At 49.8% G+C, this 143031-nt stretch overlaps 3 protein-coding genes and 1 long non-coding RNA gene across 6 annotated transcripts; 3 read left to right on the forward strand and 1 right to left on the reverse strand.

The window, feature by feature from the left end:
• Nucleotides 1-22774: 22774 nt before the first annotated feature.
• On the reverse strand, nucleotides 22775-81674 carry LOC138990447 (uncharacterized). 3 transcript variants are annotated; one of them, XR_011466575.1, is made up of 4 exons: nucleotides 81427-81480; nucleotides 47527-47606; nucleotides 46010-46196; nucleotides 22775-25653 (listed from the first exon to the last, which is right to left on the reverse strand). It is a non-coding gene; the product is annotated as an uncharacterized lncRNA (long non-coding RNA). The 3 variants fall into 3 exon arrangements; XR_011466574.1 differs by lacking the exons at nucleotides 47527-47606; nucleotides 81427-81480 and adding an exon at nucleotides 81537-81674; XR_011466573.1 differs by lacking the exon at nucleotides 47527-47606 and having other exon boundaries at nucleotides 46010-46199; nucleotides 81427-81478.
• SCRT2 (scratch family transcriptional repressor 2) lies at nucleotides 57022-68866 on the forward strand. The gene is made up of 2 exons (XM_070382106.1): nucleotides 57022-57154; nucleotides 68079-68866. The coding sequence occupies exons 1-2, from the start codon at nucleotides 57022-57024 to the stop codon at nucleotides 68864-68866; spliced, it is 921 nt and encodes a 306-aa protein (XP_070238207.1).
• Nucleotides 81675-81693: 19 nt separating the features above from the next.
• SRXN1 (sulfiredoxin 1) lies at nucleotides 81694-88706 on the forward strand. Its single transcript, XM_005887953.2, is given in 3 exon segments — nucleotides 81694-82057; nucleotides 86386-86461; nucleotides 86464-88706. Coding segments are annotated over 3 exon segments (414 nt in total). The 5' UTR covers nucleotides 81694-81844; the 3' UTR covers nucleotides 86589-88706.
• A 40902-nt stretch (nucleotides 88707-129608) lies between these two features.
• On the forward strand, nucleotides 129609-142013 carry TCF15 (transcription factor 15). The gene is made up of 2 exons (XM_005887952.2): nucleotides 129609-130199; nucleotides 135129-142013. Exons 1-2 carry the CDS (start codon nucleotides 129681-129683, stop codon nucleotides 135201-135203), a joined length of 594 nt encoding a protein of 197 aa, XP_005888014.2. The 5' UTR covers nucleotides 129609-129680; the 3' UTR covers nucleotides 135204-142013.
• The last annotated feature ends 1018 nt before the right edge of the window (nucleotides 142014-143031 follow it).

Genomic DNA, 143031 nt, shown 5'->3' on the forward strand with positions numbered 1-143031 from the left:
ATTTAAGATCACACAATGCCAAGAAATGTGTCTTCTCTACATGTCCTAAGAGAGCAGGGCTGTGTTGGCCTTGTCATGGGATGGATCCTCTATGCAGCCTTGGTTTCAAAACATCACGTTTATCAAGGCCTCTGCCCCAGGCCAGCAGCTCTAATGCAGTCTTTGGCAGGAGAAGCCTGCCGTCTAGAGGGGAACAGACATGGAAGCAGGTTCCTATCCATCTCCGGGAACCCTGTGGTCCAGCTTGCAGTAAGCACCAGTACACATGGCAGTCTGGACAGATGAGGAAGAAGGGAGGACCATGGAGGCCAGAGCAACCCACTCAGCCTGGGGGCTGGTGAGAACTTCGCCAAGCAGCCAACCCTTGCAGGAAAGTGTGGCTGAGGTAAGAGCACAGGCACGCAGGACTGAGAGAGCACTGGCGTTGAGCCATCGGCAGGCAGGTGACAAGTACCTGGAGGGATGCTGCCTGGATGAGGCCGGAGAAGGCAGAAGCAGCTCAGAGTCTGAACTTTGCCCTAATGGTGCTGGGGAACCACTAAAGGATTTAAAGCAGGGGCGTGTTCATGTCAGGGCTTCCCCGGTAGCTCAGCGGTAAAGAATCCGCCTGCAGTGCAGGAGCCACAGGAGACATGGGTTCGATCCCTGGGTTGGGAAGATCCTCTGAAGAAGGGAATGGCAACCCACCCCAGTATTCTTGCCTGGAGAATCCCATGGACAGAGGAGCCTGGCAGGCTACAGTCAATGGGGTCACAAAGAGTCAGATATGACTGAGCACTGAGCACATGTTGATGTCAAATTTGCATGTAACTGATCTCTTCATTTTTAAATTTTTATTTAGGTAATATATTCAGCTATGTAAGAGCTGAATTAAGAGTCAACAGGTGTAATGGGATATGGCAAAGATATTAAGAGTCAACAGATGTACCAGGACATGGCAAAGAAGTCTCCTTCGCCACCCGGTTCCCAACCTGCAGCCAGCCACTGTTACCAGCCTCTCCCAGAGACAGTCTATGCAGATACAGGCAAATTTCTTTCCTTTTTAAACATAAAGGACACATAATTTACATACTGTTCTGCACCGTGCCTTTTAAAGGTGAAAAGGAATCATTTAATACAGTGAAATGTATCTGTGTAAACAATACGCAACCATGAAACAGAACATTTCCAGCACCCCAAGAAGTTCTTTCATATCCCTTCCCAGTCATTCCCTCCCCATGGCCTGGAGGAAGTCACTGATCTAATTTCTATCACCATCAATTGATTTATTTCAATTGTTCTAGAATTTCATATCAATAACATCACTGCGGCAAGTAATTTTCTCGTGTCCAGCTTGATTTTGCTCAGCTGTGTTCTGAGATTCTTCCAGGTGGTTGCATGGATCACTAGCTGACTCACTGGTGCCACCGTGTAGCATCCCACAATGTGGAGTAGCCAGTTTGCTTATCCATCCCCTGGTTGACGGACACCAAACTGGCTCCACTTATTGTCTATTACAAATGAAACCGTTATGGATGTTTGTGGACCAGTCCTTGTGGGAACATATATTTCTTTGAGGCAAAAACCTATGGGCGAAGTTGCTGGGTCATAGGATAGGTGTATGTTTAACTTTATAAGAAACTGCCAAACTGTTTTCCGAGGTGGGATATCGGATAGCTGTTTCATGTCAGTGCGCCGTGAATGTCCTCGTTTGTGTTTATGGCTGCATAGTGCTCCAGTGCCTGCATGTCACCAAATGTGTTTAACCAGTCCCCTAGTAAGGTTTCCAGTCCTTTGCTGTTACAGACAATGCTGCTGTGAATAACCTTTGTAGATATGTCACGTGTCACATGGGTGAGTGCACCTGCAGGACACACTCCTAGAAGTGACAAGACTAATGGTTCTAATAAGACTAATAAGCCTCTAGTGTCCAGGCTTCACTTCTTCCTTTGAGACAGAACCCACTGTTTTCATCTGGACACAGGATGCCCGGAACACACACTGTTTCTTAGCGTGTCTTGTAGCTTGCTGTGGCCATGCAATCAAGTTTTGGCCTATGAAATATAAGCAGAAAGATCGCATGTGACTTCCAGAAAGGGTCTTTAAAGGGACTTGACCTCTTTCTAATGACGGGAAGCCTCTCCCTCTAGGATGCAAATGTGATGGCTTGTGTGTGAGCAACCATTCTGGGCCATGAAGTAGAAGCCATATAAAGCCAATATATGAAAAAGATAGAAGGAGTCTAGTTCTCCAAACTACGGAGTACCATGCCAGGCCGAGACTGCTAGCCACCAGACTTTATTTACATGAGAGAGAAATGCCTCTACTTTGTTTGAACCACTATCAGTATGGGGTTTCTGCCACATGCAGCCACTGAGATCCTGTGCGTTTGTAAGTTTAAAAAGTAGTGCCGCATAGCTTTGCTTTTAGAAAGGTCATTTTGGGAAATGGAGTACAGGTAGACTGAAGGGCTGAGGAAAACAAAGAGACATCAGGACAGTGGTAAAGGGGAAGAATGATAAGGCCTGAGCCCACGTGGGAGCAAGCAGATGGTGGGGGATGGAGAGAACAGCCAAATTCTCTCCAAATCTAAAGGAAAGAAGAATAAACTAGAAACGACAGGACAGGTGCTCCCATCCCACTCCACCCACAGCCTATGCTTTCATCTGACCCTCGCCGGCTTGGCCACCACCCTGCAGAGTAAGTTCCAGGCCTCTCCCCAGTGAGCCAGTGTTCCTGGGTACACCCTACTTGCTGTTGCTGCAACCCTGTGTACCTGCCGACCCTTCTACCGGCAAAGCCCTCCTCGGCCAGGCCCTCCACCCCCTCAGCTGGCTAATAACCTCTTGTCTCTCCGGCCTTATCTCAGACTAGGCCTCCTCCAGCCAGCCCTCTCAGGCTCCCTCCTCTGCAGAAGGTCTTGCTCTGAGCCCACGCCCCGTTGCCGCCCTTCGACTAGCGTTTGCCAGGCTGCAAGTTATGATTGTACAGAAGTCTGCCTGTAGCACTAGAGAGCCTTTGGCTGGTGAGAGAGGAACCAAGAGGGGCCCAGCCCAGGACGCGGCATTTTTAAAATGTGACCCACTTGTCTGGCCCTAATCTGAGCACTTAACACTTGACTAACTCAAGCAATGCTTCGCAAAGAACAACGCTGAGGCTGGGCAAGTGAGTGAACGAATGAATGAGTGGACGAATGAATGAATGAAGCAACACTGACTGGGCGAGGGACTGAGCGAATGAATGAGTGAACGAATGAATGAAGTACCCACCAGGGGGCGGTGGCGCTTTGCCTCTTCAGACTGGGAAGAGCCGCTTTCCCACTGCCCCTCCTCTTCGGGTCTCGCCACACACACACACACACACACACACACACACAGCCCCACGAGGGAATGGCCTAGCCCCGCCCGCCCCCTCCCCGCCTCAGATAATTAACTCGAACCAATAAAACGCTGATTGCGGCGCCTTTGTACGCGCCGCCTCGGCATTGTCATGGAAAACGGGGGTCCGCTCCCCATCCCGGTTGCCCGCCCCTCCCCAGCACCCGCAGCTGGCCCAGAGTCGGCCCGAGCCACCTGGACGGGACCGGGGGACCCCGAGCCGTCCGGCGCCCGGTCCATCTGCTCCTGCTCCCCAGCCCCGCCCGCGCCGTCAGCTGCGGACCCGACCCAGCCCCAAGCCGGCGAGGGCTGCCTATGAAGCCCGCACCTCTCTCCTCCGCCGCACCCCGCGGGACCTGGGAGCAGGCGCCCCTGATCCTTGCCTGCAAGCCTAGGTTCCGTCCTCAGACACTGCTCGGGTGGAGGTGCGTTCATGGTCAGAAATATTACCAGTGATGAGAAGCCCAAGAGTACAGAAGGGAACCAGTGGGAAAGCCCACCCGCCCTCCATCCTTAGCTCCCCAACCAAACCTTCCAGAAACCTTCCAATATATGTAAGTACATATAGGAATATATTTTAATGAGGACACAAGTAACAAGGAAAAGAAACTGGAGGTAAGCAATTTAGAAACTGCCCTAGGTTTCACAAGACTGTTCCCCCTTCGTCCTCACCTCCCCCACGACTGTCAGTTTGGGGATATTTCTCCAGAGAGCCTTCTCTGCGTGCACATTCATAAATGCATCTGCATATACACACACATGTACCACCCTAAATGGAATCATGCTCTACCTATTATCTACGGGTCGCTTTATTTTACTTGACAAGGAATGTAGTGAGATCCCTTCGTAGATGTGTCGTCTACAGAACAACACTGCCCCAGGCCCCTCTGATGGTTCCCAGCCCCCTTCAGCCTGGGTGTGATCTGCTGCCTGACCTGTGTGCCCTTCCCAACGCACTCACCCTTAGGGGAAGGTTCTGTCCCAGTGTCCCTGCATGAAAATGGGGGCAGGGTGAGGTCTGTGTGTTTCTGGGCTTCTGGGAACCTATCAGGTCTGTGAGCTGCCTTTCAGCAGAGAGAATAGGAAAAATAACAATAATAACAACAGCAGCAGCTGCTGTAATGCAAATATATCCAAAACATAAGAAACAAGACAAAAGGAAACCTGTGTGTCTTTTCAATGTCATCATAAGCACTGTCTGATCAGCCCATCAGGGCACCTGTTTCTCTAGGTGATACACCTTTGTTTGACTTTGCTGTTGATTATTGATCCATGTCCTTGCTCAGTGAAGTTACAAGTTATCTTATAAAAAGATACACAGTTGCAAATGATTTCTGTCCTATAGTAAAAATAATGGGAAAGCTTATGACTTTGTTGCCCTGTAAGATTTTCACCTCAGGACCATCTTGTCCTTTACTGAATCAGATTTACCAACCTTCTGTTTCCCCCATTACGGAGTTAAATAAACCTTTGGCGTGTACTTACTCTGTATTTGCATGAGCTTCATGTTTTCAGCTTTCTGAAAATAATACTTTGAACCAGTTAACTTTTCTTGAAGGTTCACTTTGTGCCAGGCACCTCCTCTGGGCTTCACTTGGAAGAAGGAGCTTAGAGGGCCAACTCTAGGGTGACAGATCTGGGTGTGACTTCCCCTTTGGCCACTCACCAGCTGTGATATCTCAGGCAAGACTTTATTAAGCACTATCTCTGTGCCAGGCTCACCTACATTCTTATCTTTTACTCAACTCAAATTGCATGACATCCTTGCAAGAGGAGAATGGCTTTTACATTTTCCAGTTTGTACATGTCCTGTGTACATCCCTTCCCTCAAGACTTGGGCTCATCAACTGTGAGGTGAGGTTGGTAATGGCAGCCTCCCAGAAAAGTATGAAGATATAGTGGGATAATGCTTGAAAAGACAGCTCCATCAGAAGTGCATCTTGGTACTTATAGTTCAGCAGCCAGAAGCTCAGGGAGGGAAAGTAACCTACCAACAGTCACAAGGTCCCAAAGCCTGGGCTGTCACACCTGCTGCCTCAGTCATGTAATGTCTCAGAGCCTCCATTTCCACATCTGTAAAATGGGAATAACAAAAGCTGTTGCCAAAATGACAGCAGACCCTGCCTGGCAAAGAAGTCAGCTCTCGTGGCAGCTGCAAACTTAGTTTCATTGTATGAAAGCTGCAAAGTGCTTATGTCACACCTCAGGTCACCTGTTGAGCTGCCTTTTGACTCTTGTTTTTATTTGTTTATTTTAAAAATATTTATTTACTTGGCTCTGCCAGGGCTTAGTTGTGGCATGTGGGATCTAGTTACCTGACCAGGGATTGAACTTGGGCATGCTGCATTTAGCCACTGGACCACCAGGGAAGTCTCCTGGCTCTTGTTTTAGAACTAGCTCCTAAGAGGAGGGATATTTTTCTCTCTTTCACCCCAACAAGATGATGGCTTGTGTTCTGAGTTTCAGGATCTTGTTAGGGGATCCTTGGCAGCCTCTTTGTTTTTCTAGGGTTTTCTTTCCTAAAATGGACCCATCCAGATTTGGGGTCAAAAGTAGCAGCTCCCAAGACCTCAGGGTTAGAGACTGTATTGTTTTCTGAGACTTCTGTAACAAAGCAGCAAAACAAACTGAATAGCTTAAAATAACAGAAATAATAATAGTATTGTCTGATAGTTCTAGGGGCTAGACACTTAAAATCAAGGTGTGAGCAGGGCCATCTTCCCTCTGGGGCTCTGGGGAAATATCTGCTCCAGGTCTCTCCTGATTTCTGGGCTTGTCCACAATGGGTGGCATTCCTCGGCCTGTAGAAGCATCACTCCAGTGTCTGCCTCCATTATCACATGGCCATCTCTCTATACCTGCGTCTGTGTCCAAATTTCCCTCTTCTCATCAGGACACTAGGCATTGGCTTAAGGGCTGCCCTACTCCACTATTACCACATCTTAACTTGATTACATCTGCAAGGACCCTATTTCTAAATAAAGTCACATTCTGAGGTTGTGCATGGACATGCATTTGGGAGAAGGGGATGTCATTCAACCCAGTACAGACAGCAAGTATCTCACTGGTGATCCTGAAGGGACCTGACCCTCCCTACATTTTCTGGATTGCTAAAACCCCAGGATTCCTGTGAGACCCTCCGGATGAGCAGTATCAAGTGTCTGACCATCCTATCAACGGAGAGCTAAAAGTGGCATTTCCTCTGATAAATAAAGTATGAGCATGCGGGTGAGGGCTGGACAATACCTACGGCCCATGTCTCTTCACTTTAAACTGTGCACGTAGTGCTTGGCTCTGAGTTGCCAGCAGGTATCTGGTCTGTTTTTCCTCGTCTGTCAAATAGGGCACAGTGAGAATACTTATACAAATTCTGAGAATACACAACATTCATGGTGATAAAAAATCAGAAGAGTGGCCACCTGGGGGTTGGGCAGGAGGCAGCCTGCTGGGTGGGGAAAGTGTTGTATAGATATGGATAGTAGTCACACGGGTGTATACTTACACATTTAATTGCACACTTCAGATGTGTGTGCTCTAGCTACTTTAGTGTGTATTTTTTTAAAGGTTATTTATTCATGGCTGTACTAGGTCTCTGCTGCTGCTCACGGACTTTCTCTAGTTGCATCGAGCAGGAGCTGCTCTCTCGTTGTGGTGCGCAGGCTTCTCATTGCGATGGCTTCTCTTGTTGTGGAGCACAGGCTCTAGGCTTGCTGATTCAGTATTTGTGGTACACAGGCTTAGTTGCCCCGTGGCATGTGGGATCTTCCCGGACCAAGGATTGAACCCATGTCCCCTGTACTGGCAGGTGGATTTTTAACCACTAGACTACCAGGGAAGCCCTAGTTTGTATATTTTAAACCTTAATAAAAAAAAGCTTAGAAAAGTAAGGAAAGGGGGAAGGAGGGAAAGAAAAGGGAAGGAAGAAAGGTGAGCACAGTGACCCTTGCCAGGCCTGGCTTCCAGGACAAAGTGGAGAGGCCCACCACCAGGCCTTCTTGCAAATGGTGGGCAGAGGGGCCCTGAGTTGTAACCCTGGCAGCAGAAACTGAACAATGGGGTGGTGTTGGGCATGGCCTTCTTTCTTTGTCCTCACACCCCAGGCCTGTCTCCCAGGCCTCCCTCCTGGAAGATTGGAAGGAGGACTTGGGAGTCACATCCACTGGTTGTGTGATCTTGACACACACATCCACATGTTGCTTGCCTTCTCTGAGCCTTAGGCACCTCACCTGAAACATAAAGACAATACTCTCAGAAGTGTGGCAGGGACTGGGTCACTGGCTGGTGGTGGGCCCTGGTCAGTGGTTCACGCTGCTGCTGCTCTGCTCATAGCTGCTCCTCCTAGCCCAAGCCCAGCATGGGCAGGGACCCAGCCACACTGTTCTATCGTGATTATAGGCAGGTGAGAAGCAGTGCTGGATTCCTGGGGTCAAGTCCTGATGTCTCTCCCTCACCACCTAGGTGACTGTAGGTCAACAGCTTGTCTTGGTTTCCTCTTCAGTACAATGCCTCCCCTCCTGAAGTTATCATTTCATCTACTCATTCAACCTGGGGCAGTTTCCCACACTTTTCTGTGGCTCAGTCTGTGTGTGTGATAGTCACTCAGTTGTGTCTGACTCTTTGTGACCCCATGTGACTGCCCATGGGAAAAAAAATCTAGCAAGAATACTGGAGCAGGTTGCCATTCCCTTCTCCGGGGGCTCTTCCTGACCCAGGGATCGAACCCATGTCTTCTGCATTGCAGGCAGATTCTTTACCATCTGAGCCATAGTGGCTCAGTCTGCTCATCTCTAAAACTGGGATTTAGAGAGGCAGAGGACTGATGTGATGATGAAAGAAATCTGCACTTAGAGCAGCGTTTGGCCCAAAGCAAGGCTGATATCACCCTCTGTGCCCACCCACTGATTGAACTCCTGCTGTGTGGGGGGTACCAGGCAGGCACTGGGGGGGTCCCTGTGAGGCCAGCCATCCAGCAAGTGGAGGAGAAGGGGCTTTGGAGCACCCAGCCTTCCAAGGCTGCTGCCTCCCAGGCTGAGTGTTTGAGCTGTACCCAGGCCAGATGCACAGTTCTGCCAAGTAAGGTGCTGAGAGAGGCTGTCACCCCGCGGCACAAAGGCAGCTCTGCACGTCATGGGCGGGGCTGGGGAAGAGCTCCAACCACCTGGCCCTGCAACTGCTCCAGGGGCAGCCTGGCCCCACGACTGCGCTCCTGCTTCTCCTCTCCGGTCCAGGAAGGATGGAGCAGGGCAGGGCCTGGGCAGGAGGCAGGCCCAAGATCCAAGCAGAGAAGACGGGAGAGCTGGAGCATAGGGTCTACAGGCAGGGAGGGAGGGAGCCCACGAGCAGGAAGGAGAAAAGGAGGGGAGGGAAGAATATCAACAGAGGAGCAGACGCTCACTGAGCAGTGACTCCTCAGTTACTCCTCATAACAACCTCAGTCACTGGCCTGTTACTCCTCATAACATCCTCAAGAGACATACCTGTTGGTGAGCACTTCATTTTACAGTTCAGAAAACCAAAGCACAGAGAGATTAAGTAACTTGCCTGAGGTCACACAGCCAGTACGTGGCGGAGCTGGAATCTGAACCCAAGACAGCCAGGGTCCACGCTGTTAATCTTTATGAAGATGAAAAGGAGGGTAAAGGAGAGGGGAAGAAGAATGACTAGAAAGGCGGAGAGAAGGATAGAAGGCAGAGGGAAGGGAGGAAGGAGAAAAAGAAGAAATGAAGGAAAGAATAACAAAGATGGAAGGAGAGAGAAGGAGAAAGATGAGAGAAGTGGAAAGAGTGGAGGCGGGGGAAGCAAACATTCCATGGGTAAAGGGAGCCCCTCCTTGGGGACCTGGGAAAGGGAGGCTTCCCTCTGCCCGTGTCACCCCTCCCCCTGCTCCTGCACCCCCAAGAGCTACCCACCCCACCTCCCCACCCCTCGTCCCACTTACAGAGCTCCTTCCTGAGTCACACACCAGGCTCCTGAGAAGGTGGAGAGTTGAAGCCGGAAATGGTGGCTTCCCTGAGAGAGGTGATGAGGCCAACAGCTGCCCAGAGCCAGCAAGAGGAGGTTGAGGGCCAAAGAGCCAGAGGGTCTGCCAGGCAAGGAGTCCCCAGTGTGCCTGTCCAGAGGACTTGTTTCTACCCCATAGCCCCGCTTCAGGGGGCTTGTCCCCAGTTCAAAGTTGAAGAAGCCAAAGTCAGAAGGTGAGGTTAAATCCCCCAGGGCCCAGGACTGGTAAAGCTCCACTGCAGAGCTGGAGCCCACGGTCCACCCAGAGGCTGCTGCACCCTCAGCCTCCATGCTCCTCAGCCTCCACGCTCCCCAGCCTCCGGAGCCCACAAGGTGGAGGCTTGGGCCAAGTACCAGCTTCAGCACCAGGCAGAGCTCAGCTGGAGAAGCCGCTTGTACACAATCCATCGGGTACGCTCACCCTCTTCTCTCAAGTGACCTACTCAGCACCCCAGACCCACCAGCCTCTCTGCAGGACAGTCGGCCAAGGGCACAGAGAGGAGAGCCCAGGCCACTCCCATTCGGCCTGGACCAAGCAGAAGGCCCCCTGCCGTCAGCCCAGGCTGTGTCATTACATAAACATCAGATCAAAGCTGAGGCCCTGCTTACTCCTCACTGAGCTGATGTCCACTAGGGGCCAGATGGGGACTCCGGAGTCTGGGGGGCTCAGATTCTGTTTTGGGTGGCCTGAGATCCCTTTGAAAGTGCACCCCAATTTAATTCTGTGTATAGGTAACCTTTTCTGGCCTTTGTTTTTCATCAGACTCTCAAAAGGGGTTAAATCTCCCAAAAGGTTAGGAGTCACTAAGAGACATTCAGCTCAAACAATCGGTGACTTAATGCAGATGAATTTAGAAAATCACAGTAAAATAGGAGGCCTGAATCTTGGAATTCTGAGGATAGGGGCCTGGTCTATTGTAACCTGTGTCTCCAGTGCCTGGTTCACAGGAGGTGACCGAAAAATGTTCGTGAATGAATCAGTGAACAATTTACAGAAGGCCACCAGAGCAACAAACAGGAGGAGCCAAGAAGGGGTGGGGAAGAGCCCTCATTGTTTGATTCTGCAAAACAAATCACCCCCAAACTCAGTGACTTATAACTACAACAACCATAAGTTAATGGGTTTCAGGAATTCTCTGGGTCAGGAATTTGGGATCAGCTTGACTGGTGGTTCTGGGGCTGCACTTATCTGCAGGCTTGACTGGGGCAGGAAGATCTGCTTGCAGAGTGGTTCATTCACAGGACTGGCAAGATGGTGACAGCTGGAGGTGGGCCTTTCCACAGGCTGCTAGAGTGATTTCATATACGGCAGCTGGCCTCCCCAGGGTGACCAAATCCCAAGACCAAGGCACTACATCTCAAGACCCAGCCTTGGAAGTCACATTTCACAATTTCCAGAAAATCCAACTGGTTACACAGGTCCACATTATTAGAATTCAAAGTTTATGTGAATTTCAGGAGAAGGGGATCCTTGGGGGCCACCTTAGTGGCTGGAGGCCACAGAGGAGTCTGAGGAAAGGTGAGATGAGTCAGGAGTCAGGTGCGAGGAAAATATGGAGAACTCAGAATCCTGAAGATCAGAAGTCTCCTGCAGAGAGCAGTCCTACCTTGAACAGAGTCTGGGTCCAAAGCTTAACCACACTCCCCTGGCCAACATTCCACTCTGCCTTACTTCTGGCCATACCTTCCTCCTCCCTCCACCCACTGTCTCGGCATTCCAGACTTGCTGGGTTTTAATCAATTCCCTAAAAGCAACAGGAATTCTCCCACCTCCAAGTCTTTGTTTCTAGTCTTCGCTCTGCCTTGCATGCCCTTCTCACTTCTCCGCTCAAGCTATCTTCTCCAGGAAGCCTCCCTGAATGCAACCCTACCTGAGTCAGTCACCTTGCCCAGTCTCCAGTGCCTTCTCCATGGCTGCACAGTCACCCTTGTACCACATCTACCTCTCCCACCCCAAGTGCCCTGGGTTGGAAGGCTGACCCACAGGTGCCCAATGCTGTATGCCAAATGCATGGATGATGGTAACACCCCACACAGCAGGCACAGAGCGGAACTGAGACATGGCTGATGACCTCCCTGGGCCTCAGTGTCCCCACTGGTCAAACCCCTTCCAGCCCCAAGATTCTGCTCTTCCATCTTCCTATCAGTATCCAAGGGTAGCATTTGCAATTAGAAGAGATGGGTCAGAACAGGGCTCAAACACCAGAGCTTCCAATGACTTCATTTGCATAGTCAGGCAAGTTGTTTGACCTCTCCACACCTCAGAGTCCCCAGCTGTAAAAGGCACAGGTGTTCTTCACCTCCCAGGTGGAGAGGAATGAGTGCTATGACATGCTGCTGCTGCTAAGTCACTTCAGTCGTGTCCGACTCTGTGTGACCCCATGGACTGCAGCCTACCAGGCTCTTCTGCCATGGAATTTTCCAGGCAAGAGTACTGGAGTGGGGTGCCGTTGCCTTCTCCAGCTATGATATGAGAGGGATTCAAATTCTGGCTCCACCTCTGGGCAAATGACTTCATCCCTCAGAACCTCACTTTTCCCATCTGTTAAATAGGGACATAGCTCAGTTGGTAAAGAATCTGCCTGCAATGCAGGAGACTCCAGTTCTATTCCTGGATCGGGAAGATCTGCTGGAGAAGGGATAGGCTACCCACTCCAGTATTCTTGGGCTTCTCTTGTGGCTCAGCTGGTAAAGAATCTGCCTGCAATGCGGGAGACCTGGGTTCAAACCCTGAGTTGGGAAGATCCCCTGGATGAAGGGAAAGGCCACCCACTCCAGTATTCTGACCTGGAGAATTCCATGGATTGTATAGTCCATGGGATCACAAAGAGTCAGACACAACTGAGTGACTTTCACTTTTGCTTTCTTTCAAATAGGGACAACTAGATTTGAGTTGTCAGATTGCTCTGGTTCTGCAACTGCAGTCATCCAGGTAAATGCTCTACCCAGAGCCTGGCACATGGCAGACACCACAGCAGGCTTGGTAGGATGCTTGTTCTCCCTTCAAGGGAGAACTTGCCTTTTGGGTACCAGGAGAGCAGTGAGCCGACAGCCTCCAGCTGCAGCAACCTCAGCACCCACCTCAGCTTTTGAGCCAAGGTCATGGCCTTCCTGGGCAATCCCAGCCAATGTCCAAGCCAGCAGGAGATTTCTGCTCAGCGTGGGGCTTCCCTGATGGGCGGACTCTTCTCCAGAGCTCCCTGTTGTGTTGGTGGTGCCAGACTGCCACATGGCAGTCTCAAGTTCTCTCTGTCCATTTCTGCTCCCCACGCCCCTGGTCTTGCATAGCCATCAAGCCCCAATAAACCTCTTACTCTCCTGGCTCCATCTCAGTATCTGCACCTAAAGGACCTGAACTGACAGGCCCTCAGTGGAGCAGTGGTTCTCAACGTGTGTCACCAGAAGCAGCAGCATCACCATCACCCAGGAACTGGTAAGACACGCACATTCTCAGGCCCTACCCTAGACCTGGGGGAGAGTCCCAGCAATCTCACGCAGCCTTGAGAACTGCCGGAAGAAAGGAGAGCTATTGTTTAGACATCACTGTGGCAGTGCGGTGGGGGTTGTGGGGGGAGTCGATCTGTGGGAAGGAGGGAATGTTTTATCACAGTCTCAGCAATTGCCACCCACCAAGTCCCTCCCTCATTTATTCCCAGAATCCAGAGGGCTGAACCAACAAGCACCCCTCTTCACCCCATTTGAGGAAGGGACCAATCTAGCCTCCAGCTGGAGACATCACAGGTCCAGGGTTTGTGAGGCTGCACATAGCCCTGCCTCCTTTCCTCCTGCTCCTCGCCCCTCCTTCTTCCCTCCCTCCCCAGGGGCACCCCAGCCCCACCCGCCTGCCGCCCCTTTGTCTGCCAATCTGTCTCCATCCCAAGATGAGCCCCGGGCCTCTGCCAGCCAGTCTGTGCTCTACCTACAGGACACAGAGAGAGGCCTCTAAGCTCCCAACTGCTTCTCACTTACCCTGGGGAAAGCTCCAGGGGAATAGTTCATACTTCCCAGCCTAGGCCAACGTTCACCACCTCTTCACTGCCCCCAACCTCCCAGGTCTGGAGTGCACTCTCCTATCTAAGCACTCAAAGCGTCTCCACGTGACATGTGAGGAAATGGGACACAGAGGCACACAGGTTTGCTCAAGGTTACAGAACAAGAAACAGGAACAGCCAGAATTTGGACCTTGCTCTCTCTTCCCGTCTCAGCCTCCCACTCCCAGGCCCCAGCAGGTGGCAGATGAATTCTGAGATGGTCACACATGTAGCAAGGACATTGCTGGCCCTGGGAGATCAGAGGCCACACAAAAGCAGACACAGCCTATCCCTGTGGCATGGAGGGGCCACATTCTTCTTTCTCCAGTGGGCGTGCTGCTCGTCCTTCTTGCTCATGCCACAGCCCAGTGCATAAGACTCAGAGACAGGCAGACACTGGCCAGAGGTCACACAGCTGCTCTCATCTTTCTAAACTGGAAGTAGGGCGATACTTTATGGGTACCCAGCTCGTCTTCTGTCTGGCCCCACCTCAGAGAACCCTGGACTGTCAGAGCCAGAATAACAGTGGCAGTAAGGACAAGCACGGGCTTCTCAGGTGGCTGAGCGGTAAAGAATCCACCTGCAATGCAAGAGACTCAGGTTCGATTCCTGGGTCAGGAAGATCCCCTGGAGAAGGAAATGGCAAATTCTTGCCTGGGAAATTCCATGGACAGAGGAGCCTGGCAGGCTACATTAAGTCCATGAATTTGCAAAAGAGTTGGACACGACTTAGAGATTGAACAACAAAAGATAGGCAGACTTACAGAGCACTCACTGCATTGCCAGCATGGCGGCATGTGCTCCACAGACTCTGTCCTGCATAATCCTCCGCAGGAGCCCACGACAGGCATGCAGCTGTCAGCCCCACTCCACACATTCAGTCACGAGCCTCGGAGAGGCTAATACCGTAACTCTAACTGCCCTAGACCAATCCCTCCGTTTTATTTTATTTATTTCACTTATTTATTTATTTATTCTGGCAGCTTGTGGGATCTTAGTTCCCCAACCAGGGAATGAACCTAAGGCCTCAGCAGTGAGAGTGTGGAGTGTTAACCCCCCAGGGAATTCCCCAACCCGCCCCCCCGCCCCTCCCCCTGCCGCCACTTCATTTTATAAATGGGGAGTTTGCAGCCCAGAGAGGTGGTATGATTTTTTCAAGGACACATAACTAGTTAAGTGGCAGGACCAGCCTTTCCCAGGCAGCTTACCTAATGAGACTAACCCTAGTCCAGTCATACAGCACCTGATGGCTGCCAAGCTCTCATCCTCTCTCAGTAAGACAGGGTTTCTTTTGCTTTGCTTCAGTTCAATTCAGTTCAGTCTCTCAGTCATGTCCAACTCTGCGGCCCCGTGAACTGCAGCACACAAGGCCTCCCTGTCCATTACTAACTCCTGGAGTTTACTCAAACTCACATCCATTGAGTCAGTGCTGCCATCCAACCATCTCATCCTCTGTGGTCCCCGTCTCCTCCCGCCTTCAATCTTTCCCAGCATCAGGGTCTTTTCCAATCAGTCAGTTTGTCACATCAGGAGGCCCAAGTATTGGAGTTTCAGCTTCAGCATCAGTCCTTCCAATGAATATTCAGGACTAATTTCCTTTAGGATGGACTGGTTGGATCTTCTTGCTGTCCAAGGGACTCTTCTTTCGCTTAATGGTTATCATTTGGGGTTTTTATATGTTGTGCCAATATAATTCTGAAAACTTTATAAATATTCACTCGTTTATTGTTTACAAATACTCTATACAAGGTGGGTGCATTTATTATCCTGATTTTACAAGACAGGAAACTGAAGCCAGAGAATTTAAGTCATCTGCCCAAGGTCACACAGCCAGGATTCAAATTCAGACTGCCTGAGGTTTTAACCACCATGATGTCCCGCTTCCTTGCAAATGAAAAACCCAAGGCTCAAATGGAGGACATGACTTGCCTGAGGCCACAGAGCTGGGGCGGGGGAGGGAGATGGACAGCAGCTGGTCCTCCTGACTCCAAGCCCAGTGCTGGTTTTCCTCCCCAGCAGTGCTCTTTCTCACTCCATGTTTGTTGATTAACGTATACTGGTTGGGAAACTTCTTTGCCAGAACAGCCTGCCCCAAAGGTGAGGCAGACAGGATACAGACACTCACAATACCGAGGGATGAACAGGTTCATGGAGGTACCAAAGACAGCTGTGGGAGTACCTAGCAGGACACTGACCCACCCTGGTAATAAAAGGAGACTTCCAGAAGTCTGACCCTTGAGTGGAGTCTTCAAGTTCAAATGGGAAATTTTCCAGAAGGACAGGGAGACATAAGGCATCCCAGACTAAGGAAAACCATTGTGAAGAGTTTGGTTCAGCCCTGAGCAAGGGTGGGGGCAGAAATAACTGCACAAGGAGGATCATGAAATGCTTCTGAGAGAATCAGGATACTGAAGTCCTGACCCCCAAATCTGCCTGTATCTTAGGGTGACCTCAGTATTCCCATCCACAAAATGGGAGTGGCAGTAGAAGGTTGGCGTCTAAGGGCCCTGTCAGCTCCAACTTTCAGCTGGTGGAGTCAGGATGGATTTGAACAGGAGGAAAGTTTTTATATGAAGGCAGGAAGCAAGGGAAAGAAGGTCATTCTGGGAAGAGGGAACCATAGGAACAAAAGTCCAGAGGAAAGAAAGTGTAGGGCAGGTGTTGAAAATGATAAGGAAAGGCTATAGTTTCAATACAGTATCTCTGGGATGGTACAGACAGAGGAAAGCATATGAAAATGTTGTATCAGTCTGGATTCTTAAGTTACAACTCAAAGGAAGGAAAAGAAAGGAACCATTGATTTATGAAACTGAGAAGACCAGAGTACTGCCTTCAGGCATGGCTGGATCCAGAAGCTGATATATTATTGTATGGACCTTGTCTCTCCTGCCAACTTTGTTTGATTTCTACATCATCATCTTCACTCTCAGGGAGTTTCTAACCTCACAGAAGCAAAGGTAACCATCAGTACCTCCAGCATCCACCACACAAACTATACTCCTAATGAAAAAATAGATGCTCAAACCCACTCATGGTGTTATCCTGGGCCCTTTTCTTTCCCTCATGTCTAACATTACATCTATCCTCAAATCTGGTTGGATTTACCTATAAAAGAGATCCAGAATCTGCCCCCACATCTGTCCACCTCCACTGGTAACAGCCTTGTCCAAACCACCCTCATCTCTATTCTGCTATTTGAGATATTGCATTCATGTGGATGAGAACACAACCAGAGATGTACACCCAGTTCAATGAGTTGTCACACAGTCGACACATGATGTAGCCTCCATCAAGATGCAGAACGCTAACAGCACCCCAGGAGCCCCCCTCGAAGTCTTCCTCATTAATACCCCCCACAACAGTATATCCTTTTTTGTGTCCGAGTCACCATCCCTCTCTTCTGGTTCAGTGCACCAGTTCCTGGCTGTCTCAAGTGTTCACTCTTGCCTCTCTTGGTTAATTTGGTTAATTTAGTCAATTCAAAGATCCTATAAAGTGTACGTCAAAAGATCATCCTTTGTCTGCCCAAACCTTCCCACAGTTCCCATTTCACCTGTGGCTTTTATAGCCACAGTTTTTACCATGGCCTGCAAGGTCCTACACAAGCTGGCACCTCATCTCCTCTCCCAAGTCACCCCCCCTTCCTCAGCATCCCCTGCTCCAGGCACACTGGCTCCTTTCTGTTTCTAGAACACTCCCAGGAACACATGCACAGGACCACTGTACTTGGCTGGCCCCATTATCTGGATGGAATCATCTTCTTCCCCCCTACACCAATATCCCATGGTTAACTCTATAATCACCCCCTTCAAGTCTGTGAAGGTTCCATTCTGATGCCTGCTCCCACCCAAGATGGAGTAACAGGAACTGAATTGACTCTCCCACTTGAAAGAACAAAAACCAACCAAACAAACAAACCAAAAACCAAGACAAAAGACATGAAATGACAGTTTTCAAGGCACTGGGTATCAGGCAATGAAGAACAGTGATTCCTGAGTGAAGAGAAGCAAACAATATGAGCCCTGTGGTTACTCAGGTTTACTGCCTGGGAGGCGTTTACAGATCCTAGTACAGGAAGGAGGTGATGCCCAGCAGACGCTCTGAGTTAAGGAAATGCAGCTGAGAGTCCATGAAGACCAAGGAAAGCAGAGTTTTCCCTGGTGGCTCAAGTGGTAAAGAATCCTCCTGCAATGCGGGAGACCCAGGTCCAATCCTGGGATAGGGAAGATACCCTGGAAAAGGGAATGGCTACCCACTCCAGTATTCTTGCCTGGAGAATTCTATGGACAGGGGAGCCTGGCAGGCTGCTGCTGCTGCTGCTAAGTTGCTTCAGTCGTGTCCGACTCTGTGCGACCCCATAGACGGCAGCCCAACAGGCTCCCCCGTCCCTGGGATTCTCCAGGCAAGAACACTGGAGTGGGTTGCCATTTCCTTCTCCAATGCATGAAAGTGAAAAGTCAAAATGAAACCATTCAGTCGTGTCCGACTCTTAGCGACCCCATGGACTGCAGCCTACCAGGCTCCTCCGTCCATGGGATTTTCCAGGCAAGAGTACTGGAGTGGGGTGCCATCAACTAACACTTTCACTTTCACATCAGACAGGAGAGAGCTGCACAAAATGAGAATTCTAGAACTCTTCAGGAAGTTCCCCTACCCTAGAATATTACACGGAGTACTGGTTGGTGCTTTTGTGTAACAAAACTACTCTGAGCTGGGAAAAATATGGTTAAAGATTAGAGAGCAGTGCCTAGCAGTCACACAGGACAAAATATAGTGCCAAATAGAGAAAAATCATAATTCATGGGGTAATGGTTAGAGTAATCAGGAAGGTCGTCTCTCAGTATTGGTACAGAATTAGCCTTTAACAGAGCACTGCTCTAGACACAGTCAACAAATCATAATAGCAAGACTTGAAAGGATCAAAGTATTTCCAAGTAACCTAATTGAATCTCAGAGCAAAACTCAAGATTTATCAGTTCGGCTCAGTTGCTCAGTTGTGTCCGAATCTTTGCAACCCCATGGACTGCAGCACGCCAGGCTTCCCTGTCTATCACCAACTCCCGGAGCTTACTCAAACTCATGTCCATCAAATCGGTGATGCCATCCAACCATCTCATCCTTTGTCATCCCCTTCTCCTCTCGCCTTCAGGGTCTTTTCAAATGAGTCAGTTTTTCACATCAGGTGGCCAAAGTACTGAAGTTTCAGCTTCAGCATCAGTCCTTCCAATGAATATTCAGAACTGATTTCCTTTAGGATGGACTGGTTGGATCTACTTGCAGTCCAAGGGACTCTCAACAGTCTTCTCCAACACCACAATTCAAAAGCATCAATTCTTTGGCACTCAGCTTTCTTTATAGTCCAACTCTCACATCTATACTCAACTACTGGGAAAACCATAGCTTTGACTAGATGGACCTTTGTTGGCAAAGTAATGCCTCTGCTTTTAAATATGCTGTCTAAGTTGATCATAGCTTTTCTTCCAAGGAGGAAGCGTCTTTTACAGAAATATGAAAATCTATAGCATCCACCAAAGGTAAAATTCACAATGTCTGGCATCCAAATGAAGATTACAGGCAAGCAAAGAGGCAAGAAAACATGGCCCATAGTGAGGACAATAATGAATCAGTTGAAACTGACCCAGAACTGACACAGAAGTGGTGGATAAGAACATTAAAACAATCTAAAAAACTGTATTCTATATGTTCCCAAGTGGAAGACAAGAGACAAGTGGAAGATATAAAAAGATCCAAATCAAACTTTTAGAAATGAAAATTACAGTATCAGAAATGAAAAATGTGCTAGAATTAATGGCTGACTAAAGACGGCAGAAGAAAAAAATTAATGAATTTGCAGACACAGCAAAGAAAAATCATCCAAAATGGAACATGTAGAGGGGGAAAAAAATTCTTTAATAAAAACAAGAAAAGTTTCAAGAAATGTGGAACAACTTCAAATAGTGTAATATATGTGAAACTGAGTTCCCCAAAGGAAAGGAAAATTTGAAAAAGAATGGTTGAATATATTCCAAATCTGATGTAAACTATGAACTCACAGATGCAAGAAGTTTAACAAACCTCAAGCACAAAAAAACAGAAAATTACCTATCATGATCAAATGGCTCAAAACTGGTGACAAAGAGGAAAATATTTTTAAAACTGTCAAAACAAAAAGGTATGTTAAGTACAGAGGAACAAAGATAAGGATAATGGCAAATTTCTTATTGGACACACGGAAGGGAGAAAATAGTAGAGCCACATCTTAACTTACTGAAAGAAAAATAAACGGGTCAACATAGATTTCCGTTCCCTGTGAATATATCTTTCCAACATGAAGGTGAAATAAGATATCTTCAGACACACAAAAGCTGAAAGAATTCTTTACCAACAGATCTGCACTACAAAAATGATAAATGCACCTCTCCCCTGCACATGTCTTTTCAGGCAGAAGAGAAATAATACCAGACAGAAATATGAATCTATAGAGGAATAAAGAGCAAAGGAAAAAATGTTAACTACATGAGTAAATATATAAGATTCTATATTATCAGTTCAGTTCAGTTCAGTTCAGTCGCTCAGTCGTGTCTGACTCTTTGCGACCCCATGAATCGCAGCACGCCAGGCCTCCCTGTCCATCACCAACTCCTGGAGTTCACTCAGACTCACGTCCATCGAGTCAGTGATGCCATCCAGCCATCTCATCCTCTGTCATCCCCTTCTCCTCCTGCCCCCAATCCCTCCCAGCATCAGAGTTTTTTCCAATGAGTCAACTCTTCACATGAGGTGGCCAAAGTACTGGAGTTTCAGCTTTAGCATCATTCCTTCCAAAGAAATCCCAGGGCTGATCTCCTTCAGAATGGACTGGTTGGATCTTCTTGCAGTCCAAGGGACTCTCAAGAGTCTTCTCCAACACCACAGTTCAAAAGCATCAATTCTTCGGCACTCAGCTTTCTTCACAGTCCAACTCTCATATCCAAACATGACCACAGGAAAAACCATAGCCTTGACTAGACGGACCTTTGTTGACAAGGTACTGTCTCTGCTTTTCAATATGCTATCTAGGTTGGTCATAACTTTCCTTCCAAGGAGTAAGCGTCTTTTAATTTCATGGCTGCAGTCACCATCTGCAGTGATTTTGGAGCCCACAAAAATAAAGTCTGACACTGTTTCCACTGTTTCCCCATCTATTTGCCATGAAGTGATGGGACCAGATGCCATGATCTTCGTTTTCTGAATGTTGAGTTTTAAGCCAACTTTTTTCACTCTCCTCTTTCACCTTCATCAAGAGGTTTTTTAGTTCCTCTTCACTTTCTGCCATAAGGGTGGTGTCATCTGCATATCTGAGGTTATTGATATTTCTCCTGGCAATCTTGATTCCAGCTTGTGCTTCTTCCAGCCCAGCGTTTCTCATGAGGTACATTTAGTTGTCCTTAAAAGGTAATTTGCTGTTTAAACAAAAATAATAATATTTGGTGGAGTTTGTAACATCTACAGAAGTAAAATGCATGACAATAATAGCATTAAAGTCAGGAAGAGAGAAATGGAAGTACCCTATTATAAGGTTCTTACACTACATATGAAGTGGTACAATATCATTTGACAGTAGACTGACAAGTTAGAGACATATACCATAAATTCTAATGCAACAACTGAAATAACAGAATGAGGAATTATAGATAATAAGCCAATAAAGGAGGGAAAATGGAATAATGAAAAGCACTCAGTTAATCAGAAATGAGGCAGAAAGAGGGACTATCTTGACAGTCCATTGGTTAGGACTTCGCCTTCTAACGCAGAGGGTGTGGGTTTGATCCCTGGTCAGGGAACTAAGATCCCACATGCCTCAGGGCCAAAAAATCAAAACATAAAACAGAAGCAATGTTGTAACAAATTTAATAAAGACTTTAAAAAATGGTCCACATCAAAAAAGAAAGAAAGAAATGAGGCAGAAAAAGAAGAAAAGGAAAGAGCAAATGGGACAGAGAAAGAAAATATGAGATAATAGGCTTAAATCGAATCATATCAATAATCACATTAAATGTAAATGGTCTAAACACTCCCAATTAAAAAGCAGAGATTGTGAGATTGAATTTTTATAAAGACCCAAATACATGCCATCTACCAAAACAAAAACAAAACCACACATCCACTTCAGATATAAAGACACAAGTTAAAAGTACAAGCATGGAAAAAGATATACCACACTAACACTAATTAAAAGAGCACTAGAGTGGTTAGGTTAATATCAGAAAAAGCTCATTTCAGAGCAAAGAATCTTACTAGGGATAGATAAGGTCATTTCATAACAAGCAAGGGATTGACTAATTAAGAGCATAAAACAATTTTAAATGTTTATATTCCTAATGGCAGAGATCTAAAATATGTACAGCAAAAGCTGGTAGACCTCCAAGGAGAAACAAATCCATAGTTATACACTGAGATTTCAAATTTCAATAAATGAAAGAACAAATAGAAAATCAAATATTACCTTCCTAGTATGTCCTACCTTGACCATCAATTTGAATTGTGCTTCCTTACTCCCTAACCCTCTCTCCTGCACATGTCATCTTCTAACAAATTGTGTATCTATTTATTTATTAATATTTAAATTTATTTATTTGTATAATCCAAGAACAGTGTCTGGCACTTAAAAGATTCTTTAAATCAGATCAGATCAGATCAGATCAGTCACTCAGTCGTGTCCGACTCTTTGCGACCCCACCCCATGAATCGTAGCACACCAGGCCTCCCTGTCCATCACCAACTCCTGGAGTTCACTCAGACTCATGTCCATCGAGTCAGTGATGCCATCCAGCCATCTCATCCTCTGTCATCCCCTTCTCCTCCTGCCCCCAATCCCTCCCAGCATCAGAGTCTTTTCCAATGAGTCAACTCTTCACATGAGGTGGCCAAAGTACTGGAGTTTCAGCTTTAGCATCATTCCTTCCAAAGAAATCCCAGGGCTGATCTCCTTTAGAATGGACTGGTTGGATCTTCTTGCAGTCCAAGGGACTCTCAAGAGTCTTCTCCAACACCACAGTTTAAAAGCATCAATTCTTCGGCGTTCAGCCTTCTTCACAGTCCAACTCTCACATCCATACATGACCACAGGAAAAACCATAGCCTTGACTAGACGAACCTTTGTTGGCAAAGTAATGTCTCTGCTTTTGAATACGCTATCTAGGTTGGTCATAACTTTCCTTCCAAGGAGTAAGCGTCTTTTAATTTCATGGCTGCAGTCACCATCTGCAGTGATTTTGGAGCCCACAAAAATAAAGTCTGACACTGTTTCCACTGTTTCCCCATCTATTTCCCATGAAGTGATGGGACCGGATGCCATGATCTTCGTTTCTGAATGTTGAGCTTTAAGCCAACTTTTTCACTCTCCACTTTCACCTTCATCAAGAGGCTTTTTAGTTCCTCTTCACTTTCTGCCATAAGGGTGGTGTCATCTGCATATCTGAGGTTATTGATATTTCTCCTGGCAATCTTGATTCCAGCTTGTGTTTCTTCCAGTCCAGCGTTTCTCATGATGTACTCTGCATATAAGTTAAATAAACAGGGTGACAATATACAGCCTTGACATACTCCTTTTCCTATTTGGAACCACCACAACAAAAAGAACTGTTGAATAAAAGCATGATTGAAAGACTGTTAGTTGCTATCATTATGACAAATCATGTGACTCTGCATGGAGTCTTTCTCTTTTGTTACTTCAATGTGTAGACCCCAACAAAAATCAATATTGGGGTCCCAGAATTCTAGAACACAAGGGCAGAAATCATAGACATCCAGAATGTTCATGTAAGATGTATAGGATGTTAATATTCTAGAATGTCAGAGTCTACAACTCTGAAGTCTTAGAATGTTTAGAGCCAGAACATTAGATTCGGGGACTAGAGTTGACAAGGGATCTAAACTTAGTCTGTACTGGGGAGTGGAGGGGTGGTGCATTCAGAGTCAAATAGTATTCTCTTTATTTCACTTTCTGGTTCTGGGTGTCTCCTAACTTTATACCCATCAGTTCAGTTCAGCTGCTCAGTCGTGTCTGACTCTTTGCATAGAGAGGTATATACCCAGCTCTCTAACTCAGCTTAGCAAGGCAAATGGACTAAGAAACTATTCACCCATGGCCTCACGGGCTGTGGGAATGAGGGAAGTTGGGCCAGGGGAGGGAAAGGAGGGGAGGAAGGGGAGGCTGTATTTCTCCATTTTAATTCAGCTTTTGCTCACAGGGCCCCTTCTGGACTATAAACCCGTGAGGCCTTTCCGTCATGCAAGACTGGAGGCTGTCATTATCAGAAGGAACCACCACCACCACCTGCACAGGAATAAGGGGGAGAGCCCACAGCAGACTGAGCCAGGCCATCATCCCAGGGACCCTGCCCCTGGGATGGCCACAGAACTGGCTGGGGAGTCTAGGTCCCAGGGAGTAGAGAGATAGGTTACAGAGAGTCAGGGCAGCCTAGGTCCCTGCATTTCGGAGTGCAGACTTCACTCCCTGGGCATCGGGGCATCCTGGTGGTGGTGGGGAGGGCATGTCCAGCAAGTGGGGCCCACACACCAACTGTTGTCCTGCTTTGTTTTTATCTCCAGCTCTATCATCTCATGACTTCTGTGTTTATCTTCTTTCTCATCCATCTCTCAGACTAGATTGTGAGCCTGTGAGGACAACAAGCAGCTCTGCTTTGCTCATGCTGTCCTAGCATCTGGGGGTGCCCTTGTGAACTCTGCAAACAGTGAGTGTTAGGTCAGCATTGCTGGTGGATTACCCGAATGAAGCTGCTTTGCCAGCCCTCTCCTCGGGGATTCTGTGCACACTGGGTCACACCCTTATTATGAGCACTAGTGAAGGCTAAGAATCCTCTACTCAAACAAAACTCGAACCCTTCACAAGCTGGTGCAGACACTTCCCAGGGAACGAACACACACACACACACACACACCAGCTCTAAGCTCTGCACAGACCTCAAGCTTTGCACCCCTGGAGCAGGAGGAAACTCAAGAGCCTGTTTCCAGCATCATCTTTCACCCATCAGCTTTCAGTCCCTGTCCTGTGTCGTCCAGGGAAGGCCAGAGAAAATCCCAAGAACCAGCACATGCTGGATGCCCAGCGCTGACAGCCCGTGGCCTCCACCACCCCTGGGCACAGAGCTGTTACCTGAAACACAGCCTCCCATAGTGAGTTGGGAGCCCTTTCTGAACCACCTTGCTATTGGTCTCTACAATCGTCCTTCATTTAGCCTCCATTTAGGACCCGGGTTCTCAACACTCACTAATCACAGGCTGCCTTTTTGAGGCTGGGTCAACTGCTGGCAAAACACCAGGAAAAAATGCACAAAGAAGCATGACTTATCAGACAAATTCCCAGGGCCTCTCCTTCTCTCTTCCTACCCCAACCGCAGCCATCCGAGTCTGCAGAGCCCCAAGCGTGTAACCAGGGGTTACACACCCGAGTACAGGATGGGTGGCGGGGCCCCTTCTTTTTTTGGACACAGCTCGGAAACCCCTCCATTCCTTAGACTGCTGCTGTGCCTCGCGCCCCCCCACTTCTTAATTACTACCGCGCTGCTTAATTGGGCGCTGTGTGTGTGCGTGTGTGTGTTTCTCGGGGGCTGAGGGGCGTCTCTCCTACACATGGAGCGATCGGGTGGAGGGGGTGCTGGCTCCCGGCCCGAGAGCGAGACCCCTCCCCCGCCAGGCCGCTGGAGGATTGCGCAGCTCAAACAGATGGACCGAGCCGAGGGGGCGGGGGCGCGCTGACGGGGTGCTAGACGGCAGCGACGGCCGCGCCTCCCCGCGCGCGGACAAAGGCGGGGGCCGGGCGGCGCGCGCGCCTTATCAGCGCTAGCAGACCGGCCGTCCGGGCGGGCGCCGGCGGCCCGCGTGCAGGCGCACAAAGGCCCGGGCCGGGCGCGGGGGGCTGGGGGGACCGAGAAGATTAATTGCCCAATCAAGTTGTCGGCGCGGGGCGGGGGCGGGGCCGCGGCCCCGGGGGGACGCGGGGCGGCGCATAATGAAGTGTGCAAAAAGTTAATTTGCTCGGCGATTCGCTGCTAGCCGTAATCAAAGGCGGGCGGCGGGGAGGGCGGGAGTGGGGAGTATGCCCCTCCCGGACCCCCGACCCAGACTGCGATCCCGGGGGGCGCCGGGGGAGGGGACCCAGGACAGCCCCCCAGCGCCGGAGCAGGGGTGGGTAGAGGTCTCCAGACGCGCGTTCCACTCCTCCACTTCCTCCGGCCGAGTGTCCCAAGCGCCGCTCGCCTTTCCTGCAAACACAAAGGTTGACATTTCTGGAGCGTTCACTCCGGCCAGGCTCCGCGCCAAGCGTTTCCGGGCGTGATCTCCACTCTCAACCTGGGGAGGTAGGGCCGGTGATCATCACGTTTTGGAGCAGAGGAGCCCGGAGCCCGGAGATGCTTATAAGTGATCCAAGGTCACACGCGGGGCCCTAAAAAGGCTCGGGAGCCTTAGCTGAAAAACGGCACAGTGGAAGAGTGTCAAAGACAAAATACATTAGACAATGGGAGAGGTGATTTTGTTTTTTTTTCAAGCTCCTGCAATGGAGAAGCACCCGCGAGCCCAAGACCACGGTGTCTGGGCTGGGCCGGTTTGCCTGACTTTTATAGGGTGGAGTAGACAGGTTACAGGTGGGGGATGTTTTACAATCAGGGGAAGTCGTCTCAACCAGCTGAACAGGAAATGTTTATCTCTGTGTCTAGTTTCAGATGGCACAAACAGTTCTAACCTCAGCTAATCAACCAGGAGACAAAGAATGGGAAGGTCTTTGTTTGGCCTTAGCAGGCTCAGGCAAAAGCGAAAAGGTCACAGACAAACAAGGGGAGTCTAGTCTTAGGGGAGCCATGAGAAAGATGGATAGAGTCTTATCTAAGTATTATGGAGAAGGTGGTGGCTTGCAGTAAGCCATTTACCAGAACAAAATGGGTTGCTGCTGCTAAGTCACGTCAGTCGTGTCCCACTCTGTGCAACCCCATAGACGGCAGCCCACCAGGCTCCCGTCCCTGGGATTCTCCAGGCAAGAATCCTGGAGTGGGTTGCCATAATGGGTAGAGGGACTGCAAAAAAACAAAAGGTTGAGATTTCTTAACCATCCATATTTTCTATGGGCACAGGTAAAGTTTAACATTGTCAAAAGGTTGGCAGATGGTAAGGCAGAAGCTCTGATTTCCTGTGACAGCAGCTTTGCTGAGTGGTTTAGAACCACTGCCTTATGAGGCCCTTGTCCTCAATAAATATAAATGCCCCTTTAGTCAGCTCCCCTGGGGTTGTGACCTTGGGCAACTCATCTGACCTCTCCTCATACAATGGGAGCCATAATAAAATACCCACCCTATAAGATATGGTAAGTCCCCCACATACAAACAAGTTCCTTTCCAAGAGTCTGTTGGTAAGTCCAGTTTGTTCGTAAGTACAACAGTCACCCTAGGTACCCAACTAACACCTAGCTATATAATACTGTACTGTACTAGGTTTATAATACTTTTTTCACATAAATAATACATTAAAAAAAAACAATAAAACATTTTAAATCTTACAGTATCTTGAAAAGTACAGTGGTACAGTACAGCAACTGGCATACAGGGGCATGTTCACGTCTTTGAAAGTTCCTAACTTAAAGTTTGTATGTGGGGGACTTGCTGTATTATTATCAGTGAGAGCCTAAACAGTAAGCACCAAGCAAAGCACCTGGGTCACAGTAGGTGCATCATTCCTGTTAGTACGAGTGCTAGCATTTTCTCAGGAAGCAGAGGTGTCAGGATTTGAATTCCAGCAGCACGGTTTCAGAAACTGCGAGCTCACCCAGGTGCACAGCCAGATCTCTGTGTACGGCTTCAGTTCTCCAACACCAGATACATCCAAAACCTGTGTCCCAGGTACGGGGTGTACAAGAAAAGGAGCAGGCCCTGCCCTCCTGGAGGGGGTCATCCTGCAAGGCTGGCCAACCCCAGACAATAGTGGGAATGCCACAGTGGCCATGGGAGCTCTGCAGAGGTGCCAAACCTGGGCTTAGGGCTGGCTTTGGGAAGGCATGGTGGACATGCCCCAGATGCCCAGGACAACTGGCACAGAGGATTGGCAGCCATGACCCGAGCCCCATCAGATTTCCACCCAGACCCCCTCCTCAAGAAGCAGCTTCCACGCCCTGGAGCTGACTAGTGGCTCCTGAATCCTGGTTCTCTGATCCGTTGCCCAGGCCTGTCCCTGAGCCCAGGCAGGACCAGGAGACTGGAGAGGAAGCCCTTGAGGGTGACAAGAGCCAGGCTTGCAGGCGAGAAGGGGCGGGATTACAGCCAAGCCAAGATTTATGGGCCCGATCATAATAATGAAAGAAAGAAAGAAAAAAGGGACGCGTGTTCGGCAATGCCCAGGGACCAGGGCTGCTGCCCTATTACCAAAAATGTCGTAGCTCTCGACTCTGCAAATTAGCATAAAACATGCTGTTTTGCATCTATTTGCATGTAATTTACATGCTAATAACTTGACGCCACAATGCACCCAGTCCCCTAAGTGGCTTCTGGTCCTTGCTTTTCTCCCAGCTCCTGCCCCTTGTCTTGCTTTGAGAAAACCAGGGGATCTTGGTTCTAGGCTAGGCTGAGCCACTCAATCCCTGTGGGACCTGGACTGGTCCCTGTCCCTCTCTTGAGTCTCAGTTTCCTGACGGTGAGCTGAAGGAGACAAACTGAACAGGAGTTCTCAAATTATGCTCCAGTATCCCCCTTGAGGGCTGCAGACACAGAGACGGGGAAGCAGGTGGAGCAAGCACCCCCTCCCTCTATCCCCTTGAACAGCTGGGCTTCTGAGTAAAATTTCTCTTGAGCAATGCAGAGCCTCTTGTTAAAAACAAAGACCAAAAAGTTTGCAAACAAACAGACTCGGTTATCTTAGAGTCTTTCTAAGTCTTTCCAGTTCAATGTTCTCTAAAGATTTGAATAATAATACCAATCAGAGTTAAATATAGCACTTACCATGGGACAAGCAGTGTTCTAAGCACCAGGCACAGTCTTCCAAGCACACATAACTCAGTCTTCAGACAACCCTTGAAATAGACGCTATTATTATACTCCCATTTTATAGATGAGTAAACTGAGGCACGGAAAATAATTTACCTAGGTTCAAATAGCCACTACATGGGAAAGTGAAGATTCAGACAGTCTATCTCTAGAGTCTACATTGAATTTAGTCAAGTCAACCCTTCCATTGTACAGATGAGGATACTGAGGCCCAGAAAGGGAGATTGAAAATTTCTAAGCACCACAGCTAAACTGGCACTTGAACCTTGCTTCCTGCATGAGCCCCAGGCTCTTTGCCGTCTGGGGAAAGGTGAACAGAAAAGGGAAGTCTGGAGTTTCATAGGTGCTCAGGACTACTTCTCTCTGGGTCCAATGGGCTTGCCAGGGTGAGACATGCTTTCTACCTGGGTTACTACCAGAGCCTGCTTCCTCCTCCTCAGCCAGCCTCATCCCAGCTGGTGGACCTTGGGGAACAGGCCCTGAAACCAGCCAGGATGAGCCCCTAAATCAGGACAGACAGCAGGCTAGTGAGAGCACCAGGTGTGCCTGTCAGAGCCAGCACACAATGCCCTGGCCGGCTGTGCAGGTGGAGCAACTGCCCAGGGGGGCTCCACTGCAGGGGGCTGTGGGGCTTTATCTCTGCAGAGGCAGACAGTGCCAGGCCAGCAGGTGCTCAGCGCTCCCCCTCGGGGGTCTGGCTGGGAAACCCCCAGATGTAGGGACGACTGGCCTGCCTGAGCGGTGCCCCCTGTGGGTCTAGTCATCCCTCTCTTGATTCAGTATCCCTCAATGGCACCCTGGCCCTTCTCACGTCCCTGTCTGACCTGCCACCTCTCACCCTGCTCCAGCCACCTGGCCTTCTCTCTGCTCCTCCCCGACACCTCCAAGCTTAGTCCTACCTGGCCCCTTTGCAACTTGCTGTTTCCTCCAACTGGAACACCCTGCTTGGCTGCTTCGTGCCCTTCAGATCTCAGCTCCAGCCCTCAAACCTTCCCTGACCACACCCTCCAAAGCTCTGCCTCCCTTCCCCCTCACTCGCTAGCACTTAACCTTGATGTCTTCTCTGCCATTATTACAATCTGAATTTATCTTGTTTATTTATGTGTCTCCTCATTTAGTGCCTGTCTCCACCACTAGACCCTCACTCCAGGAGAGTCAGGACCATGTCTGTCTTATAGAAATATAGTTCTCAATAAATATTTGTTGAAAGAAAGAAATAAAGAGGGAAGACAGTAGCTGCTGAAGATTTATTTGGTTAGTTTCCACCACCTCCCCCTCCCCAACTCTGCCCTAGAATGTTAGCTCCATGGTGGGTGGGCAGGGGGGCGGGGCGGCGGGTACAGGCATTTATGCCTGTTTTTGTTATCTCTGTGATTCCCAGAGGCTAGCACTGTGCCTGGCACACAGTAGGCGTTCAATAAATATTTGTGCATGAATGAGCTGAGTGTGTAAGATCCTGCACTGGAAGCCAGGAGACCTGGCTTCCTTGCCAGTAATCCCCTTGATGGTGGGTAGGATCCTGGGCAAGTTCCTTCCTTCTGGGGACCTCCATCTCCATCTCCTCATCTGAAGCCTGGACTTTGGAATCCCTGCCACCTTCACCAGGACCACAAAAGGGAGAGTGCAGTCTGTCCTCAGTCCTCCGTGGGGAGGCAAACGGGGCAGCTGGTGGAGCTCCAGGGATTAGGGCCTGAAATCGGCCAGGATAAGCCCCAGGAGGCAAGGGGCAGAGAAACCTGGGTTTCAATCAGGACATGGCTATTACCTGGCTGCATGGCCTTGGGGGAGTCACTGTTCCTCTCTGAGCCTCCATTTCCTCATTTGCAAAAGGGACACAGTCACTGTGAGGACTGCCACAAGATGACAGAAGGGAGCATTGTGCACCATGCCCACAGTTGTCATTTCTCATCAGCAAGGCAGTGCAGCAAGGAGATCATGACACGCCTCTACCCAGCGTGTTTGTTTCTTATCTATAGAAGGAAGTCCTAAGGGTACCAACCTAACAGGTCACTGAGGTTGGATTGAGATGGGAAAATGTTATGTATGTACCTGGCACATGGTAGGGACTTTTACAACCACAGCCCTTAAAGTTTTCAACTGCCTCTGTGGCTGATTCTGATTATGGATATCCCAAATCATCAGAGCACAGAGGAGACTCGGGGTCAGAGTGGGTGTGGGTATGGTTTGAGTTCAGTGTTGGGGGTGGGCTGGAGAGGATGAGGCAGCAGAGGTATAAGGTCAGGATAAGATCAGGCGGTCCTGAGAGCTGGATAAGGAGTTAGCCTTTATAGTGGGAGCAGGGGGAGCTACAGGACGCATTAAAGCAGGGAAACAAGATGATATGAGTTTAAAAACACTCACTCTGGCTGCCAGTTTTCAGGTGTGGCTGGGATTACTGGTGGTTTCCAAGCCTACGGTCTCCCTTTCGCTTAGTATTAGGACCCTGTAGATACTGCTGAGCACATGGACACTAGAATAGAGACCACACTTCCTAGCCTCTTACAGTCAGGTATGGCCATGTGTCTCCATCCTGGCCAAGAGGGGAAAAGTAGAACACCACGTGCAATTCCTGAGAGAGGTCCTTACAGAGAGGCAGAGCCTCTTCCCCCTTCCCTCGGAATGTAAATATGATGACTGGGAATAAGCAGCTATTTTGGGCCGTGAGGTGTTGAGGAGTGTGGAACAGTAAGATAGAAGGAATCTGGGTCCCTGTGAACCAAAGAGCCATCTTGCTAGCTTAGGACTGCCGGCCTCCGGACTGTTTATGAGAAGGAGAAATCAGTGTTTGTCTCCTTTAAGGCACTCTTCTTTGGAGTTCTCTTCCACTCACAGCCAACTCCAAAACAGATGCAGTTGGCACAGGTGATCTTGGAGCACTGTGGCCCGTCTTGAGGTGCACAGGGCAGAGAACTCACCTGGGTCTCTTTTCTGCTCATATTGGCCCTGAAGCCCCCGGCCTTTGCAGCCAAGCTCTGCCTGTCCAAAGGCACAGCCCAGGTCAGCCCAACTGGTGGGTATCCCTGGCTGGGCTAAGCTCATGAGGAACTAAGATTAGGACTCCTACTGAGTCCTTCACAGAGAAGGGCTTCTCAGAGTCCTTCTCAGCGCTTCAGAGCTCTGAGAGGCAGGGCAGAGAGAAGACAGCAGACAATGGCAGGATGGCACTGTCCATCCCAGTGGCCACTTCAAGCCCCTTCTCAGCCTCTCAGCCTCTCCACATGGCACCCTTCTTAATGCCCTTCCCCAAACTCACAGATTCCACCACAGTGCCCTCCTGCGGCCCCCCAAGGCCTTCAAATTGGCATCTAATCTCCTCTCTGGCCCACCATGTCCTTGAAGATGGTGTGCAGCTTTGAATGAGACTCATGAGGACAAATCCCCTCTCTTAGGTGCTCTGTGACTTTGAGGAACTCATTGAAGCATCTTGGATTTAATTTCCTCCTCTGTGAAATGGAAATGATTATAACAACTACTTCCTGAGTCAGTGCAAGGGTTCCGATTATTGACTGTTGAGTAACAACCCACCCCAAATACAGTGTTGTTAACCAGTTTCTTAAGCTCACAGATTCGTATGGGTCAAGAATTCAGACAGAGCACATGGGAGATGGCTTCCTCCCATTCTACAGTACCTGGGGCCTCAGCTGGAAAGAACTGAAGACCAGGCACCAGAATCATCAAAAGGAGTCTGCCCTTACATGTCTGGCAGCCAAGCCTAGCTCAGCTGAGGCTATTAGCTGGAACAGCTGTATGCGGCCTCTCCTTGGGTCGTGAGCTTCCTCACAGCGTGGCAGCTGGGTTCCAAGAGCGAGTGTCCCCTGAGACCCAAGCACAGGTGATTATGGCCACATCTAACCTATCCTCAGAAGTCACACCGTGTCACTTCAGCCATATTTTATTTCTAGAAACCATCACAGGAGGGGTCATAGACTCCGCCCCTTGACAGGAAGAGAGTCAAGGAATTTGGAGTCATATTTTTTAAAATGCTTGAACAATGTGTAGCTCATCATAAGGACACATTAAATGTTAGCTGGAAGAAGTGGCAGTAGTGAAATAGTGGCAGGGTTCAATCCTGTATATACTGAAATAGCCATAAGACACTAGGCATAAAAAAGTTAATGGAGGAGGCACAGAAACAGGTCCCTGGAACCTAACATCCCCACTAGGCTGAAAGACAGAGTTTGGATAATAAGAGCTAATAGGTATTGAGTGCTTACTAGATGGCAGGCACAGAGCCAAGTACTTTCCATGCATGATCTTATATAATCCACATAGCGATCTAAGAGGCAGGTCTTAGCTTCCCACCCATTTACTGATGAATAGCCAGGGCTCAGAGAAGCGAGGGCTTCCCGGTGGTGCTAGTGGCAAAGAATGTGCCTGCCAGTGCAGAAGCATGAGAGATGAAGGTTCAATCCCTGAGTCAGGAAGATCCCCTGGAGAAGGGAATGGCAACCCTCTCCAGTATTCTTGCCTAGAGAATGTCAGGGATAGAGGAGCCTGGCAGGCTACAGTCCATGGCATCCCGAAGAGTCAGTCGGACACAACTGAGTGACTAATACCTTCATACCAGACAAGCGAAGGGTCTTGCCCGAGTCCACACAGCTAGGAAGAGGCACAGTCAGGATTTGAACCTAGGCAGCAGGTTGTCAGAGCTGGGCAGCAGGTTGTCAGAGCTGGTCCTCGTTTCCCAAGACGAAGCTGGGCACTAGCCAGCCTGCCAGGTGGAACAGGCCATCCTGACTGTTTGGTGACAGACAGGGAGGGCTCATGCTACTGGATGGAGAGCCAGGACCAGGAGGTTTGTCAGCTGCAAGCCCACAGTCACAGGCTGGGGGAAGGGGGCCAAGACCTCCGTCTGGAGGGATGGGGGAGGGGGGCAGTGAAGAGAGCCCAAAGAACAAGACAGAACCCCAGAGGCAGCAAAGCACTAAGGGATGATGATAAAGCCTGGGTCACCAGAACTGAGCCTCAAGATCACAGGGGGGCTCTGACCTCTGTTCCCTGGAGCACCCACCAGGCGGTCACTTGTCCCCTGCCTGGAGCAGGACTCAGCCTGCCACTGGAAGCCAGGAGGACTCGGTGTAGTGGGAGGAGCAGGAGGATGGGGAGGGAGCACCACTCCATACCCCAGCCAGGAGGGGACTCACCACAGTTCCAGGTGCGTAAGGGAGGCAGCACACTGTGGGGGGGTGGGTGGCTCTCTCCCACTGCCAGTGGGGTGCTGCTGGCCTTGACTCCTCTTCTCAACTGCTCTCTTTCCCTTCCTTCCTTTCTTATTTCCAGCCAGCCCTCCTTCCATGCTTCCTTCTATCCTTTCTTCCATGCCTTATTTCCATGCTCCCCTCTTTTCCTCTCTCCCTCCTTCTTGCCTTTCTGGCATTCCTTCCCCCTTATGAAATCTCACAGGGAGAAGCTACATTCCCCAAAGGCAAGGGTCAATCTGGTCCTAACCTGGTCATGACCATGGACTTCTTCATAAAATGAAGCATGTCTGCTGAGCCATCACAAAGCCAGTCCTAAGGGTGTCACGTATCTGTGATGAGCTCCTTCGACTCTCCCCAAATCAGATACTGTTGTATCTGCCAAGTCTTCTCTACCCCAGAGTCAGAGGGCATCTCCCAGAGCACATGAGTACCCTGAGTGTTACTAGAAGGCAGCTTCAGGAGCACTGGATTATAAGCTGGATCGCCTTGGCCTAATTGCTCAGTGCCGCTGAGCCCTGGTTTTCTTGGCTGAAACCACTTCACAGGTTGAGAAGAGGGTGGGACAGAACAACAGTTGTGCCCAGTCCCAGGAGGACTCTGTCTCCACCAGTCCCCTGCTGGCACAGGCCTCTGACCTTTCTCCCAGGCCCATGAGGCAGAGCCAACTCCCAGCTGACACTGGCAAGCGGCTAGGAGGGTGGACCGGCAGGCTGTCAGGGCCGGCCTTGTGCCCAGAGAACCTTCTGTGCCACTGTTCCTCGGCCAGGCAGGCCCAGCCCACCAGCCACTTCCCGTGTCCCTGGCAGGACAAGGCTGGAGGCCCCTCCTCTCTGCCTCTTGCTCAGTTGACCATGGTGGCTACCCTCCTCCCCCCAGGCCCTGGAAACAGAAGTCTCCAATATAAATGCAAATTCGCTGTGGTCCCTAGTCTCAGGCTGGCAGCTCCAGCCTGTACCACAGGCTGGGGACCTGAGCTGACACTGGCCCAGAGCAGATAAGCCCCTCTGGGCCACCCCCGCCCCAGGCCCTGCCCTCTCCTCAGCCTGTCAGCTCCACAAAAACCCCAGGGCGTCCCAGGCCTTCCCCTTCCCTGCCCCAGAACGCCTGTGATGAGCTTGCGAAGCCCCCCTCACCATAATCAAGAAGGACTGCAATCCTCAAATAGTGGTGACATTCTACTTCCTGAGCCTCCTATTCTAGCCTCCCGGGCTGGCAGGGGCAAAGCCTCAAAGCAGAGAGAAGGGCAAGCAACATGGGCCAATCTCTGCCCTCATAACCCACCAAGCTCAGGGTCACCACTAGCCCACAGCATCCCTTGGTGTGAACTAGGAACAGCCACCCCCTCTTCCTGGTGCCAGGTGGCCTCTTAGCTTACCCTCTTAGCTGGGTACCCTTGAGCCCAGCACTTGCACAACGCAAGCGTGGCCCAGCTCCTCTTTGGGACTTGGTCACCTTTCTGGCCGAGGGATCACCTGGAGAGACCTCTGGGTATTGTACAACTCCTCGAACACAGAGGCCCTACAACTGGACAGGGCAGTCCCATGGGTACGAGCTCTTCTGGTTGGGGTGTCTTATCATCCTTCCGTTCCTAGGTCCCAGACACTCCTGCCCATAAGCCACAACTCTAGGACACTTAACAAGGGAGCCAGGTGACTCTGGCAGAAGCACCTGTGAGCCACATGAGACTGAGTGGCATAGGTCTGAGGTCATGAATAGGGCTGGGTACAAATCCAGCTCATTCATGGCGCCAGCTTCAATGTCACCTCCTCAGAGAAGCCTCTCCTGATGACCTCATGTGGCACAGTCCTTTCCTTACCTCCAGAAAGCATATCTTTTTGCCCTGTTGGTTTTCTTCGTAGCAGTTACCATTATGTGAAATTACCTCATTCATGTGTCTTTCTGTGGTTGTTTTCTGCCTTACTTTTGCCTTACTGGAATTCAAGTTTCTACAAGAGCAGGCACCATGAATTGATAATTTCTCCCTCGACACTTTCTGGGAAGTGACGGATCCGACACCAGAGGGTGAGTGTAAAGTGTTCATGGAGACAGCCAAGGTTGCTTAGCAGAGAGCCAGCACACAGCAGGCACTCAATAAATGCTAATGGTTATCATTGTTACTGTTGTCATCAAAGGGTTGTGGGTGTACTGGCCCCAGAGATCCAAGTCCTGATATACTTCTTCACAAATTCCAAAGCCACCACTACAGCCAAGTTCTCCTCTCCCATGTATTCACCCCATGAGCGTGTGTGTGTGTGCGCGCGTGTGCGTGTGTGTGTGTTAGTCACTCAGTCATGTCCAACTCTTTGAGACCCCTTGGACTGTAGTCTGCCAGGCTCCTCTGTCCATGGGATTCTCCAGGCAAGAATACTGGAGTGGGTTGCCGTTCCCTTCTCCAGGGGATCTTCCCTAACTTCCCAATCCAGGGATTGAACCTGAGTCTCCCATACTGCAGACAGATTCTTACCATCTGAGCCACCAGGGAAGCCTGCTCACCCCATGAGCAGCACAAGCAAATTGCTTCTTCCCTCCAGGCCTCCATTCCTCTCTGTAAAGGAATAGGGTAACCTCCCCCATAGCCTGAAACTGCACAAATTTGCTACAAGTATTAAGTGACAATGAAGAGGGAAAGACACTTGTTAGTCCCTACATATGTTTTCAGTAACATAAAGAATGACTTGCCCCTCCTCTGAATAGGATGTCTCCATCTTCTGGAGCTGCCCAGAGTCCTCCCTAGAGTCCTGAGGTTTTGCTGTTCCCTGACCCAACCCAGCCATGTCTTAGACTTCTTCGAAGGAGGGGGTTTCCATCAAGGCAGAGTTTCTCAAAGTTTCGACACAACTATACCACTTCCCCCCACCAACTCTTACTTTCTTTCTGTTTGTATTTCATATAATTTACTCAACATTTTTCTTTAAATTGTCTCATTTAAAAAATTAATAAATAAAGCCAGTTCCCACTAGTGGAAAACTTTACACCACTGCCATAAACAAAATTTAGTATCAATTAATAATTTTAAATATATGTTGATATTTGCTAACATAAATACTTATCTATTAAAAGTTTGATACTCCTAGCAAGATGAGAGTCCTATTCTAAGGTTTTCAAGTTCTCAAGCTGAGCATTCTCTGGGGGATTTTTTTTATTTTTCGGTTCACTGGAAAAATACTTCATGAGAAAGCTTACCCAGTCGCAGTTGGAAGCAGCTGTAAGTGACACTATTCCCAGCTCAACACACAGAAAAACTAGTTGGGGCAGCCACTCACACCATTCAAAATATAATTAATTAGAGACTTCTTTGGCAGTCCACTGCAGAGCTTCCACTGCAGAGGGTACAGGTTTGATCCCTGATCAGGGAGTTAAGATCCCACAAGGCATGCAACGTGGTAAAAAAGAAAGAAAGAAATACAATTAGTTAGCAGAGAAGTAACACCCAGGCCAGTCTCAACAGGTATTTCTTGGCTCTTTCTGTTCAAAACCACCTAATAAAGGTGTCTTACCTGTGAGGGGAGTGGGAAGGAGAGGGGTAAAGTCTTCTTCCCGTAGAGGGACCATCTCCATGCCTGCAACCAAACCCACCTCCTAACTACTCCCAGCTCAAAACACAGTCTCCAGGACCCCCTACTTGGTGCCATCCATCTACTTTGCTGATTCTAGACTCTTGGGAAGGGCAATTTAATACAATGTCACGTTGTTCTGGGAAGGGAATCAAGTAAGACCTCTGGCAAATTTGGTACAATGGATCAGAAATCTTTAATTGGAGGGGTAATTTCTCTCCTAGGACTTTATCTACGAGAAATCACCATGAATGTAGACCAAATAGCTGCAGGATGTTGTTGACAAATCTGTTGATAATAATGAAAAGCTGAAAACAACATAGGCGATGACAACATGCATAGGGGATTCAGTAAATAGTATGTTTCATGCAATAAAAAACTATGCAACCATTTACCAATAATGCTGTAGAATTTTAGACATAGAAAAATGTTCATGTTATATTCTTAAGTAGAAAGTATTAATCACTCAGTCATGTTTGACTCTTTGCAACTCCATGGACCATAGCCCCCCAAGCTCCTCCATCCATGGGATTTTCCAGGCAAGAATACTGGAGTGGGTTGCCAATTCCTTCTCCATGGGATCTTCCTGGCCCAGGGATAGAACCCGTATCTCCGGCATTGCAAGAAGGAGATACTTTTTACCATCTGAGCCACCAGGGAAGGCCCCATAAATAGAAAAGTAGCTATAAAATAGGACATACAATATGTCTTATTTTTTAATATACGTACAAATGTACTGTAGAAAGATTAGGATGGATTTGTGTTGGAGAAAATTTCTCAAACAAGAAGCAGAAAGTCCAAACCATAAAAGGCAAATATTAATAAACTAATTTACATTAGAATTAAGACTGTTCAAAGTTCACCATAAAAAACTGAAAAACTAAGCCACAAACTGGAAAATGTTTGTAACAATCTGACAAAGATTAGTATTCAAAGTATATAAAGAGTTCCTACAAATCAACAAGACGAAGACAATCAAAAAGAAAAATAAGCTGAAAATTTGAACAAACACAGAAAATAGAAAACATGAACAGCCAATGAGCATATGAAAAGATGCTCAACCTCTTAGTAATTCAGGAAATCCAAATTAAAAGCTCATTTTATGTCCACTAGATCGGCAAAACCTAAAAGGCTGAACAAATCCAAATGTGATCACTTGCATGGAATAAGGAAAGCTCCTTGACACTGGTTTTAGGGGGGGTCAATCTATACAACTTTGGAGAACAACTTGTCATTATTCTGCACTTACTCTACAACCCAGCAATCCCATTCCTGGATACATTCTAGAGAAACTTACACCTGTGCACAGGAAAGGTGGGCAATGATGCTCAGGTTGGCAGGACAGAGCCCTCAGCCTCCTGCCCTTCAAAGTGAAAGTGTCAGTCACTCAGTCGTGTCCGACTCTTTGTGACCCCATGGACTATAGCCCACCAGGCTCCTCTGTCCATGGGATTCTCCAGGCAATACTACTGGAGCGGGTTGCCATTCCCTTCTCCAGGGGGTCTTCCTGACCCAGGGGTTGAACCCCTACTTCCCACATTGCAGGCAGATTGTTTACCATCTGAGCCAAAGATGCCTAAAGCACCTGATGAATTCATCTCCTTTCCACCCTGCCTTCTGGCTTTCTTTCATTTCATTTGCCCTGGGGCTGGGCCCTAACTCTTGCACAATTCTGGGTGCTGTGATTCAGCCTTCAGCCTTGTTGGGCAGCCATGGATGGGCAAGCAGATCTCAGACTCATCAACTGAGCGGAAGTAGTGAGATGAGCGGGAGCTTCAGTGACTCTCCCAGGGGCCAGGGAGAGGCCAAGAGTGTTGGGAGAAGTGGTAGGTTTGCAGGCAGAGCTGGCTCACAGACCACTCCGCTGCTGTACAAAAGACCAGGCAGCTCGATACAAAGTCATCAGAAGCATCTCTAAGATACACTGCCAAGGGGAAGAAAGCAGGCAGAGCAGCTACCCTTGTAAAGTGTGTATACGTGCATTCACTTGTGTGCAGAAAACACCTCTGAGCCCAGAAAACTGGTGTCCAGGGAGGAGGAGGAGTGGCTAGCCATCAACAGTAGGAGAGATTTCCTTTCATTCCATCCCTTTCTGTACCTTTTTATTTTGTATGCTGTATATGATCCTATGGAGAAATAAATACAATAATTAAAAAATGGAAACAAAATGCAATCATATTAAATATAACACCAATGTAACTATTAGGTGATTCCAATTTGTTGTTGATCACCATTGACATAATGCTGCTTTGTAGACACATAATTAAACTTTATTGCTTTGAATTTTAGAAAGTTTTCGTTATTTTTTATTTGGCTGTGCCGGGTCTTAATTGTGGCATGTGGTATCGCAGCTGTGGCATACAGGGTCTAGTTCCCTGACCAGGGATCAAACCCGGGCTCCTGCTTTGGAAGCTCGTAGTCTTAACTGCTGAACCAACAGGGAAGTCCCTGGGAAGTTTTGAAAATATTTTTCCAGTAAACTTTTATAGGTTTCAGGACCCTATGGCTTCTTGCATTGCCCCTCCCAGGTCAAAGGCATAGAGCAGGCCCCTGCAGCACCTATGCCCAGCTGTGCACTGATTCCCCAAGGGCTGCTTTAGGCCTGCATCCCTTTGATTTAAATCATCTTTTGGGTCGTACCTCAGGGTTGCTCTGTATCTCAAGTGGGTCCATGGGGAACTGGCATGGCCCTCCCCTTACTCAGGAGCAAAAATACCCAAGGTCACTTTCTCGACCTCAGTCTCCCAGTGGTCTCTATGGTACATGTATGTCTTCCCACCCAAGATACTCGGCTGTCTCCCACTCCTCCTCCCCTTGCTCACGCTTGTATAGCCCCACTGGTTTCCTTGTTCCTCAACTCCCACCATGGCAGGAAGCATTCTAAGATGGCACCCAAGATTTCCAACCCCGTAGGTGGGCCTGTCCAGCATAATCCCCTGGGCTGTGACTATGATGGAGTTCATTCCCATGATTAGGTTAGGTTATATGGCATAGCTGACTGTGTGATGAGATGGTTGGATGGCATCACTGACTCAATGGACATGAGTTTGAGTAAATTCCAAGAGTTGTTGATGGACAGGGAGGCCTGGCATGCTGCAGTCCATGGGGTCGCAAAGAGTCCGACGTGACTGAGCGACTGAATTGAACTGACTGTGCCAGACTTGGGACTCACAGAGGTGTGAGCTAAATGGATCTTGTTTTCAGCCACTAAATCAAGCCCTGGGTCAGGAAGATCCCCAGGAGAAGGCAATGGTAACTCACTCCAGTATTCTTGCCTGGGAAATCCCATGCACAGAGCAGCCGAGTAGGCTACAGTCCATGCGGTCGCAGAGTCGGACACGACTGAGTGACTTAGCACGCATGCCAGGTCTTCGTTGCAGCCTGTGGGATCCCCAGTTGTGGCATGCAGGATCTAGTTCCCTGGCCAAGGACTGAACCAGGGCCCCCTGCTTTAGGAGCTTGGAGTCTTAGCCACTGGACCACCAGGGAAATCTCCATAGAACCCTATTTTTATCCAGTGTGTTGTAATCATTTATTCACTGTCATCATTTTTTCTGATGCTCAAATCGTCCCAGCAGTTCCTAGGCTCTGTTGACATGTCCCCAGCATTACTTGAGCGCTTCTACTTATTTTATAGCACAAAGTAGATGTTCCAGGCTTACTGTGTACTTTCCTTGGCCCGGCTCTCAAGTCAGTCATTTCCCCAAGGATTCCTGGTTCCTTTCAGCGGACAATGCTACATTTAGCAACCAAGATTTGGTGTTATGAGTACTCATTGCTATGTGGGTATTAGTGCTCCTAGGCTCTCTTTGTGGATAGAGCTGAGAAACACATGTCTGGGGCACAGACACACACATTTACATCTACGCGTATCTGTCTACACTTATCTAATGTCATTAGTTCACACTGATTCCCCCAGCACCACGGGGTTCACACTAGCCTTTCCCATTTCCATATCTGTGATTCCCTTCTCTGACCCGTCCTCACTTAGCTGCTTTTCCATGACTGGTCCCACGTCCCGCCCACCACCTGCAACAAATATTGGAAAAGGGAAGGAGGAAAGAGGAAGCTGAAATTAAAAAAAATTTTTGAACTAGTACAAAAATTAAAACTATAGAAAAGAACATAGTGAAAAATCTCCCTCCCACCCATCTCATTCCAATCCTGGTCCTGTCCACAGCTAACAAGCATTATTATTAGTTTGTTATATGCACAAGCTGGTATTAAAATATTTTTTATTTCCCTCCTCTTTTACCCAAAGTATTCCTGACATCCCTTTTATTTGTCAATATATCTTGGAGATCTTTCTGTATCAGTACACGAAAAGTGACCTCACCCTTGTAGTTGTATAGTCTTCCTCTGGCTAGTCCATACTTCATTTAACCTCATTTAACTTTATTTAAATGATAGACATTTAGACGCATCTGAGGTGAAATAAGACTAAACTGAGCTAAACAAGACTGCAGTGAATAACCTTGAATGTATTCATTTCACATGTGTCCATACACATCCACAGAATACATTTTCAGAAGTGGGATCATTGGTGTGACCTTATATATTTATGTGTTTAATGATGAAAGGTCTCCCCTCTTAGAACGTCAGCGCCAAGAGGAAAGGGACTCTGTTCTTTTTTATCCCCCTGGCTGAGCTGGGTCTTCATTGCAGCCGCGGGCGTCCTCTAGTTGGAGCATGCAGGCTCTTCATTGTGGTGCATGGGCTTCTCAATACGGTGGCTTCTCTTGTTGCAGGCTAGAGCATGGGCTCAGTAGCTGTGGTTTGCAGGCTTAGTTGCTCCACTTAGTATGAGGCATCTTCCCAGACTAGGGATTGAACCCATGTCACCTGCATTGGCAGGTGGATTCTTAACCACTGAACCACCAAAGAAGTCCAGGGACTGTGTTCTATTCATCACTGTTTTCCCAGCATCCAGAACCATCAGACTGTCCGGCACTCAGTACATACGTATTCACTAAAAGAATGGCCAACGCCCTCTGGTTGTGGACTTGAGTCTCAAGCACCAACGGACCATTCACTGTGTGCTAAGTGCTATGCATCATCTTACTAATCCTCCAAAGCCCCTGTGGGGTAAGGACTGTTTGGACGCCCCCACTTTACAGATGAGAGCCCTGAGGCCCAGAGAGGAAACACAATAGGCTGATGTCACACAGCTAATCAATGACAAAGCCACAGTTCCCATCCAGTGAGTCAGACTCTGGAGCCACCAACAACCTCACCTACTGTTCTCAGTACACCTACTGTTCTCTCCCCGCACACAGCTCAGTCTCCCAGCCCCACGTGGCCCCTTCATCTTGACTCATCTACTTTCCTGGTCCTAGCCACTTCTTCTTAGCCTCAACCCCAGCCAAAGGCACCAGCTCTGCACCCTCAGCCAACACAGGACAGATCCAAGGAGAGGCGCTGTCATTTCCATACAGCTGTCCCCAGGAGCCAGGCCCTGCCCAAGCCCCCCCATTTCCCCTGAAAAAGCTGAATTGTCTTGGCTGTTTGGGGGGCACCTCTCGGCACAGGCCGGGCTGCCTGGGCAGGGCCTGGCTGAGCTATTATCCTACATTATCTCACTCCCCTGCTCCTGAAAAGAACCAGTGACTGCTCACCCCCCTCAGCCCTCCCCTGCCTGCTCCTGTCTTTTACACTTAATTACCTCACTCATTACCCCGCAGCCTGCAGAGGCCGGACCACAACTGGGGCGTGAGTAATCCCCACATCACACACCCAGCCAGCCGGCCAGCAAGGAGCAAATTGCTCACACAGCCCATAAATAAAGGAACAGGGCCCACTCAGGCCTTCGGAGCAGAAGGACCTTCATGGAGGCTGCAGTGTGGGGCAGGCATGGGCCCCAGCTTCCCAGTCGGCCTTTGCCAGCCCTGGTGAGATGACGGCCCCTAGTTCCCCTACCTCTGCTACCCCAGACGGTGACCTTGAACTTCCCCAGGCCACTGAAGTCACAGCTCATTGCCACTGACAGATGGGGCAGCAGGGGCCCACGCACCTTCCTTACCACAGCCAGGGAGCTGTCCACGTGGCTCCCAGGCTCCCTGCATGACCTCTCCAGCCATCTCTCACCAGCTCCAACCCCCACACAGAATGCCCCTGTGTCCTCTTTCTTCCTCAGCTCCTCTGCACATGCTGCTGCCCCTGCTTCCTGAGAACCTTTCCTGAGCGTCCACAGACCTTGTTCATGTCTACTCACTTGAGAGACCACCTCCTCCAGAGAGCCTTCCCTAATCCCTCCAGGCTGTGTGAGGGAACTTCATGGACCCATCAAAGCATCAAGCCTCTACGTTGCCACTGGCTTTGCTTGTGTCTTATGAAGGGAGGACTGAGCCACATACATGTCCCTTTGCCTAGTGCCCAGCCTAGGTCCTGGCACATTACCAGGTCACTTACATGAGTGAATGAATGAATGAATAAGTGAATGAATGAGGTTGATGACTGGTAAGCTGTCTGTGCTGCATGAAGGGATTTGAACCCCCTTTCCCCTGTGACAAGCGTCTCCCCCTCCCAGGCTGTAGGTTCCTGCACTCCAGGGCCTCTGAGCTCATAAGGGAGGATGATCTAGGACTTCTCTAAGGCTAAAACTTCCCTCCCCCTCTAGAAGGTCAGGCTCAGGCTCTTTCCCTTGCATCACCTTGGCAAACACAAGCTTCTCCCCCCGAGACAAGATAGCCCAGCCTTGGCCGGGAAGTCACCTACACAACCTCTTCTCTTTCACTTCTTACATCACCTCCCACCACTTCTGCTGGTCTATCACCTCTCACAGCACTTCAGGGCAGCTGACCCAGAGGCTGGCTGTGTGGTCAGCTTCTCCTGGCCTGAAGAACTTCATCTCACCCTCCTGCTCCCCTCATAGACTCAGGATACCGGAGGGAACTCAGAAAGGTTCCCTTGGAAAGGCAGAGAGCTCCTAAAACCCGATGGTCCAGAGTTCATGAAACCCTTTTTTATCTGATGAAGCCTATGGACCTCTCTCAGAATAATGTCTTTAAATTCATAAAATATATAGCATTACAAAGGAAACCAATTATATTTAAAGTTATCAAAATATTAAAAATAAATCTACATTACAGTAACATATATGCTTCTTGATTATGCATTATAGCACACGGATTTAGCAAAAAACTGTTGCAATTTCCAAGTCATGATGAGTGTAAATGGTATTTCAAGTTATCTGGAACATCTGTAATGTGACAAGAAAATACCTGTGATTTCTATTAGTGACAATGTTACAGGCCCTGTTAATGCCACTATGATCTGTGGCCTGCATTCATTACAGAAGAAATGATAAGTTTCAGAAAGAAGCTAGTGAAATTGAAGGTGCAATCCTTTTTCTATCTCAGTTAATGGTGGGCCTCCTGTATTATTTCTATGGACCCCAGGTTAGGAGCATCTGTGACGGGGAATGACAAGTGTATCTCAAGTAGACTAACATTTCCACTCCTGCATCTTGGCAGACATCATTAATCAATTAGAGCAGTCTCCCACACTGAGCCCAAACTAGTTCCAAAATCTATCTCAACACTATGCTTTGGGCTACAGCTACCAACCAATCCACATGGGTTCTTAAGCTGAAGTCAATTTGCCATTCCTTGGGGTGGGGAGGGGGCAATGCCATTGTCAGAATGAGATTAAGGGCAAAGAGGCGGTAAAATGAGGTTGAGCATCAGTGCAGGAGAGCACAGCAACAGTGTATTAAACAGCAATAGCGCATTAAACAGCAGAGACATTACTTTGCCAACAAAGGTCCGTCTGGTCAAAGCTATGGTTTTTCCAGCAGTCACGTATGGATGTGAGAGTTGGACCATAAAGAAGGCTGAGCACCGAACAACTGATGCTCTCACACTGTGGTGCTGGAGAAGACTCTCGAGAGTCCATTGTACAGCAAGGAGATCAAACCAGTCAATCCTAAAGGAAATCAAATATTCATTGGAAGGACTGGTGCTGAAGCTGAAGCTCCAATACTTTGGCCATCTGATGCAAAGAGCCAACTCACTGGAAAAGAACCCTGATGCTGGGAAAGACTGAGGGCAGGAGGAGAAGGGGCAACAGAGGATGAAATGGTTGGACGGCAACATCAACTCAAGGGACATGAGTTCGAGCAAACTCCAGGAGATAGTGAAGGACAGGGGAACCTGGTGTGCTGCAGTCCATGGGGTTGCAAAGAGCTGGACATGACTGAGTGACTGAACAGCAACAACAGTACAGGGAGAAAGCATAAAAGCAGAACAGCCTAATGTACGTCAGCCGGGCAAACAGTCACCAAAAAGCTTATGAAATATCTGGACAAGTCATTAGAAGTCCAATATCTAGAGTGAGGAAGGTGACAGTCGCTTTCTGCTCAGCTCTGCTTATATATTTTGGGGAGTTCTGTGTTCAGTTCTGGGCCCCACACTCTCAGAAAAACATCAAAAAACTGGAACATGGTTCAGGGAAGCAACTAGGATGGGCAGATATGTGGAAAGCATATCCTGTACCACTAATTTACTCATGTCAACAGGTTCTAAGACTCTCCTCTGAGTCACCTTGTGCTGGGAGCTGGGGACACCAATAGGAGCAGCCCCAGGCCACGGCCCTTGGAGTGAACTTGGAAAGAACTGGGTGTCTTCCTATCCCTGAGGAGCCATTCTGGACCAGAAGGATGGAACCTGTGGTATTCCACTCAATCTGGGGAAAATAATACTACTGGAGTTTCTGGCTTCCCAGGTGGCACTAGTGGTAACCCACCTGCCAACGCAGGAGACATTAGAGACTGAGGGTTAGATACCTGGGTCGGGAAGATCCCCTGGAGGAGGGCACAGCAATCCACTCCAGCATTCTTACCTGAAAATCCCATGGACAGAGGAGCCTGGCAGGCTACAGTCCACAGGGTCACAAAGAGTCAGACACAGTTGAAGCAACTCAGCATGTACCCTGGAGTTTCCAGACAATGGCTGCTGAGTCATCAAGGATCCATGGTAGCAAACACGCTTGAAGAATCTCCAAGAGGGTCAGACACCAGGATAAGAGGCTTCTTGTGTCCAAAATAAAAAAGAAGAAAAAAATAGGTCATAGGCCTGGCCTGAGGGAGATGTCCCTGCTAAATGGGCCCCAAGGCCAACGCTGGAGGCTGAGTCCCTGATCTTTGTCCCTGGTGCTTTTGGACACTCAGTGTAGAGGCTGACATACTCTAGCCAGCGTGTCATGGGCTTAGGGCTGACTATATGACTGCCCCTGGCTACAGAGGACATGGGGGAGGCCAGTACTGACCCTGCTAGTGGGAGGAGGGGACTCATCAGACCAGGTAGTTGGAAGGTTGTGGGCAATTGAAAGGAAGGTCACCTGTCCACTCCAGTCACCAAGGGTTGGGTTCCTCTGCTGTGCCTGACTCTGTGCTCAGCACTTTCCTTGGATTGTCTCTGTTAAGCATCTCCTCTCTCCCCAGGGTGTGATGTGCTTACCAATGCACATTTGACAGGTAAGAAAAGAAAGACCCAGAGAAATTAAGTCATTTGCCCTGTTCTTTTAACTCCTCCACAGAGGTGGGCCAGCTGAAGCAGAGGGAATCACTATCCACTTTGACGCCAACCCAAACAGGTGAGTTCTAGGTGCCCCCAGACCTGGGATCTCCAGGACTGCAGACTGCACCTCCACAGCCAACGCGAGTGTGGATTCCCTGTGTCCCAACCAAGCACCTGCTGCCTTCTGGACTCTATGCAAAAGTCATCTTTTCAGAGAGGTTCCTTACACACCCCATCTAAAACAGCCCCACTCTATCTCTGCCCCACATCACTTGTCTTCCTGACACTTTGTAAATAGGAAGCTGGCATATCGACCTGTTTATTATTTATTATCTGTCAGTACAGTAGGGTGGACATGAGCTGCCTGAGAGCAGGTTTTTGTTCTGTCCACGGCTGCATCCTCAGTTCTGAGCATGGTGCCTGGCACAGAGTAGATGCTCAGTAAATATCTGAAGACTTACGAGCTGTGAGCCCTTGGGCAATTTCTTAACTTGTCTGTGCCTATGTGGCCCTTTATAACCTGAGTGTCATCATACTACATCCAAAAGCGGTCATGAAAATTCCATGAGTTCATGCTGTATCACAGCCAAGGAAGAAGAGAAGTTGCTCAGTCATGTCCAACTGTTTGCGACCCCATGGACTGTAGCCCACCAGGCTTCTCTGTCTGTGGGATTGTCCAGGCAAGAATACTGGAGCAGGTTTCCATTTTCTTCTCCAGGGGATCTTGCTGACCCAGGGATTGAACCCAGGTCTCCTGCATTGCAGGCAGATTCTTTACCCTCTGAGCCGCCAGGGAAGCTCCTGTGTCACAGCCAAGAAGACCTTTTAATGAGCCCCTACCATGTGCCAGGTCAGTGGGATTTCACTGCAGGGCCTTGACCATTGGAGCCTCAGGAGTCGACAGGAGATACTTCTTGGGCCTGAAAGGTTTAAGAGGTCAACAGAGAGCGTGAACTCCACATTCAGAATGGCTGATGTTACTGAGTACCAACTGTGTGTGAACGAGCATCCTAAACATCTCACTGGATTCCCACCTGCTCTGTGAAGGAGGTACAATTAGCATCGTCTTTGACAGCTGAAGAGATGGAGGTACAAAGAGGATAGGTAAGTTGCCCAGGGTACATAACTCATCCATAAGCAGCAGAGGAGGGATCTGAACCCAGGCAATTCAGGCTTTATACCTCTCTGCTCCCCTGGCCCTCTACAGCCAGAGTGAGAGAGAGGGGAGGCTGTGAAGGGGTGCACTTGGAGCCTGTGGGTGTTCTGACTTCTTAGGAGTCTGTCCACTAGTCTGGGGTCAGGCATAGGTCAATATTGACAGCCCCCTGCCTCCATGCACCTGGCCACCGCCTGACTTTCTCCGGAAGCTGATGGGTCCCAGCTGGTATATGAGCAGAGGCAGAAGCAGGAGACAGAGCTAGAGGGTGCAGAGAAGGGTTGATTCCTCTGTGCCAGGAGCCCTGGGAGCCCGGAAATGCCAACTCTGCAGCTTCGGCAGCCGCCTTAGCATCTGCCAGGGATGGTTCTCAGCTCGGCTGGTAGGGAAGAGATGGAGGCAGGAGAGGCCACCGTGGGGTGAAGGAGCCAGCCTTGATCTGGCAGACAGAAGCCTAAAAGTCCCAAAGAAGGCACTTGCTTGTTCCATGCCTCAGTTTCCCCAACTGCCAAACAGGGATAGGCAGGGAATGATGCTGATATCCTGAAGCCTGTTCAAGTAGAGCTTCTATTTATCAAGTGCTGATTATGCTCCAGGCCTCATAGAGCCCTATTTAGCCTCAGTTTACAAAGTTGACACAGAGGCACATAGAGGCAAAGTGACTTGCCTAAAATCACACAGCCTGAAGATGCACAGCTGGGATTAACACTTGGCTCAGGGTGACTCAGGCCCAAACTCTGAGCTATCTCATTGCTTCAATGTGAGGCTCTTGTGAGACGCTGTTTAGCCTCTCCATCCCTGACACATGCTGAGGGTTTGTCCCAAGGCCCCCTGACCTGGCAGGGAGCCCAGTGATCAGATTCTTGCAACCAGTCCTTTTCAGAGGTTTCAGGGAGTTGCTTAAAGGGTGACCTTGCCATGGTTCAGGAACATCTCAAATTTGGAAGGAAAGATGCTTTAATGGGGGAAGGTCAAGGACTGTGGTAGTCAGGATAAGGACTCAATTATCCCCCAAAGGTGGAGAAGGCAATGGCACCCCACTCCAGTACTCTTGCCTGGAAAATCCCGTGGATGGAGGAGCCTGGAAGGCTGCAGTCCATGGGGTAGCTGAGGGTCGGACACGACTGAGCGACTTCACTTTCACTTTTCACTTTCATGCATTGGAGAAGGAAATGGCAACCCACTCCAGTGTTCTTGCCTGGAGAATCCCAGGGACGGGGGAGCCTGTTGGGCTGCAGTCTATGAGGTCGCACAGAGTCGGACACGACTGAAGCGACTTAGCAGCAGTAGCAGCAGCATCCCTCAAAGGAGAGGAAAACCTTGAGAGCTGATGAACTAACCCAAGCTCAGGCCAAAAAGGATCAAGGTGAGTTGGGGGAGATGCATCACAAGGAGGTTTTTCCAGTCAGTTTATTCATTCATTTAAGATACATATTTATTGAGCACTTATTATTTGCCCAGCACTATGTAGGTAATAAGAGTGTGGCAGTGAATGGAAGAGATATGGGCCCCTACCCCCATTAAGGAGCAGTCAGCCCTGGGGGGTGTGGAGGAGGGAGACTCCCTTTGGCACCTCTGGCCCTGTTAGAAAGAGGGATTGTATATTTAAGATCAGGGTTTGAATCCTGACACCTAGCTGGATCTCCGTGGGCAAGTCACTTTGCCTCTCTGAGCCTTGGTTTCTTCATCTGTAAAATGGGGATAGCTGTGGGCCCCCACTTCAAAGACTGTTGTGATGATTAAATGAGGTAATCCACAGAAAGGGTTAGATTTGGCTCCTGGCACATAAGAAGTGCTCAATAAATGTCAGCTAGCATTATTCTCATCTGTGTCTTTACAACACACTCTTTCCCACTGCATATCATCTCTGTCCTGGGCTAGATCTTGGAGTCAAGCAGGGCAGCAATGGAGGAGGGGTTAACTAGGCAAAGAGGGAGGGAAAGCATGCTCCAGGCAGCAGAAACAGTATCTGCAAAGGCCTGAGGTGGGAAGCTTTGAGGAATAGGGTAGAAGCTCCAGGAGCATGTGGGACCCTGCCACACATTCAGCTGCACTAGTCAGGCCCTTTCCTGAAGTCTGTTGAGGCTCTGAGCTCCGGAGCCCTCTACAAAATGAGAATTGAAAGGTTCCCAGGAGAGGAGGCGGCATGGCAGTGGTGAGACCACAGCCTCTGGGACAGGCTGTCTGGACTGGACCCATGGCTCACCACCTACTGGCTGTAAAGCCTTGGACAAGTTACTTAACCTCTCTGGGCTCAGTCTCCTCCCCTGAAAATGGGGCTCACGATACTGATGAGTCAAAAGGCGAGTGTGAGGATTAACTAAGGTGATATTTATAAAGTGTGTAGATGAGTACCTGGCACATAGCCCAGAGCTATGTTTATTAAATGAATCAAGAAAAACATGCAGCAGTCGAAGGGAGGTGCCCGCCACTCTGGACTGCAGTCCCTGACAGGCTCCCACTGCAGCGCCCTCTCAGTCGGCCACAGCATCTAAGCTGAGGCCACCCTCCTTCCGGGACAATCGGCTGATGACCGGGCACCGTGGGGAACCAGGGCCTGGTATTCCACCCAGCATGAGATTCCTCTGCAGGAAGTCTTGGGCCCAGAGCTCCCTGTGGCTCTGGCCAGACTTCCTTCAAGCTGCACCACTGCCTGGGGCTCCTCTTACCCAGTCTCCTTCTCTCCTTTCACAGATGTCAGACTTGTGCCCTAGTCTGAAGGCGCACCTCTTTTTCTTGCAGGTGTTATCCATGGGAAGTTGCACTTCCATCTTGGTTTTCAAATCTGCTTCCGGGGACCAAATTGACCAGAGAGAGAATATAACAGGGATCAAATTCCAGGGGCCCCACCCCCGCAAGGCCTTGGGCCACTGTCTCCGAGTCATGGTGTACAGAGCTGTGAAAAGTCAGTTTCAGGCTTCTCCTACCCTCTTTCCTTAGGCTCGGAAGAGGGAGGGCCTGGAGAAATACACTGGAGAAACAGGCAGACTAAGGAAGCTTACCAGAGAAAAAGCCCCATCAACATCAAGTGGATGCATTTAGCCACTATCCTCCTTGGAATTCATACAGAATTCCATTATTGGCACTGGATGGCAGCTCAGGGACCAACTTGTCCCATGCCCATTTGACAGGCCAGAAGGCTGGAGCCCAGAGGAGGAGCAGAGAGAGAAGAATCAGGCTCCCGACTCCCAGAGCGGTGCTCCTTTCTAATACCATGGAGTGAGGCCTGAATATAATGCCTGGTCCCCTCTTTACAGATGTCCAGAGTGAGGTTCAGGTGGCTCTGCCAGCTAGCTGGGGTTACACAGCACTGCGAGTCACACCCAGACACTAGTAGCTCCCCTCCTTCGTGATGGGCAAGACAGGGTTGAAATCTGAAGGACAGCAGAGCAGATTGGTAGGGCAGAAAGGACAGAGCCTGCAGCCTTCACCAGCTAAACCAGTTATGCCAAGCCTGGGACTCCTGGAGAGGCAGGCAGTAGAGCACAGGGATGTGAGACCCTCCCCAGCTCTTCCCCACAATAACCATATGGCCTTGGGCCAGTCATTTCACCCTCATCTGTCAACAGGTCAATAACAGAGCCTTCTCCCATGAGGACATGGTGAGGCTTAAATGAGAAATGATATGTAAACAAAAGTACAGTCAACAATTATCAAGTCAAATGACTGTGTGCCAGGCACTGCTCTAAACCCTTTACAGATAGATACATTATCATTTAATCCTCACTGCAACACTGGGGATGGGCTTCCCAGGTGGCTCAGCGGTAAAGAATCCACTTGCCAATGCAGGAGACACAGAAGATGCAGTTCAATCCCTGGGAGAAGGAAATGGCAACCCAGTCCAGTACTCTTGCCTAAGAAATCTCATGGACAGAGGAGCCTGGTGGGCTAAAGTCCATTGGATCACACAGTCGGACATGATTGAGCAACTGAGCACGCATGTACACAACACCGGGGATAATCCCTTTTAAAATCTCCATTTTACAGATGAGGAAGTGGAGGTACTGGGAAGCAAAGCTGGGAAATGACAGAGCACGGATTAGAACTGAAAACAGGCTGATTCCAAAGCCCTCTACAGAAAGCCTCTGGCAAGGCCAGTTTCTGTGAAGGGTAGATGTTTAGAACAGTGCCAGGCACGTGAAGCCACTGTTGATATGGTAATAATTATTGTTGTCATTGGAGAAATTTGCCATAGACAATGCTATCTTCTCAAAAGTCAGAAGAATGAGTTTCCTGACGTGTTTTTTGAAATGTTATCATTTCTTCTCTTCAGAAGTAAGGGAGAAGTTAGCAAGTGCTCAAGATAAATGTTTCTTGAACCGAAACATTTTATAGTCGTTTTGGAAAACACAAAAAAGAAGGTGGAGAAACACATAGTTCCGCCATCCTTCTTCACTTTTCTGTGCATATTTATCTTTATTTCGGCCCATAGTTGCAAACGTGCTGTAAGGGATTTCAAGATTTTGCATCTTTCATTGAAAGACAAGGTCTTCCTCCATATGATAATTTTTAATGGCTGCAGAATATTCCATCAAGGGAATGTTTTCCTCACAGCTCCTCCCCATTTTCTCCAACTTGAGGCTTTTATTCCAGTCTCTGATGCTGTAGCAAGCATGCCTGGGATTAAAATTCTTTCCTTATTTGATGTGACTTGGAGAAATGAATTCCTAAACATGGCTTTTCTGAAAACAGTGAGCCAGTACTGGGGGGAAATTTGGGAAACAGAAGGCCCTCCATGTTGTCCTAGAGCTGAAACCATGCCAGAGGTTGTGTATCTCATCTTGCTTAAGGACACCCGCCCACACCACCTACTAGCCAGAGGTCAGAGACTTGGGATCTGATCTTCAACCCAACAATAGTGAACTATGGACCTTGGATACATCACTCTGTGGGCCTCTCTCTGTCAGTTCAAGGGGGGATTACCTCTCCACCCTGCCCACTGAGAAGATCTGATGAGGGAGAGTCCAGTCTCGGTCCAGTTCTATGCCTAATTCACTGTTGGACCCTCACTGTGCTGGGAAGCTCTCTGGGCTCAGTTTTACCATCTCTTATGGAAAAGGTTGGAATGGTAGGATCGTCAGGCAGGTAGAAGTGAACTCAAGGGTGCCCACTTGCATTATTTACTCCTCTGTATTAAGCACCACTAAGGGACAGACATCCCAGTACAAACTCAAGAAAATATGGCTACACCACCAATAACTATTAACAACTTCTATGTGAGCAGTGAAATGTTATTCTCCAACTTTAAAGATCTACCTTTGAATAGATCCACCTTTTAAGGCTGAATCTCACCCAAGAACCAGAAATCAAATTGCCAACAATTTTTGGATCATAGAGAAAGCAAGGGAATTTTAGAAAAACATCTACTTGTGCTTCATTGACTATGCTAAAGCCTTCCACTGTGTGGATCACAATAAACTGTAGAAAATTTTTAAAGAGATGGGAATACCAGACAACCTAAGCTGCCTCCTGAGAAACCTGTATGCAGGTCAAGAAGCAACAGTTAGAATCAGACTTGGAACAATGAAAAATTGAGACAGGAGTTTCTCAAGGCTGTATATTGTCACTCTGCTTACTTAACTTATTTGCAGAGTACACCATGTGAAATGCCAGGCTGGATGAATCACAAGCTGGAATCCAGATTGCCGGGAGAAATATCAACAACCTCAGATATGCAAATGATACCACTCTAATGACAAGAGAGTGAAGAGGAACTAAAGAGCCTCTTGATGAGGGTGAAAGAGGAGAGTGAAAAAACTGACTTAAAACTCAACATTCAAAAAACTAAGATCATGGCATCTGGTCCCATCACTTCATGACAAATAGAAGGGGAAAAAGTAGAAACAGTGACTGCCTTTATTTTTTTGGGTTCCAAAATCACTGCTGATGGTGACTGCAGCCATGAAATTAAAGACACTTGCTCCTTGGAAGGGAAACTATGACAAACCTAAACAGCATATTAAAAAGCAGAGACATCACTTTGCCAACAAAGGTCCGTATAGTCAATGCTATGGTTTTTTCCAGTAGTCATGTATGGATGTGAGAGTTGGACCATAAATAAGGCTGAGTGCCAAAGAACTGCTGTTTTTGAATCGTGGTGCTGGAGAAGACTCTTGAAAGTCCCTTGGATTCCAAAGAGATCAAACCAGTCAATCTTAAAGGAAATCAACCCTGAATATTCATTGGAAGGACTGATGCTAAAGCTGAAGCTCCAATGTTTTGGCCATCTGATGCAAAGAGCAGACTCATTGGAAAAGACCCTGATGCTGGGAAAGATTGAGGGCAAAAGGATAGGAGGGCGACAGAGGATGAGATGGTTGCATAGCATCATCGACCAATGGACATGACTTTGAGCAAATTCTGGGAGATAGTGAAGGATAGGGGAGCCTAGCATGCTGCAGTCCATGGGGTCAAAAAGAGTCAGATATGACTTAGCAACTGAACAACAACTCACCCCATAGTCATTCACTCATGATTTATTGAACACCTTCTGGGTTCTGGCCCTGCCAACTTCCTGACCTCATATCCTCCCACTCCTTACTGTTCCTGAACTGGCCCAAGCTAATTTTTGCCTCAGAGTCTTTGAACTTGTGAAGCCTTTGCCCGGAGCTCTCTTTCTCTGGCTCCTTCCATGGCTGGCTCCATCTCATCACTCAAGTCTCCGCTTAGATGTCACCTTTTCCAGGAGACCCTTGCTGGCCACCCTGTCTAGGAACCAGCACCCTCCATTGCTCACCCAATTTTATGTCCCTTGAATGTCACCTCCAAGGAGACCAGGGACTGTTGAGGTTACCACCTATTATGTAAAACCCCACAAACATGTGTTAGATGAATCCTGAGTGCTCCCGGCGCAACTGTACTTACAGAACACACACAGAATGAGCACCTCCTATAGGTAAGTGCTCATCAGCAGGCTTACATACCTACTATATGCAAGCCCATTTTATAAGATGGGAAACTGAGGCACAGAGAAGTTGAATAACTTCCTTAAGATCTCATGACTAGTAAGTAGAGGAGCTGGGAGATCCTACTGCATGTTGCAAGAGTATGCTGAGCCAAACACAGGACAGAGTCACACAGCTCAGGGGCCAATGGGCAAGCTGGCCCAGTCTACCATGTAGGAAGTCAGGGACACTTCCCAGAAGAAGTGAGGCCTCAGCTATGCCAATGCAGGGTTCCTCTGAACAGAAGAACCAGAGCAGAGGCCAAGGAGAGAGTAATAAGTCTGCAAGACGAGAAGTCGGCTTGTGTGGCTAAAGCAGGGAATACTGAGCACGTCATGAGTCCAGGGGTGTGGTCACCTCAACCCTCTGTGACTGAGGTTAAAAAAAGTCCCAGAGGGCAAAATGTGGGACAATATCTCTGAGAAGATGGGCAGGACCCTCCATATTATTCAGGACCTTGGCAAGATCAAGGGTCCAAATTTTATTCTAAGATTTCTAAGCAACACCTCAGAATTTGCGTGGGGTCCCAAAGGACCACAGGAGTCTCTGGAAATTTCTGTTGACTCCCTGTGGGACCCTGGGCACCTCTGCAGCCTCTCTTAGTCTTCAAGGGTCTTAGTCTCCCAAATGGTATTAGATGACCCAGTCCCAAAAGCACAACCCCACTCCATCAGTCTAGCATACCATAAACAGAATGCTGTTAACCAATGAGATCTTGACATTCCTAGAGTCTGATTCCGGGACTCTTGTGCTCTGGACATTACATACTTGCTAAGGCCAGCCCACCACCATGGCACTTTGCCAAGCAGCCTCTCTGGGCAGGGGGTTGCATTCTCCTGCTCCTTGGTCCTACCCAGATATGGAAGCTCCCCTAGGTTTTGGCTGGATTGGAGAGGGGGTTTCTGCTGAGATCCTCCTGGAGACAAAGGAGCTGACCTGCAAAGAGTTCCAGCGGGAGCCCCGCTCCCCCTCCCTTCCCCCCCTCTCCCTTCCCAGTCCACGTGTCTCTATTGTCTGCTCCCCGCTTCAGGGAAAGACACAGCCTCGGATGTGTCAAAACCACCACCCCCCGGCAGCAGGGAAATTAATTACTGGACGATTTTCACTTCCTCTTGCAGCGCCCGCCTGAGCTAGGCACCGGAACAGGACTGGCTGAGCTAGGCTGGGCATCAGCATGGGGGACTTGCTCCCCTCATCAGTTCTGGAAGAAGAAAGTTGAACCCCAAACCCAACAGGGAGCTTCAGTGGGAGGACAAGCTGGGGAGGGGGGATGACTTCCCCTAGTTAAAGCTGAGTGTCCAAACTGACCCCTTCAGAACTAGGGGACAGGGAGGGGGCTGGAGGCAGGGGGGGTCCGCCGCTGGCGAGCTCACAGTCCTCTCTGCATTCCCTTCCTTGTGTCCCCATGTGCCTGAACCCCGCCTGCTCAGACTGGTCTACCTCCCGTCCTCTTTCCTGTCTTGCACTTCTCTTCCCCTTTCTTTGCATCCCTGGGGTGCTTTCTTTTTGTGTATCTGGAGGTCTCTTTTTCTCCCGTGGGTGTGTGTTATTACTTCTCTCCGTCTCTGCCTTTCTTTCTCTCTCTCTCTCTCTCTCTCTCTCGTGTCTTTTTGTCCTTATCTTGGTTTCTGCTCCTATTTCTATCTCTTTCACTGTGTATGTGTCTCTCTTTTTCTGTATGTCTCTGTCTTTCTCTGTGTATCTCATCTCCTCTCTCTCTTTCTCTCTCTCTCCCCCTTGTTCCACCCCCCGGCGCCCCCACCTTTCTCCGTCTCTCTATATCTCTGCTTTTCTCGCCCTCACTTTCTCCCCTCCTGCCTGCCCGCTGCTCCCTGCGCCTGGTCTGCCCCCACCGCCGCCGGTTCAGGGGAACGTGTGCGGAGCGATTGTCCTGGGGGACATTTGATGGATTAGAGCGCTGAACAGTTCCATTGCTAGGGGACCACCTGATCTCCTCCAGCCTGCGTCCCATATAAAGCCGGCAGCCGGAGTGCTGAGCACAGCTCCAGCGATCGCCTGTCTGAGAGCCGCCGCCGCCAAGCCCGAGCGGGAGCCAGAGCTACAGCCGGGGCCGCCGCCACCGGTGCCGGCTCCGCGCTGCCGCCCGCCCGCCGCCCGCTGGGAGCTGTCCAGTGCTGAAACCCCGCGCAGACAGCCAATCGCGCCCGGCTGGCCTCCTCCCCCCGACCAGGGCCCCTCTCAAGTGCCCCCGCCGAGTCCCACGCCAGTCGCACCATGCCCCGCTCCTTCCTGGTAAAGAAGATCAAAGGCGACGGCTTCCAGTGCAGCGGGGTGCCGGCCCCCACCTATCACCCCTTGGAGACCGCCTACGTGCTGCCTGGAGCCCGGGGGCCTTCCGGGGACAACGGTGAGTGGGACCCGGCGGGGGGGAAGAAGAGGGGAGGGGAGTTCGGGCCCTCCCCAACTCGGGCCACGAGGAGGGGTGCGCGCGGCAGGGAACCCCGGGAGGAGATTTCCTTGGCTGTGTGCGCCTCCCGGGCTTCCCGAGGGCCAGGCAGGCGGGGCGAGGGCCAGGTCCGTACAAAGGGAAAGTCGCAGGGTCGGCCCATCCCGCCGCCGAGCGAGCGTCAGCCTGGACTTTGAAAGTTGTGGCCCTAGATTGGAACTGGAGTGAAGGATGGTGAGAGAATGGAGAGACAGAGAGTGGTGTCCATTAAGGGTTAGTGCTGGGGGGGCTAATGCACAAGGCGTTCTAACGGTCCCCTCTTCCTGGTTGAGGGAAGGAGGCTGGTTGTCCGAGAGTGCTCCCTTGATGGTGAAGGTAAACTGGCCTGGACCACCAATCCCTGGGGAGAGAGGGTTGGCTCCCTAGGGGTAGCTGGGGGCACCCTCTTTCCCTTCAAGTCTGCTCCCCCTGGTGATGCCAGACAAGTCTTCTCAGCCCCCTCTCTCAGCAACTCTTTTGTTACCCTCAGCCACATGCCTGCCAAAGGCTGGGCCTGTCCTGGGGACTGAGAGGAAGAGGGAATTTCTAGGAGGGGTTCCCCCAAAGTGGCTCTTGGTCTCCTAGGTCGCACCCTCTTCCCCACTCCGGCTTCTCACTCCCCTCTAGAGCCAGCCCTGCTGTTTCTTGTCAGTCCCCCACCCCCAACACACTCTATTTCTTTTCAGAGCAAGTTCCTATAGTGACAAGGGTTTGGGGGACAAGAGAGGTCATTCAGGCCCAAAAAGGGGTGATCTCTGGAGGTTGTGGGGGAAAATTAGAGACTGGTTCTGTGGACCCCATCCCCCATCAAGGAGATCATAAAAGGGTTCTCCTCTGATGGTTCCCCCCAGGACAAGTGTCTGAAGAGGAGGCATCCCTTTGGCAGAAGAAATCTGACATCACATGTGGCATCACCTTTGGGGTGTGTGTGTGTGTGTGTGTGTGTGTGTGTGTGTGTGTGTGTGTGTGTAAGTGGGAAGGAAAGAGGAGAGGAGAGAAAAAGGAGAAAAGAAAGGATTGAAGATGAGGGGGTAGCTGAGATGGTAAAGGCAGGAGGGTGGGAGCTTCTGCCTCAGGGATTTCCAAGCACTTCACCCACATTCCATCACTCCGCCAAGCCAGGTAGCAAGAGGGTGCTGGGTAAAATGCTCTGTGACCTCATCAAGGTCAAAGAAATTAAGGAGCTAACAGGGATACAGCTCCAGCCCCTCACCCCCTGACCTCCCCCAGATCTCCAAGAGAACCAACTCCCTTTTCTTTGCCCCACGTGTTTCTTATTCTACTGTCCTCTTTCTTGACCCCAGGGCCTCTTGGGGTTGAGGACTGAATCCCAGGGATATGGCTGGGCTTATCTGAATGCTGGCAGGACAGAGGGTGAACCTGGGTCCATGCCAGGGCTGGGGACCTCGGTAGAAATGGAAATGCCTGCAAGCCTGAAATGTGGATCCCTCGGAGGATGGACACAAAGCCCTGGGTTCCTGCCCACTGAGGGCCCCTTGGTCCTGTCCCAGGCCAGCTGAGGAAACCCAGAGAAGCCCAGAGAATTTCTCTTGCACAGCCAAAACTGCAGACTGTTCCTCGGGAGGGAAGCAGGAATGCCTTGCCTTGAATTCAGTCCAAAAAAGCTTTGAAAGGAGCCTCTGAGCAAATAGTGGGAAGCAAGGTAAGGGCCAAGCCACCAGCAGGGATGTTCTACCAGCTTTAACCCCCTAGAACCACCCTGTCCTTGGCCCCTTCCCTAAAGGGCTCCAGACCAGCTCCTTCTGGGGAATCATGAGGCTGTCCTAACAGTTTGATATCTGGCATGGAAGATATCCTAGGCCTGGGCTCTAGGTCTCTGACTTGCTATGTGACCTTGGGCAAGTGCCTTTCCTTCTCTGATCCTCCATCTCCTCAACAGTGAAAGAATTTGGATGGCATGATCTAAGCATCCTTCCAACTTTGACAAGCTCAGTTTCTGTGAAGGTCAAGTGTGGGGTGGGAGGCATTGGAGATGACTGGATGAGGGTCTAACAGAATGCAGGGGGCCATTGTCAGGGTTTCTGTAGGGCTCCGTTCACCATTTGACATCTGGCTGAGGATGGCAGAGTTTCTGAGGCCAAGCACTTTTCTTGGCTTCAGTCTCTGCAGGCAGCCCCTGGACGAGGACAGGTACTCTGCCCTGGCTGCTTTGGCAGTGTCTGCAGTAAATGGTTAGTGCCAGAGACCAGGGGTGACCCTTCAAGCCTGAGTACGCCTGGGAAACACAGAGTCTGCCTTATTCTGTTATGGGGCGGGGTGGGGGGGGTGCTTTTCCATCCCTGGGGTGTGGCCAGACCGGGAAATGAAGGCTCCCTCATCCCACGGGTGGGTAGGGGTGCTGGGGGTCCTCGGAGAGCCTGCCGGCATCTAGTGGTCCGTTGTCTCCGCTCTGCCGGAAATAACCTTGCTGAGCATTTGAGGGAAGTGTGAAAAATTGCTGAGCCGACGTTTTTCTCTCCCAGCGTGTGTAAGTGTGCTGGGTAAACAAGGAGAAAGAGAGGAGGGGGGGAGGTGAGGAGAGTGAGGGAGAGGAGGAGGGGGGAGGAGAAAGGAGGGAGGGAAAGGGGGAGAGCCTGGGGCTGGAGATAGTTCCAGTTATTAGAAAGATCCTCTTACAAGCCATTCCTGCAGCAACAACGGCTGCAGGGTCAGGGTGAGACCAACAGGAGGGGAATCTGGGGTGGCGGTGGGGGCAGGAAGGGAGCCTGTGAATGCGGAGGTCAGGGGAACCACAGGCCCCTGACTGATGAAGATGCAAGACCCCAAATTAAAGAGTACCCCCAGCCCAGGGAGAGCTTGGGAGTGCTAGAGAATTCCTGGAGGACTCCTCCTCCTCCACACACACACACACACAACAGCAGCCTCCGTGGGCCCCGCAGAGGGTGTGGCAGGTACATCTGGGCTCCAGGCTCCCCCTGAATGCACCTAAATAGGGAAGAAGCCCCACAACAGGGCAAGTTCCAGGTTTCTCTGCAGCGCTCCCCAAAGAAGGGACAGCAGATCTAATTTCACCATCCTCTCCATCCTAATGCCTCTTTTCTCCCCCTCTTGCTTCTCCACTGCTTTCTACCTCCGTGGCGCCCTCCCTTCCCCTCCTTTCCCCTGGGTGATTCTGAGCACAGATTCAGTCCCCCAGTGAGGTGGTAATTCACATCCTCCCAACCCTCTCAGAACCTCATCCTCCAACTCCATCAAACTTCCCCCTTCCCAGGCCTGGGCCCCATCCTGGGGAATGCTAGGGACTCATTCATCTCAGAGAAGGAAGGTGCCCACCCAGCTGCACACCAGTGGTCTCCAAGGATCTGTGGACATCTTCACTGGCCCCGGAGTATCGACCTCTCCACACAACCTAACTCTGAACTCCAGCTGGATGCCAGGTCCTCCATCCTCTTAACCCCCACCACGTCCTGCCCTCATACTCCTTCAGAGTGCATCCGACCTAGGCAGATGAGGGATCAATGCCAATCCGATAACGCAGTTGTCTGCCCTCCACAGCTACATTAAGCCTCCCCAGCAGCTGAGGAAGCGCTCCTACTTCTGCCCATGGGCTTCTCTAGTTGACCACATTATACCAACACCCGCTTCCGCTCACTCCCTCTGATGGCGCCGAGGAGTCGCCCCAGGCCAGGCCTGGGAATCTGCTCAAAGTCCCCAATTGCCACATGTCTACCCTACACTTTAGAAAGCCTATTTGGGGTGCAGGGATGCAAAAGGGTAGCCCCGGTCCCTTGGCAGAGGGAGCTCAGAGAGGGCTGTAGAGGGGTCAAAGGACACAGAGCAGGCCCACCTGAGTGTCTTTAACCACCTCTGCCCCTGGCATCTTGGTCTCGGTCCAGGTCCAAGGTCGAGATTAGAGACATGGCAGAGGTTCAGGTTCAAAGTCCATGTCCAACCTTCATTCTAGGACAAGGTCTGAAGTCTAGTTCCAAGGTCAGTGTCCCAGGTTACAGGCCCACTTCAAAATCCAGAACAAATCCATGTTCAAGTTTCAATCCATGTCCAAGTCAACATTCATGCTCCAGGATCTGCATCTGGATCCAGATCCAATTTCTGGCCCAAGGTCATGTCCAGGTCCATTCTCAAAGCTGGCCAGTTCAAGACCTAGAGCCAGCTTCCTCTGAAGCTCTGAACTAATCTTCCCTTGCCCAAACCTCAGTTTCCCTCTGACAAAAATAAGCAGTCAAACTTGATCTCTTTCAGCTCTGGCCTTTCAGGGACCCAAAACTCGATTTTCTTAAAAATCTGTCAGCGGGAATGTGCAATAAAAGGGATGGGATACTGAATGTGGGATACTGAATCTAGGGTCCATGCCCCCCGTTAAGCCTGGGGTCACAAGGGGGACATGAAGGAACCAGGCTGAATGTCCACTCTTCAGACAGTCTCAGTTTTTGGTGCCTGATAGAGGTCAGGAGAGTATATCAAGTCCCTACGGCAGCATAGCAATTTATACATCCCAAACACACACACATACACACACAGAGTGGGCACAGGGCAGCAAGCTCAGATTGCAGGCGAAGGTTAGCTTCAACCTCCAGAGGCAAAGCTGAGATTGGAGAGGTGACTTGCCTGCGATGACAAGGGCGTAAGTGGTGCACTGCACCACCCCTCCCAGGTGGGTGCTTCATACACGTCCCCGGGACCCCCTCAGCCTAGAGGCGCTCTCGGGGCGGGGTGGGGGGGGCCTGTGAGATGCTGCTGGGAGAGATGAGGCCCCAGAACTCTTGGCTTCCTTCCAGCTGTGGTCTCCCCTGAGATGGAGTAGCCGCCGCCAGCCTTTGGCTAAGAAGGGAGGTTGGAATGGGCCCTCTGCCTTTTCTGGGGCACAGAGAGGGTAGGGCAGGAAACAGGGAGCCCAGAGAGACAACGTACATTATACGAGACACCAGGTCTCCAGAAGGAGGCCCAGAAAGGGCCCCAGAGGTGCCCGGGAGGGAACAGGAGGCTGGTCCACCGACCAGTGCTAAGTAACTCCAGACCCTCAGCCACCAGGCCTATTTCCACAACCCCTTGAAAAATCTTTCCTATTGATTCCTGCAGAGCTGTGGACCTCCCTGTGGGCCACAGGAATTGGGTCACAGTCAGGAGAAACCAGAATATGGGGGATTTCAGGAGGTGGGGACAGTGGGGAGAGGCTCTGGAGTGCTCTCAATATTCCCTTGGTTTGAGTCAGTGGGCACGAGCCCCACACCCTACAGTCCTGATCATGTTGGGTCAGACCCCACTCTGTCCCCCCTCATCTGGACTCAGGGGCCCCCTCCCCAGTGGGCAGGTGTACCAGCTGCCAGGCCCTTGGAGGAGGTGGGTGTCATTTCTGGTCCAGTGCCCAGGGAACTGCGAACAAAGATGCTATAATACGGGGAGGGGGAGGCACCAGCCCCTTTGCCCAGCTCTGTGAGCAGACAGGAGAAACTATTTTTATCCCGCTTTGCTGCTGACAGACCTGGCTTTCTGCTCAGCTGGCTGGAGCTGATTCTCAAGGCCCGAGGCCCTGGCACAGCAAGACGCAGCTCTAAATATATTCATGCAGCAGCCCCTCCAGCCCCCCACCTAGCAGGGCCCAGCCCTCCTCGGAAAAGTGGGCTACCTGGGAAACTGGCCCATCACTAGGCCCCTCTCTTCTACCCAACTAGAGACAGGGAAGTGGGATTTGGACTGGAGATTCCCTGGAGGAAGTCTGGGACACTGAGAACCTGAGGGAGACTGGGAAAAAGAGCACTGGCCTGGGAGGCAGAGGGCCAGCCTAGCTCTGGTGGGAACTTGCTTTGTGACCTGGTAAAGGCCCCTCTCTGGGCTTCAGCTTCCTCGGAAGTAGGGCACTGGAGCAAGTGACCACTACGTTCCCTTAGACACAAGCTAACAGACATCAAATACCGAGCAGGGGTGTACACAGTAAGTGCTCAAGCGGGGTTAGTCATTACTTTTATTAATTATTCACAAAGGTTTACAAAGGGCTGGTGCATTTTCTAGAAGAATAGCTTCTCCCCACCCCCAATACCCCATCATTACATCAGACACAGGCCAACTAGGTGGTGATATTTGAAGAAACTCATTGCCCCTGCCTCCCACCAGTTGAAAATCTTCCTTCCCTCAACAGGTCTCCATGCCTGCTCAGGGGTTTGGGGAAAAAAAAACACAGATTCTGGAGGATTTCAAGCCTTACTCCTCCTCCAGTGACCTTGAGCAAGTCCTCTGCCCTCTCCAGGCCTCTGGGCTTAGTGCAGTGCCTGGCACAGGGGGTGGGCACAATGGTAGCTGGAAGCAGCAGTGCTTCTTAGAGAATCCCCCACCCTCATCCCAGGGGGTCAGACAATTGGAAGAGACAATGTTTGTGAAATGCCCAGCACCTGATTTCTCATAAAATTCCCTTGCAAAAAAATTTTTTTAATGTATTCTGGACCTTCAGTCTAAAATATCAAAACTCTTGAGCAGGGAAAATCCAAAGTCATTCTCGGGTGATGTACATGACATCTCCACTTCTCCTAAGTGTTTCTGAGCCTTCCTTATAGCCCCATGTGACTGGAAGGGCTCTGTTCTATCCCTCAAATGGGGCACTGGAGCCCAGAGAGGCTTTGTGACTTACCCATGGTCACACAGCTGGAATATGAGTAAAAGAGTCAGTCTTTTCTCCCTGGGTCCCTGGCCCTCCCTGCCTCTATCTGTTTCCAAACGAGAGAGGCCTATCTCACCCTGTCAGCAGGGAGACAGGTAACTCATCCTTCTATAGTCACCTGTAGGACAGAGGGAGGCATCTAAAACCTGTGTGAGTTCCACGCACAGAGTCAGAAAAGCGCTGCCTATAGTGTCCTAAAGGATTCTCCAGGGTTGAGGTCCAGAGAAGTGAGGCGGTTTGCCCAAGGTAACGCAGCAGCCTGAGATGACCCACGTGTGTCCCCTTCACTCTTCAGCAGATTAGGGGGTATCACTAGAAAATGTAGGAACAATAATAATGACAATTAAATAACAGCTTGAGAGGCTACTGTGTGCCAGGCATTACTAAGCATTATACACCATTAATTCAGTCAGTCCTTTTATAAGTGCCTTTATCCAGATGCAGCACAAAAAGGTTTAATAACTTGCCCAAGGTCAGATGGGCTTCCCTGGTGGCTCAGCTGGTAAAGAATCCGCCTGCAATGCGGGAGACCTGGGTTTGATCCCTGGGTTGGGAAGATCCCCTGGAGAAGGGAACAGCTACCCACTCCAGTATTCTGGCCTGGAGAATTCCATGGACTCTATAGTCCATGGGGTCACAAAGAGTCGGACATGACTGAGCAGCTTTCACTTTCAAAGTCACATAGCTAGGGAGAGGTCTGTGAGTCTGACGAGAATGAGATGGAGCTGATAGGGATTGGGGGGTAGGGGACAAGACAATGGGCATCATTGAGGAGTCGGTTCAGCCACGATGCAACAAGGGTCTTTCTAGCATCTCAGTCAACCTTCTACAGGTAGAGACAGAGTCCAGAGAGGTCAGGCAACCTGATCACAATCACAAAGCAAGTTAGAACCACCTCCACCAAGACGACCACATAAACTCTCATACAACCCTCCACCCCCACCCCACAACTCATGCCAAACTCCGCAGCTGCTGACCACAATGTCTGGCCCCACAATTCCTGACCGGAAGGCAATTCCGCATCTGTCCCTAAGCAGAGGCTCAGCCTTTGAGGTGCCAGTATTTACATAGAGACCCCCAGCAACCGGAGTGCTGCAGTACTGCAAGTCACCACCAGAGGGCACAACAGAAAGAGAGTCCCGCTAGGGCGAGGACTACCGAGACCATTGAGGGGCTAACAATTCTCTGGATCACCAGCTTTCTCATCAGAGCGTGAGCCAGAACCTACACATCTTGGGTGAGGAAACAGTGGCCCAGGTTGGAGGTGCAAGATGTGTCTGTGCGGATGCCAAGAACACTGTGGGTTTCCAGCACAGAAACCCACCTGGGGAGATTGTTATTGTTCAGAGTAACAGCCAACATGTACCATGCCAGGCACTGGGTTGGAATTCTGGCTCTAAGTTACTAGCTGCACAACCCTGGGCATGTTGCTTAACAACTACTTTATGCCTCAGTTTCCTCATCTGTAAGATGGTACCAACCTCAGAGCCATGAGGGTGGGATGCATTCGTGTGTAAAACCTTTAAATTGTATCAGACACAAAAGTGCTCTGGCAATGTTGGTTATTATTTGTTCACTTCTCACTTATTTGCTTGTTTATTCATGGACTCTGTACTATAAACTGTGTGAGTTAGGTGCTTTTATTGTCCCCTATTTCACAGCTGGGGAAACAGAGGCATAGAGAGGTCAAACACTTTGTCTAAGATCACACAGCCAGGAATAGTAAAGCTGGAACTCAATCCTGGTAGTTTGGTATCAAAATTGTGCTCTTAACCAATATGCCATCCTTAATAATAGCACATCCAAGGTCACATGATCAGTGAGGCCCTCCAAATGGATGCTATACTATCCCCATACCCAGAGAACAGAGCAGAGATGCAGGAAGACGTACAACTTGCTCTAGGTCACCCAGCTAGAATCAGTGTCAGGAAATCAAATTGTCCCAAGATCTGGTAGACAGCATGGTCCTGGCAGACCCTGCTGCACTAGGGATTGAGGCTGGCCTAGCAAATCTTTATCACCCATTCACCACCCATTTCACAAATACTTATCAAGTGCTCACTAGCTGGGGCTCTGCCAGTAGATGAACAACCCAGCCATGCCCCTTCCTCCCAGCGTGTGAAAGAGGAGCAGTGCAGTGGGTTCCAACTCTTGTCCCACCCTTGAGCAAGTACCACCACCACTCTGCATCAGTTTCCTTATCTGTAACACAGGTTATTTTTGTGGTGATTCAGCAAGGTGATGGGAGTGAAGCACTTAGCACAGAGCTTGGTACTTAGTAAGTGCTCATTAAATATCAGCTAGTATTATCATTATCATCAATAATCACAATAGGAAGAAACACAGAAGAAAGAGGGAGTCTAGGCATACCTAACAGGTATTTGACTCAGTCTGAAACAACACTCCTTGAAAGTTTTGGGGGCTTTAGTACCAGGCCTGATTCCTGGAGTGGGAGGAAGGGGAACCTCCAGACCAAAGGCAGACAGGACGGGAGAATGGGGTGCTGAGAGGCTGCACACCGGCCCCATTATAAAAATGCCACCACTGCCCTCTCTGCATCTGACCAGTGCCCTCCCTACTGAGTCTTCCACCTCCACAACCCCCAGTCATTGTGTGTAGAGGTCCCTGTTGGGCAGCTGAAGGGACAGGGTTAAAAAAAAAAAGGTACACCTTCTGGGCCCGGGTGCCTTCTGCACAGACTTCACCCTGTGACCATCCCAAAGGCCAGATGAGAGGCAAAAGCACAAAGGCTGAGTCAGGCAGGTTGTTTCAGGGGATGAAAGCTCTGAATCCAGCTCCCTGCTTACAAAGCCCTCCTCCACCTGTTCATTTGAATCAAGGATGCTGGGGGTGATGGAGGGTCATATTTCCCGCTTTGCCACTCTGGGTAAAGAAGCCTAACCCCCATTGTTTTTTGCAATCAAAGGACACGGGAAATACTTGGTATCTCAGTGCCAGGTTGCTAAGTTTGTGTAATATCTGCCAGAAACTCTCCTGGGAGCCCAGGCCCCAGGGCCCTCAGGGAAGATGCTGGGAGCAGGCAAGGCCCAGGGAGGCAGAGTCAAATCAGGGTGGTGCCTGCCCTTGGAAAGCCCCTGTAGAATGTCCTGGGAGGGTGCCAGCCCACCCACCCAACAGTCATTAGATCCCAAAATGGACAGAAGTTCTGGTCCAAATCTAGAGAGGAAGGAGGGGCTCAGAGGGGGGATGAATCTCACAAGGGGACTCCAGAAGACCTCCAGTGGAGCAGGGAGCAAAACAGGCTTGGGAGCAAGTTACAAGGACATGCCCTTCTTACAGCATTTATTACATGCTACATACTTGACCTCTTTTAAATCCCCCAGCAACCCTGGGAGGTGGATTTAACAGGACTGTGATTCGTTCATGCAATGTCTATTCTTTGTACACCTCCTTTGAACCAGGCACGTGCTGGGCACACAGATGTCACCCTGAGACGCTCACAGTCTGGTGGGGGGGCGGGGGCAGACAATTGAATAATCTTCAGCGAAGTCGCTTTTTCAAGCAAGTAAAAAGCATAATTGTAACAGCTAACATTTATATAGCAATTGCTGTGTGCTCTTTCTTTACTTCCTTATATGTAAAATGAGAATTAAAACAGGATCTACTTCATAGGGTCAGTGATGACTAAATGAGTTAACAAGAGTAAAGCATGGAGGCGGAGCTTGGTGCACAGGAACAATTAATGCATGGCTCTTTTCATCACTTAGTCCTTCCAAAGACCCTGGGAAGGATCATAAGTTCCATTTTGCAAATGAGGAAGCTGAGACTCAGATAAGTCAAAGGACTGGAATGGCAGAATGCTGCTGGAAGAAAGAAACTCTGGGTTTTGGCATCAGGCTGCCAAGGTTTGGATCCTGGCTCCACCAAATACTTGTGGGCTTGGACTATATACCTCAGTTTCTCTCTCTGTACAGATCCTACAACAGTACCTTCCCTGCGTGGCCTTGAGCACTTAAGAAGATAGTCAACACCAGATCAGTAGAATTTGACCTCACCGTGCTCCACAAGGATGGAGTTGGGTGGTTTTTATTGCGGCCCACGTAGTTAGGATTTGAACCTGGGCATCCTGACCCCAGAAGCACAGAAGCAGGACAGGGGCTGCTGCTATACAAGCAGACTTCAGTTCCCAAAGAGAGGCCACGGGGACGCCTCCTGGGCGCCTCACCTTCCCTGCCCTTGTCTCATCCCCTCCAGGTTACGCTCCGCACTGCCTGCCCCCCAGCAGCTACGATGCGGACCAGAAGCCAGGCCTGGAGCTGGCGCCGGCCGAGCCCGCGTACCCGCCGGCGGCCCCGGAAGAGTACAGCGACCCCGAGAGCCCTCAGTCCAGCCTGTCGGCGCGCTACTTCCGCGGGGAGGCGGCCGTGACCGACAGCTATTCCATGGACGCCTTCTTCATCTCGGACGGGCGCTCGCGGAGGCGGCGCGGCGGGGACGCGGGCGGCGCGGGGGACGCCGGGAGCGGCGGGGGGCGCGCGGGGCGCGCGGGGACGCCGGCGGGCGGCGGGCACCGGCACGCGTGCGCCGAGTGCGGCAAGACGTACGCCACGTCGTCGAACCTGAGCCGCCACAAGCAGACGCACCGCAGCCTGGACAGCCAGCTGGCGCGCAAGTGCCCGACGTGCGGCAAGGCGTACGTGTCCATGCCCGCGCTGGCCATGCATGTGCTCACGCACAACCTGCGCCACAAGTGCGGCGTGTGCGGCAAGGCCTTCTCGCGGCCCTGGCTGCTGCAGGGCCACATGCGCTCACACACCGGCGAGAAGCCGTTCGGCTGTGCGCACTGCGGCAAGGCCTTCGCCGACCGCTCCAACCTGCGCGCGCACATGCAGACGCACTCGGCCTTCAAGCACTACCGCTGCCGCCAGTGCGACAAGAGCTTCGCGCTCAAGTCCTACCTCCACAAGCACTGCGAGGCCGCCTGCGTCAAGGGGGCCGAGCCACCCCCGCCGCCGCCGCCGCCCGCCGGCCCCACCAGCTGAGCCTCCCACCGCGCTCCCCGGTCCCCCAGCTGCGTCCCTCTGCCCACGGCCCTCCTGGGGACCCTGCTCCCAGACCGGAACTTTTCTCTCCGACCCCCAAACCCAGAACTCGCTTCCGCCACTGTCTTCCCCAAGTACATCCCGACCCGCCTCGTCCTTACCGGCTACCAAGATTCGGACCTTGACCCGCTGTCCGCGCCCTCAAGGTTCCCAACTCAGGCACCAGGCCCGCACGTTTGCCGGGCCCCCTAGCCGGAATTTTCTCCCATCCAGACCCTGCAGTCTCCCTAACTTGCAGACCTTTCCTCTCACTTCCCAACTGCATTTCAGGCCGGTTCTCTACTGGAGCCCCCCACTCTTAAGGCCTAAACCTCCCCTTGACTCTCACGCCTGCCATGGATTCCCCATCCACACCAGGACGCAGGCCTTAGGAATCTAATCTTCACTCTCGGAGGCCCCAACCTGTCCCAGATCCCCCTGCCCTTACCTTGGCCTTAGTCTAGCCATTCACACACCACCTTCCTCATCCTCTGGGGGACCTTCTCACTCATTCCCACCCCTACTCTCTCCATACCCCTCATCCCACTAGCAGCTCTCAACCCTCTTGAGTTCACCTGACCTGGGGCAGACATAAGGGCCAGTTCAGGGCTCGGCCACCTAATGTAGCCCCTCTCTCACTCTGGGACAGCCCCTCCTTGGGCTTCCAGCCTCTCCTGCAGATTCTCTGAGCACTTTCCCTACCCACAGGACTACAGGTACCCTCTTTATGTATTGGGGAGAGGTCTGGGGCACCTCACAAATGCCCTTCACCCCCCATCCGGCTGGGCCTCTCCAGTGTATTTATTTGTGTATTTATTTATTTATTATTCTAATTAATCTCTTGCCCTCACCCAGTAATGGTCTGGCTTCCCCAGCTGGACTGGGAGGTCAGGGAGCCAGGCAAGGAGAGGGACAGCAAAGGCCATAGAGGGCTGTCCCCCACCCCAACACACCCCATTTCGGGGAGTGGGGAGAAGCCCTACCCTCATCAGAGCCTGAACTTGCTGGGGAAGGGGGCGTGAGAATGCGAGGGATAGCCTGCTGACCCTCAACTGGGGGGGTGGGGGGACATCAGGAGGTCAGTCTTGGGGCAGGTCCCCGCCCTCCTGAGCCTTCTATTCCCACTGCAGGGAGACCCGAGAGAGGAGCCTCCCCGATACGTTTCCTATTCATTCCTCTTCTTGAGGAACCCCAAGTTCCAGGGACCGACTGAGCCCCGGACCCGTTGGGGCTTCCGGCCCGCTCCGCTCCGCTCCCGGGAGGAGCTCTGCCTCCCGCCACGTCTATGCAACTCCCCGGGCAGAGGGGCCGGGGCTCCCAGCAGCGCCCCCATTGGCCGCCACTACCTCCCCCGCCGCGCTTTTGCATGCCCGGGCGAGGACCGAAGCACACACCTCCATGCTCGCGGGCCCTGGCCCCCTCTGCTTTAAGCACACGCCTCTGCCCCATCTCTAGGCGCCCAGCTGGGGGCAGGAGTCCCAGAATCTCTGACCCTCCCCCCTCTTCCCTAAGCCGCAAATGAGGGTGGAGCCTGGAGGGGGCCCCCCACTGGGAGCAGGTGCACTTCTCTAGGGCTTCCCAGCTCCAGGCCAACCTGGGAAGGGAGGCGGCAGGGATGAGGGGAGGGAGAGGGGGTGCAGAAGCAACTACGGAGGGTGTTGATCCTGTAAATAGGAACTTCCGACAGCAATAATTTTCCATGCATGCTAAGCCTTTTGGCCATATTTTGTATGAGCGCTTGGCGCTCTCCCTCCCTTCTCCTCCCCCATCTTCCACCCCAGACTCCCATCCCTTCCTCACCTTCAGCAGTATTACTTGTAAGGCAATTCAGGGATATTAAAGGGACTTTGGCCACTCATCAGTGCCTCTAGACCTTCTGATGGGGATAGGTGGGGTGGGGGGACATCTAAGAAGCAGCCAGATTTTTGTTCCACTCAATCCCTCCCTGCCCCACCAGCCTGACCAGCCTGTAGCTGTCCCCAGCAGTCACACAGCTCAAGGATTCCCTTGACATCCACAAGGTTCCAGGCATCCTCAGTCCTAAATGGTCCTCATCTACTGGGATTGCAAACTGAAAGGGTTCAAGACCCAGATTAATAACATAAGTGAATGAGGCAGGCTGCCCTAAGACATTAGGGGATGCTGGCAACTGAAAACAGCATGTTTCACCTTAAAGCATTGCAATTCAAATTAACTGCACCTCTCAAACAAATACAACTGTGGGCCAGATTTGTCCCTTGACAGCCAGTTTACAACCCCTATATTCTTCCCCACTTTCACGCTTCTCTCTAGGGGGGAGGGGAGGAGGGGTTCTGGCCAGTCTTACTGGTCATACAAGTGGTAAATGCAGGCATGCAGAAAGGTTGACTTTGGCCCAGCAACGTTGTCCCAAAACTAGGAGCTGCCCCTAGAGCCTGTGGGCTGTCACCAAAAGTGTTCAGTAAGCCGGTGGAGCACCAGTCCATTCCACTTGCCAGCTGGCTTGGTGAGCTTTCAAAATGCAAATCTCTCCTTGCCTTATTAAACGACTTCACTGGGGACCACTAGCATCGTGCCATTTAACTCCAACCCCCAGCACAGACTCACAGGGTGCGGGTGTGCTCCGAGGACCCAATGCCAGGCTGGGGGCTTGGGAGTATAGCTGGAACTGCATCTCCCTTTGAGTCACCTTTCAGTTTTCTTCCCTTTATAGACAGGGCACTCAAATTTTATACCCTTAACCTGGTGTCTGTCCACCTTTCCTTTCATATACCTCTGGACAGGCTGACTGCATCCTGAGCTATGTGCTAGGTGTCTCCAGCAATGACAGCAGTGTGGAAATCCCCCACAAAGTTTGCAGAGGGAGTCTGACTGGCCCAGGCACCTGACGCCTTCCCTGGCCATCCACACTGCTCCTGTTTGGTTACTGCATCCGTTACATTTGTTTCAGGACCAGGGACCAGAACCCACTCTAGATATCATCTTATATTAATAAACATCTCATTTATCATCTTGTGACCTTAAAGGGAACCAGCCTTACATGAAGCCCATAGCCTGGATGGCAGAGCAGACACGGGAAAGCCCATGTCCCCATTACCTGCATCCCAGAGCACCTCAATTAGCATATGTCCAGTCTGCTTTTCACAGTCCTCTCAAAAGAAGGCCTCTGGGATGCAACTCTGGCTCTCCTCTGCCCTGTCTGGCTGCTCCACTTAGTGACTTTGCAGACTCATCTTCCTGTGCCTAAGTAAGGAACCTACTTCCTGTTCCCTCTTCTGTCCTGGTCTGTGCTCCTCAAGGTCTCTCCTAGACTCCTCTTCTCACTGTGTATTCTCATGAAGCAATCTCATCACACCCACGGCTTCAATTTTCACCCACATGAAGATGACTTGCAAATTTACATTTTCAATTCTGACCTCCTCTCTGAGCTGCAAATCCACATCTCCCTGCAAACCACCTCCACATGGATATCCCCAAAGTACCACAGACCAGCCCAAGTCTGAAGCCATGATGTGGTTCTCTCCTGCATCTGTCTCCTTTACCCTTCCATCTAATCCATCAGGTTCTGTTTATTTTTTTCTCTTTGCCTTCTCAGTCTCCACCCTAGACCATAGCTACCATCATCTCTTACCTTCTTACTGGTGACCCTGGATCCATTCTGCCTCCACCACCTCCCTTCCTCTCTCCATAGTGACCACAGGGATCTTGTTTAAAATGCACATCTGATTATGTCACTCCTGTTCCTCTTCTGTGTTTAAATGCCTCAATGATTTCTCACTGTGGGGGATGGGGAGAGGGAGCTGTTTTCAAAAACCTACCCAGTCTGACTCTTTCCATCACTCTAGCTGAATCTTCAGACATAAGCCCCTTTGCTGTTTGAGTTACAGCCACCTCTGTTTAGCAGTTTTGCTTTCCCCACTGCCACAGGGCCTTTGCATAAGCTGTTCTGACCACCAGTAACAGACTTCATTTGCAAAGCCAATAGCACCACTGTTGACTAGTTATTTCTTTTCAGTCTTCATCTCCCAGCTTGATGATCACTTCCTCAAGGACCACACGATCTTGGTTCACAGCACTTACCAATAATGTACACTTTTCCATTAATTACTGTGCTATCTGGTTATTCTCTGTCTCCCCCATTAGATTATAAGCTTTATGAGAAAGGGACTGACCGTCTTTTGCTTGTCATTAAATTTCCTGGGTCTACCACAGTACCTAGCCAAAGCAGATAACCAGTAATTTTTTTTAATAAACTACACACGTTGAAGTCATAATCAATAAATGGCACCCCACTCCAGTACTCTTGCCTGGAAAATCCCATGGACGGAGGAGCCTGGTAGGCTGCAGTCCATGGGGTCGCTAACAGTCAGACACGACTGAGTGACTTCACTTTCACTTTTCACTTTCATGCATTGAAGAAGGAAATGGCAACCCACTCCAGTGTTCTTGCCTGGAGAATCCCAGGGACGGGGGAGCCTGGTGGGCTGCTGTCTATGGGGTCACACAGAGTCGGACACGACTGAAGCGACTTGGCAGCAGCAGCAGCATGCTTTAAAAAAAAAAAAGAGTCTTGTTCCCTCATGGCCATAGATGACTGGTGCAGATTTGTGCATCTGACTAGAACTTGGAAATTTCCTCTCTCCTTCTCTCCAAATCATAAGACCTGTAACTTGAGAGCTGTGGCTCAGATTGCTAGCTACTTATCAATATCCACCCTCTCCTTCCTTAGTAAGAGAACTCCATTGTTTGCCAAGCACATTGCCATATTGCATATTGTGGAATATTACATATCCCAGCTGCCCTTGCCACCAGCGGTGGCCATGTGATCAAATTCTGGTCAATGACACACAAGGAGAGTGTTACATGGAATTCTGAGACAACACCCGAAAAAGGAGGGGGTCATATCCTTTGCCTTTCCATTTCTCCACCTTCTTCCAGGCAGGCACTTCAGCAACACCCTTGAACTAGGAGGTGACCCTACTCTAAAAGGATGGAGTTGACGATAGAAAGGGCCTGTGCCCCTAGTGACGGTGGAGCAGCCACCCCAGTCCTGGACTGCCCACTTCCAGATTCTCTTTCCTGAGAGGAAACGTGTTGGGGCATTTTAAGCCTCGCTTGTCAGGTTTCTATTACTAAAAGCCAAAGATAACCCCTGCTGATAGCCGCGTTCCTATCACACAGAGGTAATCCCTCTGCCAAGGGAGGGACAGAAAAAAGTCTCTGAACCCACTTTTCTCTAAGGCCTAGTTCCACCCTGCAGTCAAGGGAGTGGCCAAGTGTTCCATTTTCATTAAGCTGATTCACGCTGGCTTTCTACACCTGCAAACAGGAGTCTGGGCTAATACGTTGGGACTAGTCTAAAAGTGCAAACACAGAGAGACCTTTGAGATCTATTATAAATTTAAAATGTTACCAAACATATTTGATTTGATATTTGACAATATGATATCGACATATTATCATATTTATTGAGCACTTACAGTGCGTTGGGCACCGTTCTAAGAACCTTACTTACATCATCTCTTTATTCTCTCAACAACTCTACAAGTTAGGCACCATTATGAAGGCCATTTTGAAAGTTAGGAAAACAAGGCACAGACAGGTGCCTGGTCCACGGCCGTCTAACAAGACATGTATAATTTTAACACAGGCAAGGCTCAGAACTATTGAGGATGATCCATGAAACTCCCCCCTTGCCTTAGTTTTGACTTCCCAGTAGCAAAGTCTTGAGTGCAGGTAGTTTATTTGGGAGTTGATTTCAGGAAGCAGGAGTGCAGGGGCAAGAAGAATGAGACAGAGGGTGTGTTAGTGGGGTTGTGGCTGTAGCAATGGGTCTGGTACTGCTATTTTCTGAGAAGGATCCTAAAAAGGTCCAAACGGTCTGGGATGTTTCTCACAATTCTCCACCTGTGACAACGTAACACACTTTTACTCACCAGCTCTGGTTGCCACTGGTGAACACCTCAACACTTCTAGGAGGCTCCCACAGGGATGGAAAATATGGAAGACACCGGAAGCCTTGGCTGGGAAGCCAGCAGTGCTAGTGAGTCTGGGTTTGCACAGTACTTCCCACCACAATTTTAGCTGAGATCAGAAGTAGGCCAAGGGGACATCCCACTGATACCCAGGTCTTTGGTCTACCCTTTCCTTGTCGACAAAGCTCACATTTGTTCAGACATGTATTCATCACTTAACCCATCGAGGGGGCTCAAAGGGGGCTGACCCCAGGGGTGTGGCTGATTGGTCTTCTCCAACCCAATCAGAGTCATCCCAGTGGGTGACAGGTTCCAGCACCCACACGTAAGCAACTCAGCACATGGTACGTCCGGGTGGTTGTTGTTCAGTCACTCAGTCGTGTCTGACTCTTTGTGACCCCATGGACTACACACCACACCAGGCTTTCTCGTCCTTCACTATCTCCTGGAGTTTGCTCAGACTCATGCCCACCGAGTCTGCCATCCAACCATCTCATCCTCTTCTCCTTTTGCCCTCAATCTTTCCCAGCATCAGGGTGTTTTCCATTCAGTCAGCTCTTTGCATCAGATGGCCAAAGTACTGGAGCTTCGGCATCAGTTCTTCCAATGAATATTCAGGGTTGATTTCCTTTAGGATTGACTGGTTTGATCTCCTTACTGTCCAAGGGACTCTCAAAGAGTCTTCTCCCAACACCACAGTTCAAAAGCATCAATTATTGGGCACTCAGCTTTCTTTATAGTCCAACTCTCACATCGATACATGACTACTGAAAAACCATTGCTTTGACTACATGCACCTTTGTTGGTAAAGTCATGTCTCTGCTTTTTTTTTTTTTTTAATATGCTGTCTAGGTTGGCATTAGCTTTTCTTCCAAGGAGTAAGTGTCTTTTACTTTCATGGCTGCAGTCACCATCTGCAGAGATTTTGGAGGCCCCCCCAAAATAAAATCTCTCACTGTTTCCACTGTTTCCCCATCTATTTGCCATGAAGTGATGGGACTGGATGCCATAATCTTAGTTTTTTGAACGTTGAGGTATAAGCCCACTTTTTTTCACTCTCCTCTTCCACTTTCATCAAGAGGCTCTTTAGTTCCTCTTCGCTTCTTGCCATTAGGGTGGTGTCATCTGCATATCTGAGGTTATTGAGATTTCTCCCGGCAGTCTTGATACCAGCTTGTGCTTCACCCAGCCCAGCGTTTTGCATGATGTACTCTGCATATAAGTTAAATAAGCAGAGTGACAATATACAGCCTTGACGTAAGCCTTTCCTAATTTGGAACCATTCTGTTGTTCTATGTCCAGTTCTAACTGTTGCTTCCTGACTCAATGTTTATATCCCCCAAAAGTCCATATGTTGAAGCTTAATCCCTAGCGTGCTGGTAGTTGGTGGTAGGACTTTGGGGAGGTGATTAGGTCATGAGGGTGGGATGATTCTGATGCATGATGTTTCCTCACAGGGTCTCCAGCAGAAGTGACCCCAGTTAACCATCATGTTAACTGCTCATCAGTGTCCTCTATACTGGCATTTCTCCCTTCCCCAGTCCTTCCTGGGCTCACTTCCTACAGCAGATTGTCTTCCAAAGATGGTCCCAACAATATCTCGTTTGTGGGAACAAGCTCTTTTAGGACCTTGCTTCTCTTTCCATCAAGACATGGAATCTCCATACCTTCCCTTGAGCCTGGTTGGGGGCAGGGTGGTGGTGTGACAGCTCCTACAAATAGAACACCACAGAAATGATGCCATGGGACTTCCAAGACTAGCCTGGAAAAGGCCATGAAGCTTCTGCCAAGTTCTCTTGGGACACTCATTCTTGAAAGCCAGCTGCCATGCTATGAGGACGCCCAGGCCACATGGAAAGGCCCCGTGGAGGTGTTCCGGCTGACAAGCAGGATGGTCCAGTGCATGTGTAAGTGAAGACACCTCGAGATGATTCTAGCCCCAGCCATCAAGTCACCCCCAGCCATTGAATCACCTCTCAGCTGATGGCCCAGACATTGCAGAGAAGAGACAACCAGTGCCCACGGTGCCCTGCCTGAATTCTTGACCCACAGAATCTGTGAGGATAATAAAAATGGTCGTTTGTTATTGACTATGCCAAAGCCTTTGACTGTGTGGATCACAATAAACTGTGGAAAATTCTGAAAGAGATGGGAATACCAGACCACCTGACCTGACTCTTGAGAAATCTGTATGCAGGTCAGGAAGCAACAGTTAGAACAGGACATGGAACAACAGACTGGTTCCAAATAGGAAAAGGAGTACATCAAGGCTGTATATTGTCACCCTGCTTATTTAACTTATATGCAGAGTACATCATGAGAAACACTGGGCTGGGAGAAGCACAAGCTGGAATCAAGATTGCCAGGAGAAATATCAATAACCTCAGATATGCAGATGACACCACCCTTATGGCAGAAAGTGAAGAAGAACTAAAAAGCCTCTTGATGAAAGTGAAAGAGGAGAGTGAAAAAGTTGGCTTAAAGCTCAACATTCAGAAACGAAGATCATGGCATCCGGTCCCATCACTTCATGGGAAATAGATGGGGAAACAGTGGAAACAGTGTCAGACTTTATTTTGAGGGGCTCTAAAACCACTGCAGATGGTGACTGCAGCCATGAAAGTAAAAGACGCTTACTCCTTGGAAGGAAAGTTATGACCAACCTAGACAGCATATTCAAAAGCAGAGACATTACTTTGCCAACAAAGGTCCGTCTAGTCAAGGCTATGGTTTTTCCTGTGGTCATGTATGGATGTGAGAGTTGGACTGTGAAGAAGGCTGAGCACCGAAGAATTGATGCTTTTGAACTGTGGTGTTGGAGAAGACTCTTGAGAGTCCCTTGGACTGCAAGGAGATCCATCCAGTCCATTCTGAAGGAGATCAGCCCTGGGATTTCTTTGGAAGGAATGATGCTAAAGCTGAAACTCCAGTACTTTGGCCACCTCATGAGAAGAGTTAACTCATTGGAAAAGACTCTGATGCTGGGAGGGATTGGGGGCAAGAGGAGAAGGGGACGACAGAGGATGAGATGGCTGGATGGCATCACTGACTCGATGGACGTTGAGTCTGAGTGAACTCCGGGAGTTGGTGATGGACAGGGAGGCCTGGCGTGCTGCGATTCATGGGGTCACAAAGAGTCGGACATGACTGAGCGACTGAACTGAACTGTGCCACTGCATTTTTCAGTGGTTTGTGTTACAGTGATATAATAACTAGAGCAGCTCCCCAAGAAAGTGCCTGCACACAAGTCCCAGTCTCAGAGTCTACTTTTGGAAGAACCCAAACTAAAACAAAAGAATATTGTTAGATCCCAGAATTTCTCCAGCTTCCAGTTGCACGCTTACATTAGCCTCAGTGGAAGGTACCTCATCTTAATCCCAACACAAGGGTCAGGTCTTCATGTCATTAGCTTATGGGTGGTGTTGTTCAGTCACTGGGTCGTGTCTGACTCTTTGTGACCCCAAGGACTGCAGCACGCCAGGCTTCCCTGTCCCTCACCATCACCCAAAGTTTGCCCAAGTTCATGTCCATTGCATTGGTGATGCCATGGATAGTTTAGGGATAGATGGGCCAAAATAATAGAACTGCTGACTAGCCAGGTCCTCTTCCCCCATCAATCCTCTTTTCTCATGGAATCTTCCCCAAAACCACACAGGAAAACAAGGTTGAAGTACCAGGCTTTGCCAGTTCTGTTCAGGGATCAGAGGCCATGAACTTCAGGGGAGGGTAAACTTTCTTGAGCCCAGAGGTGAACACCAATTAAGCTAAACCAATCAGTGTAAAGCTTCCGAGGTGTAAAGAATCCAGGGGTAAATAATCCAATGCAGGAGACTCAGGTTCAATCCCTGGGTTGGGAAGATCCCTCCTCCTGCCATCCCCTGGAGGAGGAAATGGCAACCCACTCCAGTATTCTTGCTTGGGAAATCCCATGGACAGAGGAGCCTGGTGGGCTACAGTCCACAGGATTGCAAAGGGTTGGACACGACTGAGCAACTGAGCATGCATGCACACAATCAGGGTAGTTCCAGTCTCCTTGCCTGGGACTGGTTTAGGCATGGAAGTACGATGAGACATGAGGAAAACACTCCTGGGCAGAAGGGTGGGCAGGCAGAGGATGGTTACTAAAGGTTTCTTCAGTCTTAAAAAGAGGGGCAAAGGGATGTCAATGTCCTAACTTCCACCTTTGAAAGCCGTTGTATACGATGCTTGAAGCTACAGCAAAACATCTTGGGACTATGAGGGGCAAGCATGAGGATAAAAACAAGAACACGGAGGATGATGGCACAAAAAGCTGGAAAGAACCTGACATTGTTCAATTACCTCTTTACCAATCATGGATATACCTGCCTCCAGAAATCTTAATTATGTGGAAATACAAGTCTTCTTAAGGCTTAAAATTCAATTTTGAGTTGAACTACAGGTGTCTCAACATACAGAATTTGTTACCAGGAGTGGGGGGTTCTCACTGGGCAAACTATGATGAAAGATTCAGGACAATTCTCCATTTTTCCATCCCAGAAGCTGTTCCCTCATTTCTTCTTACTTTCTGAAAGAAGGAAGTGGTTCTAAAGGAACAACTTCCCTCTTGATAAAATTCTCTAATTACCAGTAATTTGGGGGCTGAGGGGAAGCCCAGGTGGCTCAGCAGTAAAGAATCCACTTGCCAGTGTAGGAGACACAAGAGACTTGGGTTTGATCCCTGGGTTGGGAAGACACCCTGGAGAAGGAAATGGCAACAGGCTACAGTCCATGGGGGTCCCAAAGAGTCAGACATGACTGAGTGACTGAACACACACACACGTGCCAGATTCCTTTCTAAACACTGTATGTTATTTTCATTTACTCTCCCTGGCAATTGAGAAAGGAAACCAAGACACAGAGAAGTTGGGTATCCCACCACACACACACACACACACACACACACACACACACACACATCACACTGGCTAGTCGGTGGCGGAGCCAGGACTTAAATCCATCCCATTCAAGTAACTGCAGATCCTATACCCTAAACCATCACCTGCTTCTTCCCTGTTTTCCCTCTCCAGAACCAAGCCGCTTTCCAGTGTGAATAACCCCTCCTCCAGGAAGCCTTTCCTGGTTCTCCTTCAGCACTCTGGGTGTCGTGATGAAACCTGTCACCTTCCTTGATTATCACTCTGTAAGCACTGATTTGGGCTTTCCTGGTGGCTCAGTGGTAAAGAATCCCCCTGTAATGCAGGAGATGCAGGTTCGAACCCTGGGTCAGGAAGATCCCCTGGAGGAGGGGATGGCAACCCACTCCATTATTCTTGCCTGGAGAATTCCATGGACAGAGAGCCTGGTGAGCTACAGTCCACAGGGTCGAAAAGAGTCAACCACAACTGTAGCAACTTAGCACGCACATCACCCTCTAACGCACATTATCTCCAAATGTTTTCACAGTTCCCTCACTATCATTTTACAAAAGAGAAGGCTGATGCTCTTGCATCTTCCCTGAGACCACACAGCCAGGGAGTGGCCATTTGGGATCTGAACCCAGGCCAGTCTGTGCCAAAGTCTTACTGTTGCCACAGATGCTATAAACACCAGAGATTAAAACCGGGAGCCTCTGCCTGCCTCCCTCTGGCTCCAGAGGACACTGGGTGCTGATTCTGGGATCAAGGAAATAGAGAGCTTTAAACAGAAGAGAGTGGGGATACCAGTCGGCATGTTTGGACCTAAGTCATGGGCTTCCCTGATAGCTCAGCTGGTAAAAAATCCATCTGCAATGCAGGAGACCTGGGTTCTATCCCTGGGTTGGGAAGATCCCCTGGAGAAGGGAACAGCTACCCACTCCAGTATTCTGGCCTGGAGAATCCCATGGACTCTATAGTCCATGGGGTCGCAAAGAGTCGGACGTGACTGGGCGACTTTCACTTCACTTCACATCACCACCACCCCTTGCAGCCCTGGTGTCCTCATCTGTAAGCAGGTGTTTAGTGGCCTGAGACTCTGAGCTCAGCATTTCATTTCCAGGGCCCTACCTTGGACAAGTGCTTCAACAACCATGTCAACTTCCTCAAGGCGCTGTGAGGATGAAAGCAGTTATTGTGGAGGTTCAGGGCAGTGCCCACACACTGTCAGCACCCTTCCAAAAGGCTCCCTGGGACTTCCCTGGTGATTCAGTGGCTAGGACTCCACAGGCACAATGCAAGGGGCCTGGTTGGGCCATCCCTGGTTGAGGAACTAAATTCCGCATGCTGCAACTAACACCCAAAGCAGCCAAATAAATACTTACAAAATGTTCCTTGGAACCCTGGTTCAGCCACTTACTAAGCCCATGACCTTGGGGGAAAACCACTTAAAGCTCGCTGTGCCTCAGTTTCCTCATCTGTAAAATGGAAATAATAATCATACCTAGCTGGTAGGGTTGTTTGAGGTTTAAATAGGTGATGTACATGCTAAGTGTTTAGAACAGTGCCTGACACAGCACCACATTCAGCAGATTCCTAGTATGACTGTCTTTGGTATTAATACCACCTCTGCAGCTATCACCACTAGCAATCCAAGGGCCGGGCGGCCAAGCGGCGAGTTTTGCCGACTCACCTTCGCTGGGCAGGTCCGGCCCCCTCTACCCGGTGCCCCCGCCATGGGCCTGAGTCACCCCGGAATGTGCGTCACCCGCGCCCCTCCCACTCCACGACCTGCAGACTCACCCTGAGTCAGCCTGCCCGGCCGCTTCCACTCCCGGGACGCCGCGCGGCGGAGGGCAGGCAGCGAGGCGCCCCCCAGCGGAGGGCCGAAGCCCCGCGCGCGTCGGGCAGCCGGGGGCGAGCGGAGCAGAGGTCCCGCAGGGGCGCTCGCTGGTGGGCGGGACCACTCTGGGGCCAGGGGAGAGAGACGCTCCGCGCTGCCCGGCTGCGCCCCCCTCCGCCCGCGCGGAATGGTACGGCCCGGCCGAGGTTAAAGCCCGGGGGGTGGAGGGGCCGCATCCCGCGACGGCCCAGGCGGCGGCGGCGGCGGAATGATGGGTCTCCGCGCGGGAGGAGCGCTGAGCAGAGCCGGGGCGGGCCGGGGGGCGCCCGAGGCACCGGGGCCGAGCGGCGGCGCGCAGGGCGGCAGCATCCACTCGGGCTGCATCACCGCCGTGCACAACGTGCCGCTGAGCGTGCTCATCCGTCCTCTGCCGTCTGTGCTGGACCAAGCCAAGGTGCAAAGCCTCGTGGACACGATCCGGGTGAGGCCCCGGGGAAGCCGGCTGCTGGGAAGGCTTCGGAGGAGGGAAGTCGCGCTGGACGCGAGAAGGGACTAGTTCAGTTTCAGCCGGAGTTTAGCCTTTGCTCTGTGACCTTGAGCAAGAGTTTGGGCCTCTCTGGGCCTCTGTTTCGTCATGGAGCAAGGAGACTGGAGGAGGTCATTAAAATAACTATCTCTGACTCCTATAAAGATAGCACTTGATATGGGCTTCCCTGGTGGCTCCCAGTAAGGAATCTGCCTGCAATGCAGGAGACCCGGGTTCCATCCCTGGGTCGGGAAGACCCCCTGGAGGAGGGCATGGCAACCCGTTCCAGTATTCTTGCCTGGAGAATCCCATGGACAGGGAAGCCTGGCAGGCTGCACCCCATAGGGTCACACAGAGCCCGACATGACTAAAGCGACTAAGCAGCAGCAGCTTCTTCATACCAACCCTGTAAGGTAGATACTACTATTGTTCCTCTTAAAGACAAGGAAATGAGGCCCAGGAGGATCCAAGCAGCTTGTCCAAGGTCAGGCATTTTAGAAAGTGGCACAGCCTGGCCCCAGTGCCCAGCTGCATGGCCACCACATAACCTGTGTGGTCACTTCTGGCTTTGGCAGTGGGACTGGGGGTGTCCTGTGCTGGGAAGACCTTGTTTGAACTGGAATTGGGAGAGAATGGGGTCAGCCACATCTCAGAGAGAGCTCAGGAAGGTCGGGGTGATCCTGGAGGGAGGGGACATGAGTGTCAGGTTAGGCCTGTGCAGCATCATATCCCCAGCCCCCAGACCCTCAGAAGTGGCCACAGGAGACCCCGAGGCCCCACAAAACCTCTCTACTGCTTGCCTGTTGTCTTTCAGTCCTAGAGTTTACACTGCTGCTTCCACTGTCTGGAACTGCTTCCCAGAGAGCCGCAGGGACTGGTCCCTCGCTTGGGTCAGGTGCCTGCTTCCCAGCAGCCCTGGCTTCTCTAGGTCTCCCATTAACCTGAGTAGTTCACCTTGAAAGCATAATTCAGGATAACGCCTGAGTTATGTTATCTGTGTGTTTGTGTTTTATTGTCTCCCTTCCCCCATCTCATTTGAACTCCAAGGAGCTGGGGTTTTGTCTGGTCATAGCACGAGCACGGTGCCTGGCTGTTTGTGATAGATCTGTCCAGGGATACTCTCTCCTACCCCTGGGCCTTTGCACAAGCTTCCCCCCTGCCAGAGACACTCCTTCATCTCTTCTTTACTGTTTCTAACTCCTTCTTGGTCTTCTGTCAGTGTCAGTGTCTTCCTTGACAGCCCCTGTAAGGTTAGGGGCCTCCTGATGGCCCCCAGCCACCTCCATACCTGTCAGCACACCTCTGATCCGGTACAACTGGGGTGTAATGGCCTCAGACACCTGTCTTCCACACCAGCACCATACCTTCTGGGAGGCAAAAACCAGGCCTGTCTTTGCTTATGGCATGTATTAGTTTTCTATGGCTACTGTAACAAATTCCAGAAACTTAGTGACTTAAAGCCAAGATTTTATTACTTTATAGTTCTATAGTTCAGAAGTCCAGAATGAGTCTCACTGGGCTAAAGTCAAGGTATCAGCCGGGCTGCATTCTTTTCTGGAGTCTCTGGGGGAGAATTCATTTCCTTGTTTTTCCCAGCTTCTAGAGGCCACCCACATTTTGGCTCATGACCTCTTTCCTCCACCTCAGAAGCCAGCAATATTAGATCTCCTCTTGCTCCTCTCTGTTCCACGTTTAAGGTCTCTGGTGATTACTTTTGGCCCATCTGGACAACCCAGGATAATATCCCCATCTCAAGATCTTTAACTTAATTCCATCTGGAAACTTCCTATCCCTTGGGAGTAACATATTCACAGGTTCCGGGGATTAGGATGTGGACATCTTTGGGGGCTGTTATCCTGCCCACCCATCATCACAGCCCTGACACCCAGCACAAGGCTTGCCTGGCACAACTGCCTCTCTTTGCTGCTGAACTGTCAGGCAGGCTGTGCTCCACGCCTAACTTATATCAGCTTCCCAACTTCATCAACAGCCTATAGGGTATCTATTCCCATCTTACAGATAAGGAACAATGCCCAGTGGCAAGGCCCCTTGCTTACACCTCCCTCCCTACCCAGCCACCTCCCTCCCCCCTCCTGCTGCTTTGTGGAGTAGCTGGGATTTAAATTCAGGTTTGCCTTGTGCAAGAACCCCAGCTCATAACTGCTGGGCCTTACTGCTTAATAATAACTTCTGGGATAAATGGAAAAACGAATCCATCAATGCAGCCTAAGAAGAGACCGCTTTAGGGCCAGTGTGGAAGGCCTTCTAGCAACTCACTTAATTCCATCTCCCTCTACTCCATCCCACCCTGCCCCAGACTTTCCCTATGTAGAGGTCCACCCACTCTCCATCTGGCTACTAAGGCCCTGAATAGGAAGTCAGCTTAGATTTTCTTCTTCCTCTTCTCCTCACATTCACCCCTCCCCTGGGATCTGCCCCCTGAACATGTCGCTAACCTGTCCATCTCTCCCTGTCCTCTGAACGCCCTGACCCAGGACAGCCTCCTCTGCTGAGTACCTGCTGGGGACTCGCCTCTGTCCTCCCTGCTTTTGTCTTTGTCCACCTCACCAAGGCTGCTTTCTCATCACACCTTTCTAGAATGTCCCTCATATCATGTCACCCTCTCCTGTTTAAAACACTCCAGGACCTAAGAGGTATAAACTTCCATTTATAAAATAAATGAGTCGTGTATGAAATGTGCAGTGTGGGAAAGATAGTCAAAAACTACGTAATATCTTTGTATGTTGATGGATGGTAACTAGACTCAATCATGATGATCATTTTGAAATGTATAGAAATATCCAATCACTGCGTTGTGTACCAGGAACTAACATAGTGGTGTACATCAATTATACTTCAAAAACAAACAAACTCATAGAAAAAAGGCCAGATTTGGGATTACCAGAGGTAGGGGTGGGAGGGGGAGAGTAAAGAGAAGGAAAATTGTACTCAGGCGGTCACAAGGCACTAACTTCTATTATAAGATAAGTAAGTACCAGGGATGTAAAGTACAACATGATAAATATAGTAAACACTGTTGTGCATTATGTATGAAAGTTGTTTAGAGAGTAAGTCCTAAGAGCTTTCATCACAAGGAGGCTTCCCTGGTGGCTCAGATGGTAAAGAATCTGCCTGCAATGCAGGAGGCCTGAGTTCAACTCCTTGGTTGGGAAGATCCCCTGGAGAAGGGAATGGTAACCCAGTATTCTTGCCTGGAGAATTCCATGGACAGAGGAGCCTGGCGGGCTACAGTCCATGGGGTTGCAAAGAGAGAGACTAACACAACTGAGAGACTAATGCTTTAGTCACAAGGGAAAAAAGTTTTTTATTTCTTTAGTTTTGTATGTATATGAGATGATGGATGTTCACGGAACTTATTGTAGTCATCATTTCATGATGTTTTAAGTCAAATCATTGTATTTATACCTTTAGCTTATACCGTGCTGTACATCAGTTCTATCTCAATAAAACCTTTCTGGCCTCTTCTGCTCCACAGACCCCTGAGTCTCTTCTGGCTACACTGGCCTCTTTGCCGTGCCTGCAATACAGCAAGCTTGTTCTCGCCTCAGGCATTTTGCATTTGCTATTCCCTCTGCCTGGAACGCCCTTCCCACGGGTAATACACACTGTGCCTTACTGAGCCTAGTCCATGTGCCAAGTGCTGTTTGAAGCACTGTATGTCTGTTAACTCATTAAACCCAACAGTTCTATGAGGTGGTTGTGTCATCTTCATCCCCATCTGGGGCAACTGAGGCACAAATATGAATTGTCAAAGGTCACAGAGCAATTAAGTAGCAGAGCTGAGATTTGAACTTGGCAGTCAGACTCTTTCTCTAAAGATTCTACCTCTCTGTCTTCCCCAGGGGAGTTCTCTGTGTTCAGGTCTCTGCTTCATTGTCACTCCCATCGTTGTCATGACAACCTGTGTTATTGTCTTCTTAGCATTTATCACTCTAGCATCCATGTGCCCCATGGTGGCAGGGGCTGTGTCTGTACCTTATTCCCAGAGTCTAGAACAGTGCCAGGTAATATACATGTGGTGTGATAAATGGTTAACAACCTGGGGGTGGGAAGAAGCCCTGATTTGTAGTATCTGCCAATTTCCTTGGTGTAAATACTCTTACCATGACTGATTTTCATGCTGCCAAGGTCAGCCAGCTCACAAAACTGACCATGTAACTGTTGCCTTTCACAAACCAGCGTGAGCACCTGGAGGAGTTCAGCCCAGGTTAACTGTCCAACACCATGCCACGCTCATTCACCCTGTGTCCTCTTGCCGCCAGGAGAATCCAGACAGCGTTCCCCCGATCGACGTCCTCTGGATCAAAGGGGCCCAGGGCGGTGACTACTTCTACTCCTTTGGGGCTGCCACCGGTATGCAGCCTACCAGCAGCTGCAGCGAGAGACCATCCCCGCCAAGCTTGTCCAGTCCACCCTCTCGGACCTAAGGGTGTACCTGGGCGCTTCCACACCGGACTTGCAGTAGCAGCCTCTTTGGCACTTGCCCCCACTACCAGGAAGCTGGAAGACACCTGGCCTCCAGTGGACTAGGCCGTGCAAAGGTGTAGCAGGAGTGCGTTCCATTTGTGCGTGGCAGGTGGGTCTGGCGTGAAGCACCTCTTAGCTAGCTTCAAGACCTTGGACTCATGACTGAACAGTGTGGGAGTCCCACTTCCCACCTTGGGGAAAATGGGGTCCTGTGTTTGCTCTTGAGAAATTATTGAGAGGCTGAAATGAGAAAGGAGACGGATTTGGAGAGTCATATGCCCCTGGCTCCAGATACCCAAGGACAAAGATCCTTCTGCATTTCTGTCCTGGTATCATGTGAATTCATTCATCTGCAAGTGAAGGAAAACCTAGGTTACAGTGACTTAAACAAAGAGAAGTTTGCTTTTCCACATAGCATGAATTCTGGAGACTGTTGGCTAATGGTACTGGTTAAACCACTCAGCAAAGTTAGGGCACACATCTCTGATCCTTTCAGCCTTTCCCTCATTGCTTATCACTTCACAGTCACAAGATGGCTGCTGTACCTCCAGCAATCGTGGCTATGTCCAAGGAAGAAGGGAGTCAGGGAGGAGAAAGGGCCCAGCCAGCTGGACCGATCAGCTTCTATCATAAATTCAGGACTTTTCAGAGGCCTGTTTCCTGCTTTCTTCCCCCATGTATTTCTACTTAGATCTCCTTGGCCCAAACCAGGTACAGAAGCCACCCCTAGCTGCAAAGAAAACTAAGACAGCAGGAACACAATTGTCACAGTTGAGTAGATCAATCATATCCCATCTCCTAGAACTGTCACACAGCCTCCTAAAAAATACTGGAATCCCATTGCCAAGAGAGAAATAAGAAATTGTGTATCAGTTAGCCTTTGCTGAGAAACCAACAATTCCTGAACTTGGCAGCTAAATACAAGTTGTTTATTTGTCTACAATTCTGTGGGTTAGCAATTTGGGCTGGACTTATCTGGGCAGTTCTGCTGACCTTGCCTGAGGTCACTCATGGGGTTGTATGCAAATCAATTGTCACCCAAAATGGCCTGGATGGTTTCAAATAGCCTGACTCCCTTGTCTGGGCAGTAGGTGGGCTGTTGCCTGGGTGACTTGGTTCTCCTCCAGGTGGCCACTCCACCAGTTAGTTCAGGCTTATTCACATGATGGCATCAGGGCTGAGAGAGAGGAAGAGAGAGAGAGAGAGAGAAGTGGGGCGTGCATGGGAGACAGGAAGAGAGAGAAAGATGGAGAGAGAGGAGAAGTTGCAAGGCTTTTTTGAGTTCTAGGCCAGAATTGGTGTAACGTCACTTCTGCTAAGTCCTTTTGGTCAAAGCAAATCAAAAGTTTGGCTCATATTCAAGGGCTGGGGAAACAGACTATACCTCGTGGAGAAACTACAAATGATTTGTGGCATTTTTTCTATCTATCACAAATGACTTTGGATAGCAAATAACAGTGTTTCTTTGTTTCTTTCTCTCATGCATGGGGCCTTGCTCTGTCCAGGCTGAAGTCATTAAACACTGTCCTGGCCCTGCCAAGGGGAAGAAGTGAGGGGCGGTGGATGGGGCTCTCCTAGGGCTGGGCCCACTCTGGGAGGGCCCTCAACATCTGTACTCTGGTGGGTTAGGGTGGGTGGGTAGGCCAGGTAGGACATTCCAAAGGAGCTTCTGAAATCCTGTAGTCCTGTGGGGAAGCGAAGAGGCAGAGGAAGGGTGCAGAGTGAGGTGGACCTTCCTCTTACTGCACTGCTGAGGGAACTCCACCACTTGGCATTTTCAAACTTCATTTTCTCCAGCTCAGTAATGAAGACAACCGCTTTCCCACCCATTCTCTGTCCCAGGGATTGATGACTGAGGTGACCAATGGAATTTAAAAGGACGTAGTTCTAAATGTAGTGTGATATCCTGGATTGGAACTTGAAACAACAGCAACAAAAGGACATTAATGGAAAAACTGAAAATCTGAAGAAGGTCTGGATGTTAGTTAATTTATCCAAATGTTGATATTGGGGTGGGCTGGGTACAGAGGATATGGGAACACTGTACTGTATTCACAACTTTTCTGTTAATCAAAAATCACTGCCAAATAAAAGTTTATTTAATAAAAAGAGAGGGGTAATTGAGATAAACCAATGGTTCTGGTTCACAAAATGGGTTTGCTGAATCACAGATGATCAGACTGCACCCCCAGAGTTGCTAATTCAGAAGGTCTAGGGTGGAGCCTAAGAATTTGCTTTTCCAACAAGTTCCCAGCTGATGTTGACGCTGCTGATCAGGGACCGCAAGCTGAGAACCACTGATCTAGACTGTGTTGCTTCTTTTCAAGTATGGTGACAGCCCTGCACCTCCAATGGAGAAGAAAGAGTTGGGTCCCAGGAGATCCATGTTTGGAACTAGCTTGTGCACCCACTCCATATGACATTGGACAAGCCCGTTCCTGGGGCTTCTTCCAAGTTGTCTAATGGACTGTCTACCCCTGAGGTTTGTAGAGGCGCTTGGGGGCAGGGCGGAGGGTAACTGAGGACATGCTTTATAAGCTGCTGTCATGACTTGCTGCTTCTCATGTGAGACACCTGCACCCACTGAGTAGCAGAGCGGTTACTCCTTCTTGGAACGATTTCCCTTCCTACAGATAAGGCCCAAGCAGGCAGCGCTAGGGGTACTACTGGGCACTGAGAGGAAGCTGCAGAGCAGACTTGGTGCGGGAGGGACTGGTGGTTCTTAAGAAGAGGTGCTGGGTTTTGAAGCGTCAGTGGAGACTAAGCTGCATTTCCCGCTTGGGCCAGCAGATGGCGCTGCTTTCTGGCTGCCCGAGCGGGGTTGGGCCTCCGACCTACAGAATAACTGCTGTGGGAAGAGGGAAAGATGGAGGGGTCTGACTGTGAGGGATGCCCATAGATTGCCCAGGGAAGCCAGGGCTTCAGGCAGGAGAAGGAGACCTGGCTGGGAGTTTGGAGTTTCAGGTTTACTTACCCTTGTCGGATCTTGCTTTCTGGCCCCACACACATCATGGCATCTCCAGGCCTGTCATAGGAGACTAGGGTCTCTACACGGGGTGTGCTGGGCCAATTTATCCTAAACTCACCTCCTGCAAGAAGCTTCCAGATCCTCCAGGCTGAGCTCCCTACCTCTTCTGGGCTCCCCCTGATCCAAAAATGTGTCCCCTCCCAAAACAAACCACTGCTCCAGGGAACTTGGGACCTCCTATTTCCCTTACTGCCCTGGGATAAACCCCTTTCACCATGGTAGACTTTTTAAATGTTTTATTTTCACAAGGTAAATGTGTGTATATTTACCTTTTAAACATTAAGATAGCAAAATGCTAAATAATTAATATTAACAAAGTAAAATATGAGAGACAAGCTGATATCCACCATGACTCCTAGTCCTGGTTGTCCCTTTGCCCTCTCTGTTTGTAGGGTTAAACACCTTCATGAATTTGGCATATACCCTTCCAGACCTTTTTCTAACTTAGAAGGTGTATGTGTGTGAATATACAATGTTTTTCTTTTTTACTTAATTTTGCAGGTCACATTTCTTCGCTAGTGATGTGCCTTAGTCCTCCACCCCATGAGTGCCTTTATTCTTCTCCCAGAGTCTCCCTCATTCTAGTTGCTTCTTGAAAGTGAAAAAAGCAAAGTGAAAATGTTAGTCGCTCAGTCGTGTCTGACTCTTTGCAACCTTATGGACTGTAACCCACCAGGCTTCTCTGTCCATGGAATTCTCCAGGCAAGAATACTGGAGTGGGTAGCTATTCCCTTCTAAGAGGGATCTTCCCGCTCCAGGGTTTGAACCTGGGTCTCTCATATTGAAGGCAGATTCTTCACCATCTGAGCCACCAGAGAAACCCCCTGGTTGATTCTCAGAGGGCCTTTCTTATCACCGTTTAAGGTGTCACCTCTCCCATTATTCTGTCACCGCACTCGGTTTTATTTTCTTCATGGCATTTGTCACACTTCCCGAAATTATCTTTTGCATCTGTTTATGACTGTCTCATCCACTAGAATGTAAGTTCTTGAGGCAGGACTTGATCTGTCCTTTGACTGTAAGCCCAATGCCGAGAACTGCCTGACAGGGGCTTCCCTGGTGGTCCAGTGGTTGGGAGTACAATGTGGAGGACTGAGGTTCAATTCCTGGTCATGGAACTATAATCCCTATGCCACAGGCAACTAAGCCCCCTCGCCACAACTAGAGATGCCGCAACCAAGAACTGACAGAGCCAAAAATAAATATTTTTTAAAAGCTGCCTGACACATAAATGTTCAATAAAAATGCTAAATGAGTAAAGTCCATATAGGTCTAGCTTATTCTTTTCATTGCTGCCTGGTGTTCCAGGGTCTTCATATAACCATGTATTAGTCATTCTGTTAATGACTGAGGGGTTACTGTTATTTGCTACTATAAACGCTTTCTGCCATCGCGCTCTGTGCTCAGTCAGCTTTGTACACAGGAGTGGCACAGCCTGGCCTGTGCATGGGTGTTGGCCAATTGCTCTCCAGAGTGGCTGTTCCAAGTGCCTTTCCCTGAGTTTGGAGTAGGGGTGGGGGTCAGCTTTCTGTCCCTGCACTCCAGCCAGTGTTTCTTAACCTGCTTTGGATGATGAACACAGTTGAGAATCTGAAAAACAGCCATGAGCTCCTTCTCCAGAAACACACACAAATCTGAGGATTTCTGAGGATGCCTGGATTTAAAGGTCTTATCCCCCAGGTCCTGGATCCAGTGTTTAGAATCCTAGTTGTTTCATTGCATGGCCAGGAATGAATGAGGCACACACAGGTAGGGGTGTGAACAAATGAATAAATGGGCTCTAGTTTTGTGAGGCAATGGCAACCCACTCCAGTGTTCTTGCCTGGAGAATCCCAGGGACGGGGGAGCCTGGTGGGCTGCCATCTCTGGGGTCGCACAGAGTCGGACACGACTGAAGTGACTTAGCAGCAGCAGCAGCTTTGTGAGGGTAGATAAAAGTGCTCAGACCCTGATCTGTCTCCAGTCAGAAAAAAACAGCTATGTTGGAGGCGTGGGGGCGTCCAGCCCTGCTCTATCTTGGACCCTGGGGTCCCCTGAGAACCAGATCCAAAGGCTCTCTAGAGTAGGTCTGGGTAGCTCCACTTGTCAGCCAGGGTGAGAAGTAGGCCAAGTCTGGCATCCAGGGTCAAAGCTGGGAACCAGAGAGAGGCCTTGAGTCCCTTGGGCCAGATAAGGACACCGCAAGGCGTTCCTCCCTGTCTCCCACCCAAACCATATTTGCTCCAGTGTTCGCAGGCAGCCTTTGGGGTTCGAATCCCACCTCTAGCTCTTCCACAGAGCAGGAACATAGCGGATGCTCATTACAGAAAGGCTCCACCGTCAGCACCTCCATACTTGATGCAGCCATCCCAAGAACTGGACAGAGAGGGAATGATCTTCCCTGTTGGACAGAGGGGTAAACTGAGACCCGAAGCGGGGGGAGCCGGGTTACGACCGCACACAGGGACCCCCGCCCCATCTCCGCCCGCCCATCCGCCCCGCCCTCCCCGGCGGCCCCTTCCCCGGGCCTGACCCCCGGCGCTGCCTGACAGATGACCTCAGCTGCCGCCAATCCATTGGTTCCAGCTCCCGGGGGGAGCGCAGAACAAAGCGTGCTTTGTGGTGGGGCCGTCCCCTCCCCCGGCGCGCCGCCGCCGGGACCCCCTCCGGAACTCCGCGCGACGCCCCCCGGCCGACAGCCGTGTAATGTCTTCCAGGCCCGCGCGGCTCCTCGCAGAGCCCCCGGAGCTGCTCTCGCCTCCCCCGCCCGCCTGGTGGGGCTCCCCGGGCGGCGGGATGGGCGGGGGCGCCCCCAGCGGGAGGTCGCGAGGGCCGCCCACCTGTCCCCGAGAAGGGAGCCGGAGGGCGAGGCACCAGCCCCAGTGGTCCCGGCTGTAGGCTCCAGGCAGGTGCTGCCCGCTGACAAGCTGAGTGCTGCCACACCGGGTGGAAAGTATAGGTGACTGCGTTACTATTATTGTTATTGTTGCCATTACTATTATTGTTAAGTATTTTGTGATTGTGAGGGGGAGTCGCTTTCACAGACATAGGTTTGCGTCTTGGCTTTGCCACCTGCTGGCCATGGAACCTTCGTGAGCACGGTCACCTCTCAGAACAACAGCAACAGTAGCCAGCATTTCTTGAACACCTATTTTGTGCCAGACCCTAAGTGCAAAGGCTTTGTGCTGCGCTTAGTCGCTCAGTCGTGTCTGACTCTGTGCGACCTCATGGACTGTAACCCACCGGACTCCTCTGTTCTTGGGATTCTCCAGGCAAGAATACTGGAGTGAGTTGTCATTTCCTTCTTCAGGGGATGGAACCCAGGTCTCCCACATTGCAAGTGGATTCTTCACTGTCTGAGCCAATGAACTCATTTAATCCTCACCACAAATTTAGGAGGGATGATTATCACCCCTCTTTCACAGAGAAAGGAACCCTGGCCCCAGCTTTCCTGAAGACGCATTCAACTCCTGTGCCTCAGTTTCTCTGTCTGCAAAATAGCTCCCCAAGAGCTGTTCACTCTTATTGGTCTTACCTCCTTCCAACTGAGGACGCAGGGCTGGGAATGGCTTGCTCCCTGGCTTGCTCAGGAGCACCACATGGGTCTGTCCCCAAACCCTCTGTCTTTAGAGGACTTTTCAAAGAGGGCAATGCTCTTGCTGGTTACTGCTGGGCTCGTGGGGGAGGGAGGAGTGTCTGCCTGCAGCTGGAAACCTTTCCCCTGAGAGATAAGCTTCCATATCTTGTGCTGCCCTTGAGGGCTGAGGAGGTGAGAGCAGGGAGGTGGGGATGCCATGTCCAGAGAGGGGACCAAGGAGCCAGGAGGGGGCTGGGAGTGGCTGCCCCAGCCCTCACACACTCCCTGGATGTTCCTTCTTCCGGGGACCTATGGGGCACCAGACACTGCTCCAGGTGCTGAGAATATTAGAGTACAAAACAGATGGAAACTCTCATCCTCTTGAAGTCCACTCGCAGGAGATGAGCAAGAAACACACGTGAAACATGTATGACATGTAAACTGCAGTATCTGATAGTGTTAAGTGCTGCGAGGGAAAAGCAGGGGAAGGAGAAAGAAGGAGATGGGAAACGTCAGTTTCATTAAGGCGTTAGGCTTCTCCAAGGAGGGGACATCAACCTGAACAGAGAGGAAAGAAGCCCTATGGCTGTCAGAAGGAACAGCACGTGCAAAAGCCCTGAGGCGAGAGCCCCTTGGATTGTCCAGGAAACAGCAGGGTGGCCAGTGTGGGAGGGGCAGCCTGGATGGGACAAGACTGGGCTGGGCAGCTGATGAGGTGGGAGAGGTGGGCACTGTCAGCCTGGCACTTTGACTGGGAGCCATGTGAGGCTTGGAGCAGAGGAGGGACCTGGTGTCTCTGGCTGCTGAGTCAAGCAGGGTTGGAAAGGGGGTGAAGGGGAGCCTGTTGCTGTCACCAGGGCCCCAGGTTCTGGTCAGTGGGTTGGATCAGGGTGGAGAGAAGTGACCAGAATCCGGATGTAATTTGAAGATAGAGCCCAAGAATTTTCCAATGGATGGAACTGGATCTGAGGGATGAGGGTAGGAGAGAGGACTCTAGTGACCCCCAGATTTAAGAGTCCACCAGCCCTTTTCAGAAACTTCACTGCAGGCCAGAATGTAGACAGAATCCCTGGGGTGAAACCACTCTGTCCCCAGTGCCCTGGAGGACTCAGCCAAGCATGAAACACACATTAGGGCTTCCAGTTCCTCAAGAGTGCAAAGAGGAGGTGAAGTTAGAAACATGTTTCCTAAAATCCCATCAAGAGCCTCCTCCACAATTTGGGCCACTTGGGACAGGAGGGCTCAGTATCACCTATAGGAACCACTGTTTTTGAATTGTTAAATCTATTTGCTTTTGTTTTACTTAAACAACAAAAAAATTTTTTAAGAAACTGGAGATAGTTGGACTAAATGGAAAATCAGTAGCAGGTGACATAAAACTATGTGATGATCAATGTGAACAGTGTAAACATAACACTGTTACTTTGTCCAACTTCTCTCTCCCCCTCCCCGCCTTCCTCTCCACCCTCCTTCCCCTCTTTCCTTCCCTCTCTCTCCCACCCCCACCAATTCAGGACTTTCTCCTGGACTCAAAGATACTGAAAAAAGATTAGTCATCTTGCTCTCTGTGTCCTCACCTTTTTTTGTTTTATTTAACAGACAAAAGCACTTACGTTATTTAAATACTTCCCGAGTATAAAGGCATTTAATCCTCACAACCACCACATGCAGTGGACACACTTATGATTCCCACTTTGCAGATGAGGAAGCTGAGGCTCAAAGGGATGAGGCCCCTTGCCCACAGTCACACAGCAGGGCTGAGGCAGAGCCTAGAGGCAAACCTAGTCAGGCCCATTCTGAAGGCCACTCCTTGTCACGTGAAGGCATATGATTATCACTATGAACGTGCTGAACTACTGGAACTACAAGAGTCTTCTGTTAATTTTAAGTCAGTACACATTTATTGCTGCTGCTGCTGCTGCTAAGTCACTTCAGTCGTGTCTGACTCTGTGCGACCCCATAGATGGCAGCCCACCCGGCTCCGCCGTCCCTGGGACTCTCCAGGCAAGAACACTGGAGTGGGTTGCCATTTCCTTCTCCAATGTATGAAAGTGAAAAGTGAAAGTGAAGTCACTCAGTCATGTCCGACTCTTTGCGACCCCATGGACTACAGCAGCCTACCAGGCTCCTCCGTCCATGGGATTTTCCAGGCAAGAGTACTGGAGTGGGGTGCCATTGCCTTCTCCGACATATTTATTGAGTGTCTACTAAAGTGAAAGTCATATCGTAACACCTTTGCTTAACAGTATTTGAGGATCGAATCTAGAAAACAATTCCAGGTTCCTCACCATCAATGCCATGAATGACCTGCCCTTCCTCACCTCATCCCACTCCCGCCAGGCTGGCTGCCTCACAGTTTCCAATTGCTTTCTGACCTCAGGGCCTTTGCACTTGTTCTGGACTCTGTTTGGAATGCTCTTCCTCTGGTTCTTCTGGCTCCCGCACATTCTCTAGGACTCAGTTCAAATATCAAATCCTTAGAGAGGCTTCCCTTGCTGCTTCATCTCCCCCATAGATTCCCCAATATTCTCACCATTTTTTTTCCTTCATGGCTTGTAATTGTTTTATTTACCTGTGTACTTGTTCTATATCTTGCTGCACTGCTATGATGTAAGCTCTTTAAGCTGAACCTAGTGGTTCAGCTTAGAGCAACTAAGCATCTGGGGTGAAGAGCCCAGAGAAGAGCAGACTGGGGGAGGGGCATTTGTGTTGTCCCCAGATAGGGAAGCAGATGTGTTTGTGGAGCCATAGAGGGCAAGGGGTCACCAGGAAGACCAATTTAATGTGAGGAAAAGTCTTTCACATAGTCCTAACATTTGGACATTAGAAAAGTCTATGTCATTGGGTAGTGAGCTCCCCATCACAGGGGCTATGCAAGTTGAGATAGGATAGCCTCTGGTATATTGGCGCTGTGTAGGATTACTATCAATGGGGTAGCTATTCATTTACTTGCTCATTTACCCATTCATTTATTCTTTTATCTATCCATTTATTCATTGACTCCACTCAGTTGGTAAAGGATCCACCTGCAATGCAGGAGACCCTGGTTCGATTCCTGGGTTGGGAAGATCTGCTGGAGAAGGAATAGGCCATCCACTCCAGTATTCTTGGGTTTCCCTTGTGGCTCAGCTAGTAAAGAAGCCACCTGCAATGCGGGAGACCTGGGTTGGGAAGATCCCCTGGAGAAGGTAACAGCTACCCATTTCAGTATTCTGGCCTGGAGAATTCCATGGATTGTATAGTCCATGGGGTCGCAAAGAGTCAGACACGACTGAGCGACTTTGACTTACACGTGTCTTGCTTTCCATGTTTCCCAAACTGCTGTGTGATGGACAACCTTCATGACTTGGCCACAACCACAGGGCATCTGTGTTTAATATCTTAATATATATGTTATGTACATAATGTCTTCAGTCAGCCTTGGGAGGCTGACTAAAATTTAAATATGTGTTTTAAAATCAACTTTATTGAGGTAAAATCTATACAGAATAAAATGCATCTATTTAGGTGCACAGTGCAACATATTTTAACAAATATACACACCCACGTAACCACTACCTCAGTCAAAACAGAACATTCCATTACCGTCACAAGTTCCCTTGTAACATCAGGCCCCCAGCACCAGCCTGGTCCCAGACAATCACTTTATCAGAAAATGCCAACACTTCTCCATAGCTTCTCCAGGGCCACTTTGTACTCTCACCAGTAATATCCAAACAGAAAAAAAAAAAAAAAAAAAATCAGAATCCCTTACCACAAATAAAAAGTAACTGACCAAAATGAGCAAAATGGAAACAAAACAATATTCTCAAATTCTAGCTGGATACCATTGTCTGTAGAAGTTCTGGGTCCAAGATCAGCTTTGTCCAGGTGAGAGAGAGAGCAAAAGAGACTGGGAGAGCACACACGTGATCCACGGGTGTTCAAAAGATGTTAACAGCATCGTTGGAGACTTTCTCTTTGGCCTATTGGAAAATCTGGAAGATACTGAAAAAAGAATGACTTTTTCACGGTGTATTTGTTTTTTTAATACCTTGTTATTCACCCACATCATCTTTGGTCCATTCCCACAATGACCCCGCTGATACAGATTCCATGTTCGGGAAACATGGCAGCTCCTTATCTCCCCTTTCATCCACCCACTCATTCATTTATTTACAAAACAAGTGTTAGCAGCCATACTGAGCCAGCTGCTGGGGCTAGGAGAGACACTCTCAGCCTTGAGGATAGCGTAGTGGCCAACACCTTGTGGACTGTGAGCAAATACCTGTTGCATGGATCATTGTGGGTTAAAAGACACAAACAGTCACATTCTCCTAGATTCTCTAAGCTGTTGCTCCAACAGTGTCTTCCTAGGGCAATCAAGGAAGGCTGCCCTGAGAAGGTGGCCCTTGAGCAGAAACTTGACCACCATCTTCCATTCATTTGACAGGTCAGGAAACAGGGACACAGACAGGTAACTTTCTCAAGGTCACATAGGAAGAAGAGAGGAAATGAGGGATGGGCAGAGCCTAGAACTCAGAGCCCCAGCCCACCGTTTATCCCAAGGGCTCAGCCAGGTCCCAGACTGGGAGACCAGAGAGCAGGGCTGGGGAGGGGGCCCCTAGGCCCTAAGTCTGGAATCCATTTGCTCTGGCCCAGTAGTGTTTTCCCAGGGAAGAGTAGGAGGCCCTGGCCCTACCCCTGCCCACCCCCCCACCATCTGCTCCCTGTTTATTTATTTATACTTAAGTCTCACCTCCCAACCCTGCCGGGGGCACAAAACATACTGGCATCCCTGCCGAGAGGGGAATGAGGGGGAGAGAGACGCTGTCAGCCCCATGGCCAGGGGGAGCCAAGGACTGAGCCCCACTACCCTACCCTGCAGGGACCAGCCAGATAACTGGGTTCAGATCCCAGCTGTGGGGCCTCTGGGCTGTGTGAGGGCTCAGTGCCTCTGTCTCCTCATCTGTAAAATGGGGTTACTAATAGCGACCACTGGTTTTACCAGCACTTCATGGAGTTGCTAGTGAGATTCAGGAACGTACTTCAGATAGGGTCTGGCACAGACAGGCTCCCAAGTGTTTCTGTTATACTGTGTGACCTTACACAGCACCCTACTCTCTCTGGCTCTTTCTCTTGTTTCTGCAATGGTGGCTACTTCAGGATCTAAGGGGTTCCAAGCCTAATGTCCTGAGATTTGCAAGCGCTAAAACCCTGGTCCCCTCCCCAGGACCCACACCCCTGGCCCTGGCCAAGATGGATAATTGATGCCAGCCCCCTGCCTCCAGTGGACTTTGCCCTCCAATATCCCCTAATCTGCAGGGGATGAGAGGGGGGCAAATCAACGCCTTCCCCAGCCCTGCACAAGGCAGGGGAGGCCCTTCCTGAGATCTTACCTCAGCTGCCGGAATAATCACCCCCTGGAAGGCCAGTCTGGCTGCCATCCACAGAGGTGCTGCTGCCCCGAATATCTGCAAATGCAAATCCCAGGAAACCAGGCCCAGCTGCTCATTAAAGACAATTAGCTCAGGGTCTGTCAGCTGGGAAGAAGCTTCAGTTGACTGCTCCCACGGGCTTTGTTCTGGGGCTGTGCTCCATGGACCCAGCCTCCTCCTCCCTGAGCTTCAGGGGGACGGTGGGCACCCACTCCTCCCCAGACTGATGCTCCCCTATGTCCCCTGGCCTCCTGCCTGAGTCTTCTTCGCCCTAGGCCCATTCTCCTCTCTGAGTCTACAGCACCCTCTCCTTCTGTCCCACCAGCCTCTTCTCTGTGCCCCAGGCCTCTCTCTGAGTCCCTGTCACCAAGAGCCCCTCTCACCAAGTCCCAGTGTATTTCACTGAATCCTTGTTCCTGTCTCTGCTCTCACATCTCCCTTGAAGACCCTCTTCTCTCACTAAGCCCCACTCCTCTTCCCCCATCCCTCTCTCTGAGCCCATTTCTACCCCCAGTCTGGCCTCCCGAGCCCCCCACCTCCTTGCACACTGCACACTACCAGGTACCCACTTGGGCTGCATGTGCCATCTACAGGGCTTCTGGACAGGGCAGTCACAGGTCAGCTAGACAGGCCCCTCCACTCTGGGGTCCACACTGTCATCTGGTAGCCACAGGGGGGCAGATTTCTATGAAGAAGGGAGAGCAGGCAGGGCTGAGGAGCCACCTCACCACGGAGTGAGTGCCCATCACCCGAGCCCAGAGACAGAGACCTGTTCACAGCTGTGACTGGGCTCCTCACAGTGCAAAGACACAGCGACCCCAGGGGACTTGAAGGCCAGGAGCCTTCTTGGGTCAGCAGGCCCAGCTCAGTTCTACATTCCTTCTGGGGAAGGAAGGCGAGTTGGGGAAGATGGGTGGGGGCTTCCATAACTAGAGAGGGACGAGCAGTGGGAGTTTTGAGAGGCTGATGGGAGGTCGTGGAGACAATCACCAGCCTGCTTCACTGCCTACTGGACCATGTGAAGCATGTTTGCTCCTCCTTGTCCCAAGGAAACTGAAACTCAGGAGGTGCTATTGTCTTTCATAGAGGAGCCTGAGCTGCGATTTGACCAAACCGGGCTCACTCCATATCCCACTTCACTACAGCCAAGCCTCCCAGGCCAGAAGGAGGGGAGAGGACTTGGGTGAGGCCTGTCCCTGTCCCTGCCGGATGGCCCTGCCTGGCGAGAAGAGGCTGGGGGAGCAGTAGCCCCAAGGAGGGCAGGATAATGGGGGAGGGAGAGAGGAGGCAGGTGTCTGTGGGACCTTCTCTCCTCTCCTCCCAGGCCTCTCCCCCACCCAAGTGGGCCCCTGACCCCCCCAACCCGTTCTCATCTGGCCTCCATGTGCTCGGCCTGCACCTGAACACACACTCGCCGACGATCTGTCTTGGGCTGTCAGAGGATCAGTGGGGCTCCCAAGGCCCAGCCCAGCAGGGAGCTACAGAAAAGTCCCGAACGAGAGCTCAGAAGGAGAACAGGGGCCTGAGCCTGGCCCTGGTGTCTCATCTGGGGCAGCCCCTGGAAGGCCTGGTTCCCCAGTGGGGAAACCCAGCCACTCTTTCGTGCCTGGGACCCAGGTTGCTTTCCAAGTCTCCTTCTCCTTCTAACTTTGGGGACCTGTTCCTTCCCCACTCTGGGCCTCGGTTTCCTTATTTGTGAAAGGGAAGGGATTGTATCTCAGGTGGAAATAAGGTTCTAAAATCAGCAGATCTTTATGTGCAAATATATCTCCAAAAGCGTTAAGTGAAATAAAGCAAGATGCAGAGCAATGGTGTATTCAGCTACATTCCGGGTGCATATAGCTCTGAAAGAGGGACCTGTGTGTATTAGTCTGCCTAGTGTATAACCTGCTAGAACACTTCTGGAAGGACACAAAAAGCAGCAGGAGTAGGGATGGCTCATGAAGGAGACCTGGTGGTGTCTGGAGATGGGGTGGGAGAGAGACTCATCCTTACACTCCTTTGTCCTGTTGAATTCTTGGTCCATGTTTATGTATTCTGTAGTCGAATAGGAACTACATTTAATGCAAAAGATGTATGTGGGTAGGAAGTATGAAGAGAAGCAGAATATCTTCATTGTCTTAATGTATCTCCCTATCGGGAAGATCCCCTGGAGACAGAAATGGCAACCCACTCCAATATTCTTGCCTGGAGAATCCTATGGACAGAGCGAGTCAGACACGACTGAAGCGACTTGGCACACACGCACAGATAATGACAAAGAGAAAAAGAGTAACTTTATTGTGGGCGAACTGGCAGACCCCACCTTAACCAAGTGATCAAAGAGGACATCAGTAGTAATGGGGCAAAGTGAAATTGTGTGCCCCTCCATAAGTGATGTAAAAGCATCACTTCTGTGGTCTTCTTGCCTGAAGCACCTGATCTGAATCTATTCATAAGGAAAGATCAAAAAGATTCCAAATAAAGGGACAATTAGCCTATACAGATTCAAAAATGTCAAGGTCGCAAAAGTCAAAGAAAAAGGAGCTGTTCCAGATTTTAAAAAAAGAGTAAAGAGGCACAAAAACGAAATAGAACATATATCCTGGATTGGATGTTGGGTCAGGAAAAAAAGTTTTTTGTTTGTTTGCTTTAAAGGGCAAGAGTGGAATAATTGGCAACATTTCAATAGGTCTAAATGTAGATAATAGTTACCTACAATGTTAATTTCCTAATTTTTGCATCTGTTTTTAAGAAAATGTACATAAAACCATTTAGAGATAAAAGGGTGTCCTGTCTGCAATTCATTCCCAGCAGTTTAGACAAAATATTTGCAGAGACAGAAGGATAAAGCAAGGGTAGTAAAATGTTAACACTTGAGGAATCTGAATGCAGGGCATACAGGAATTCTTTGTACTATTTTTGCAAACTTTCTGTAAATCTGAAATTGTTTCAAAATAAAAAGTCAAGTGTAGACTTGAAGAACCAACATCTCATGGGTGTCCAGAGGCTGTGCTTAGTGCTTGGCGCACACAGTCAGATTTCATCCTCATAACAACCCCATGAGAAAGATGTAACTGTTTCCTCTTTTGAGCAAATGAAGGCACCCAGGCACAGGGGGAAGCAATTTGCCCAAGTTCACCCAGTTGGAAGAAGTGATGACAAGGACTCTTCTTCAACAACATTCTAAAGATCTAGGAATGAAGGACCTAGAAATCAGGATTCTAGGCTTTGGATTGTTTTCCCAGCACTGAGATTTTGTTGCTATTGGAAAAGTAGCCTTGATATCATTACTCACGCTTTCAATCAGGCATTCATTGATTCATTTATCTGTCCAACAGCATGTATCAAGCACTTCCTCTCAACCAGCCCCTGAAGCTATAAAGGTGAAATGGGATGATCCCTGCCCTTGTGGAATGCCCACCACGTACCAGACTCCGGGTTTGGCATGAGGACTAGAAGAGATGAGCCACATCCAGCTTCTGCCCTTCAGAGGCTCACTGGCCATTGAGGGAGACTCGCAGGGAAGCCAACCAAACCAGAAAAGAGAGCTGCAAAGGGCTGTGGGAGCCCAAAGGAGTGGAAGGCAGGAAGAAATTTCACCGAGGAGAGAGGCTTTAGTGGATTTGTCTGGATGGTTGGTTGCACTGGGCGTTTGTTGCTGACTTTTTCTCTAGTTGTGGCGCGAAGGGGCTCCTGTCTAGTTGCGGCTCACAGGTTCTCATTGCAGTGGCTCCTCTTGTTGCAGAGCACAGGCTCTCGGGCACACAGCCTTCAGTAGTTGCAGCTCACAGCCTCTAAGGCTCAGGCTCAGTATTTGTGGCACACCGGCAACCTAAGCCAGGACAAGAGGGTGCCTGGCATAACTATGATTATACCTCAGGAGGCCAGCTAAAGACTTTTTCCCAGGGTGGGGGAGGGGTGGGAGCACCAATATAGGCAGGGAGGAGTGGGAGACACAGAACAATGGGTATAAGATAAACTACAAAGATGTATTGTACAACATGGGGACATAGCCAATATTTTGTAATAACTGTAAATGGAGTGTAACCCTTAAAAGTTGCATTACATTTTTTAAATTTTAATAAAATTAAAAATTTTAATTAAAAAAGGAAGAATAAAGTACTTTCCCCTTCTTCTTCCTCCTCTTTCTCCCCTGCCACTACCTCTCCCTCTTATTTCTCTTCCCAAAAGTTGCTACCGTCTTCTCTTCTTAATTTTTCTCCTGACTTACTTATTTTTCCTATTTTCTGTTGCAAAGAGAGAGCACATTCCATAGGGGTCAGAATATTTGTCAGTTTTGCTCACTTATGGCTGTTTCCCCAGTGCTTGGCACACAGTAGGTCCTTGGTAAAGATTTGTTGAATGAATAAAAGGAAGGGTCGATGCCTGGAACCACATACAGTTTGAAAATAAATTGAAGAAGGGAGAAAGAGATGGAAGACAGCTAGGCTGACAAGCTCAGAAGTCCTGCAAAAGAACACCAGAATCCTAAGTTGCCAGGGACCCTTCAGGACTCACATTCAGGCGCCTCCGTCCTAGTCCCTGGGGATGCTGGCTGCCAGGGAGCAGGTACCATCCAGATCCAGGGCCCGCCCCCCCGCCCTGCAGCCAATTCTGGACCAGAATCCCTTGAGACTGAGACAGCTATGAGCTGCCTCACCCCAACTCCACAACTCACCCTGGAGCCCAGGTGTCCAGAGAGACAGAAAGAAAGAAAATGAAGTTGCTCAGTTGTGTCTGACTCTTTGCAACCCTATGGACTGTAGTCTACCACGCTCCTCTGTCCATGGCATTTTCCAGTCAAGACTACTGGAGTGGGTTGCCATTTCCTTCTCCAGAGAATCTTCCCGACCCAGGGATCGAACCTGAGTCTCCCGTATTGTAGGCAGATGCTTTACTGTCTGAGCTATCAGGGAAGTCAGATGCCCTTTTAATTTCACCATACTTCCCTCCTCTGACATTCCTGGGAAAGTACAAGATACTGACTCATTAGAAAAGACCCTGATGCTGGGGAAGTTTGAGGGCAGGAGGAGAAAGGGACGACAAAGGATGAGATGGTTGGATGGCATCATGGACTCAATGGACATGAATTTGAGCAAGCTCTGGGAAATGGTGAAGGACAAGGAAGCCTGGCATGTTGCAGTCCATGGGGTCGCAGAGTTGGAAACGACTGACCAATTGAATAGGAACTGATTTGGAAAGACCCCCCTGTACTATTGCTGGAGCTGGGCTGTGACTCCAGACCCCAACTTCTGGGGTTTAGTGTCCAGACACCTGGAAGGAGATGCGGGGGAAGAGCTATGAGCTGCTGAAGCACAGCAGGACCCTGCTGAGGCTTGGATCTGGGCCAGGGAGCCAAATGGGGGGAGGCAGGATGTTTTAAAGCCATCAGGGCTGAGAGACAGGGGGCTGGGGAAATGACTGGGGACACCAGGATGCTCTCGGTGGCGGAGGCTTCAAAAGGGTGACTGTCAGCCTTGTGTTTACCTTCCTCTCTGCCCTGCCCTTCTCCTTCTTCCTCCTCTGCCCCTACCCTTCTCTAAAGCTGGCAAGGTGGGTTAGTGGTTAGACAATCGGCTCTGGAGCTAGTCTCTTCTGGCCCAAATCTCAATCCCTCATTTGCTAATCCCATGACAAGTTAGTTAGCCTCTCTTTGCCTCAGTTTTCCTCTGTAGCAAGGGGAGAGTAATAGTGTTTACTTCCAAGCGCTAATGAGTAGCTGAAATGAGAAAAATCCTGTGCCGGCTTAGAACATGCCTGTCACGGATAAATAGCAGGGGCCCAGTAAATGGTAGCTATTCCCTTGCAAACCAAATCTCCCGTGGAGACCAAGCTAGGACATGAGGAAAGAATGGGGGCTCTGCGAAAGCTGAAGCTCTCTCCTCTCTACCTTGCGGTGGCCACAGAGGCCCCTCTCAAAAGCTGAATGAAAGTCACCCCAAAATTGATCTAACGTTTTTACCATGCAGATGAAGAAATTGAGGCCCGAAGTGAGGAAGCTATTCTCAGCTGTTTCTAATATAGCACATTTTTGTTGATGATCTACTGTGCTTCAGGCCCTATGCTGGGTGTGTGGTGGGGGTGGGCAGAAAGAGGGGAAACTGGGAGGAAAGCCCTCCTCATGGAGCTACTATCCAGTTCAGGGAAAGGACCAAAGGCCTGACAGCTGACCAAGCACACTAGATACTGGAAGGAAAAGTCAAGGGAGCACCAATAGAGACCAGCTTTGGGGAGCCCTAAAGAACCCAACAGCTAGGAGGGGTGATCAGCAAGGTGACATCACAGCTGAGATTTCAAACAAGAAGTTCCCACATGAAGAAGAGTAGAGGGTAACTAGATGTTACCGAGACTGTTGTTTGTAATAGCAAAACCCAGAAATGATCTGAATGTCCACCAACAAGGAGTTCTGGATAATACACTGTGGTTTATTAATATACTGGGACGCTGTACAGCAGCCACAAGGACCTGCAGCTGCCTGCCTCAACACAGATGTATCCCAAAAGCGTGCCTGGGGTGCTTAGTCACGTCTGACTCTTTTCAACCCCATGGACTCCACCTGCCAGGCTCCTCTGTCCATGGGAAAAATCTAGCAAGAATACTGGCATGAGTTGCCATTTCCTACTCCAGGAGATCTTCCTGACCCATGGATCAAACTTGCGTCTTCTGTGTCTCCTGCATTGGCAGGCAGATTCTTTACCACTGCACCTCCTGGGAAGCCCCAAAACATGCCATGGAAGAGAAGAAGGCAAGTGAGACAGGATACATATCATAAATACAAATGTATGTTTTACATCATGGGCACATCTATACACTTTTGAGAATGAAATACAGTCCTATACATTGTATAATGATTTATATCGACACAGTAAAAGTTAAAACATTCCTGAGAATAATAAATACCAACAGAGGAGTTTCTTTTGGTTGGAGAGGGAGACTGTTGTTGGGAAAGGATATCAGGGGCCTTCTGTACTAGCAATCTATTCTGCGTAACAAATAACCCACAACATGATGTTTTAAAGCTACAATAGTCATTTATTATTTCATTTATCATTATTTCTCACAGCTTTTGCAGGTCAGGGGTGGTTTAGCTGGTGGTTTTGGTCCTCAAGAGTTGGCATTCGGGTGTCAAGCGGAGCCGCAGTCATCTGAAGACCTGACTGGGGCTGGAGAAGCTGCTGACAAAGTGGCTCGTGCACATGGCTGGCAGGTTGGTGCTGCTTGTTTGCTGGGCATGCAGGGGAGGGAGAGCAGAGGGACTCAGTTCCTCTCCATGTGACCTGAACCCCATCACAGCATGGGGACTGGACTCCAAAAGTGAGCACTGACAGACATCTGGGCTGAAGCCATATCCTTTTTAGGACCTAGCCTTAAATATTACTTCCACCCCATTCTCTTCATCAGAAGGGAGTCACTAAGCCCCACCCAATACTCAAAGGTAAGGGAAACTAGGGCCCCCCTTTGAAGGAAGCTATTTCAAAGGATTTGTGGATGTATTTTAAAACCACTACACTCTCTTAGGGCTTCCTTTGGTGGTTCAGTGGTTAAGACGCAACGCTTTCACTGCTGGGGGCATGGGTTTGAACCCTGCTCAGGGAATTATAGGTTCTACACACCACGTGCAAAAAACCCAAAAAACAAAAAACCAAAAACCACTATACTCTTCAATTATGTTGGATATTTTCTTCCTTCAACTGGGTGATAAGAACGTGGAGCTTTGTTATATCAGCCTTTGTATTTATTTAAGTGTTTAAAAACACAGCAGGAGATGGGGAGTAGAGAAGGGGAGCTGTGATGGGTGAGTGGTAAGGAAGGCAAGGCCGGCAACCGGTGAGCAGTGCCCCCAACCATGCAGAGTCTTGTTGGCCAAGGTCCTGTCATGGATGCGGCAGAGTCAGAACCCTGAGCAGGTCAGGATGGGGTCTGCTTTCCCCTGAGCCCCTGCACCAGGCAAGCCTGCCTGGAGAAGATGACTCCAGTGCAGGCGATGATTCTTTCTCTGAACACACCTCCTGGGTACCAGCTCTTCTGAAGTCTCCCATTCACTTCTGTCCCCTGACACCTGGCTCTTTTCCCAGAAGCATCCACTAGTATTAGTTTTTGTGACATTCTTACACAGAGATCCCATTTGTTTGTAAACATAAACACAAATACATACATTTTTATTCCTCCCCCCTGCCCCTGCCCCCGCCAACGGAGGTGTATTATACACACCTTTCTACATCACTTTTTCCCCTTGCCAGGGTACGTTGGCGATTCTTACAAATTTAACTAATACATAGCAAGCTTCTCCATTCTTTTTCATGATTTTGTTGTCATGTGAAGGTGCTGAATTTATTCAACCAACTCCTATTTATAGACATTTAGTTTGTTTATCTTTATTACTACATTTTAAGCTTCAAATGTAGAGACCTAAGTTAAACAAACAACAAAGAAAAACACTCCTCAGTTCATGGCTGATGGTCAATGTTGAGCCCTGCATGCCCCTCTTGTGTTTTATTTCTCTCCCTCTATTCCTTTTTATCCTACCTCCCCTTCCCACTTTTGGGACCTCCACAGGCCCTTTCTGTTGGGTTCCATGTGTGTTCTTTGGGGTGTAAGTCTCCTTGTAGAACATAATGAACACAGTGTGCTTGTATGTGTGATGTTGCTTTCTGTGTTACTGTGTTTTCTGCATTGTTAATTTATTTGTGCTCCAGTACTGATTCCCTGTTTAATACTGATATAGTTTGTGACTTGACCTGTGACTTCTAATTGCTGACCAAGACTCCTTGGTTTGCATCCACCACACTCATTCTTCTCTCTTACTTTTCCAGTGAGGAGCACTGGGTAGTCTCTAAGTCTACCACCATAACAGCACTGCTATGTCCTTGGATGGGCTGGCACGAGAATTTTGTTTGGACAAATAGGTGTATAATTACTGGTTCATTGGTTATATGTATTCTGGTTATCTTTTGTATGACAAAAATTTGCCCTCAACTGAGAGGCGTAAAACAACACTGTTTTGTCTTGATTTTGCAGGTCAAGAATTCACAAAGGGCTTGGCTAGGGAGCTCAGCTCTGAACCATGTAGTGTCAGCTGAGACAGCTGGGGCTGAAGGTTCCCTTCCAAGATGGCATCTTCACTCGTGTCTGCAGCCTTGATGTGCCTAGCTGTGCTCTCTCTCTCTTTCTTTTTCTCTGCTTCCCCACCCTTGGCATCTCACCCTAAAGGACACTTCTCCATAGCTACCTGAACTTCCTTGCAGCATGGCAGTCTCACAGTGGTTGGATTTCTTTCTTGGCAGCTGATTTCTCCCCAAGCAATCATTCCAAGAATGATTGGAAGCTGCTAGTCTTTTAAGATCTGGGCCTAGAAACTGATACAGCATCCCTTCTGCCATAGTTGTTGGTCGAGACAGCCGTGCGCCAGCCCAGATTCAGAGAGCAGGTGCATAGACCTCACCTCTCTATGGGAACAGTGTCAGAGAAGTGGTGGCCATCTTTTACACATTCTGATATATATATTTAACACAACAGATTGTTCTCCAGATGGCAGTTCCAGCCCCCACTTCCCCAGCACTATCTCCACATCCCCACCCACACTTGGCTGAATCCAGCCTGTTCAGTTCTTCCTTTACATGCAGCTAACATTCTTGCATATGGGTCATTTCCCCATAAGCAAGTGTGAATCTAGGAAAAAGTCCCAGAGGCAGACGTGCTAGTCAAAGGATATGTGCATTTGCAATTTTGACAGATATTGCCAATCCTTCAATCAACTCTGAGCTCCATTTCTTCATAACAAATCTGCCCTCACCACCCGGGTACCAGTCACCCTCCTGGTGACCCTGGGCTCCACCTTCCATTCCAGCCCCCACAGTGCATTCTCCACAGGCAGCCAGACGCATTCCCTTAAAACCTGAGTCAGATCCTGCCCCTCCTCTGCTCAGAAGCCTCTGCTGATCTAGCATATTACTCAGAGTAATACATTCTCTCGATGACTCTGACACGCTTTGTGTCCGCCCCAGTGATCTCTCTCACCTGGTGCCTTCCACGTTCTCCTTCTCTGCCCCACCGGGTTTTTAACCCACCTGGCATGTTCGCACCCCTGGCTCCTGGCAGGAGTTTGAACTTCCCAGGCATGCTCCCATCCTAGGGCCTTTGCAGTCAATGTTCCCTCTACCCAAAATGCTCTCTCCCTGCAGGTCTCCATGGCTCCTCCCTACTCAATCTGTTCCTCGAACACCACCCCTCCCAGTTAAGCTCTTCTCTTTATCCTGTGTTGGTTTCTTCATAGCAGTTCTTCCTCCAACATGTAGTATGGGGAGTTGTATGTTCCTTTATTGTCTGTCTCCTCTCCAGATCACAAGCACGGGGCAGTGGCAGATCATCAGCTCTGCTCAGTACCTGGCATTGAGGAAGAGCTCTACAAACATATCTGGGATATTTGTGGAGTTCAACCATCCTCCACAGAGATTTGTGCCAATTCACTCACCACCAGCAATGTACAGACCTCAGGAACTGGAATCAACCCAAATGTATTCCCAGATACACATTGTTGGTGTTTAGTCGCTAAGTCATGTCTGAATCTTTTGTAACCCTATGGACTGTAGCCCACCACTTTCCTCTGTCCATGAGATCTCCCAGGCAAGAGTACTGGAGTGGGTTGCTATTTCATTCTCCAGGGGATATTCCCAACCCAGGGATGGAACCTGTGTTTCCTGCATTGGCAGGAGGATTATTTACCACTGAGTCACCTGGAAAGCCCCCCAGATACACAGTCTTTAAATTAAATCCTCCCTTGCTCAAGAACCTTCAAGGACCGCCCATTACCTTGCTTGGCACATCTCAGACTGGAACCCAAGACCTTTTAATACCAGTCCTAAGTGTTTCCCCAGCTCTCTGGAAAGAAGTGCATGGATGAGATTTTTCTCGGTGTTGAGTTTTTCCCTTATCCATTCTTCTAACATTATTGGCATAGACTCCCACTTAGCCGGAAAAATCCTTGAGATAAAAGGGGACAGCTCACAAATAATGAGTTCACTGGTTGTGGTTTCTAATGCTCTACTGAAGCTGGTCCCATCTCAGCCCCAGTGAACATCACAACTGACGTCTTGGACCAAGTGTGCTCTCCTGGCTGAGCCTCAGTTTACCCATCGGTGGAGTGAACAGAACAGCACTGTTGCATATGGTCTGCTTGCTGCTTGCCCCGTGCAGGGCCAGATACTGGGCACATTTTAACTCACTTGATCCTCATGGTCACTATAAGAGGCACGTACTATAATTATTCTCCTTTCTCAGATGAGGAAACTGAGGCCTAAAGCAATTAAATAACATGTCTATACGTCCATAGCTGGGGAGTAGTGAGGCTTGGATATGAACCCCCCACACCCTATACCCAGGATGGACACAAGGTTGCATGACTGAAGTTGTGCTGTGTCAAGTCCATGGTCCTCTCTGGGGTGTGAAACAAGGCTTCTGGACTCCCAGATGGCTTTTCAATAACATTCCAATCTCTATCATTATTAGAATAATTACCATCAATAACAGCTAACAACTATTACACGTCTCCTAAGTGCTAAGAATTTCCTCTGCATTTTGAATCTCTCAACAACCCTAGAAGTTAATGACTCACTTAACCCCATTTTATGGGTGAAGAGACTGAGCTCAGCAGTGGAGCTGGGATTTGGCCCCTGTGCCACTGCCCACCATGAGTCCTTGGAGCACCTCAGTTTAGCAGGGACTTTCACGCCTTCATCTCATTGGACATCACAGTCGTGCCCTGAAGTCCATCCTCCTCCTCTTGTTCCCATTTTGCTGATAAGAATGTTGAGGGGCAGTGCCCTTGCTCAAGGCCACGCACAGCTCTTTCCAAACAATCTGCCTGCCTCACCTCCCCCAGCAGCATCCAGGATGTCACAGCTGGAAGGGACCCGATTTATAGCGCAGGAAGGAGCAAGTCAAGGCCTCTGGGGTGTGGGGCAGGGTTCTCAGGCAGTTGCCCAGAAATCCTGTTTACTGGCAGGACCGGAGACACACCAGACCAGGAAGGAGGGAGGCCCAGGAGACGGCCCATGTGTGCATCTTCAAAGCCTTGCCCATCCTCAGGACTCCCCAGAGGAGCAGCAAGCTGTCACTTCCATGGTACATCCCCTGCCTGACCGCACTGACTCAGGCTGGCCTCTCCACCCCTGCGCTTTCCTGAGACCTGTCTGCCTCCCCACCCAGACAGCCCCCATCTGGGCTTCGGCAGCCCATTCATTCACTCAGCAAACCACTCTCAAGTGGCAACTACTATTTTATGCAAGGGGGATAGATACATTCATGAATAAACAGTGATCCCTGCTCTGTAGTGTTAATATTCTGGGGTGGAGAAAATATGGTAAATACAAAACACACTAAGTAAAATATATAGCATGTTTGCTATATTTAGAGAGGATAACCAACAGAAACCTATTTTATAGCACATGGAACTCTGCTCAATGTTATGTGCCAGCCTGGATGGCATGAGGGGGTCAGTGGTGTTGGAGGAGAATGGATATGTGTTTATGTATGGCTGAGTCCCTTTGCTTTTCACCCGAAACTATCTTAACATTGTTAATCAGTTATACCCCAATACAAATGTTTTGGTGTTAAAAAAATTAATTAATTAAATTAAAGAATATTATAGATGTAACATGTTTGGTAATTATAAGGATCATGGCAAAATAAAAAAGAGAGCAAGGCAAGTGGTTTGGGAGTGGGGAGGGAGGGTCATGGTGTTAAATAAGGCAGGCCTCACCAAGAAGGTTGGAGAAGGCAATGGCACCCCACTCCAGTACTCTCACCTGGAAAATCCCATGGACGGAGGAGCCTGGTAGGCTGCAGTCCATGGGGTCTCGAAGAGTCAGACACGATTGAGCGACTTCACTTTTACTTTTCACTTTCATGCACTGGAGAAGGAAATGGCAACCCACTCCAGTGTTCTTGCCTGGAGAATCCCAGGGACGGCAGAGCCTGGTGGACTGCCATCTATGGGGTCGCACAGAGTCGGACACGACTGAAGTGACTTAGCAGCTCAGCAGCGCCAAGAAGGTGACATCTGAACAGAGACCTGAACCAGGCAACACCTGGAGGAAGTGTTCCAGGTGTTCCAGGCAGTGGAGCACTGTCCACAGCATGTGCAAGGGCCCTGAGGTGGAGTGTCTTGTGTATAAGGCAAGAGGCCAGTGTGGCTGCAGAGGAGTCAGTGAGGGAAGAGGGTAGGAGTTAGGACAGAGGGGTGAGAGGGTAGGAGAGGGAACAGATCACCTGGGGCCGGTGGGTCATTGTATGCGTTCAGCTTTTGCTCTGAGCGAGCTGGGAGCCAAGCAAGGGTTTTGAGCAGGGGTGAGGGGTGGGGTGAGAAGGGTCTTATCTGTGCTTTATAGGACTTGTCTGGCTGTTGTGTGAGGGCACATGGCAGAGGGGAGAGGAAGGAACCAGGCTGCTCGTGAGACTGTTGCAGTAATCCTGGCAAGAAATGAAAGCACTATTCCAGTTACCACCGCTACAGAACAAACTCCCCCCAAACTGCTTAAAGCAACTACTATTTGGTGATACTTATGAATTCAGAGCTGGTGTGGTGGGGATAGCTTGTCTCTGTGAAGTGGTATCTTGAGCCTCAACTGGGTAGACTCAGAGATCAATAGGAATTAACAACTGAGGGCTGGAATCATCTGGAGGTCCCTGGACTGGAATGACTTGAAGACCAGGACTGCCAGCAGGAATACCTACATGTGACCTCCCCATGTGGCCTGGGCTTCCTCACAGTTTGGAGGTCTCAGAGCATTTGGACTTCTTACTCAACAGCTCAGGGTGTTCCAGTAAACAAGCTGAAGCTGCCTTGCCTTTCATGACCTAGCCTCCACAGTCACATAGAGTCACTTCTGCCATGATCTATTGTTTAAAGCAGTCACAAACCCACCCAGACTCAAGAAGAAAGGACGTGGACCCGACCTCTCAATGGGGCCATGTGTTAAAACCACCACGAACACTTAGCATCTGCATGCAAATTGAAAGTTTCTTTTGTTGACTGATGCAGAAGGCACAGAGGACAGCCGTATCAGAAGTGGTTTTGCTCACCCAGGGTTCATAGCCCTGTGACCAAAACAGTTACCTCTCGGGGTAGAGGCAGCCAGAGGAGCTCCAGTCCAGCTTGGCAAATCAGGGCAGGCTTCCTGGAGGATGCAATGGATGAGCTGAGTCTTAAAAAGTGAGAGGATCAACCAAGAGAAATGACATCGGGCATCCCAGGACAGGGAGAATTAGGGATGCTCACATTGAGAGGCAGGAGCGTGAATGTTTGAGAGATGGAGTCTGGGTTTGAGTTCCCGGTTGCCGTTCCTAGTCGGTGACATTGGGCAGAACACCTTGCCTCTCTGAGCCTCCGTTTATTGTAAAATAGGTGTGATAATAATTGTGCTATCTTCAAGGGAGAAAATGTAGCAAGGAGCCTTCTAGATGGAAAACAACAACAACAACAACAACAACCCTCAAACTGTCAGCTCTGACTGGGAAGCCACAGGTAAAGGTGAGCGGCTTAGGCTGTCTGGGGATCAGAAGAGGAAATGGGCAGAGATTTGCCCAGTGCCACCCAGTATCCAAGAGGAGGACATGGACCACACCCCCACTGACTTACCACAGCCTGACCTATGACCCCTCCCTGTCTGCTCTTACTCCTCACATCCCCCCGACCCCACAAGTTCACTTGAGACAGGGGGTGTCACTTCTTCCCTGTATGTGCCCCATCCAAGAAATCTTGTGAGGCCTCCAAAGGGGATCACCTGATCTAGAGGTGAGGCCTTGAAGAGGGGGCGTGACTGCTGGCCTGGTAAGGGCTCCCCTCTGCTCCTTTCTCTGCATCTCCATTCAGCAGGAATTCCTCAGTCCAGCACAGAGTTCCGGCAGATTTTATGGGCCAGCCGCAACAGACAAATGGAGAAGAAAACTTCCCTCTGGAGCTCTGCTCAGCTCTCAAAATGTGATTTCCGCTCTGCTGGAAGGAGCCTGGGCTGCTTTAACCCTCTGTGGGAGGGGACCACAGGGTCTGATTCACGATCTTCCTAGCTGACTGCCCTGCCTGCCCACCCCATTGGCTCCCTTCCTTCCTCAGCGGCTCTTACTCTGGCCCCCACCCTGCCCTGGGGCTCAGCTTCCCCTCCTCCCTTTGCAGAACTGCCTCAAAGACCCCAAAGCCCCTTTAGGATCATCCGCAAAGCATCCACTTGCCATGAGCATGCCACATGCCAGCATCTTGTAAACACAGGCTCATGAGAAGTCTGGAGTGAGGTGGTTGAGTACATGGGCATTGGATGTGAACAGAAATGGGTTTGAGATCAAGCTTTGCCTGTTCCAGTTTGCAAGATCTTGGACTAAGTCCCTTCACCTTGCTAGGTCAGAGTTTCCTCATCTGTAAAATGGGCTTCATGATAGGATCTGTCTCATAGGAGTGTTGTGAGGAATCAGTGAGATCAGAAATGTAAAGTGTTTAGCATGTAGCCTTCAATAAATGATAGTTGTTATTATGACTACCTCCTCCCCTCCACAAACCCGACAGGGTAGGTATCATCACCCACACTTGACTACATGACAAAATCAAGGCTCTTGGGACTCGTCTTCACTTGCTCAATGCCTTACTTTCTACAATTATCAATCAGGACTGCAAACCCTGAGCCTGTCAAATAATACAGTCAATCCTTATTATTTGGAGATTCCGTATTCGTGAATTGGCCTGCTCCCTAAAATTTATTTGTAACACCAAAATGAATACTTTCTAGTGGCTTTATGGTCATTCACGGATGTGTGCAGAGTGAAGAAAAATTTGAGTCACCAACACCCACCCACTTTTCCAGCTCAAGTGGATCATACTAACTCTGCCTTCTCTCTCCACTCTTATGCTGTAAACAAGTGTCTTGCTTGTGGTCTATTTAGCACCACTCTTTGCACATTTTCATGCTTTTTGTTGGTGATTTCTCTGTTTAAAATGATCTCAAGCATAGTACTAAAGTGCTATCTGATGTCACCAAACTCAAGAGGGCTGTGAGGTGTCTTACAGAGAAAACAATGTGTGTTAGATGAGCTTTGTTCAAGTGTGAGTTATAATGCTGTCGTCCATAATTTTAATGTGAATGAATCAACAGGATACATTAGCTAGTGCATGTGTACATGCTCAGTCATGTTCTATTCTTTGTGACCCCGTGGACTAGAGCCTGCCAGGCTCCTCTGTCCATGGGATTCTCCAAGCAAGAATACTGGAGTGGGTTGCCATTTTCTTCTCCAGGGGATCTTCCCAATGCAGGGATCAAACCTGAGTCTCCTGTGTCTCCTGCATTGCAGGCAGATGCTTTACCACTTAAGCCATCAAGGGGAAGCATCATATATAATAGATAAGGCATCCTTATCTAATCTGCTGCTGCTGCTGCTGCTAAGTCACTTCAGTCGTGCCCAACTCTGTGTGACCCCATAGACAGCAGCCCACTAGGCTCCCCCGTCCCTGGGATTCTCCAGGCAAGAACACTGGAGTGGGTTGCCATTTCCTTCTCCAATGCATGAAAGTGAAAAGTGAAAGTGAAGTCGCTCAAGTTGTGTCCGACCCTCAGCAACCCCATGGACTGCAGCCTACCAGGCTCCTCCATCCATGGGATTTTCCAGGCAGAAGTACTGGAGTGGGGTGCCATTGCCTTCTCCATTATCTAATCTAAAGCACACCTAAAACAAGGCTATTTATTGATCAGTTGATGAAAATGTGACTAGAGTCTCACAGCAGACTACCTCTATATTTTTCCCTAGGAGTGATGTGTTCTGTATTTGCTAATTCAGTGTTGGTGGTAACTTTACAGACTATAATTACAGCAAATAATAAAAAAATCAATTAAATTTTCAGGGGTTTGGTACTTTCAGGTGTGAAGATAATACTTAGGAGGCATTGCAGTGAGCTGCAGTGACAATTAGCATTGCTATGGGACAAATTACCCTACAAGTTAGTGTCTTAAAATACCCATTTTCTTATGTTCACAGAGTCTATGGTTCAGGATTCATAATAATCGACACAGCAGGGAATGCTTGCCGCTGCTCCCTGATATCTGAGGCTTCAACTGGGAAGACCCAAAAGTAGGGGTGAGGGAAGAGGGAGGCTCAAGAGGGAAGGGATATACACATAGCTGTAACTGCTCTGCATTGTTATACTGCAGAAACCAGCACAACGTTTAAAGCAATTATCCTCCAATTAAAAAAAAAGTGAAGATGTTTCAACAGCTAGGGATGGAATCATACAAAGGCATTTTCATTCACCCATCTCTCCCCTGGGCTGGGAGGATGGGAAAGATAGTATAATCGATTAGAAGCACCATCATGTGGCCTGGGCTTCCTCACAGAACAGCAGTCTCAGGGAATTTGAACCTGTTACATGGCAACTCTGAGCTCTAAGTAAAGAGGGTTCCAGTGAACAAGGCAGAAGATGCGTCACCTCTAAGACCCTGCTTCAGAAGTCACAGAGGGTCACTTCTGTCAAATTCAACTGGTCAGGACCTTCCCTGGTGGTCCAGTTGTTAAGAATCCACCTGCCAATGCAGGGGACACTGATTTGATCCCTGGTCCGGGAAGATCCCACAAGCTGCAGGGCAACTAAGGCTGTGTGACAAACTACTGAGTCCTCTCGCCTAGAGCCTGTGCTCCACGGCAAGAGAAACCACCTTAATGAGAAGCTTGAGCATCACAACAAAGAACAGCCACCGCCCCACCTCTCCCACCACTCCCCCCACCCCCGCCACCAATTAATGCAACTAAAGAAAGCCCCAGAGAAGGCAATGGCACCCCACTCCCGTACTCTTGCCTGGAAAATCCCATGGACGGAGGAGCCTGGTAGGCTGCAGTCCAAGGGGTCATGAAGAGTCGGACACGACTGAGCGACTTCACTTTCACTTTTCACTTTAATGCATTGGAGAAGGAAATGGCAACCCACTCCAGTGTTCTTGCCTGGAGAATCCCAGGGACAGAGGAGCCTGGTGGGCTGCCGTCTATGGGGTCTCACAGAGTCGGACACGACTAAAGCGACTTAGCAGCAGCACAGAGAAAGCCTGCATGCAGCAACGAAGACCCAACACAGCCAAAAATAAATAAATAATTTTTAAAATTCAACTAATCAAGCAGCCACCAACCTGTCCAGACTCAAGGACAGGGGACATAGCTCCTCGTTATTAATAGAAAGAGTTGGGGGAAGGGTATGTTTTCAAACCACCACAGCCATTAACACCAACTTAATAAAATTAGAGACCCAGGTCCAAATCTTTGACTCTTCCCTTCTCCTAGTTGGGCAATTGTGGGCAAGTTCCTTAACCCCCTCTTAACCCCTCATTTCCCTTTCTGTTACATGATGGTAATTACAGGCCCCCACTTCTAGGATGGTGAGGATGAAATGAGACAGTGGATATGAGACTGTTACTCAGTGCCTGACACGCAGTGCAGCACAGATGGTGACAGTATGAACGTTATTCGTATGAGACCTGGATGGACTGATAACAGCTTGTATTTGACTGCATGGAAGAAAAATCCCATAGAGTAGCTTCACCAAATAGGAGTTTTGTTTTGTCTTTTTTTTTTCTCCCCAAGAGATTAGGAACTACTGTGGCTGCTCAAGGAAATTATCCAGGACCCAGCTATTGTGGCTTTCCACTCTGCCGACCTCAGCATGTGACCTTTGTCCTCACGGCAGCAAGTTAGCTGCTACACCTCCAGGAACTGCATCTCCATTCCAAGCAGGAAGAAGTTGAAGGGGAAGGGACAAAAACTCCTTAGGAGACTCTGTCATTTCACTTACGGAAGTAGGCCCTCCCTAGGAACTTCTGTCTTCATCTCATGGGCCAGAATGAGGCATATGGCCACCCCTAGCTGCAGTGAAACCTGAGAAGGGGATTATTAACAGGGAGCCATTGCCACCCTAGACAAACTGAGGTTCTGTTGCTAGGGAAGGCGTAGATATTGTGTAAGCAGATAGAGAAGTCTACATGCCAATCCAGGAGGACGACTCACAAATGTACCTGTTGTGCCAGCATCACCACTGACAACTGAGGTTAGACGGAAATACAACTTAATCATGAGCGAGTGAGTGAAAGTCCCTCAGTCATGTCCAACTCCTTATGACCCCATAGACTATGCAGTCCATGGAATTCTCCAGGGCAGAATACTGGAGTGGGTATCCTTTCCCTTCTCCAGGAGATCTTCCCAACCCAGGGATAGAACCCAGGTCTCCCACATTGCTGGTGGATTCTTTACCAGCTGGGCCACAAGGGAAGCCCACAACTTCATCATGGGACTCCCTTATTTAAGGTAACTGAGACGCTGTAATCTGGATCCAGACCACCTCCCTCAGAAAGCCTTTCCAGTCTGCACAAGGTATCTGATGTCACTCTTCTCTGAAATCCTGTTGTCTGGTCTGGGCTACCAAACCTGGAGCTGGGGATAGATGATCTGTCTATGCCAGAGTTCTCAGGGGCCCACTCCCCGACTTGCACCCCCTCCACCATGCAGAGTACAAAGCGGAGTAGAGCTGTCCACAGGCACAGTCAGCAGCTGAGCTGGGAAAGAGGTGTCTGCCCCTGACACTCAGCCTTGAGTATTTTTAATAGGACTCTGACTTTTCAAAGGACTCCTTCAATGGTGGTTTCATTTAACAAGTTTTTAACTTCTGTATCATCTTAGTGACTGTGTCACCTGGCACTGGTATGAGTGCCAGCCTGAGCCAGGTGGGTATCTGGGCAGGCTAAATTACTTAGTACTTTCTAGAGGCCATCATACAGCTTGATGGCCTCTAAACATGAGACTGATACTCCTTTGGAGGGATGGAGCTGAAGGCAAACAGCCATAGCAGGAGCAACCTCCTCTCTATTAGTGAGCAATTTCACCTTGGCCTCAAATTTGCATCCCCAACCCCACAAAATCAGAACACTGCAGTTAAAAGGCCTTTTCTCCCTGGGGTGGAGTTTTGTGAGCATCTGAGTTTAAAATACCCTAAAGTGGGTCTCTTCCCTCCTCATCCAAATTGTCACAAACAATTTATCAAAGAATTCCTGTCACTCCCTAGCTGTATGACCTTAGGCAAGTTACTTAAATCTCTCTGCTCCTTACTCTACTCATCTGTTAAATGGGGATATTAGTAGTACTTAGCTCATGGGGCTGTTCTGAGGATTAATTGAGAAGATGCCTACAAATATTTATAAGAGTGCCTGGCAAATAGTAATCTCTCAAATAGTATTCTTCCTATTTTCATTGCTCTTTCCCTGATGAAAGTGCCAGGAAACACATTTCCCCCCCACCCCACCCCCAACATTCTATACTTCTAATGATGTTTTGGTGTCCCGTAGAGAGTGGGGCTCTGGGAAAATGCCCAGAATCCCTTTCTTAACCCAACTCTGCCCGGTAACCAGCAGTCAGCTGCTCACTCCCCCTCACTCTTATCTAATGTACTTTCAAGAAGAATGGGATACCCACTCATACCAAGATAACTGTCATGGACAACAGCTGGAGAAACGTCCTCTGCAGTCTTTACTGAGTGTCTGTGTGGGGAGGGGTGAGGGGGTTTGCGGGGGGAGAGTATGTGATCAAATAAGCCTAGAAAATGAAGACTGAAAAAAAGCCTATGGACGTTATTTGTGCAGGATTTCTCAGGGATTTTAATAGGCTAATATCTGCCGCTCTCTAGAGAGAAGATGCAAAATGCAGCTACCCAGACTTTTTCTTATCATGAAACTCTGGGCATCTTCCAGAACAAGAGTTCCCAGGAATTCATTCTTAAAAATAATGGCCTGGAGGGACCTCACAGGGACTGAGCTCTTGTGATGGAATCAAAGATACCAGCTCCTCACCGGAGGAACCACATGGGGTCAATGATGCCTTCTTATTAATAGAGCAACAAAACAAAATAAAACCTGGCATCTTTATGGAAGGACAATTTAAGTGTTTATTCGACAGATATTTCTGGATACATATTATGTGCAGGGTACTGCTCTAGGTCTTGATCTTGCTCTCTAAGAATTTCAATGGGATGATGCAAGTGGGAAAAATTGCTATCAGGCCAAATTCTGCTTCCACAACTTACTAGTTGTGTGACCTTGAGAAAACCTCTTTCAAGGATTATATAATGGTAACAGCTAACACTTATGCCAAGTGCCAGGATTGTTACAAATGCTATGAATTTTGAGTCATTTAATCCTTACAATAACCCTCTACAGGTAGGCTCTCTTAGAGCCCATGATTTACAGCCAAGGAAACTGAGGCACAGAGAAATTGGGTAAATTTTTCAAGATCACAGGGATGGTAAGTGGCAGAGCTGAATACAGGCAGGCTCCCAAATCTCAAATTTAACCATGTGACACTGCATCATCTCCAGAGGTAACCTCTATGGCAGGCATCACTAGGGAGTTCCAGTATCTAGTCTTCCTTTCTTCTATAGGAAAAGAAACCCAGCAATGAAGACTACATTCCTTAGTCTCCTTTTCAGGAAAGTACCTTCAAAGGGCAAGGTCTGGCCAATGGGACGTGAGCAGAAGTGAAGTTGTAACTCCCAGACAAGTGTCCTCAGCAGATGAAGTGTTCCCTTCCTTCTGATTCATCCTCCTTTTGCCTCCTTCACAGACAGAATGGCTCCAGCAGCCATGCTGATCCATGAGACGACCTAGGGAGTGGAGGTCACAGATGGTGGAGCAAAAAGACGAGCAGAGCCTGGGTCCTTGATACCATCTGCTTTAGTGAATTAATGTTACATAGCAAAATACTCTAAACTTAGGGGCTTACGACATCACTCATTATTTATTATCTTTATATTTCTTTGTTATTTTTCACAGTTCTTGCAGGTTGGGAATCCAGGATCCACATCAAGGGAGGTTCAGTCACATGGCTCCAAGTTGGTGCTGGCTGTAGGCTGGGGGCCTCAGTTCCTCTCTATATGTATCTCTCCACAGGACAACTTGAATGTCTCCTGATTGGTGGTTGCCATCCCCACAGTTAGTGATTCAAGAGAACAAGGCAGAAACTAAGTACAGGCAGACCTTGCTTTATTGCACCTGATTTTATTGCACTTCATAGATAATGTATTTTTCATGAATTGAAGGTTTATGGCAACCCTTCCTCAAGCAAGTCTATTGGAGCCATTTTCCTATAAGCCTTATTTCTAAACTAAGGTATGTTCTAGACATACTGCTATTACACACTTAATAGACTACAATATAGTATAAACATGACTTTAATCTGCATTGGGAAGTCAAAAAATCTGTGTGATTCACCTTTTTTTGCAATGCTCATTTTATTGATGTGGTCTGGAATGGAATCCTCGGTATTTCCAGGTCTGCCTATATCTTTATCACCTCGATTCTACCATCAAAGTCAGATCTGATTCGATGGGGGGAGGTGTCTACACAAGGGGGTGACAGGGAACAAGGATCACTGGAAGCTATGTACACTATGGAATGTCAGACCAGCCCTACCTGCAAACACCTTGAATGCCAAAGAGAAATACACTTCTATTTTGCCTAACTGAAATTAAGATTGTGATTAATATATCTATGAGTTCTTGGCACACAGTAGGTCCTCATTGGGCTTCCCTGGTGGCGCAGATGGTAAAGAATTCGCCTGCAGTGCAGGAGACCTGGGTTTGATCCCTGGGTTGGGACACAGAAGGGAATGGCTATCCACTCCAGTATTCTTGCCTGGAGAATTCCATGGTCAGAGGAGGCTGGTGGGCTACAGTCCATGAGGTAACAGAAAGTTAGACACAACTGAGCAACTAACAGTTTCACTTTCAATTTTCAGGCTCTCATTAAATGCTGCTGCTAAGTCACCTCAGTCGTGTCTGACTCTGTGTGACCCCATAGAAGGCAGCCCACCAGGCTCCTCTGTCCCTGGGATTCTCCAGGCAAGAATACTGGAGTGGGTTGCCACTTCCTTCTCCAATGCATGAAAGTGAAAAGTGAAAGTGAAGTCACTCAGTAGTGTCTGGCTCCTCGAAACCCCGTGGACCTCAGCCCCCCAGGCTCCTCCGTCCATGGGATTTTCCAGGCAAGAGTACTGGAGTGGGTTGCCATTGCCTTCTCCAAGTCACTATGTGAAGTGAAGTCGCTCAGTCGTGTCTGACTCTTTGCGACCCCATGGACGGTAGCCTACCAGGCTCTGGGTCCGTGGAATTTTCCAGGCATGAATACTGGAGTGGGCTGCCATTTCCTTCTCCACATTAAATGCTAACTACCATTAATCTTTTTTCCAAGTAGACTGAGTTGTAGGACTTTGTCCTTGTTTGTGTGTCCCCTTGTTTGCACACAAACACTTGTACCACCACCATCAAGGTCAAGGTTTGGTATAAAGTAGGTTTAAGAGGCTGTGTATTGGCCTTTTAACTCGTTCATTCATTCATACGATAAGCATTCACTATTACCCACAATGTCCGGGTTCTGGCCTAAGATTCTGGGGTAATTTCCCTGCCTGGAGAACTCATAGTCTAGTGGGAGAGGCAAGCACAGTGAGGCAGAAAACAACCCACTTCTCTGTCATCAGAGAAACTCAGATTAAGACAGCAAGTAGGATAATTCCAAGTGCCAGGGATGACATGGGGGAAAGTGGTCCCTTTGCCCCTGTTGGGCATGTGGACAGCAGCAGTCATCCTAGACTGCAGTCAGACAGCACTTAGGCTATGTGTAAACTCTCCACTTCCGGAATCCTCCCCCTGGGTGTACAGGCCAGAGAAACATGCACAGGAGTCCAGGAGAGCCATGCACCAAAGTTTGTCATAGCTTTGTTCGGGGAGGTGGGAAGTGGAGTTAGCCACAGTGCCCATTAGTCAGAGAGTGGAGAAAGGAGGCATGGTGGACACATGCACGCCACAAATACTAAGCAGAAGGAAGAAGCAATGACTCCAGTTAGATTTCACGTGGAGCTTGGGGTCAAGTAAACAAAACAACCTAGAAACAGACCTATGAAAACTTCACATCTGTGTAAGTTTACTAACAGGAGGGCATGGCAACCCACTCCAGGATTCTTGCCTGGATAAACCCATGGTCAGAAGACCCTGGTGGGCTACAGTCCATCAGGTCACAAAGAGTGGGACAAGACTGAAGCACTTAGCATACATGCAATAACCCACTCACACAAATCAGCACCATATATTTGTATAAGGACACCCACATGTTCAAAGACATGCATCAAAAACATTAGAGTAAATACAGAATATCCAACACAATATAGAGAAGGATGTTGGAGGACTGACACCACCCGACTTGGAGATTTACAATAAAGCTACAGTAATCAAGACCGTGTGGAGCACAGATATTCTCTTCAACCAATGGTGCTGGAACAATAGACATCAACATGCAGAAAGATGAATCTAGACACAGACCTTTCACCCCTTGCAAAAATTAACTCAGAATAGACCCTAGGCTGAAAAGTCAAACACAAAACTATAAAACTTCTGGAATATAATGGAGGAGAAAACTTAGATGACATCAGGTATGGTAATGACTTTTTAGATATGACACAATCCATGTAAGAAATAATTGAGAAGCTAGTCGTCACTAAGATTATAAACTTTGGGGGAAAAAAAGATTATAAACTTCTGCTATGCAAAAGACAATGCCATGAGAATAAGACAAACAACAGACTGGGAGAAAATATTTTGCAAAAGACACATCTGATAAAGGACTGTTACCCAAAATAATACAAAGAACTCAAAACTCAACAATGAGAAAGCAACCCTATTAAAAAATGAGCCAAAGACCTTAGCAGACACCTCACTAAAGAAGATGTACAGATGGCAAATAAGCATATGAAAAGGTGCTCTTCATCATACATCATAAGGGAATGTAAATTAAAATGACATATCGCTACACACCTATGAGAGTGGCAAAAACCTGGAACACTGTCTACACCAAATGCTGATGAGAATGTGGAGCAATAGGAACTCTCATCTATTTCTGGTGGGAATGCAAAATACTACAACCACTTTGGAAGACAATTTGGCGGTTTCTCATAAAATTAAACATACTCTTATCATCTGATCCAGCAGTTGTTCTCCTTGGTATTTCCCCAAAGGAAGTGAACATTTATATCCACCCAAAACCTGCACACAGATGTTTATAGCAACCTGATTGTTAATTGCAAAAACCTGGCAGCAACCAAGATATCCTTCAGTAGGTAACTGGATAAATAAATTATGGTACATCTAGACAATGGAATATTATTCAGTGCTTCAAATAATGAGCTATCAAGCCATGAAATGATATGGAGGAACATTAAGTACATTCTGTTAAGTGAAAGAAGTAGATCTGAAAAGGCTGCTGCTGCTGCTAAGTTGCTTCAGTCGTGTCCGACTCTGTGCGACCGGATAGACGGCAGCCCACCAGGCTCCCCCGTCCCTGGGATTCTCCAGGCAAGAACACTGGAGTGGGTTGCCATTTCCTTCTCCAATGCATGAAAGTGAAAAATGAAAGTGAAGTCGCTCAGTCGTTTCCGACTCTTAGCGACCCCATGGTCTGCAGCCTACCAGGCTCCTCTGTCCATGGGATTTTCCAGGCAAGAGTACTGGAGTGGGGTGCCATTGCCTTCTCCATCTGAAAAGGCTACATACTATCTAATTCCAACTACATGACATTCTGGTAAAGTTTAAAACTATGGAGACAATAACAAGATCAGTGGTTGCAGGCATTGTGGGTAGATGAACAAACAGAACACAGAGGAATGTTAGGGTAGTAAAAATACTCTGTATGCTACTATAATCATGGATATGGGTCAGCATACGTTTATCCAAAGCCATAGAATGTACAACACCAAGAGGGAAACTAAGGTAAACTATGGATTCTGGGTGACCATGATATGTCAATGGAGGTTTAACAACTATAACAGATGTACCACTCTCCTGGAAGTGTTGATGACAGGGAGGCTATTTACTTGTGGGGACAAGGAGTCTATGGGAAATCTCTGAATTTCTCAAGTTTGTTTAAACCTAAAATTGCCCTTAAAAAATTGTCTTTAAAAACATAGAGTGGGGACTTTCCTGGTGTGTGTGCTTAGTCGTTCAGTTGTGTCCAACTCTTTGAGACCCAGGCTCCTCTTGCAGCCACCAGGCTCCTCTATCCATGGGATTCTCTAGGCAAGAATACTGGAGTGGGTAGCCATTCTCTTCTCCAGGAGACCTTCCAGACCCAGGGATCGAACCTGGGTCTCCTGCATTGCAGGCAGCTTCTTTACTGTCTGGTCTAGTTGTTAAGAATCCGCCTGTCAATGCAGGAGACATGGGTTCAATCCCTGGTCCAGAAGATTCCACATGTCTTGGAGCAACTAAGCCAGTGTGCCACAACTACTGAAACCCACACACCCTAGAACCTGTGCTCTGCAACAAGAGAAGTCCCGGCTCACCACCACTGGAGAAAGCCTGCGTGCAGCAATGAAGACCCAGTGCAGCCAAAAATAAATAAATGTATTAAAAGAAAAGAATTTTTAAATAGGGTGGTTGCCATGTAGGGGGATTCCCTGATAGCTCAGTTGGTAAAGAATCTTCCTGCGATGCAGGAGACCCCAGTTCAATTCCTGGGTCGGGAAGATCTGCTAGAGAAGGGCTAGGCTACCCATTCTAGTGTTCTTGGGCTTCCCTTGTGGTTCAGCTGGTAAAGAATCCATCTGCAATGCGGGAGACCTGAGTTAGATCCCTGAGTTGGGAAGATCCCCTGGAGAAAGGAATAGCTACCCACTCCAGTATTCTGGCCTGGAGAATTCCATGGACTGTATAGTCCATGGGATTGCAAAGAGTTGGATACAACTGAGCCATGTAGGGAGAGGGAAAGGGAGTGGGGAATCAGGGAGAGAAGTCAAAACACGGTATATCAACACAGGACTTTGCATCAAGGTGGAGAAGGAGCCACAAAGGGGGCTCCACTGAGAAGCTCCACTGAACTTTGATAGAGCAGGAGAGCTGCCTGGTCAGACCCAAAGGAGTGGGCACTCCAAAAGAGGTGGTCAGACGGGTAAAGCTGGGGCTGCAGAGGAGCTGCAAGTGTTTCAGATGACTGAAGTTAGGGTGCCGTGGTCGGGAAGGCAGGGGCCATCTGTGGTCCTCTCAGCCTGGAAGACCCTCCTCCTCTAACCTGGCAGGCCTCAGCCCTCACACGCCCCTGGGATGCCTAAGCTGTGTGGTCGAGGAAGACTGAGCTGAGCTCCCCTGCTGGCCCCTGTAAGACGTTGTTGTTTAGTCGCTCAGTTGCGTCCTACTCTTTGTGACTCCATGGACTCTACCCGCCAGGCTCCTCTGTCCAGGAGATTTTCCAGGCAAGAATAGTGGAGTGGGTTACCATTTCCTTCTCCAGAGGATCTTCTTGACCCAGAGATAAAACCAGAGTCTCCTGCTTGGCAGGTGGATTCTTTACCACTCTGCCACCTTGGCAAGACCCGTTTTCCCTCTTGGAACTTCAGTTTCTTCACCTGTAATGTAGGAATAACAATACCTACCTCAGAAGGTTGTGATGGGCAAAGTACAAAATATAAAGTCCCTGCTGTAAGAAGCTTTCAGTAAGTCTCCTATATACAAACCTTCAAGTTGCAAACTTCCAAAGATGCAAACGTGCATTCCATCAACATCAGGTGTGAATGAAACTGCAGCTTGCCCTCCGTCTCCTATTGCTGACAATCCTTCAGCTCTACCGTCTCCCACCTCCTCTCCCTCCCGTAACTCTTCTTGCCATTCACTCGACACCAGCCTCTGTATGCCAGCTGCTGTACCGTACTACTGTACTTTTCAAGGTACTGTACTGTAAGATTAAAAATATTTTATTTATTTTTTTAAGTATGATTTGTGTGAAAATTATTATAAACCTATTAAAGTACAGTACTATATAGCCAACTGTGTTAGTCAGGTACCTCAGCTAACTTTGTTGGACTTATGAACAAATTGGACTTTTGAACACCCTCTAGGGCTGGAACTCATTCATAAGCAGGGGACTTATCTTCCTGATGAAGACAGACAGCTGGCAGACAAGTAAATATGTGGTGTGTTTGCTGCTGTATTCCCAGTACCCAGAATCACGCCTGACACAGAGTAGGTACTCAATTAATGTTTGTGGATGAATGAATAAATGAATGAGTGAAAGAAATGATAAATACTCTGGAAAAAAAATAAAACAGGGGAAGGGGAGAGGGAGAGCCAGAGAGGTGCTGGCGGGTAGGGAAGGCCTACCTGAGGAGATGATATTTGAGGGAAGATGGGGAGGAAGGAACGGAACTAGCATTGGGAATATTTGGGGACAGTTGGCGCCTGGCAGAAGTGTGCTCCAGGGATAGCAAGAAGCCCCATGTGGCTGGAGCAGGTTGAGGAACAGAAGAGGGGAGGGGCTGAAAGCCTAGTGTGGGTGGGCTGAGAATGTGGCAGGAGCCCCCTCCCCCTCCTAGGAAAAAGGCCTAAGAGAGTCCAAGCTGCTCAACGACTTCCTAGGGAGAATGCTCCTTGGCAGGGCCCAGCCCCTGACACGGCTAACGGCTAGCACCAACCACTGCTCTCGGGTGCTGTGCATTCCGTGTGCCAGGCCCCAGCTTTACTGGCATCAACTCGGGGAACAACCACCAAAAGCTCTAGGAATGTGGAGGTGGTAGTTTACTTGCTCAGTCCTGTCCAACTCTTGCCACCCCATGGACTCCTCCAGGTGAGAGTACTGGAGTGGGTAGCCATTTCCTTCTCCAGGGGATCTTCCTGACCCGGGGATCGAACCCAGATCTTCTGCAGTGCATGCAGATTCTTTACCGACTGAGCCATCAGGGAAGCCCTAGGAATAAGTACTATTATTACTCCTCCGTTTTCAAAGCAGGAAGCTGAGACTCCAAGAGGCAGCTAACCTTGGGCCGGAACTGGGTCTCTCTGATGCCAGGCCCTGGCTTGCACCGTCCACATTGTCCTGGAATTCTTTGTTTACAGCTTGCCTTCCCCTCTGGGCTGCAGAAGGCCTTGAGTCTCATTCATGGTTTTATTTTACTCCCAGGGTCCCCTGTGTCAAAACCTGCCTGAGGAGCGAATGAATGAATACGCCTTCCAAGGAAGCCCCCCTCCCCGCCTTCCGGGCCCAGTTCACGCCCTATTTGGCTCCTCCGGGTCGTGCTGGAAGGGGAGGGGGCTGGACAGAGGAATCTCAAGCTGCCTGAGGGTCCAGAGCAGAAGAGAGGGGGAGAAGGTGGGGGGGGAAGCGAAAGTGAAGGGAGCGGGAGCCCCTGTGAGGAGGCGCAGACAGGGAAGGAAATCTCCCGGTAATAATTCATCGGCTCAGGAAGCAGCAGCCTGGCCTGGGGCTGTGTGTGGGGCTGGCCCTGCAGGGAGGGGGCCGAGCAGACTCCTTCTCCTCCTCTCCAAAGCCCAGCCTGGCTGGGGTCATGGTCAAATGAGGTGGGAGAAAGCCAGGTGTGGGAACAGACCTTCCCGAAGACCCTAGGGCCTGAAGACTTCAGGGACTGCTCTCCCAGCGGCCAAGGAAAACCCTCCAGCTCCCCGCCTCTCCCCCATTCTGGCCTGGGTCTGGAGAGCCAGGAAAGCACAGCATGGCAGAGCTGAGAGGTATCGTCCAGAGAACTGATGCCCAGAAGGAAGATGGAGCCTAAACGTACCTAGAGCTCCTCTGACTTCACTCCCTGGGCTCTCTCTGCTTCACGGGCTGCCATGTGGGCCAAAGAGAAAGTTATTGTCAAGGCCAAGTGAATCCAGGTTAGGCCAGCCCCACAGAAGGGAGCTGGGAAAGGGACGTGAGCAACCTGGGGACCCCAGCAACCATCATCATTTCAGTAATTCTTCCCAGAGCCTCTGAGGAAAAGGACGTGTCAGAAATCTGGCTGAACAATCTAAGGTTTCCAGAAGGAAGGAAGGCAACAAGGGAAGATAGTTCCTCCCACCCACTCTCTCTGTAAGCGCCTGTGTTTTGAGGGGGTGGTGTTGGCACTTCAAGCAGAAGGAAAGGGGAGGGTGTGGATTGGGAGCCAGGGGGGCTGCAGCAGCCATACAGGATGGGACTGTGGAGAGTGAGGGAGAGAAGTTCTCCTTGTATTGGGGGTGGAGACAGAACAGGGGTGATCATGAAGACAAGCAGGCTAGGGCCAGTGCTCTCACTCACTCTGAAGGACAGAGCTCTCTTCTGTCAATCAGGGGCACTTCCCCACAACTTCAGCAGAGAACAGTAACCATCAGTAAAGCACTCAGCCTTGTGTCTGGCACAACCATTTTGGTGGTAGAACCTCAACCAAAACGCCAACTCTGTGAAAGCCGAGAATTCGTTTTGTTCACATTTCTCTTCTCACCTAAAACCATGCCTGGCACAGCCGGGACCCAGAAAGTATTTGTTGAATGAATAATGAATAAAGCTACTGGCGTTTGTGTGTTTCGTTTTCGTTTTCTCTCTCTCTCTCACCGCCTCTCCCTTCTAAGTTTGTTGTCAGGGACGTGACACCACTGAGTCCTTATTTGGAAAGATTATTAGTGTTTCTCCGATTGTTCTCCGTGGACACCACCATCCTGTAGAGAATGCAGATTCCTGGGTCTGCTGAATCAGATTGGGAGGAATCTGGGCATTTATCAAGTTAAAAGATCCCCCCTCCCTTATTTGACAACACGTGAGTTGTAGCATCAAAACAGCGGAATTTGAGGGCAGAAAAACCCGAGTTGGTTTCCCTGCAACCCTCTTTCCAAACAAGGAATTGAAGCCAAGAGAGAAGGGATCTGCTCGCAGTCTCCGGGCGGTCTAGGCTGAAGATGAGCCTGGATCTAGGTACAGTCCATCCCACCCTCGCCGACCCCCACGTTTACCCAGCTCGCCAGCGGGGACCTGGAGCCTTCAGGGCGGGCCACCAGCTCGCGGGCCGCTTTCAACCTGGGGGACGGGGGCGGTGGGCGCCTAGCCATTGGCCGGGCGGCGGCGGGAGCCTCCCCATTGGCCGGGGCGGTGCCCCCCCGCCCCGGCCGGGGCGGCCTCCGGACTGGCCCCTCCCTCGGCTATAAGGCTGCGGCCGGAGGGGCCGTGGGAGCGCGCGGGAGCGCACGGCGGGGCGCGGCAGACGCCAGGACGCTGCTCATCCAGGGGGACGCTGCTCATCCAGGGACGAGGCCGGGTGCCCATGGCGTTCGCACTGCTGCGCCCCGTTGGCGCGCACGTGCTGTACCCGGACGTGCGGCTGTTGAGCGAGGACGAGGAGAACCGGAGCGAGAGCGACGCCTCCGATCAGTCGTTCGGCTGCTGCGAGGGCCTGGAGGCGGCACGGCGCGGCCCGGGCCCCGGGGGCGGGCGGCGGGCGGCGGGCAGCGCGGGCCCGGTGGTGGTGGTGCGACAGCGCCAGGCGGCCAACGCGCGGGAGCGGGACCGCACGCAGAGCGTGAACACGGCCTTCACGGCGCTGCGCACGCTCATCCCCACCGAGCCGGTGGACCGCAAGCTGTCCAAGATCGAGACGCTGCGCCTGGCGTCCAGCTACATCGCACATCTGGCCAACGTGCTGCTGCTGGGCGACGCGGCCGACGACGGGCAGCCGTGCTTCCGAGCTGCGGGCAGTGCCAAGAGCGCGGTCTCCGCCGCCCCCGAAGGCGGCCGCCAGCCACGCTCCATCTGCACCTTCTGCCTCAGCAACCAGCGAAAGGGGGTGAGTGCGCGCCGCGCTCCAGCACTGCGCCCGTGGGGTCAGGAACTGGCCCCTTAGGTAGCAAGAGAGAGGCAGAGACCCCAGTGAAGAGAGAGGGGAAGCAACACCGAGTCGTCGGGGGTGCGGCCCTCCAAGCCCAGGGTTTGGTGTGGAGCACAGCAGTTCACAGTGTCCCCCAAACGCGGGGTGCAGAGAAGCCCGGCGCTCAGGCGTGCTTTAGAGGATGGAGATTGCTCCTCCAGGGACACTCCCTCCAACTAGAGGTCTGCTGGGAAGAGCGCTTGGGGAGATCATAACAAAGGCATCGTTTATTGGGCTCTACCTACGTAGGGGCGCCTTCGTGGTCTTTCTTTTTACCTTCGCAGGACCCCATCAGGCAGGTAGCTTTGCTGGTTTCATCACTGATGAGGATCTGAGGCTCAGGGGTGCCCTCATCACCCAGCTCGGAAGCCAGAATGCAGGCTCCGGGTCTGCTGGGTGTGTGTGACCTGAACTGCCCTTTTTGTTAAAGATTTGTCCTGCATCCCGAGACTGACCCAGGGACAGGGGGCTAGAAGAAAAGGGGACGCACACCCCCAGTCAAGAGCCCGAGGTACCCAGCTCATGAGCAGTAAGCATGAATGAGGGGGTCCCCTGAGGATACCCACCCCTTAAAGAGATGCAGTGTCCAGGAAAAGCACTGTTGAGTCATTGGGGCAGAGCTTGAGGTAGGCTTCTGTGGTCTGCCCTAGGTAAGGATGGGTACCAGGCTGGTAGGGACTGGGTAAGGGTGAGCAGCTGCAGAGGTCGCTGAGGGGCACTTGTGGCGGAAAGCTGGTTCATCTCTGCACCAGTCCCAGGGAGCCTGCTTTACCCCTAGCCTTTCCCTTTCTGGCCTGGGCTTTTCTTAGTGTAAGGAGTCTTGTCTGTGTGACAGCTTTGCATCCCAACAGCTTCCATTTGCAGCTGCAGAAACTGAGGCTGAGAGAGTCCCTGACCGGCCCATGGCCTTTTGGAAAGTGACAGGGCATTGGGGGCACAGGGAACTCTGCTCAGAATTCTGTAATAACTTAAATGGGAAAAGAATTTGAAAAATGATCGTTGTTCTTCAGTCGCTCAGTTGTGTCCGACTCTTTTCTACCCAACGGACTGCAGTGCGCCAGGCTTCCTTGTCCTTCACCAGCTCCCAGAGTTTGCTCAAGTTCATGTCCGTTGAGTTGTTGATGCCAACTGACCATCTCATCCTCTGTCATCCCCTTCTCCTAAAAAAGGATAGATACATGTATATGTATAACTGAATCACTTTGCTGTACACTTGAAGCTAACACAACGTTGTTGATTAACTCTAACATAAAATAAAAAATTTTTTAAAAAGCATGGGGGATTGGAGCCAGGCCTCTGGGTCCCCCAGTCTTTGGTTCTCAAAGCTGCCCCAGCTCCTCTCTTCACTCTGTTTGAGGAAAGCCCCTGTGTCCTAGCCTCAGACCACCCCCTTCCAGCTCATCAGACTCCCGCCCTGGCCTCTCACCCTGATGGCTGCCTCTGTTTCCCTAAGTCAGTCTTGGTAGGCTCAGACTTGAACTCTCTCCAGGGTCCCTGTTACTCCCAGCTGTGGGCCCTTGTCTGTGCTCCAGGCTGGACTGAGAAGCTAGGGTGGGCCTGCGGGCAATCCAGCCCACGCTGTGAAGGGCTGACTGGGCCCTCAGCGATATTCCCTGACTGCCTTTCACCCATTCACTCAGTTCAGCAAACCTCAGCTACCTGACAGCTGCTTTCCGTTGGCTCTGAGAACATTCCCAGAGAAGCAGGTTGTAGGTGCCGATGTACTGCAGTCAGAAACTCCCAGTGTGGTGTCAGGGCAGGGCTGGAGGTGAAAAGAGGGATGCTATGGTCTGATGGGGGTGCACAGAGGGACTGTCAGGGCCAGAGGAAGCCCCTGGCCCAGGGGCTAAGTCCCTGATGATGTTGGAGGATGGAGGCGGGCAGGTTGAAGGGTAGGGGAAGGTGTTCTAGGAGCAAGACACAGCTAGAGCTGGCGTCAGAAACCATGACCTAAAGAAGGGAAGACCTTGAAAGTGGCACCACACAAAGAGGAGGCGAAGACAGGCCAGTGACAGCAGTGTCGGCAGTCTTGATGAGCACTGATCTCTCGTGCTAACCGCCCTCCGTGTGTTACCATTAAAATCCCCCAGCAGGGACTTCCCTGGAGGTCCAGTGGTTAAGATTCTGAGTTTCCAATGCAGGAAACACAGGTTCCATCCCTGGTCGGGGAACTAAGATCCCACATGTTGCATGGTGCAGAAAAAAAAAAAAAGATAAAAACCCTCAATAGCTGGGGAAGAAGGTGCTCTGGTTATCCCTACCTGTTTAGAAATAGCATCACTGGTTCAGAGACACTGCCCATGAAGAAGCCAGGATTCAAACTCAGGCCTGCTCGATTGGGAAATAGGAAAGGTTAGTGTGGGAAGGCCTGGTAACAGCAGGTAGCCTGGGGGCTTCTCTGCTGGTCTCACGGCCTCGCCTGGATCTGGCTCCTTCCCTGGGATCTGTCTACAGGACCTAGAACCCAGCCAAATTTGGCTATAGAAGCCATGCTCTCAAGTCCACAGACTCCTCTGGGAGTAGGCAGAAGGGGCGATCCTGGCCGGCTCTGGCTCCTCAAAGACTTGAGGATTCAACTGGAAGAAAACTGGCTGTCTTGGGGAGACCATGGGAGCCTTCTGGAGAGCTCTAAAGCCCTGGACCCTATCCCTTCACTCCGAGCTACCGCCTTGCCCCAAGCTGGCTGGTCAGGGGTTGGGGTCACCATGGAGATAGCTCCCTGCCGCATCTTGTTTAAGGAGGGTTAGGTGTGGCCCTCTGTGGTAGAAATAGCAAGGGGAGGTAGGGGGTTCTTTTCTCTGCCCTGTTTTCCCTTTTGTCACCTGAGGGTAGGGGTCACATAAGATCATCTTGTAAAGCCTTCCCCACTTGGGGTACCAGCCCAGGAGTCGTGGAGCAAGGAGATGCCATCATCAGGTGATGCTGATGCTAATACTTGTGAATGTTCGTTGAACACTTGCTATGTTCCTGACTCTGCTAAGGGCTTTACCTGTGTTAATGTGTATAATCCTCATGGTAACTACACGTGGGGAAACCAAGGCTCCATTAGCTGAAGTCACTTGCCCGAGGTCTGACAGGTAGTCCAAGATAGAGCTGGGGTTGAAGCCCAGGTCTGCTTTGCTCTAACCACCTACTAACTACAGTGCTTCCCAGAGCCCTTGGCACTCAGGGGCAAAGGGACAAAGAATCTGGGGCCTAGTCAAGGCCTCTTCTAAATGTGTTTGGCAGTTTATAAGCCTCTTTTGCAGCTGCACTTGCGTTTGATTGCACCCCTGTGGGGGCAAGTAGAATCATTTTGTCCCCATTTCATAGATGGAGAGATTGAGGTTCAGGGAGGTGAACAGTCTCAGCATTCTCAGGGGAATGCCAGTCTCACGATGACTGCCAGATGTGGGGTAGAGGCAGCTCTCCTGACCCTGAAAAGGTGGGAAGCTGGTTTTCTATGCTCCAACCTCAACCCGACCCCCACCCCCACCTCCATCCGCCCTTCTCAGCCACGGCTGCCAGAGTTTGTCTGAGAAGCCCAAGCCCCAGGCTCTGCTGGGACTGTGGCCTCAGCCCTCAAAATAGCCTTGCCTGTGAATGAACACGCTGTCCCTGGGCCCAGAGAGCCTCAAGGGAGGCTGGGCTCGCATCTGGATGGATCTGCCCCAACCTGGGCCCAGGAGTGGAGGGGGGCAGGGGGCAGAGCTCCCAGATGGTCAGCTATTTCTCTAGATGGCTGAGAAAAAGGCTGGTCCCGTCATCCCCTAGTCAGGCTCAGGAATGAGCGTTTACAGTGGGATTTCAGACCCCACCATGTCCTGGAAACCAGACAGACTGTGGACAACATGGATTTTCTAGCCCAGCCCTTTTTACCAACTGGCTGGGTGCCTCTGAGCCATTCATGCAGTGCTGGAGGACGCAAAAGAAGGGGTGCTCTGATGTCTGTGACTTCGCTGGTTTACAGTGAGGCTGAAACCCTGGAGTCAGACTTCAGAATAGCGGGGAGAGACTGTCCCTGCCGCGTGAGGGAAACAGGTGGCCTCCAGGCCTGCCACCATTAGCTCATCTTCCAGTGGACACCCCTGATCCAATCAGCATTGGTTGGTAACTGCTCCATGCCAGTTCCCAGGCTGGAACTGGGGCTACAGAGTGAAGGACTTTCCCCAGCCACCCCACTGAGTTCCCAGCCTGATGGGAGAACAGAGAGATCCCATATTCCCCTTCTGGGTTTTATCCTGGCCCCAGAAAGGCAAGGACTGCCAGGCAATTGCAGGAACAGAGAAATCTTCCTAGGACAGGACCGGAGTGCATATTCCTGGGAACACCTTGAATGAAGGCAGGGAGGCCAGAATTCCAGAATCTACTTTTGAGGCTGATGAGGAGGCCACTGAGTCCCCAGCCCGGGCAGTAGGAGAACCACTGTGGAATGTGTTATGCCCTTGAGTGTAAAATTGTATGACTTGACCTATATTGGATTTTTTTAAGCAACAGATTACATGGCAAAGAAATGAAAAAGGTAAAAAAGTATACAGAGTTTTTTAAAAAGCCTCCCTCCCATCCTGTCTCCTTATCACACTCTTCTTCTCTGAGGAAACCATTAGCAGTTTCCCATGTACCCTTCTCTCTGGACATCTCAGCACACAGGAGCACGCACTCAGTCCTTGATCTTGTCTTTAAATGATGTTATTGCAGCATCATCCCCTGTTAGTCCATATAGTGTCTTCTGCGTTCTGCTTCATGAACTTGATTGTGTGGCTAAGTGATGTGTTTATCAAGTCCCCTATTGCTGGGCACAGAGATTAGTTCCAGTGTTCAAGGGGAGCCAGTTGAACCCCCTAATACCTCTTTTTTCCCTTCCTACAGGGAAGCCGTCGTGACCTGGGGGGCAGCTGCTTGAAGGTGAGGGGGGTAGCCCCACTCCGAGTGCCACGGAGATGAGCCTGGATCCCTGTTTCATTTGCTCCAAGCAGGACCCTGAGAAGAAGGCCAGAGGCCAGCCACTGGGTGAAAAGGGGAGAAGACCCCAGGAGCCAAACCTGGGTCCCTTCTTTGTGTAGGGACCAGAGGACAATGACCTGGGCCCACGTCCCTCAGAGCAGGCCCCCGGGACATCTCCGCCCCACCCTGGAGAGCCGTGAGGACCCATCCAGCCGGCCCCAGCCCTGGCTGGTCAGAGACAAGGCAGATCTTTTGGAAAAACATAGACTGTTGGTGACAGGATGTGTGCGTGTCTACGGATGAGTGTGGGTGTATGTGTGAGAGAGAGAATTGATGGGTTTAAAATAAAAGGTATTTTTAAGTAAAAGATGTTCCCAGCTGCAGAAGGGAGGGGCCTAGGGACATCAGAGGTCAGAGGTGGCGCTTCTCCTGGACCTTGGAAGAGACACAGGTGTCACAGGGGCCGCCCTGTGCCCTGGAGGGGGTGGGGCTGAAGGAAGATAGGGGTCTTCCTCTCCAGAAATCGAGAGAACCAGTCTTTCATCGCTGTCTTCTTGAACAACTGTTGGGTATCTGGTGTGGCTGGTAAAAGAAAAATCTTAATTTTATTTATTTTTGAATGAGGCATGTATTCATCCATGTGGTTCACGATTCAAAAGGTACAGAGGGGTATGTGGTAAAAAAAAGCCTCCCTCCCTCCTGTCCTCCGGCCACAGCTCTCCCGCCGCAGACAGGCTCAGCCACTGGCTTTGTGTGACTTCTCTATTGTGTGTGAATAACCAAGCAAATACAGGAATACTCACGTATGCTTTCTTCCACCCTTTACACAGACAGTAGCCCCTTGTTACCTTCTTTCTTCTCCGTGCATTTTTTTTTTTCCTCTTAATCTAGTTTGGCTCTTATCCCAAGTCAGTACATAAAGGTAAAGGGTTCTCTTCCTTTCTGTAGTAGCTGTTTGTTCCATCTTATGAACGTACCATACTTTAATCCATCCCTTATCCATGTCTTTACAAACAGGGTTGGGAAGGCATGTGGTTTTCCACATGTGCAAATGAGTGTGTGCTAACAGAGGGTACTCTTACCCATGTTGTAACTGAGATGATTTGAAGAAATAATGACACCCAAAGGCGCATGGCTGGAGCATGGCAGGTTAATGATGTGAGGTCTGTCCACCTGTAAAGCCCAAAGTGAGCTCCTTCCCCTGCCCTGGAGATGCCCCAGTCGGGGTGCCAGCCCCTGTGACCCTTGTTATCCTCCCAGCAGCCCTGGGATATGGTGTTTCCCCATCTCACAGGTCCAGCCGAGAGGGTGATGGGAACGGCTGGTGAGTGCAGCCATTCTTGGCTCTCTCTGTGGGGCTCTGTCCCTGTGGGTCCAGGATCAGAGAAGCTGGGGAAGCTGGAGGCACGGAACAAGGAGAAGGGCCAGGAGAGACGGCAGAGCCAGGCAGCCACGCTTTCCTCCAGGTACTTTCGTATGCCTATTTTTAAATTTATTTTTTTTTAACAGACACTTTTTACCAGCTGAAGCCTGGCTCCAGATTCCATGCTGTACCCACTCTGTCACACCCTGTATTTGGCCCTCAGTCAGAGCCTGAAATGGGGCTGCCCATTTTGCAGATCAGCAAACAGTCCCCCTCTGGGAGCTAATTAGGAAAGCACATTGTACATCCCACACCTACTCAGGTCCAGGCAGCCCCTGGCAAAGCCACGGGAAAAGGACTGTGACCTTGTCAATGGCAGGAAACCTGGGAGTGAGGACAGAGCAGATAGTTGGATGCTCCGGGCTAGCGGCCCACTTCTGCCACCAGATTTGCTGGGCGACCCCAGAGAAGGTGCGTGACCCCTCCCAGTCTCCCTAGCCTAATCCCTAACCAGCAAGAACAGCTGAGACAGAATAATAACTATTTGTTTTGCCTTGTTAAATAGTTTTTATTATGCCATTTATGCATTGGGTAAACAAAGCCAGTTGTATCCAGTAGATGCAGTGAAAAGTATGTACCTCCCTCAGGCTCCTCCGCAAAGGCAACTGCTATTAGCAGTTTCCTGTGTGTCCTTCCAGAAATGCTCTTTACTGATTACTGGTTCTGAAAAAGTATTTATAGATGTCTCTGCTTATGTATTCATTGTATGTGTATATATATATATACACATACTCAAATACTGCAGGATCTTAGAAATATCACCCATCCCAAAGACAACCACTGTTAACACTATAATAATCCTGCAGAGTTTTTGTAAAACACATACGCTTAAATAATCATTTACAACATACTAAGTTAAAACTTTTATCAAAGTGTAACATAAGTGCGGGACGGTCCATGTGCCATTAAGTATACTTTCACAGGCTGAGCATACCTGCGCACCCAGCATGCAGAGCAAGAAATGCGATTAGCATCATCCTAGGAGCCCCTCACGCACACCTCCTCGAACGGGGTTGCTGCCATTGTATTCCCCTTGAGATAGACAATGCACTTACAGAGCTCACACTTCAGAAGACACAGAGTAAACCGACGAGTCTCCTCTCCCAGCCACTCGCTTCCGGTTCTCAGAGGCAATTCTGTTAACCAGAGCTTAGGGATTCTTATAGAAATAGTCTTTGTAGATACAGGCATATCACATGTATCTTGTTTTTCCACATGAGAGGTGACATTTCACACACTGATATGCACTTGCGTGTTTTTTTTTCCCTAAACAATACATCTTGGACACGCTTCAGTGTTGAAAGAGCTGCTTCATGCTTTTTTGCTGCCTCATGCTTTTCTGCAGCTGCATAGTGCTCCATTCTGCACATTTTGTTGCTGTTGTCTTCCCTGGGCCTCATTCCTGGGTAGTGGACGGTTAACATCTTGGGGCCCATGTAAGCTACAAGGCCAGCACAACACACCTGACTTGGGAGAGGCACGGCTGTGGACCAGTATCTCTGGGAGCCGCTTGCCAAACATCCCTGCCCCCAACACACACGCTTTCTGCCTTTAGGATGGGACAGCCCAGCCATTCCATGTTGCCTGAGTGAGGGCTTACTCAGGGCTAGAGGAGTTAAAGGAGTTCAGGGAGGAGAAACCCAGGGCTGAGGCAGGTGGGATGAGCAACTTCATCCAGGCCACCTGGGACCCTGAAGGGGACACCTAAATATCAGTTCGCACCCTCCACCCAAACCTTCTTAGCCACAAGGAGCATCAGCACAAGAAGGATCTCAGAGTGCATCGTTTCATCATGAGAAGTTGAGCCCATACAGATGAAGCAAACTGCCCGAGGTCCCCTAGCTAGTCCCTGGCTCTGCTGAGCCACTAGGAGCCCAAGTCTTCCTGCCTGCCATTCAGGACGCTCTTCTCTAATTCCTCAGTTGCAAGTTGGAAAGCCTCAGAGGCCACCCACGGCAATGGAGAAACAGAGAGGGACAGCAAAGGGCCAGAGCTGCACAGCTTTTGGAGCTGAGAATGCAAACTCCCTCTGTCTAGCTCAGGGCTCCTCCACCACTTTTAGTTCCCCTCAGTGGCCCAGACCACTTCCATTTTATGATGCTCCCATTAGATTTAAAAAAATAAACACACTACACAATGGAATCCCCCAAACTCTAGCATATTCAGCAAGTTAACTTATTAAGCAACCATATACAATCACAAGAATGATGAATTATCATGAGAACTTAGAAGATTTACAAAATCATCAGTCTATAGGACACACATGTAAGGTTGACCATCTTTGTTCAACCCGTCTGCATCTCTTGCTATTGTATATTTTACATCCTGTGGGCTTTATATCTAAAGTCTAGACAGGGACAGCAAGATGCCATGTGCCCCTGGCCTGAGTCCTGTCCTACCGGGGGTTGATGCTATAGAGGATGTTACTGGGCAGTTGACAAAACTGGAGTAAGAACAACAGATTAAGGTATCCTATCAGTGTCACACTTGGGGCTTCCCAGATGGCTCAGTGGTAAAGAATCTGCTTGCCAGTGTAGGAGACACAGGAGACTCAGGTTCAACACCTGGGTTGGGGAGATCCCCTTGAGAAGGACACAGCAACCCACTCCAGTGCCTGGAAAATCCCACAGACATAGGAGCTTGGTGGGCTGTAGTCTATGGGGTTATAGAGTCAGACACAACTTAGCAACGGAGCATGCACACATATATCAACATTACATTTACTGAATTTGATAACAGTATGGTGATGTAAGAGGGTATTCTGGTGCTTCAGAAACACACTCTGAAGTATTATGGAGTAGAATAACATGATGTAGGTGATATACTATCAAATGGAATAGAAAAAAGTAACTGCAAGAGTGAGAGCAAGACAAAGCAAATGTGGCAAACTGTTAAAACTTGGTGAATCCAGGTAGAGGGTATATTGGAGTTCTTTGCACTCCTTCCATTACTTCTCTGCATGTTTGTAAATAACTCCAGAGCAAAAAGTTAAAACAGAGCTGAGATCTTGGCCCTCTAGGAGGTAAGGCCTGCCAATGGTCTCTTGGCCAGCTCTGACCTGCCCTGCTCCAGCTGCCCCAGCAGAGACAGAAAAACCCCCAGTGGACCCAGGCATTTCTGCCCATGACTCTCAGGCCCCTGTGCCCTTCAGGAGGCTAAGGTGGTCCCAACCCCAGAGGCTCCTGCCACCATGATTTATATCCCTGTGAGCTTCAGCAGCTGTGAGCACGGGTCCCGCCAGGCAGCCTGCTGGGGGGGCCCGGCGTTTGCTTACCAGCGTGTCTAATCCAGACCAGACTTGTAGGCCCCACGAGCCTGGGACTGGGCTCCCGGGGGGACCAGGGTCAGAGGGTAGGCCACTAGGGCCTAGAAACCAAGGAGATCCTAAGGTTGAACTGGTTGGAAGACAGGAGACCTGGCCTGGTCTACCTTGGCCGCTATTCCTGTATGACCTAGGGTGGGTGTCTGCCTCTCTCTAGGCCTTGGTTTTCCTCGTTTTAGCACAGCCTGCACAAATTAGACCGGAAGGGCTATATGAACTAGGACAGACTGGCCCTGTGGAGGGAAGACTGATAAAATTTAGGAGCTGGTGTTTTCTGAATGCCCAGATCCTCTAGACTTGGAAAAGTGCCTGACTTTTTCTAAGGTCCCACTAGGTGTCAGGTCTTCGTCTACACACTTTACGTAAGTTAATGTAACCTACCCAACAAGTTATGGCTCCATTTTATAGATGCGGGAACTGAGGCACAGGGAACATGCCCACCTTTACATGGCCCCTGGCAAGCAAATGGATTTGAACCAGGTGTTCTGGCTGCAGAGCCTCACTGAACTCTCGCCACTGGCCCACACGGCCTCACTAGGTATGTGCCCAGTCCTGTAAGGGCCTGGACTGAACCTGAGCTTGCAGAACAAGATCGAAAAGGTCATTCTGGCCAGAGAGCAAGACAGATGTGGTGTCTGCTCTCATGGAGGCCAAGGTCTATCAGAAAAACAGGCTGTGAGCAAAGAAAGAGTAAAAATATGATTGGTGCTTCCAAGGTCTGTGGGGGTGTGTGAATGAGAAAGAATAGAGGAAACATAAGGATGATGCCTCGGAGGCAAGAAAAGACTTTGCCGAGCGTGCAGAGGTCCTGCAAAGTGGTTCAGGCCACCCCTGCATGAGATGCAGTGCTTGGGGCTCTTGCGGGTCCCTGGACCTCCCCTGAACATAACTTGATAATCCCTGACACGTCTCCTCTGGGCACCCAGAGCTGCTCTGCAAAGTACTCAGAGCAAGGCGAGCCTCTGTGGACCGAGGAGAAAAGCATGGGGGAGCTCACGGAGCACCAGGTCCGCGCCGGGCATGGTGTGAACCCATAATTTGTCGACTTCTTCCAACCGCAAGAGGCAGGGGCTGTTAGCATCTTCATGGTCACTCGGCCACTGAAGGACCAGGATTTGGACCCAGGCATGAAGAGTCCCTGGAGGAGGGCATGGCAACCCACTCCAGAATTCTTGCCTGGAGAATCCCGTGGACAGAGGAGCCTGGTGAGCTACAGCCCATAGGATTGCACAGAGTCAGACACGACTGAAGAGACAGCGTACACGCAGAGTGCAGAGCCACCCCTTCATCTTCCTCCTCTGCTGTCCGTGCACTCAGTGTCGAGGTTCCGAGGCAGGAGGCAACTCTCCAGGCCCCTGAGCTGGGCCAGAGCCCCTGCTCACAACACCTCTGGATTCCACCATCATGCGGCAGCATCCCAGGGCTTCACATGGTGCCAGCACCTAATGGGTGCTTAGCAGAGACCTGCTGAAGGACCAAGAAATTGGGCTTCCAGAACAAGACAGAAAAGTTCATCCCTCTGAGTCTGGGTCTTCTCCCCTGCCTGGAGTCCAGCCCTCACTGAGGGAACCAGAGTCTCAGAATCAGAGTCTCATATCCACCCTGCAAGGCAAGTGTGACCCATTTCACAGATGGAGACTATAAAGGAGCAGTGGCTGACCCGAGGTTACATAATGAGGAGCACAGTGAGACCTCAAACCCAGCTCTGCAGTTCATCCCATCTGTAGAAACCCACGCCTGGAAGCTCAGAAGATACTGGCAACGGGCCTTTAGCCAGAGAGGAGAGAGGGATGGGCCCAGAGCTTAGGGAAGAGAGGAGGCGCTGACCAGCTGGGAACTCCGTGGGAATGAATCTTGCCCCCAACCCCACCCCACCCCAGTGCATCCCCCCAGGCAGCAGCCAGGGCAGCGGGAGGAAGGGGTCAGGGAGATGGGTCTCAGATTCCCAAGGAGCACGCCCCCTCCTGTCCCCTGTGGGGTGGTTTTGAAGCCACCCAGTCGGCGGCGCTGGGCCTGTCTGCAGCTCACCCAGCCTTCTCTCTTCTCCTTCGAAGCAGCCTCCCCCTCCTCCCCACCCCTCACCTACCTTCCCCTGCCTCCCTCTCTCCTCTCAGCCCAGGCCCACCACCTCCCCCACCCCAGGCTCTCAGAAAGCCCTGGAAAGGCTGCTTTCTTTGAGACAGGAAGGTGTCCTCAAGTCTCAGGAAGGAAAAACAGTCAAGCTGAACCCACCAAGACCGTCTCCAAGGGGCCGGGGCTGGCACGAGGCCAGGACTGACATCACCTGGGAACTGCCACGGCCCGCAGCTGCAACACGCCTCCTGGGGGGACGAGCTTTGGCTATTTAAAAAAATAATAATAATAAAAATAAAAAAAACATTTCCAGTCTGATGTTTTCAAATGTGCTTTTTATAGTGGGCCCTGGGGCGTGGGTGTTTTGGTGTCCACCCACCCCCCTCCGCTTTTTCCTCACGTCCTGACTTTCACACTACACAATGCAATCTTTGACCAATTCCAGCTAATTCCCGGGGATGCTGGGTGGGACCTCCTTCCAGTCTCTGATCCCCTCAGATTATCTTTTATGTATCTGAATACATTTAATTTTAACTTTCAAAATATGTATCAATAATACATGCCCATGGGGACTTCCCTGAGTGTCCTGTTGTTAAAACTTCACCTTCCAATGCAGGGAATGCTGGTTGAAGAGCTAAGATCCTGTAAGCCTCGTGCCAAAAAACCAAAACATAAAAAACAGAAGCAATATTGTAATACATTCAATAAAGAGTTTTTAAATGGTCCACGTAAATAATAAAAATAATAATAATAATATTTGCCCATGTTACCAAATTCAAAAGTTGCCTGAGAGCATGAGATGAAATAAGTCTTTCCACCACTGCCTATCACCTCCTGTCTGCCCATTGCAGCAAGTCCTCTTTTATTTTATTCAACAAAATCTCCTCTAGTACTTATTACGTGCCAGGCAATTTTCTAAACAATTATCTAGTATTAACTCATTTAATCTTTATAAAAATTATATGAAGTAGGGTTTCCATTGTCTATATTATTGTGAATATTGCCAGATA

The sequence above is a fragment of the Bos mutus genome, chromosome 13 (assembly GCF_027580195.1).
Source record: "Bos mutus isolate GX-2022 chromosome 13, NWIPB_WYAK_1.1, whole genome shotgun sequence".
NCBI lineage: Eukaryota > Metazoa > Chordata > Mammalia > Artiodactyla > Bovidae > Bos > Bos mutus.

What these genes read in the sequence shown, in the direction of transcription:
- SCRT2 (XM_070382106.1), top strand. Translation starts at nt 57,022, where the DNA reads ATGCCCCGCTCCTTCCTGGTAAAGAAGATCAAAGGCGACGGCTTCCAG. An exon ending in GGGGCCTTCCGGGGACAACG is followed by an intron (nt 57,155 to 68,078) that starts GTGAGTGGGACC and finishes CATCCCCTCCAG; the next exon opens with GTTACGCTCCGCACTGCCTG.
- TCF15 (XM_005887952.2), top strand. Translation starts at nt 129,681, where the DNA reads ATGGCGTTCGCACTGCTGCGCCCCGTTGGCGCGCACGTGCTGTACCCG. An exon ending in TCAGCAACCAGCGAAAGGGG is followed by an intron (nt 130,200 to 135,128) that starts GTGAGTGCGCGC and finishes CCCTTCCTACAG; the next exon opens with GGAAGCCGTCGTGACCTGGG.